Source organism: Bufo gargarizans, chromosome 6, assembly GCF_014858855.1.
Source record: "Bufo gargarizans isolate SCDJY-AF-19 chromosome 6, ASM1485885v1, whole genome shotgun sequence".
NCBI classification, from domain to species: Eukaryota; Metazoa; Chordata; class Amphibia; order Anura; family Bufonidae; genus Bufo; species Bufo gargarizans.
The window spans coordinates 237,547,841-237,692,019 of record NC_058085.1 but is presented as its reverse complement, the minus strand read 5'-3'; the positions used below and the strand labels follow the sequence as shown (position 1 = coordinate 237,692,019).

At 44.3% G+C, this 144,179-nt stretch overlaps 1 protein-coding gene across 1 annotated transcript; it reads left to right on the top strand.

The window, feature by feature from the left end:
• Positions 1 to 25,751: 25,751 nt before the first annotated feature.
• Positions 25,752 to 93,902, top strand: LOC122941337 (gastrula zinc finger protein XlCGF57.1-like). The gene is made up of 5 exons (XM_044298479.1): positions 25,752 to 25,780; positions 32,136 to 32,250; positions 32,371 to 32,532; positions 54,556 to 54,679; positions 91,292 to 93,902. The coding sequence occupies exons 2-5, from the start codon at positions 32,173 to 32,175 to the stop codon at positions 92,785 to 92,787; spliced, it is 1,860 nt and encodes a 619-aa protein (XP_044154414.1). The 5' UTR covers positions 25,752 to 25,780; positions 32,136 to 32,172; the 3' UTR covers positions 92,788 to 93,902.
• Positions 93,903 to 144,179: the final 50,277 nt, after the last annotated feature.

Here is a 144,179-nt window from a genome sequence, read left to right as displayed (position 1 = left end):
CAATTTTCACGCACGATTGCTAGGAGATGATCGGGATAGGGACCCGATCTTTATTATTTTCCCTTATAACATGGTTAGAAGGGAAAATAATAGCATTCTGAATACAGAATGCATAGTACAATAGTGCTGGAGGGGTTAAATTTTTTTAAAAAATAATTTAACTCACCTTAATCCACTTGTTCGCACAGCCAGCATCTCTTCTGTCTTTTTCTTTGAGGAATAGGACCTTTGATGACGTCACTGCACTCATCACATGGTCCGTGACATGATCCATCACCATGGTAAAAATCATATGATGGACCATGTGATGAGCGCAGTGACCCATTTGTTCTCACAGCCGGCATCTCTTCTGTCTTTTTCTTTGAGGAAGAGGACATTTGATGACGTCACTGCGCTCATCACATGGTCCGTCACATGATCCATCACCATGGTAAAAGATCATATGATGGACCATGTGATGAGCGCAGTGACATCATCAAAGGTCCTATTCCTAACAGAAGAAAACAGAACAGATACCGGCTGTGCAAACAAGTGGATTAAGGTGAGTTAAATATTATTTTTTTTAACCCCTCCAGCCCTATTGTACTATGCATTCTGTATTCAGAATGCTATTATTTTCCCTTATAACCATGTTATAAGGGAAAATAATACAATCTACACAACCTTGATGGGTACCACATTCAGTTTTTTATCACGCGCATCAAACACATTGCAATCGCGCAATAAAAACTGAACAACAGAACGCAAGACTGCAATTGGGTACCTACTCGCGCGGGTTTGCCGCAACGCATCCGGACCTTATCTGGACTCGTGTGAAAGATGCCTTAGTGTCTTCAGGTTAAGTCACAGGGTTGACATATAAACATCATAACAAAGGGAGAAAATACGTGAAGAAAAATAAGAATAAGGAAAGGGAAAGAACAAAAAGAAAACAAGAAAGTAGTATTGTCACAACTAAAATCTGTATTCTGTGGAGTACACGGGACCTTCTTAATCCAGGTATTTAGCTACTTTATTGTTTTCTATGTATTTCAGCAATTTATGAGGTATTTGTTATATTGACCCAAAATAGACCATTTACATTTTTCATATCTGCTTATCTTGCGAATTTCAGCAAACCAGTCATTGATTGTTGGAGATTGCTCCTGGAACCACAACCTTGGGATCATTGCCTTCATAGTATTAAAAGGGTTATCCAATATCATAACCCCCCCACCTTTCCCCCATGTACCGGCTCCTCACAGGGAATATGCTTACCTGGCTCCATGCTTCTCCCTGTACACGGATGAAAACATCCTGTGTTGGGGGTAGCAGCCAATGGCAGGCGGGGAAGGGGACGGGCCTCCCTCGCATTGTGGGTCACACTAGTATATTCCCTGTGCGAGAACCAGCACATGGGGGGCTTATAATATTGGATAGCCCCTTTAATGAGGGAGGGGAATAATCTGTCTCTCAATATAAGGTTTTCTTTATTATGGAGGCTCAGAAGTATCAGTTGTTAAGTTAAAATGACTTTGGAATGATATATTTCCTCTATTATGCATGTGAATTTTTGCCAAAAGATGGCTAGTTTAGGGCAGGTAACCCAAATGTGTGTTAATGTTCCCTGGGCTATTTTGCATCTCCAACATTTCTTTGAGATGCCTGAGTTTATTATGTAATAGGACAGGGGTCCTATACCATCTGGTTAGTAATTTACAATGGGTTTCCTGGAGTTTAGTAGATGTTACATATGGCACTGAGCTATTTAAAATGGATTGACTCTCTTGTTCGTTGAAAGTTTTTCCTCACTACTTCATCCATCCTTCTATGTAAGACGGGGTAGTTTCAGTGGAAATGAGCTTGGAATATATTATGAAAATGCTGTTATCCATGGAAAGTCTGATTCTGAGATGTCTAATCAGACTACTGCGTATTATCAGAATTGCGTTTGTGAGGGGTAGGCTGGAGATGTACCGAGATAGCTGAGTGTATTTCTTTTGAGAGAGGTTGTGTATCTTCACAGTTTCTCATAAAGTGTTTAGTGTAATAATTTTGTTGTCTTTTAGTATTTCTTCGAGTGTTGTCATGTAGGATTCTGCGTTATGCATGATTTTATTCCTCAGGATTTTGTATCTTTTTAGTATGCTTACAAAAAGAGGGAGGTCTTTTATATCTGGAACTTGTAGCTTATGTTTTTTAAAGGGGCACTGTCACCTGGATTTTACTTACTGAGCTAATAACATCACCACATTAGTCTCCACAATTTACATTGAAAAATAAATACTAGTATTTGTATGTGGACTATAAAATCAGTTTTATTAATATGTAAAGTACCTCAATAAGGAGCCCAAGGGGAGGTCCCTCCGGTAGTTGGAGCCTCTCCTGGCATTGGCCTCACAGAACTCATTGCGCATGCACCAGCTGCACAAACGGGCACTGCACAAACATTACGTCGACGCTGAACAGTGAACAAATTAGCAGTGGGGCGGTTCTGGGCTCTGAAGTAATGGGAGCAGTTGGTCTTCAACTGCCGGAGGGACGTCCCCTTGAGATCCTTATTGAGGTACTTTACATATTAATAAAACCAATTTTATAGACCAAATAAAAGACACAGGGCAGTAATACTAGTATATTTTAATGTAAATCGTGGAGATTGATGTGGTGATGTTATTAGCTCAGTACGTAAAATCCAGGTGACAGTGTGTATTTAGTGATTTCGTTTCCTATCTCCTTATTTAAGGACAGGTTATATCTTGTTTTCCAGGTTACATAACCCAGTGGAAATGGGGCACCATTCTAGAACTCTCGTTATTTGAGAAGTGTCTCTGTATTTTTCAAAGTCTGGAAGACTCTATCTCTTTTTGTTCTAGTTAAGGTGTGAAATGGTAATCTATTTTGCCCCTTGTTCCAGATAAAGGATAACACTAGTCTCCTGAGCGTAGTGAAAAAATGTTTGGGGATGTCTATAGGCAGGCATTGTAGTACTTATAGGACTCTGGGGAGGGTTATCATTTTTATCAAATTTATATGGCCAAACCATGACACAAATAATTCCCCCCACTCTGCTAAGTCTGATTTTATCTTCTGTATGAAAGGGGTAAAGTTTTGTTTGTATAGTTCTGTTGTTTTGGTGGAAATATTGATACCCAGGTATTTGAAGAATGTGGTAATTGGTTTTAGATCGCTCAAGTAATTGACCCTAGCCCATGTAGTTGAATCTACATTAACATTGAAGATAATAGAGTTAGATAGAGTCAACTTGAAATCTGAAATCTTCCCATAATCAAGTTCCTTGAAGAGAGTCAGTAGAGAGTGTAAAGGCTGTTTCACACAAGCGAGTCCATTGCAGGAATCACGCTCTGTGTGTGAATGTGATCCTCCTCTCTGGACTTGCATAAAGCTGTCAGTATGATTCTGTATAAATAAGGTCAAGCAGAGACACACAGCATTATAAATCATGATAATGCCGTGCGCTCCTGCAAGTCCAGAGCGGAGGATCATACTCACACACGGAGCGTGATTCCCGCAATGGACTCGCTAAAGGGTTTAAAATCATAAAGAGGATGTCATCCGCAGCTGCCTTATGTTCTAATCATTTAGTAGTGACACCTTAGAAATAATAAATAAAGAGGATAGTGGACATCCTTGTCTTGTTTCATATTTGACAAAGAATGTAGACAAGATAGTACCGTTGACCTTAACTATAGCTAATGGGGTAGTGTAGAGAACTTTGACCTTGTTTATGTTATCCAGGGGGAACTTTAGTTTCTCTAAAGTGGACATAAGGAAGCACCAATTAAGTCTATCAAAGGCCTTTTCTGCATCTGTGGAAATAAAAGTTTTGGGGATTTTTTTATGTTTACTATATTCTATTGCGTTTAATACCTTTATAACATTATCTTTTAGCCTCTCGGCCAGGGGTGAAACCTACTTGTCCCAATTTTTTTAACTGGGGGAGCATGTCTTAGATGCGCAAAGCTAATAGTTTAGCGTATATTTTGATGTCATTATTGAGTAAGGATATTGGGTGGTAACTGGAACATAATGTTGGGTCTTTGTCTTCCTTTGGGATGACCGTTATGGTAGCTCTGAGAGTTTTTTGTCTGAAGGAATCAGTCGTGCCTATCCCTTTAAAGTATTTTATCATATGTAGCATTGGGATTTGTGAGTATTTCTTATTGTATTGTATACGGTATCCGTCCGGACCTGGGGATTTTCCAGTGGGAAGTGATTTGACTACTTCACATCCGCCCACAGGATATAAACGTCCTATGGGTGGATGTTTATCTCTGAATGGACGCTAATCGTGCAGCTGCCGAGCGTGGGGCCCGCTGTCAGTGACAGCAGGGCAACCCAGAGAGAAGGCAGGGACAGTCCTAGGTGTCCCTGCCTTCTAGATCGCTGTAAAATCAGCGCTCAACGAGCGGTGTGTATACAGATCAGGAAGCGTTATGCCTATGACCGACGGGGCCGGGAGAGTGCAGGAGCTGTCAGGTCTTCCAGCAGAATACAACGCTGTACAGCCTCTCTGGGGGCTGTATTTCTCCTGTAACTGGGGATACAGTCAGCCCCAGTTACAGGAGAAATCAATAGTGAAAAAAAAAGTGAAGTTAAATGCCCCCCAGAGGTTTTGTATGACCTTATGGGGGACGCAAAATGTAAAATAAAAAAATTAAAATAAAAAAGTGTTTTACAAAAAAAATAAAAATAGAAAAAAGAAAAAATAGAAAAATAAATAGACATGTTTGGTATTTCTGCATCCGTAACGACCGGCTCTATAAATATATCACATGATTCACCCCATCCGATAAACACCGTAAACATTTTTAAATAAAAACAGTGCCAAAAAAAGCAATTTTTTGTCACCTTACATCACAAAAATTGCAACACCAAGCGATCAAAAAGGCTTATGCCCCCCAAAATAGTACCACTCAAACCATCACCTCATCCCGCAAAAAGTGAGATCCTAACTAAGACAATCGGTCAAAATATAAAAAAGCTATGGCTCTCAGACTATTGAGACACTAAAACATCTATTTTTTTTGTTTAAAAAATGCTATTATTGTGTAAAACTTAAATAAATAAGAAAAAGTATACATTTTAGGTATTGCCACGTCCGTAACGATCTGCTCTATAAAAATGTAACATGACCTAACCCCTCAAGTGAACGCTGTAAAAATAAATAAACAAAACTGTGCTAAAAACAACCAAATTTTTTTGTACCTTTGCCCCATAAAGTGTAATAATGAATGATCAAAAAATCATATGTACCCAAAAATGGTACCAATAAAAATGTCCACTCTTCCTGCAAAAAAAACAAGCCCCTGTACAAGACGATGGGCAGAAAAAAATAATAATAACATGGCGTTCAGAAAAGGGAGACACAAAAACATAATTGTTTTAAAAAAATGCTTTATTATGCTTTATTATGTAAAACTGAAACAAGCAAAGTAGACATATTTGATATCATTGCGTCCATAACAACCAAAAATAGCACATGATCTACCCTGTCAGATAAATGTTTTTAAAAGATAACAACAGTGCCAAAACAAAAAAGGTAATATAGAGCAATTAAAAATCATATGTACCCCAAAATAGTACCAACAAAACTGGCACCTTATCCCCTAGTTTCTAAAATGGGGTCACTTTTGGGGAGTTTCTACTGTAAGTATGCATCAGGGGGCATCAAATGGGACATGGCATCTAAAAACCAGCTCAGCAAAATCTGCCTTCCAAAAACCATATGGCGCTCCTTTTATTCTGCGCCCCGTCGTGTGCCCTTACATCAGTTTAGGACCATATGTGGGGTGTTTCTGTAAACCGCAGAATCAGGATAATAAATATTGAGTTTTATTTGGCTGTTAACCCTTGCTTTGCTACTGGAAAAAATGTATTAAAATGTAAAATCTGCCAAAAAAGTAAAATTTCATTTCCATTTTCCATTAATTCTTGTGGAACACCTAAAGGGTTAACAAAGTTTGTAAATTCAGTTTTGTATACCCTGAGGGGTGTAATTTCTAAAATGGGGTCATTTTTGGGTGGTTTCTATTATGTAAGCTTCACAAAGTTACTTCAGACTTGAACTGGTCCTTAAAAAGTAAGTTTTGGAAATTTTCCGAAAAATTTCAAGATTTGCTTCCAAACTTCTAAGCCTTCTAACGTCCCCAAAAAATAAAATTTCATTTTCAAAATGATCCAAACATGAAGTAGACATATGTGGAATGTAAAGTATTTTTTAAGGTATTACTATCTATTATAAAAGTAGAGAAATAGAAATTTGGAAATTTGCTGATTTTTCCAAATTTTTTGTAAATTTGGTATTTTTTTATGAATAAAAATGATTTTTTTAACTTATTTTTACCACTGTCATGAAGTACGATATGTGACGAGAAAACAGTCTCAGAATGGCCTGTATAAGTAAAAGCGTTTTAAAGTTATCACCACATAAAGTGACACGTGTCAGATTTGCAAAAAATGGCCTGGGCAGGAAGGTGAAAACAGGCTCGGGATTGAAGGGGTTAAACAATGATGGCAACATAAAGTAGACATATAGGGAATGTAAGGCCTCTTTCACACTTGCATTGTCTGGATCCGGCGTTTACTCCACTTGCCGGAATTACACGCCGGATCCGGAAAACCGCAAGTGTACTGAAAGCATTTGAAGACGGATCCGTCTTCAAAATGCTTTCAGTGTTACTATGGCACCTAGGATGCTATTAAAGTCCTGGTTGCCATAGTAGGAGCGGGGGAGCGGTATACTTACAGTCCGCGGGGCGCTCCAGAGTGACGTCAGAACGCCCCATGCGCATGGATGACGTGCCATGCGATCACGTGATCCATGCGCTTGGGGCGCCCTGTAGTCACTCTGGAGCGCCCCGGGAGCCGCACGGACGGTAAGTATGCTGCTCCCCGGCAGCCATGGTAACCATTCAGAAAAAACTAAACGTCGGATCCGGCAATGAGCCGAAACGACGTTTAGCTTAAGGCCGGATCCGGATCAATGCCTTTCAATGGGCATTAATTCCGGATCCGGCCTTGCGGCAAGTCTTCAGGATTTTTGGCCGGAGCAAAAAGCGCAGCATGCAGCGGTATTTTCTCCGGCCAAAAAACGTTCCGTTCCGGAACTGAAGACATCCTGATGCATCCTGAACGGATTTCACTCCATTCAGAATGCATTAGGATAAAACTGATCGGTATTCTTCCGGCATAGAGCCCCGACGACGGAACTCTATGCCGGAAGAAAAGAACTCAGATGTGAAAGAGCCCTAAAGTAATAAATATTTCACGAGGTATCACTTTCTGTTTCAAAAGCAGAGAAATTGAAATTTAGAAAATTTTTGATTATTTTTTAAATAAAGGTGAAATATATTAACTAAAATTTGTGTCATGAAGTACAATGTGTCACGAGAAAACAGTCAGAATGGCCTGGATAAGTAAAAGCGTTCCAAAGCTATTACCACATAAAGTGACACATGTCAGATTTGCAAAATTAGGCTCTGTCTGGAAGGTGGTAAATGGTCCGGATGTGAAGTGGTTAATGCCTCGTTTTTATTGAAGGGAAGTTGTAAAGCTGCTTTTTGCTCGTTAGATAGACTTGGCAACTGGGTTCCTTCTAAATAATCTTTATTTTTTATTTTTTTTATTATTCTTTATTCCAACAATAGTTTGTACAATCAAAGTTAATAAAACATGCATAAATATTTTATACTTATATCCCAATAAAGCCCACCTCCACCCTGAAAAAAGAAAAAAGAAATTTCTTCTTTTCTTTAACCCTACAAGCTTATCCATAAAAATCTTCCATTTACTCCAAAATCTACTATGAATATGCATTTTATTTTATTTAATATACCCTGCTTTCTCAATGGATCTATGTAAATTCATCATGTTTATCCACTCATTGACGGTGGGCAGTTCTCATCCATCATCTGGCCACTAAGAAGATTTATACAACATAAACTCGTTATCTTTTGATAAATTGATAAGGAATTTCACCCAAAACACAAATAAGAATTAACAAAGATAATTTAAGACAAAAAATATCTCAAATCAATTCAATAAGGCCCCGCTAAAAAGGTTGTATTTTAGGGCAATGCCACCACATGTGGGTAATATCCACTTTCCGGTTTTCACATCTTGGGCATACATTTGGAGTACCAGTTGAAAATCTCTGGAGCCAACTAGGAGTCACATATAAACGGTGTAGAATAATAAATTGAGTAAGGCTACTTTCACACTGGCGTTTTGGCTCTCCGTTTGTGAGATCCGTTCAGGGCTCTCACAAGTGGTCCAAAACGGATCAGTTTTGCCCTAATGCATTCTGAATGGATAAGGATCCACTCAGAATGCATCAGTTTGCCTCAGTTCCGTCTCCATTCTGCTTGCAGCGTTTTGGTGTCCGTATGGCGAAGCTGAGCCAAACGGATCTTTTTTTTGACACACAATGTAAGTCAATGGGGACAGATCCGTTTTCTATGACACAATAGAAAACGGATCCATCCCCCATTGACTTTCAATGGTGTTAAAGACAGATCCGTCTTGGCTATGTTAAAGACAATACAAACGGATCTGTTCTGAACGGATGAAGACGGTTGTATTATCTGAACGGATCCGTCTGTACAGATCCATGACTGATCCGCACCAAAAGCGAGTGTGAAAGTAGCCTAACTCTATGCGATGGATTCCTCAAATAATGACTCTCTTGCCAAAAGCTCCTCCATTGTTCCTCAGTCAAGGGACCTATATCCTTTTCCCATGCAATCTTACTATTACATCTCTCCAGGGCGTGCCTAGGGGGGTGGGGGTGGGGGGGGGCGTTCTGTCCCGGGTGACAGCTCTCAGTGGGGTGCCAGAAGCAATGAGCGCTTCCATCAATACAGATGGAAGCGCTCATTGCTGGAGCTCTGGCGCCCAATACTGCGGCAGGGCACGGGAGCGTATAGTTCCCTGCCCTGCTGCCGATCACTGCCATAGGCTTCAGGCCTAGTAGGCCTGAGGCCTATGCAGTAGTGAAATCCTGGCCTGGGGGGCGGTCCGCCCCGGGTGCCAGCTCTCAGGAGGGTGCCAGAAGCAATGAGCGCCTCCATCAATGCAGATAGAAGCGCTCATTGTTGGAGTGCTGACGCCCACATAGTTCCCTGCCCCGCCGCCGATATCCGCCATAGGCTTCAGGCCTAGTAGGCCTGAGGACTATGCAGTAGTGAAATCCCGGCGCAGGCGTGTGTGATGTTGTCATCGCGCGCGCCTTTGCCAGGACGCAGCACAGTTAAGTGTTCGTGCCTGGACATAGGTGAGTATTTAGCATTTATTTATTTTTTTATTTTATGTGCCAACTTTGGGGGACATGGGGGGGGCGACACAGGAGGACATTTACATCGGGGGACATACAGGAGGACAGTACATGGGGGAAATTGCAGTATGGGGCAAATTACTATGTGGGGGGAAAATATTATAGTGGTATACTGTGTGGGGGCAAATTATTATAGAACGGATTACTATGTGGGGGCAAATTATTAAGGGAGGGATTACTATGTGGGGGCAAAATATTATATGGGGTAATGTGGGGGGAAGCTACTGTGTAGGGGCAGTGTGGGGGAAATTACAGTGTGGGGGCAGTGTTGGGTAAATTACAGTGGGGCAGTGTAGGGGAAATTACTGTGGGGGCAGTGTGGGGGAAACTACTGTATGGGGGAAGTTACTGTGTGGGGGAAATTACTATATGGGGAAATTACTGTGGGGGCAGTGTGGGGGAAACTACTGTATGGGGCAGTGTGGGGGAAGTTACTGTGTGGGGGAAATTACTATATGGGGGCAGTGTGGGAGAAATTACTGTGTGGGGGCAGTGTGGAGGAAATTACTGTGTGGGGCAAATTACTATATGGGGCAGTGTGGGGCAAATTACTGTGTGTGGGAAAATTACTATGGGGGATTACTATGGGAGGCAGTGTGGGGGAAATTACTGTGTTGGGGCAGTGTGGGGGCAAATTACTATGGGGATTACTATGGGAGGCAGTGTGGGGGAAATTACTATATGGGGCAGCGTGGGGGGCGTTGCTATTGGGGAGGCACTGTAGGGGCAATTCTATTATTTCTGGGGACACTATACAGGGATTATTACCTGGAGCACAATATAGAGTGTTATTATTACTGGGGGCACTCTAGGGGACATAATAACTTATGCAGACACTATAGGGACATTTTGGATAATGTATCAAACTGGTGTAAAGTAGAACTGGCTTAGTTGCCCATAGCAATCAATCAGATTCCACCCTTCATTTTTGACAGCTCTTTTGGAAATCCAGTTCTACTTTACACCAGTTTGATAAATGACCCAAATTATGTCTACTGGGGTCACTATTGTTTCAGCAGTATAGTACCTGGGGCATTGGGGGGCACAGTATTGGGGGTGGCAGCAGGATGACATTGTCGAGACTATGATAGGGAGGTTGATGGAAAAACTGAGAAATCTAACGTGTCTGTGTTACAAGCTCTGTAGAGACAAGATGCGGCTGAAAGAATTTGTTATGGCATTCTAACAGAGGAGAAAAGGAAAGAGAAGGTCTACATGACAGGAGATGTCCCTGGATGTAAGAGGTATGTGGTCAAGTATTGGGGGGGGGGGTCAGAGAAAGGACCCGCCAAAGGTGCCAAACACCCTGGGCACGCCACTGCATCTCTCCCGCTTATTTATAACTACTCTTAATTTTTTATATAAAGTTGAAACCAATCTATAATTATGTGAACATAATACCATAGATTTCTTATTTTTGACTCCTTTGAAAATTGCAGATAATTTAATGTATCTAAAAAAAATTTGCCTATCATCCCCTAAATTCCCTAGTAACTCTGCCCTAGACTTAAATTCCCCTTCCTTAATGTATCGTGATATATATATACCAAAAACCCTTTGATGTCCAATACTTATCGTCCCCAACAAAAGTAGTATCCCCAAGTGTCCTCTTGTACCAAAAGAAAGTCAATCGTGTAATTCCCTCCAAACCCAAATATCGCTTAACCAAGGCCCATGTCTCTACTAAAGATTTTACCATGGGTATCCTGTATACTCCCTTATTATATAATTGTTCTGGCTCAAGTAATGCAAACATATTTGGCAAAAAAAGTCACTATTATACACCAAATTTTATAAAAAATCCACCTGTTCCAATTTCATTATCAATGCAATGTTGGCTGCTAAGTAGTAAAGCTTCATATCCGGAACTTCCAAACCTCCTTGATAAGTCCTAGTGAACCACCTTAGTTTTTCCTAACTCTCTTACCCGCCCACAACAAATCATGAAATAATTTCTCCACTTCTATAAAAACGGATTTACCTAAATAAATGGGGCAATTACTAATAATATATAATAATTGGGGTAGGAGAACCATTTTAATAAGACCTATCCTATCTGCTTTATTTATGGGGAGTTTATTCCATAACTTAATCCTCTCTTTAATCCTCCGAAACAGCGGCACAAGATTCAATTCTATAAATCTTAAAGGGTCTTTTGCTATTTCTAACCCCAAATATTTAAAGCTTTCATGAGGGCTCAATATCCTTAACTTCTTATCTGTTACCTCAACCTTATCACTTATCGGAAGTAAAATTGATTTACTCCAGTTAATTACAATACCCAATAGCATACCAAACACTCATCATTGTCATAACATAATTTAAATCCCTATTGGTATCACCAAGAAAAAAAAGAAAATCATCTGCGTAGAGAGATATTTTGTCCTCTCTCCCTCTAACCCCAAACCCCTGAAAACATAAATCTGAAAACATAAATCCTGTCTAATCTTAATTACTAATGGTTCAACAACTAGGGCAAAGAGTAAAGGAGAGAAAGAACATTCCTGTCTCATACCCCTTTCAATATTAAAGCTTTCAGACAACTGGCCATTAACAGATATTCGTGCTCTCGGAGCACTATAAATGATCTTCAGCCACTTTATAAATTCAGGACCAATACCAACTTTTCCACAGAAAACCCCATTCCACATTGTCAAAAGCTTTTGTCGCATCTAATAGACAGAATAGAGCAGCGACCAGTATCATTCCCCAGCCATTGGATGTTGGCGAAGATTCTGAAAAGGTTTAAAGATGTACCAGGGATAAATCAATTTTGATCTGGATGCACTAAGCTTGTAATTACCGCCTTTAATCTCTTCGCCAAAATCTTTGCACAAGACTGCTTGTGTGCGGCTTCCAGCCTATGTTTCACGAATAATGAGGAGGGGAGGGACACCAGAATGACAATAGAGGGGAAAAGACAAAGAACTAGGCCTCAAGGATAGGGAGAGGGGAGAGGTCACCTCCTAGGAAACCCCTAGAACTGGCCCTGACTCCTATCAGTATGTATAGACCCTGAAGGAATACATACCCCGGAACCTAAACCCTAGGAGCCCTGAATTGCCCTAGAGGTAGTGACAGGGAATGAGACTACTGGTTCCTTCCCAGGTAAACGAACCAGCGTCTCCCTGAGGCCCAGAAACAACAAGCACAAGGGAACAACCAAATAAAAAGAGCAGTACAACTTATCTTAAAGAAAATGGAAAAGCAGGAACACAGGTAAGGTTCACACACCAACTCTTCCAAATCCAAGCAGAGAATATCAACCACATGGTATGAAGTGTGAGACCAAACTAAATAGGGAAGCAGTAATGACCATAAGCTGGACCTGACAAGAAAACCACCCGATTTAGGGTGATGCAATCAAAAACTTTTTTTTTTTTCTCACTAACTTGCCCTGACTATCCCTGCCTAACCTAACCTGTTCCTATCCTTTCCCTAAATACCTATTACTGTGGAGGGTCAGAAGGGGGTGCTGGGGCACAGATTGGGGTGCTGGCTCTGGAGATCCGTGCAGCTTGCTCCTCTCTCCTCGGCTCCCGGACACAAAAGGAGGAGGAGAGGAGCGCCGCACTAATTTGAATGGCTCGCCCGCCCCTGCAACCAATCAGAGCCGATCCTGAGAGGTGATATCACCATCACCTATCAGGATCGCAGGATGGTGATTGGTGGTGTATTATCACACCACCGATCACCATCCTGTTCCGGGTTATCGGGTCCCCGAGAGACCCGAATAACCCGGAAACACAGCAAACCGACTTGTATTTTATTTCTCTTTGGGTGTGTGGGAATTCTTTGGTTGAGTGAACTTAAGAGCAGGTTTTGCAGGGATGATTCCCACAGGGATAAAATCCTAAATTGGATAGCCATGTGAGAGATTTGAAATAATTTGTTTTTAAATGGCTAGGTGCGATTTTTTTTTTTTTGGGCAGGACACTCTAAATCCTTCTGATAATATGTGGTGTAATTTTTCATCTTCATAAAGTATTGGTATATATTTGTAAATTAAAGAGCGTACTTGATAAAATAAAATAAAAAGAGGATTATATTGTAAAGTAAGTGTTGGTGTGAACTTTTTTTTTTTTTTGTTCCTGTTTTCATTATGTTCTTTTGTTAAAAGCTCATGTCGTGTTAACTTGCTAACACAGGCAGTGGCTTGTTTTAGCATCCAATTAGGGTAACCCCTGGCTGACAATCTATTGTGTATAGCTTTCTGTTCACATTGGTAGTTTTTTTCTGTACTGCAATTAAGTTTGGCTTTGATTAATTCACCAGTGGGAATAGCTTTCAAAGTATGTTTCAGATGGAATGTACCTGCATAAAGAATTGTATTACCTGAGGAAGGAGAGGAATCGGAAGCGGAGAACTTACAAGGAGATGAGACAGAGGCACAGGAGCGCTCACCAGCATCCAAATCCTTCTTAACTAAGTTACTGGGTCAAGCGTTAGAGCAGGCAATCAGACCTGTCCTGTCTGAACTGTCGGACATTAAAACGGAGCTCTTGCAGCTAGGGCACAGAGTGGAGGCATTGGAGACCATGGCCCAGGAGATAGTGACACACTCGGCAGGTATGGTGGATTGTATTGCGATGCATACTACAGAGCTCAACAGAGCCATGATTTTGCTAGAAGATTAGGAGAATTGTAGTAGGAGGCGTAATATATGTATTAAGGGGCTCCTGGAGACATGGCCGGCGGATGTACTCCAGAAGGTGGCCATGGAGATTTTCTCTGATTTACTAGGCCAAGAAGCTGCCTCATCGATAATAATAGAGCGCATACACAGAGCGTTAAGGCCAGCACCGAAACCCTTTGAAAGACCCAGGGATGTAGTGTGCGGCATCCTCTCATTTGTGGACACTGCCCGTATCCTTTCAGCGGCCAGAGAGAAAGGTCAGCTCACATATGCATGAGCAGACATAGCCTTATATCAGGACATTGCAGTGTCCACTTTGGCAAAGCGCCATATTATGAGGCCACTTATGAAGGCCCTAAGAGCACATAAAACGCCCTACTCATGGCTGTATCGTTTTTGGCCTATCCATACTTAAAAGTGGGAAAATAATTACCATCCAAACTCCAGAGGATCTGGAAAAAGCGTGGCCGGCCCTAGGCATTCAACCTCTGGACATACCTAGCTGAATGCCTGTGATACATCCACCTACACTACAGAAGCTGCCATGAGTGGAACCCTGGAAGAAGGTACAGGCATCCAAGTCCGCCAAGATGACAAAAGTCGTGAGCAGATCAGAGACTCCCCCAATCTGAGGATCTGCGATGTGGAAGAAGCTTGCTTTCCGTAGGAGATATGGATCTTTACCATGTGTAACTGTTCCACGGAGAATGACCCAAAGAAGAGGACACAGTGGGCGTAGTGCATTTATACAGGGGGGACTCTGATTTAAAGCTTATATTTGTCAAGAAGCAATGAGGGGGCGCCAGGTTGGCGCAAACTGAGCCCTCAAGGGATGTTCTGTTTGACCCATACTTGGGTAGTGTATTTGACTCCGGCTTGACCCTTCCTTGATTTCAAATTAATATGCCCCTTGGGGAAGGTGTGATGTTGACCGCGGGTTTGGGGCTGGGGAGATGGGGGGATGCGGTGGCCCTTACACTAGCTGTGCATCCTCTTCCTCCCCCTTTTCCATCTTCCCTGCCGGTATTGATAGTCACAGGTAACTTTTACAGTTCTTTATATAGATCTGGTTGAAACGCTCGGGGTTAGGGAGGTGGAGATTGAAAACCACCTACACCCCGTTCCCAGCTGTTGCTAGATTTTCTCTGCCCTAGCGGAAGCCTCTTCTTATACAAGGGGGCAGGGGAGAAACCAGCACTAAGTTGATTCTGCAGTCTTAGGTTTATAAACCTCTTTCCTAGATTGACAGTATTTAAAAGGAGTTTATTCTAGGGTAAGTTAGCTCTGGACAAGACCGGCTATATCTGTAGAACAAACTAACTCTACTAACAGAGGAAACTATAGTCAGGATTACAGTTATCTATTGTTACTCTATTCATTTGTCTTTTTGTCTGTCTTTGCTCTCTCCCTTACTACTTGACTACTTCTTAATTGCACCTACCCTTTTACCGTATTATCTGAAAACCCTTGTCTTTCTAGACACTCTTTTCTCTTGATTGCACAAGTTAGTTCAAAGTGAGACACAAAACATGCCATGACTGACCTTAAGATAACATCTTTTAATGTGAAGGGGATGAATTCCCCTAAGAAACATAGCCAATTGATGATTTCCATACACAAATTGCAATCTCATATAGTTTTTTTTTTTGCAGGAGACTCATCTTCGGCAGAGAAAATGCCAAAGCTGCCATCCCATCCATATAAACAATGCTTTTATAGCACACATCCTACATCTGCTTCTAAGGGGGCATCCATTGCTATACATTATACAGTTGTACTGAAGCAACAGCTAACGGATGCTGAAGGTAGAATGTTGATTTTTAAAGAGAGAAATGGCATCTCAGAAGTACACATTAGTTAATCTTTATGCCCCAAACACATCAACGGTATGGTGGCTGCTAAAAACCTTAGACACAATTTAAACTATTCATCAAGGGCCTCATAATATTAGGAGCTGACCTAAATTTGGTTTTAAGTCCTGTGCTAGACTCCTCTGCTAACAAGTCACATATCGCCCAAAAACACCTTAGCAAACTACATGGGAAACTACAAGATCTTCACCTGGTGAACACCTGGAGATGTCTTAACCCGACAACAAAGGATTACACATTCTATTCCAATCCACATAGATCTTATCGAAGACTGGACTATGTATTAACTTCTGCCTTTCTCTTGCCTTCTCTCAGTGCCGCTGTAATAGGAAGTATCACCATCTTAGACCACGCTCCCTGCACTGTGTCTCTCACCCTGGCCTCCTTGCCTAGAAGGGACTGGAATTGGAGACTCAACAAATCTCTTCTGAATAACAAGCAAGATGTGGAACAGATTGGATCTCAGTTAGAGATGTACTTTGAAAATAACTCTCCCGCACACTGCTCACACCCGATAATTTGGGAGGCTCACAAGGCCTACATTAGGGTTATGTTTATTGCTCTGGGCACTAAAATTAAAAAAGAACAACAGAAAGCTTTAGACTCCCTTGCAGCACAGATAGCGACCGCAGAGAAATTAAATAAATAATCATCCAGTAGAGCATTCCAGGGGGAACTTATGGAACTTAGACTCCAATTGCGTGTACTCTTGTCTCAGAAAATAGCCAAGCACATGTTGTACTTTCAGCATAAAATCTTTGCACACGGTAATGAATGAGGGAAGGTGATGTCCTCGCTTCTTAAAAAAAAACTGAAGAAGATACAAGTGGCACTTCTGCTTGCAGCGATGCGGTGCGCGTGTCCCGGAGAAGATCCACAGATAATTGTATAAAGAAGGACCAGCACTCGCTTTAGTAGTAGTTTCAAATGAATTTAATAGTCACATACATGTAAGTGACACGTTTCGGCTACTGAGAGCCTTTGTCAAACATAACGGATACAGGTTACAAACAAATTTAAATAGCCTGCGATGGAGCCGGAAGTGACGTAGGTAACCATGGCAGCGTCGTAAACAAAGAACACAACAATGCAGAGATAATGGCTTAACAGGTAGATGAACAAGTGACTATCATTAGTTAACAAGGAACCATGCTATGTAGTGTTGCATACTGCTGTTAGTAGTTAAATAGTAATATATTGCTAAATGCTGAATGTTACCAACTGTAACGAACTTGTAAGAAAGAAAAAGAAGAAAAAAAAAATAAAGAGCATCGTGAATTCTCAGTGCACCATACTTTACAGTGCCACATTTTGCTAAACATAGTGTTACAATGCAAGATACTAAATGCAACAATACTACAATATTGCGTGGTCAAACTTACGCCCTGATAAAGCACTAAATGACATGGCATAGGAATCAAGTTCTCTGTGGAAAAAACTATCTTACCAAAAACTATTTAAATCATAATCACGGTTTAATCCTTTTGGTTCTAGGGTTTGCAGGCGATAAATCCAATAGGCTTCTCGTTTTATGAGCATTTTACACCTGTCTCCTCCTCTCCTGGGGAGAATTCACAATGCTCTTTTTTTCTTCTTTTTCTTTCTTACAAGTTCGTTACAGTTGGTAACATTCAGCATTTAGCAATATGGTGACCATGGTTACCTAAGTCACTTCCGGCTCCATCGTGGGCTATTTAAATTTGTTTGTAACCTGTATCCATTATGTTTGACAAAGGCTCTCAGTAGCCGAAACGCGTCACTTACATGTATGTGACCATTAAATTCATTTGAAACTACTACTAGAGCGAGTGCTTGTCCTTCTCTATACACTTAAAAAAAACGATGTAACGTATATACCCAAAGTCAAGGGGTCAGATGGATCTGTTCACACGGAAACACCAGCAATTGCAAAAGCCTTCCAAGAATTCTATACAGAACTGTATAATCTTAATCAAAAAGAAAACCGGGACCAGGAGTTAAGACAAGCATGTATTTCTGAATTCTTAAATTCCCTCAACCTGCCCACTATATCACCTGATAAAGCAAATTATCTAGTCGAAGCAATTACGCCGATAGAAGTACGTCAGGTAATACATAGTTTTCCTTTGGTTAAAAGTCCAGGTCCGGATGGCCTCCCACTACTTTATTATAAAAAGTTTCAAAAGGTCCTTGTACCCAGACTCACAGAAGTGTGTAATACATTATTGCTGGGAGGTTCGCTACATAGAAAAACACAGGAATCTTATGTGACGCTAATACACAAGGAAGGCAAAGACCCGCCAAACTGTGGCAGCTATAGGCCAATTTCTCTGTTGAACTTGGATCTAAAGATTTGGGCAAAATTATTAGTGGCCAGATTAGGAAAAATATTACCCACCCTAATAGGGTGTGAACAATCCGGTTTTGTTAAAGGGAGGGAAGGGAGAGATAATTCTCTTAGGATTTTCAATTCTATTAACTTGTAAAGATAAAAGAAGGACCGGAGGCAGCGCCTCATGTGTGGTGTTGTATCATAAGATGAAATAATAGTAAGTTACTCTTACCGGAAAATGTTGTGAGAAGTCACAACATCTATATGTAGCCTCTGCTGATTTACCCAATCAGCGTGCTGGGTGCCTGCGTACTGGTTGGAATGATGCTGCACTCTGAAGTAAATTTTGTCATGGTCTTTCAGAGGGATTGAAAGATGCATTTGCCTTTCATGAGAGGCCTATCTCCTTGGACTCTGCTATGTCTCAGGCCGTTCGTATTGACAGGCGTCTTAGAGAGAGAGGAGAGATCACTCCTTCCTGTCATACTCAATCCCAGGACAGTGCAGCGGTCTCATTCTGTGCGCAGGGGTCTCAGTCGCTGTCAGCCCCTTCTGAGCAGGAGCCCATGCAGCTGGGGTTGATTGCCTCTGACAATAGAAGATTCAGCCCGCATGGGAAGGTTTGTTTTTGTTGTGGAGGTATAAATTATTTGGCAAATGTTTGTCCCTCTAGGAGATTCAGGCAGTTTTTTGGGAGTAATAAAGAAACAAAAAGGAAAAAATCTTTAAAAAATGTTCCGTCGGTTACTATTGGCAGGGTTGAGGCGGAATTTGAAGGTTTTCCGTTTTCTTGTAGTTCACAATATCCGTTTAATTGTGAGTGATGCTCATGTTGAGGATGTGTCATGTTTCGTCCTTAGCGGATTGCCTACTCCTCTTGTGTTGGGGCTACCCTGGCTCACTAAACATAACCCCACCATTGATTGGCAAGCGAGGCAAATAAATGGTTGGAGTGACTTTTGCAGAGAGAATTGCCTCATGACATCGGTTTCTGAGGTTTCTACTAAGACTGTACCATCTTTTCTCTCTGAATTTTCGGATGTGTTCTCTGAGAGTGGTGTTCAGGATTTGCCCCCGCACAGGGAGTACGATTGCCCTATTAATCTCATCCCAGGCGCCAAGCTGCCTAAATCTCGTTTATACAATCTCTCCCAACCTGAAAGGGTCGCTATGCGTGCTTATATCTCTGAGAGTCTGAGAAAAGGACACATACGACTCTCGAAGTTACCTGTTGCCGCTGGTTTTTTCTTTGTTAAGAAAAAAATGGTTCTTTAAGACCTTGTCTGGATTTCAGGGAGCTGAACAGTATCACTATTCGTGACCCTTATCCGCTTCCTCTGATCCCGGACCTGTTTAACCAGATTGTTGGGGCTAAAGTCTTTTCCAAATTAGATCTAAGAGGGGCATACAACCTGGTCAGGGTCAGAGAAGGAGACGAATGGAAGACGGCCTTCAATACCCCTGAGGGCCATTTTGAGAATTTGGTTATGCCTTTTGGTTTGATGAATGCCCAGCCGTTTTTCAGCATTTCGTGAACAGCATTTTTTATTATTTAATGGGAAAATTTGTATTAGTGTATTTGGATGACATTTTGATTTTTTTCTCCTGATTTCAAAACTCATAAGGAACACTTACATCAGGTCTTGCTCATCCTGCAGGAGAATAAATTATACGCGAAACTGGAAAAATGTGTGTTTGCGGTTCCAGAAATTCAATTTCTGGGGTTTCTTCTCTCCGCTTCAGGTTTTTGCATGGACCCCGAGAAGGTCCGCGCTGTGCTTGAGTGGGAGCTTCCTGAGAATCAGAAGGCGCTGATGCGTTTTTTGGGCTTTGCCAATTATTACAGGAAGTTTATTTTGAATTATTCCTCTGTTGTTAAACCACTCACTGATATGACCAGAAAGGGGGTCGATTTTTCTTCCTGGTCGGTAGAGGCGCGTAAGGCCTTTTCTAATATCAAGGAGAGTTTTGCTTCCGCTCCCATCTTGGTACAACCTGATATTTCTCTACCCTTCATAGTTGAGGTTGATGCTTCTGAGGTGGGTGTGGGGGCGGTCTTGTCTCAGGGTTCCTCTCCTGCCAAATGGCGACCGTGTGCCTTTTTCTCGAAGAAACTCTCCTCCGCAGAGAGAAATTACGATGTGGGAGATAGGGAGTTGTTGGCCATCAAGTTGGCTTTTGAGGAATGGCGCCATTGGCTAGAGGGAGCCAAACACCCTATTACCGTGTTTACTGACCATAAAAATCTGGCCTACTTGGAGTCAGCCAAGCGTCTGAACCCGAGACAGGCCAGATGGTCTTTGTTCTTTTCAAGGTTTAATTTTGTTGTCACGTTCCGCCCTGGGGTTAAGAATGTGAAGGCAGATGCCCTGTCACGTTGTTTTCCGGGAGGTGGGAATTTTGAAGACCCGGGTCCCATTTTGGCTGAAGGTGTGGTGGTCTCTGCTCTTTATCCTGAATTGGAGGCAGAGGTGCAGGTAGCCCAGTCAGAGGCTCCTGATCTTTGTCCTCCTGGGAAGTTGTTTGTGCCTCTCGCTTTAAGACACAAGATTTTTAAGGAACACCACGATACTGTCCTTGCTGGGCACCCGGGGGCAAGAGCCACAGTGGATCTCATCGCTTGGAGATTCTGGTGGCCTGCACTTCGTAAGTCGGTTGAGGGTTTTGTGGCAGCCTGCGAGACTTGCGCTCGTGCCAAAGTCCCTCATTCACGGCCATCAGGTCCTCTCCTTCCCTTACCCATTCCTTCCCGTCCTTGGACACATCTGTCCATGGAATTCATAACGGACCTGCCTCGTTCCTCGGGGAAGACTCTGATTTTGGTGGTGGTGGACCGTTTTAGCAAAATGGTGCATTTCATCCCTTTTCCTGGTTTGCCCAATGCTAAGACGCTGGCGCAAGCATTTATTGATCCTGAGAAGGTGAGCTCTGAGTGTCCGGAGTCCACTCGTAGAGGGAGGGGTACTGTCACCACCAGACATCTGAGAAGCTCTGACAGATGCCTTTCAGAACCTCCTCCTTGAGCTTTCTTTGTTTTGGTTTTCAGTTCCTCATCTCGTTAGCCTCTCTCAGCTGTCATGTAGTTGGACTGATTGCATCCCTTTAAATTCCTCCCCATAATGCATTAGTGTGCGGTTTATACAACTTCCTGGAGTGTGTGTGCATGCTGATCCTATTTACCAGTCTTCTACAAGATAAGTGTTGTACATTCATTTGTGTTTTCATTCATTTTCTGTTTGCTGGATCCCAGGTGACCCTGACTCCCTCCGTGTCTAGTGTAGGGAGCCGGTGGTCGTGTCCCCTCACTATTATAGGGTGTTCAGGTGTTATACAGTCGCGGTACGAGGATATGCGATCATCTACCATTGGGATGTTCGCATAGGCTGAGCAGTCAGGGAGAGTGCCAGGTCTTATGCAGGGGTCTCCTTTTTTGTTCCTTAGTTTTGGATCCAGTGAGTCATATATTCATTTTGTATTGTCTTGTTTCCTGTACAACTTCCGTGACAGTAAGGTGACAAAAAAATTGTTTATTTAGCACAGTTTTTATTTTTTACAGTGTTGATCTGAGGGGTTAGGTCATGTGATATGTTTATAGAGCCGGTCTATACGGACGTGGCGATACCTAATATGTATACTCCCCCCCCCCTATTTTTTTTTTTACTTTATTTGGGGAAAATTACGTTTCTGTTTATTTTTACTTGAAACTTTTTATTTTTAGGGGGGAAAACTTTATTTTTTCAACTCTTTTTTTACTTTATTTTTTGTCCCACTTGTCTAATCCCTTTTACAATGCATTCCAGTACTTCTGTATTGGAATGCATTGGCTGTATGAGTAATACTGTGTGTATTACTCATACAGCTTCCGGGGCCTGTGAGATCCAGGGGCCTGGATCTCACAGGCTCTTCACCGGAAGGCAGCACGATGCCTTCCTTAGACATCGCGCTGCCTTCCATGCCATCGGGTCCCCCCTACAGCCGCATGGGGACCCGATGGCACCCCCGCCCGCCGGATAAGGTAAAAGCCGCAAACCGCAGCTTAAGGGATTAAAGGGGTATTCCTTTCACAATGATCACTGTTAAATCTCTTAGGCCCTTTTCACACAGGCGAGTTTTCCGCGTGGGTGCAATGCGTGAGTTGAACGCATTGCACCCGCATTTAATCAGGACCCATTCATTTCTATGGGGCTGTTCACATGAGCGGTGATTTTCACACATCACTTGTGCGTTGCGTGAAAATCGCAGCAAGCTGTATGTGTGTTTTTCACGCACTGCAGGTCCCATAGAAGTGAATGGGGCTGCGTGAAAATCACAAGCATCCGCAAGAAAGTGCGGATGCGGTGCAATTTTCATGCACGGTTGCTAGGCCACGATCGGGATGAGGACCTGATCATTATTATTTCCCCTTATAACATGGTTATAAGGGAAAATAATAGCATTCTGAATACAGAATGCTAAGTAAAATAGGGCTGGAGGGGTTAATAAAAAATAATTTAACTCGCCTTAATCCACTTGTTCGCGAAGCCAGCATCTCTCTTGTCTTCATCTTTGAGGAATAGGACCTTAGATGACGTCACTACCCGCGCAAGTAGGTACGCAATTGCAGTCAGTTTTGACTGTGATTGCGTTCCGTTGTTCAGTTTTTATCGCGCGGGTGCAATGCTGTTTGCACGTGCGTGATAAAAAAACTGAATGTGGTACCCAGACCCGAACTTCTTCACAGAAGTTCAGGTTTGGGTTCAAGGTTGTGTATATGTAATTATTTTCCTTTATAACATGGTTATAAGGGAAAATAATAGCATTCTGAATACAGAATGCTAAGTAAAATAGGGCTGGAGGGGTTAAAAATAAATAAATAATAATTTAACTCTCCTTAATCCACTTGTTCGCGCAGCCGGCATCTCTTCTGTCTTCATCTGTGAGGAATAGGACCTTTGATGACGTCACTACGCTCATCACATGGTCCATCACATAATCCATTACCATGGTGATGGATCATGTGATGGACCATGTGATCAACGCCGTGACGCCATCAAAGGTCCTATTCCTCACAGATGAAGACAGAAGAGATGTCGGCTGCGCGAACAAGTGGATTAAGGTGAGTTTAAGGTGCGAACGTGCACACCGGCTCTGTACTATACAGGCCAGGAATAAGTCACCATGACGCATGCTCGGCGGCGTGCGTGTTTAGGACATTGCGCGGCCCGGCTGGGAGAAAAACTTCTGCGCAAGCGCGGCCCGCCGGTTGAAGACGTCAATCAAGCACCACCGAATCCAGGAAGTGAACGTTGCACTGGACGAAGGTAAGTATGAAAACTGAAGATGGGAATAACCCTTTAACCTCCCTTTTTTCTTTTTCATTTTTACCTTTTGGTCCCTTCAACTGTCTCCTCAAGCCCTTCATCCCCTTAGGGCTGTTTCACACGAGCGGATGCCGTGCGTGACATCTGCTGCGTGAATGACAGCCAAGACCCGCTGCGGACAGCAGAAGCACGGAGCATTAACATGACTGATAATGCTCCATGCCTCTCTGTGATCTCTTTACTACAAAATCACGGTGAGATAAAGTTGTCACTGTGATTTCGTAGTAAAGAGATCCCAGAGAGGCACGGAGCATTATCAATCATGTTAATGCTCCGTGCGTCTGCTGTCCGCAGCGGGTCTTGGCTGTCATTCACGCAGCGGATGTCACGCATGGCATCCGCTCATGTGAAACAGCCCTTACTGTTAGGGAGGATGGGGAGGTATCGCAGTAACTCGTAAAGTATAAGGGATTAGATGGGTCCGAGAGAGCAAGATATCTTTATTTTTTCAATTTTTTTATTATTATTATTTGTTTATATGTTTCCAATATTGGCTAGTTGAGACATGATCTGATGGTTTAAATCTTGAGGGTGGTATTTGGGAATATGTATAAGCATCACACAACCATATGCTTTTCAAAATCTTATGTACCACTGCCATCTGTTTTAACATGTCAAAATATGCTTTGTAAAAAAATAATAATATCCAAAATAAAGAATTTATAAAAAAAATTAAAAAAAAGAATTGCATTACCTGAGATGGGTTTTCTATATGTAGTTGTGATTATCCCCTGATTTGGTATACCCTGTAATTTTAGGTCTAAAAATGTAATTTCATATTCATCTACAGTATGGGTAAATGCAAGATTGTAGTTATTATTATTTAAATAGGATATAAAAGGGGGTATGGCAGACAGATCTCCTTGCCAAATAAATAGCAGGTCATTGATGTATCTGCCGTACCACCTAATATTATCCAAAAAAAAGAAGAAAAATGTTTTATTACAAAAACAGTAATTTCTAAAATAAAGTGTATGAGAATCAATGAGTATTCACTATAAGCTCTCAAATGAAATTCCAAAGCTTCCATTATTAACCAATGTGGTAATGATGGATACAGAGCTGTTACATCACAGCTAAGCCATCAGTCAGTTCTATGTTCCATATTGCGCAATACTTATTTTCTGTCCTTTTAAAAAGCCTGGTACTCTGCATACTAAGGGTTGTAGTAAATTGTCTAACCAGTCTCCCAGATTTTCACAAAGGGAACCCACACCTGAGACAATAAGTCTCGGTGGGGTAGGCGAGACCCCCTTGTGAACCTTCGAGAGCCCGCAGACAATAGGTGTAATAGGTTGTCTACTGTATCTGATGTGAGGCATCACCCTTTGTATGTTGGCAGTGTGAGAACAGTGGCCTGAATTCGCTTAACCTTTTAATAACACCAATAACTTATTCATATGAGTGAAATGTGTCTATTTGCCCACTTTGATGCCAGTTCTTGTGCCCAGAACCTGTTTAAGCCAGGCTGATCTCAACTGTATCTGATGCAGGGCATCACCCTCTGTATGATCGCAGTGTGAGATCATTTAGTTCAGTGTTCCTCAACTCCAAACCTCGGGACCCACCTACCTGTCATGATTTGAGAATATCCCACAGAATGAATACCTGACGGATTGACACTAAGTATATCACCTGGATTTAGTTATTAAAATCACGCTTTTTTGCCGATTTGTGTGCCTGTCATTTCTATTTTAATGCTGCGTTCAACTAATTTCCCTTCAGAACGCTCACTGCAACTTTTTATTTTATTACTGGTGGTAAGGTCTCCTCAAAATTGATTGAAATAAACTAAAATACAAATGATGCAAATAAAAGAAACTGACAAATACAAAACCAACTTCAGCCCCAAATAATCAACTGGCCAAGAGCTGTGTAGAGCAGGCAGTGCTGACATTTTCCAAAGGCTCATAAAGCGCACATCTGTATACCCCGCTCATGAGGTCATTGTCACATAATTAGTACAACTACATGAAACTCCTCTGGCTGCACATCTTGGAGACTGACTCCTCCCACACATGACTGATCACATGATCATGACATCATCACAGGTCCTTGACCTCTGAGTCCTTTAGCAGCAGCTTTTCCTGTAGCCTGACTCCTCCCACACATGTGACTGATCACATGATCATAACATCATCAAAGGTCCTTAAGTACCTTTCGCCTCAGCATTGCCTGTAGCCTGACTCCTCCCAGACATGTGACTGATCACATGACCATTACATCATGAAGGTCCTGTAGCTCCAGCTGTCTGGTGCTGGCTATCAATAGGTAAGTGTCACCTCATCTGTATTCATTGTTATGTCCTGGGAATATTGTGTATGTAGACTGCAGGGTTGTAGATAATGTTAGTATATTAAATATTATAATATTGGATATGTAATATAAGTGCGTGTTATATACAGTGTATACCTATAGTGTGTATATATATATAATACAGGGTTGTATATAAACATAGAAGATCATGTGGTCTGCATTTATATTATTCCCTTCTTATTTTTCCTAGGATATGTAGAATATGATGATATAATTTTTTTATATGTTTGTGGGTGTGTATTTATATAATTTATTAATTTTTATTATTATTTTTGTTTGTGGTGTGTACTAAAAACTCAGCAGTTCTGCAGTGTTGTGGTTTAATATCTTGGGTTTCAGTTATAATGTGCAATAATGACAGGTTAACATTATTCTGCAGGTCAATATGATTACGGCAATACCAAATTTTGATATTTTTTTATTCCATTTTTGATTGCTAAGTTTATTTAAAAAAAAAAAAAAACAGCAATTCTGGTATTGTTTTTTAGTTTCTTGTTTTTTAGTTCTTTTAGGCCATTTACCATGAAGCTAAATAACATGATAATTTTAAAGCTTGGTTCATTGTGGATGTGCGGTATGCCAGACCTTGCAGGGGAATTATGTGTGAGGTTACGGTGTGAGCAATAGGTGGGCCGAGGTAAATACAGTTCTGGTTACTCACAGTTTGTCGTCCCTGGGCAGGCTAGCATAAGTGAAAAGGAGAATGGCACAAGGATTCTCTGGGGCGCACTCTGATGTAAGGGACATTGGCCAGATGGTGGTTTGAGGTGCCCTTGGTGGTCTGTATTAATGTGCCAGTGGCAATGTCCCTTGTAATCGTGACCATTTACTAAAGTGTTAATAGAGGAATTGAGTCTGAGGCAAGCAGGATGAAACTCCAAATGGCACTTTACTGATGATTACCCTAGATTACAGTACACCCATAGGCAATAAACAGTCTCTTGATACAATCCGGCATTAACCACCTCAGCTTCCCTAGCTTAAACCCCCTTAATGACCAGACCACTTATTACAATTCTGCACTACACTACTTTCATGGTTTATTGCATACAACTTACCACCCAAATGAATTTTACCTCCTTTTCTTCTCACTAATAGAGCTTTCATTTGGTGGTATTTCATTGCTGCTGACATTTTTACTTTTTTGTTATTAATCGAAATTGACCGAAATTTTTGCAAAAAAAAATTAAATTTTTCACTTTCAGTTGTAAAATTTTTCAAATAAAACTACATTTCTATATAAAATTTTCTCTAAATTTATTGTTCTACATGTCTTTAAGAAAAAAAAATGCAATAAGTGTATATTTATTGGTTTGCGCAAAAGTTATAGCGTTTACAAACTATGGTACAAAAATGTGAATTTCCACATTTTGAAGCAGCTCTGGCTTTCTGAGCACCTGTCATGTTTCCTGAGGTTCTACAATGCCCAGACAGTAGAAACACCCCACAAATGACCCCATTTCGGAAAGTAGAAACCCTAAGGTATTCGCTGATGGGCATAGTGAGTTCATGGAAGTTTTTATTTTTTGTCACAAGTTAGCAGAAAATTATTTTATTTTTATTTTTTTCCTTACAAAGTCTCATATTCCACTAACTTGTGACAAAAAATAAAATTTTACATGAACTCACCATACCCCTCACGGAATACCTTGGGGTGTCTTCTTTCCAAAATGGGGTCACATGTGGGGTATTTATACTCCCCTTGCATTTTAGAGGCCCTAAAGCGTGAGAAGTAGTTTGGAATCCAAATGCTTAAAAATGCCCTGTAAAATCCTGAAAGTACTCATTGGAATTTGGGTGCCTTTGTGCATCTTGGCTGCAAAAAATTGTCACACATGTGTTATCGCCGTACTTAGGAGAAGTAGGGAAATGTGTTTTGGGGTGTATTTTCACATATACCCATGCTGGGTGAGAGAAATATCTCTGTAAAAGTCAACTTTTCCCAAAAAATGTATACAAAGTTGTCATTTTGCAGAGCTATTTCTCTTACCCAGCATGGGTATATGTAAAAAGACACCCCAAAACACATTGCCCAACTTCTCCTGAGTACGGAGATACCACATGTGTGACACTTTTTTGCAGCCTAGGTGCGCAAAGGGGCCCAAATTCCAATGAGTACCTTTTAGGAGGGCATTTTTAGACATTTGGATTCCAGACTTCTTCTCACACCTTAGGGCCCCTAAAATGCCAGGGCAGTATAAATACCCCACATGTGACCCCATTTTGGAAAGAAGACACACCAAGGTATTCAGTGAGGGGCATGGCGAGTTCATAGAAGATTATTTTTTTTTTTGGCACAAGTTAGCGGAAATTGATTTTTTTATATTTTTTTTCTCACAAAGTCTCCCTTTCCGCTAACTTCGGACAAAAAGTTCAATCTTTCATGGACTCAATATGCCCCTAAGCGAATACCTTGGGGTGTCTTCTTTCCAAACTGAGGTCATTTGTGGGGTGTTTGTACTGCCCTGGCATTTGAGGGTCAACGTAATCATTAGATGTATGGCCAGCATTAGGAGTTTCTGCTATTCTCCTTATATTGAGCATACGGGTAATGAGATATATTTTTTTTCGTTTAGCCTCTGGGCTGAAAGAAAAAATGAACGGCACAGATTTCTTCATTCGCATCGATCAATGTGGATGAAAAAATCTCTGCCAAAAAATTTGCAAAAAAAAAAAAGGAGGGGAAAGGCGTCTGCCAGGACATAGGAGCACCGCCCAAAATCCAAACCCACTCAGCTCATATGCCCTGGCAAACCCTATTTCTCCATTCACATTAATCGATGTGGATGAATAAATTATTGCCGGAATTTTTTATTTTTTTATAAAAAAATGTTTGCCAAAGCATATGAACACCGCCCCTCAGCTCATAAGCCTCGGCAAACGTATCTTTTATACTGCAGAGGAGAAATCTTGTCTTGCAGCGCCGCATACACTGACTTGTATAATCTGACAGCAGCGCAATGCTTCTGTCAGAATGCACATCAGTGCTGCAGCTGGTTGATCGGTTGGTCCACCTAGAAGGTAAAAAAACAAAACAAAAAAAAAACAGGACGCAACGCAATACATTTATTAACATTAACTTTATATAACATTTGAAACGGAACATTAACTTTTATAAACTTTATTGAACTTTTGGAACATTTACTTTTTTGCTTACCTGTGATTTTTTTTATTTTTTTACCTTTATAGGACAAACCTCTCCTTCCCCACGGGACAATGTGCAAAGCGCAAATCGCCCAGAGATGTGGCGAAGTACATTATGCACTTTGTCCCAGGTGAAAGGAGAGGTTTGCAGCAGCTGTGAGTGAAAGGGCCCTAAGACCCCTGTGTGCCTGTCCTGTGTCACGCAATCCCTATACTAATAGTGTACCTGTGTGTGGTACTTCCGGAAACACTCCCCTAAGCATAGGGCAGGGTGATCAGGGCAGTCAGGACAGAAATAGCGGGTGTCACGCCTTATTCCACTCCTGCTACAGACGCGACATTTTCTTCGGGATGGCGCTTGGTTTGAGGTACCAGCAACGACATTGGGGAAATGTCGCTCGTGTAGACGGCTCACTACACTGGTGGTTGGGGCCACGGAACCTCCTGAATACAGGAGGTTCTCGATGAGCTCTTCCTGAAATTTGAGGAAGGATCCTGTTCTCCCAGCCTTACTGTAGAGAACAAAACTATTATAGACAGCCAATTGAATTAGGTATACAGACACCTTCCTATACCAGCGTCTGGTCCTGCGGGAGAGTAAATAAGGAGCCAACATCTGGTCATTGAAGTCCACCCCTCCCATGAGCGAATTATAGTTGTGGATACAGAGGGGCTTTTCAATGACTCCAGTTGCTCGTTCAATTTAGATTGTCGTGTCTGCGTGAATGGAGGAGAGTATGTAAACGTCACGCTTGTCTCTCCATTTCACCACAAGCAGTTCTTCGTTACACAAGGCAGCCCTCTCCCCCCTTGCAAGACGGGTGGTAACGAGCCATTGGGGAAGCCCCGGTGACTAGGTCACGTGGTGCCACAGCAGCCAATCTGTTCTAGAAACAAATGCCTGAAGAGGGGCACACTTGTGTAGAAATTGTCCACATAAAGATGGTACCCCTTGCCAAATAAGGGTGACACCAAGTCCCAGTCTTCCCACTGCTCCCCAGGTAGTCAGGGCAACCGACTGGCTCCAGGGTCTGATCTTTACCCTCATAGACACGAAATTTGTGCGTATAGCCTGTGGCCCTTTCACAGAGCTTATACAATTTGACCCCATACCAGGTGCGTCACTGTACTCCGGCCCCACCGCTCACTCACTTCCTTAATGCCTAAACCTTTTATAATAATACGTTTAATTGAAGTTACGATCCCCAGCCCCATCTGTACTACTTACCAAATGTCCTGTAGCAGGTAGAGCAGGGCGGCCGGCCGTAACTCACTGATGTCACATGCCAGCGCTGCCTACGTTATTCATAAAGTAGGCGGCGCAGGCACGTGACCTCAGTGAGTTACGGCTGGCCGCCCGCCCTGCTCTGCATGCTACAGGACATTTAGTAAGTAGTACAGATTGGGCTGAGGATCGGAACTTCAATGAAAGTTATTATTATAAAAAGATTTAGGCATTAAGGAAGTGAGTGAGCAGTGGGGCCGGAGTACAGTGACAGTTTCTATCACACCGGACCGGCCCCTCCCACAGGTTTAGCTCCGGTATATTAGGGCATCTGTGGATGCCACTATTATGGGTTGGGGGATATGTGGATGGCACTGTTATGGGGTGGGGGATCTGTGGGTGACACATATATAGCACTGCCATCCACAGATCCACCCCCCACAACAGTGCCATCCACAGATCCCCCTCCCCCATAACAGTGTCATCCACAGATCACCCCCCCATAACAGTGTCATCCACAGATCACCCCCACATAACAGTGCCATCCACAGATCACTCCCCCATAACAGTGCCATCCACAGATCACTCCCCCATAACAGTGCCATCCACAGATGCCCCCCTCAGATCCCCCCATAACATCCCCCCCATAACAGTGCCACCCACAGATCCCCCCCATAACAGTGCCATCCACAGATCCCCCCCATAACAGTGCCATCCACACATCCCCCATAGTAGTGTCATGCACTGACCACCATTAGTTCTAAACCCACCAAAAGCACACCTTTTGGTTACATTTTATTTTTCTTATTTTCCTCCTCAAAAACATAGGTGCATCTTATAATTATTGATCAGAAAATACTGGGGTGAATGTTATCACATGTAATCATTATATATACAAATTGACAGCACTCCAGAGTTGAAGGTGAAGTAATTAATGATTTTATTCAGCCGGACATAATTTCAGGCAACATTTCGGGCTATATGCAGCCCTTCATCAGGCCTAATGTGGGGAGCATCAGCGTGCAAGCCGGCCTGATGAAGGGCTGCATATAGCCTGATATGTTGCCTGGAATTATGTCCGGCTGAATAAAATCATTAATTACTTCACCTTCAACTCTGGAGTGCAGTCAATTTGTATATATAAGGACGAAATAGTTCCCAAGGTGGAGTTGGGGACCAATCTAGACGAGCACCCTGTGAAAGCCAGTGATAGATGAGTGCTGTGATCATTTGAATCTCATCACATGTAATCATATTATTAAAGGGGCTGTCCAGGATTGTAAGAAAGCTGCCTTAGAGCAAGAAATGGTTAAAAAAAAATCATAACTGACCCCTCAAATCCCATGCCACTGTAGTGCTGCTGTTCCTCTGGTCCCCACCACTCCTGGAGAAATGTACATAAATCATGTGACTGCTGAGCTCATCAATGGTCTCAGCTATCATGTGCTGTACATGCAGTCTTCTCAGCTGAAGACAGTAATTGGCTTTAATGGTCATGTTAATGATGTGTGAGATGTCTGCAGGACTAATGGAGACCACCTCAGTGGTATTAGTGGGGAACTTAAAAAGTAAATCTTCGGTAACTTTCTTAAATCACAGACAACCACTTTACTTGACCAGCTCAGCATGGTGACTCCCACTTTATATTGTTCATATTTTAGCTCTGATATTTGTCTACTGTATAACAGACCTATTAGCTATTGTATAGTTATTTGTACACTCTATGGTAGGGCATTATATGGGATGCCATTTACAGTATGTGGAGTGTTATCAAAAAGTCACTTGCATCTTGCCATTATTCATGCATTATCTGATCTACCATAGACATGTTCCTGTGTGTTTCCCTTATAACTTCCAATCAGTTGCAAAGTATGCTTCCTATAATATGTTTCTCCAAGTGTCATCTTGGTTCCTCTTACTTTCCCTTTTGGTTCCTTTAAGGAAGCAGATAGAACTTTTACAGACTGACCTACTAAGGATGGAAAAGGACAGAAAACAGATGACTGAGACAATATTAAACCTCACCCTAGAGATCATCTACCTGCTGACTGGAGAGGTAAAAGGTTCTGGAAAAATGTCATATGCCATTTCTTGTATCTCTTAATAAAGCAAGGACAAGACTGGAGAGGTGAAGGGATGTATAAAGTGATATCAGTGTTTCTATCTCCATGCACAGGATTATGTAACACTGAAGAAGATAACTAAGGAGGGTGAAGGATGCAGTAGGAACTGGGATCCTATCATGGTGCCTCCGCCTCATTCACTGATACATGAGAGAAACAACTATCAGGAGATCCTGAACCTCACCAACAAGATCAGTGAGCTGCTGACTGGAGAGGTGAGCGTTGCGGGGAGGTGTCTGGATGATAACTGTAGCTGTGTGTGAAGGAAGATAAAGAAAGCCTGTCAGCATGTCCTTGCTGTCCTAACCCCAGGCAATATAATTAATACAAATATTGGGAGACGGGTCTTTAATGATATTTCATACAGCAGACACCCGTGGCTAATGTCTGCAAGCGGCGGTATTGCTGGTACCAGATATTTTACACTTCAGATGCCATGGTCAATCCTCACCACAGCATCGAAGCGCTGTAAATACTGGAAGCACGCATTTATGGTAGTGCTCCAGCTCCCCCGTGCGGCGATCAGAGGAGCTGGAGCTTGTGTGCGGCAGCCCCTGTCATAGTGAATGACAGGAGGCTGCTGCTCAGTATTTCTTTTGGAGCTCTGTCACGGACGTACAGAGACACACTGATGTTCTTGCGACAGGTGGCAGGAGATCTGTGAGACTGGCAACAAGTGGTTTGATCTGACATGTTTTCCTTTTGGATTATATGACGTCTGTGTTGTTTCTGGTGTTTGCCACACCTTTTTTCCCCAGGTGTGACTATTGTGGTCATTTTACCTTCTCTATTTATTGTTGTTTCTCCTACTATGCTTTGCGGTTTATAGCTTCTGTTGGACTTGTGGTTAGCTTGTGTTTGGGTCTCGGCTGAGTTCCTGGTTCTACCAAAGCTTCATTGAAGATAAGTGTTTCCTTTCCCTTTTATATTTTGTTCATATATATATATATATATATATATATATATATATAGTTAAGGCTGCGTGGAGCCTGTAATTGTGGGTGGAGCGACCTACCCTATTTAAACCCTCTGGTATAAGCAGGAGGGCGCCCGTTTCTTTGCCTCAGCAGCATCAGCGCCGGACGTCACTTCCGGTCGCATCTTCCGTCGTTTCGTCACCCCGGTTCGTGCAGCCAGCCGCGTCGCCTCCTGTATTACCGCTCTGCGGCCCAGCCGGACGCGCCTGCCACCGGCACCTCGTGTTCCCCGTTTCAAGCCGGCCTGAAGCTCCGTAGGGTCCAGGACTAGCAGCGCAGCAGCTGCCCGTTAACCCCCGCACTGCCCGCCACTGCGACTGCACATTGCGACGCCTCCCCCGCCTCCAGGTACCGGTCCCTCCGGGGCATGTGCCGCAATTTGGGGCGGCGCGCCTCACTGAGAGAGAGGGGGGCAGCCGGGGACGACTGGCACAGCTGCATATCGGGCCATGGTTCATTCAAGTCAGGGGGCGTTCCCACTTAGTCAATGTTAGCAGCGGCACCATGGCATCCATACCGGTTGTTGGCCTGCTGCCCGTTAACCCCCGCACTGCTGGAAAAAAAAAAAAAAAAGGGGAACCTTTGATTCAATACCGTGCTCATTTCTGGCTGTTGGCCTGCTGCCTGTTAACCCCCGCAATGCTGGTAAAAAAAAAAAAAAGGGGAATCGTGATTTACTGCCAGGCTGGGCGCCTGCCAACCACGCCATTACGTTGACCGATCTTCACCCCCTGGGTGAGTGAGGGCTGTCGTTCCTTGAGGTCGGGGGTCTGGTACCTGGGCCTCGCGTCCGGTGCGGCTGCCCTTAGGTCACCCAGGGGTCCCGTTTTTCCCTGAATTGCTCAGGGTAACGTCATTCGTGGTACCACCCAAGTATCACGTGTTTCCCGATCTGCACAGTTGTCATGTCGTCCCTGCAACCACCAGGTGTCATTTGTCCCCTGAATCGCTCAGGTGTAATGTCGTTCCTGATTCACTCAGGTATAATGTACTCCCTGACTCGCTCAGGTGCAAGTAATCCCTGTTTCGCTCAAATGAAATGAGGTCCCCAAACCGCTCTATTGCAATGTTTCCCTGTACCACCCAGGTGTCATGTCTTCCCTGAATCGCTCAGGCACAATGTCTTACCAAAGTACTCAGGTGTGAGGGTCTCCCCTGAAACGCTCAGGTGGAAATGACTTCCTGATTCTTACTGGTAGATGTCTTCCCTGAATCACTCAGTTGTAATGTCTCCCTGAATCGCTCAGGTGTAATGTCTCCCTGAATCGCTCAGGTGTAATGTCTCCCTGAATTGCTCAGGTGTAATGTCTCCCTGAATCGCTCAGGTGTAATGTCTCCCTGAATCGCTCAGGTGTAATGTCTCCCTGAATCGCTCAGGTGTAATGTCTCCCTGAATCGCTCAGGTGTAATGTCTTCTCTGGTTCGCTCTGGTGTAATGTCTTCTCTGGTTCGCTCTGGTGTAATGTCTTCTCTGGTTCGCTCAGGTGTAATGTCTTCTCTGGTTCGCTCAGGTGTAATGTCTTCTCTGGTTCGCTCTGGTGTAATGTCTTCTCTGGTTCGCTCAGGTGTAATGTCTTCTCTGGTTTACTCAGGTGGTATCTGCCCTGATTCGCTCTGGCGTTAATGTCTTCCCTGAATCGCTCAGATATCATGTTTTCCCTCAAGTCATTCAGGTGCGGTGTCTGCCCGGCTTCGTGTTGGTGTTGCGTGTTCACTGGGTCACTCAGGGGTCATGTGTCCCTTGTTCATTCGGGGGACATGTGTTCCCTGTTCGCTCGGGTATCATGGATCCCCTTGGTTGGCCGGGCGTCTTGTGTTTCCTGTGCGTTCAGGGGTCATGTGTTCCCTGTTCATTTGGGGGGCATGTGTTCCCCGTGTTGGTCAGGTGTCATGTGCAGTATAAACCCGGGTGTCATGTGTTCCCTGAGTCCCTCGGGCACGGTTCCGGTCCAGGTTCGTATGGGTCAGGGTCACGCACCCGTTCGCTGCATGAGGGACTAGCTGTTCGCATCCCTCGCTGGGTATCGGTCCGAACACAGCTTATTTCTTCACATAAACAGGGCCTCGGCCACCAGAGCTGCAAGCAAGCCACTATCGTTGCACCAAAGTTTCCTCCTTGTCCAGGTAAGATCCAGCCACGAGGCTGCTGTTACACCCTGTCACTGCGTTAAGTATTCGTCTTCACGAGCTCCCGTTCATAGGTCTTCATCTCACTGCAGAAGTTAGTAGCTTGGTTCTCTTCCCTGATTTGCTCAGGCGACATGTTTTTTCTCCAAATCGCATGTGTCATGTCTTCCCTGAATCGCTCAGGGTTATGTTTTCTCCAAATTGCAGGTGTCATTTACCCAAGAATCGCATGTGTCATGTCTTCCCTGAATCGCTCAGGGTTATGTTTTCTCCAATTCATAGGTGTCATGTTCCCAAATTGCATGTGTCATGTCTTCCCTAAGTGACTCAGGGGCCAGGTTCCCTGGATTGCTCTGGTGTTATGCCTTCCCTTACTCACTAAGGGGGAAATGTTCCCTGGATCGCTCGGGTCTTGTGTGTTCCCTGGATTTCTGTTTTCCGCAGGTTTGTTGCATGCGGCGCGAGTTCGGGCTCTTATTCTGGCTGTCCAGGGTTACCCAGCAGTTGGCCATGGCGCCCAGGCTGCATCCCGGTTCTCCATCGCCTCTTTCCAGTGCCACCAGATCGCACCTCTCTCCGGGTCTCGTACTAACGCAAGCTTATTTTCAGGTAAGCAGGGCCTCAGGCCACCGTAATTTCGATCCATCCTCAATTGTGTCGCAGGCCTCCTCCATGCCCGGTCACTCCACGGGGCCGGGTTTCAGGTAAGTTCCAGCCAAGTAGCGGCGTGACGCTTCTCTGCAGCTCAGAGCCTTCCTTCGTTCTTCACAAGCTGCCATTCCTAGGTCATCAGTATCGCCGGAGTCGGCAGCGCTGTCCGTTGATTCGGTTAGGTTGCGATCCTTTCTATACCATGTTCATTCCCGTTTCCTTCTGATTCTCAGGTTCATGTATTTCCCGGATTAGCTCAGAAATTCACATATTTACTCATTCACCCAGGTCTAATTCCCCAGAGTCGCGCGGGTTTACGTGTTTCCTGGATCGCTCGGGTTCATGCATTTCCCTGAAACACTCAGGTTCATGTATTTACCTGAATCACTCGGGTTTATGTTTCCAAAATCGCCCGGGTTCATGTTTCTGGATCGCTCAGGTTCATGTAGGTGCCCAAATCACTCAGGGTTCATGATTTCCCTGAATCGCTCAGGTTTTGTATTTTCCTGTCTCTTTCAGGTTGCCGGTATTTCCAGGTTGTGTGTATTTTCTTGATTCACTCAGGTTACGTATTCCCTGAATCGCTCAGGTCTTTCTTCCCACAGGTTGTTCGCATGTGCCTGAATCACTCAGCTCTTTTTCCACAGGTTGTTCGCATTTGCCTGAATCGCTCAGGTCTTTTTCCCGCAGGTTGTTCGCATTTGCCCGATTCGCTCAGGTCTTTTTCCCACAGGTTGTTCGCATTTGCCTGAATCGCTAAGGTCTTTTTCCCACAGGTTGTTCGCATTTGCCTGAATCGCTCAGGTCTTTTCCCACTGGTGGTACACATTTGCCTGAATCACTCTGGATCCGTTATATTTGCCTGAAACGCTCAGGGTTTTTCCAGAAATATCCAATGGTTCCTGTTTACCCAGTTCGGGTTCCGCATGTTTGAATCCCTGATTGCATAGGATCCGGGTGCATCACGGGGGTTTGGACATGGTCACCCATTATCTTGACAGTTGTTATTACATCAGGTATTGTACTCTGCTCCCACTCAAGCGGCATTCTCCTGTTCTTTGCTACATCATGGTTTGCTCAGTCTCACCTGGGCAGTCTGCACCCTGATTCCTGATCATCAAGGGACCTCAGGGCGTCCCCTTGGGCTGGGCTAGTTGCTCCAGCTTTTCACCAGGCTTGAGGCCCCCGTGGCGGCCGCCAAGCTGGCTAAGATCCAGGCCGCCGTTTCTTCCGCGACTTCTTCCAGGGTCCTGTCCAAGTGGGAGCTCCGGTCCCTGTTAGGGTTCCTCAACTGTGCATTTACTGTCACTTCCCGGCTCCTCAGTCTCCGAAAAAAAAAAAAAAAAAACACCCATCCTCGGGGGGAGGTGGACGAGGCCATCAGGCCTCAAAGCCACCCTCAGGGTTAGCGCGGCGGTCCAGGTTCGTAGGCAACCCGTGTCAGGCGAGCCTTTCCGCAGATTGTCCGTAGCCCTAGACGGTCTCCCTTTTGGGCACTCAGCAAGCATCATCACCAAAGCAGCCATGTACCTAGGGTCCTATGGGTTCTTAGACCTGGGGAGTTCACGTGCGGCACGGTCAACCGTGCAACCCTGCTCAGGCGACATCTCGCCTGGCATTCGGTCCACCTTATACTGTCCATCCCAGCCACCAAGTCCAATCAGGCTGGTCCTCCCACCGAGGTAGAGTTCTTCCCTATGGCCAACTGTTGGTGTCCCGTCAAGGCGCTCCAAGAGCTCCTGGCCTCACTCCAGTCTCCCGCGTTAGACGACCCGTTGCTCCCGATCAACGGTAGGCCCCCCTTCTTCGGCCCAGTTTGTCTCCGATATCCGCCCCCTGGCGGCTGGGTTGGGGTTCAACCCTAGCACGTCATCCGGGCACTCCCCCCACGTAGGGGCCGCTTCCGCAGCATCCAGTCATCAGGTATCGGCCACGTCATCCGCAAAGTGGGTCGTTAGCGGTCGTCCTGCTACGCTAGGTACATTCCCAATCCGCGAATTGAGATTGTCAGAGCCTTTCGTTCTTTGGGCTTCATGGGTTCCATGATGCTCCAATAACACATTGCACCCTACTCCGGGCCGGTTCTCTTTGCCCACTTATCTAGGCCTTACCTCGTCACTGGCACCGGGCACACTCCAGCCAGTTGGTTCAGGGCAGTACATAGGCATGCCTACTCTGTTCCTCGATTAGCTCCTACGACAAATAGTTAAGGCTGCGTGCAGCCTGTAATTGTGGGTGGAGCGACCTACCCTATTGAAACCCTCTGGTATAAGCAGGAGGGCGCCCGTTCTTTGCCCCTCCCTCCCATCCCCTTTTTCATTCACTCCTCCTAGGTGGCCCACTTATCTAGGCCTTACCTCGTCACTGGCACCGGGCACACTCCAGCCAGTTGGTTCAGGGCAGTACATAGGCATGCCTACTCTGTTCCTCGATTAGCTCCTACCACAAATATATATATATATATATATATATATATATATATACAGGGAGTGCAGAATTATTAGGCAAATGAGTTTTTTGACCACATCATCCTCTTTATGCATGTTGTCTTACTCCAAGCTGTATAGGCTCGAAAGCCTACTACCAATTAAGCATATTAGGTGATGTGCATCTCTGTAATGAGAAGGGGTGTGGTCTAATGACCTCAACACCCTATATCAGGTGTGCATAATTATTAGGCAACTTCCTTTCCTTTGGCAAAATGGGTCAAAAGAAAGACTTGACAGGCTCAGAAAAGTCAAAAATAGTGAGATATCTTGCAGAGGGATGCAGCATTTTTAAAATTGCAAAGCTTCTGAAGCGTGATCATCGAACAATCAAGCGTTTCATTCAAAATAGTCAACAGGGTCGCAAGAAGCGTGTGGAAAAACCAAGGCGCAAAATAACTGCCCATGAACTGAGAAAAGTCAAGCGTGCAGCTGCCAAGATGCCACTTGCCACCAGTTTGTCCATATTTCAGAGCTGCAACATCACTGGAGTGCCCAAAAGCACAAGGTGTGCAATACTCAGAGACATGGCCAAGGTAAGAAAGGCTGAAAGACGACCACCACTGAACAAGACACACAAGCTGAAACGTCAAGACTGGGCCAAGAAATATCTCAAGACTGATTTTTCTAAGGTTTTATGGACTGATGAAATGAGAGTGAGTCTTGATGGGCCAGATGGATGGGCCCGTGGCTGGATTGGTAAAGGGCAGAGAGCTCCAGTCCGACTCAGACGCCAGCAAGGTGGAGGTGGAGTACTGGTTTGGGCTGGTATCATCAAAGATGAGCTTGTGGGGCCTTTTCGGGTTGAGGATGGAGTCAAGCTCAACTCCCAGTCCTACTGCCAGTTTCTGGAAGACACCTTCTTCAAGCAGTGGTACAGGAAGAAGTCTGCATCCTTCAAGAAAAACATGATTTTCATGCAGGACAATGCTCCATCACACGCGTCCAAGTACTCCACAGCGTGGCTGGCAAGAAAGGGTATAAAAGAAGAAAAACTAATGACATGGCCTCCTTGTTCACCTGATCTGAACCCCATTGAGAACCTGTGGTCCATCATCAAATGTGAGATTTACAAGGAGGGAAAACAGTACACCTCTCTGAACAGTGTCTGGGAGGCTGTGGTTGCTGCTGCACGCAATGTTGATGGTGAACAGATCAAAACACTGACAGGATCCATGGATGGCAGGCTTTTGAGTGTCCTTGCAAAGAAAGGTGGCTATATTGGTCACTGATTTGTTTTTGTTTTGTTTTTGAATGTCAGAAATGTATATTTGTGAATGTTGAGATGTTATATTGGTTTCACTGGTAAAAATAAATAATTGAAATGGGTATATATTTGTTTTTTGTTAAGTTGCCTAATAATTATGCACAGTAATATTCACCTGCACACACAGATATCCCCCTAAAATAGCTAAAACTAAAAACAAACTAAAAACTACTTCCAAAAATATTCAGCTTTGATATTAATGAGTTTTTTGGGTTCATTGAGAACATGGTTGTTGTTCAATAATACAATCAATCCTCAAAAATACAACTTGCCTAATAATTCTGCACTCCCTGTATATATATATGTGTGTGTGTGTGTGTGTTGCCTTTCCCTGTTGTTTGTCATTAAGCCTGAGGGATATTCCTGTTCGTCCTTCCCTTTGGAGGAACAAGTAGACTCGGTCCTGATTAGTTCCAGGGTCCTATAGGATGATATAGGATTCTAGGTATCTGGTGTATGAACTTGCCTAAATTTGGGGCTTGTTCATACTGGTAGTCTGTCAGGACTGGAGTTAGGGTTTTCTCTAGGAGGTGTCCATCTTCCTTCCCTAGTTTAAAGGCCTTATTCTGGTATCCCCTTTACCTCCTATGCTCGGTGTGGTGTTTTCCTCCTACACACAAGCGTGACAAGCCCTTGCCTGTAATAGAGCTCCATAGGAAACTAGTAACTTTCTCAAAAACTTCAATGCTAATGCATTGGAGTATACGAGAGTAGCAGTCTAATGATTTCTTGTTATAAATAAATAAATAAAGCTTTTAAAAATGAAAAAAACATTAAAATTTAATCACCACTCTTTCCCCAAAATCCAAATAAAAGAATAAAACAAATAAAAAAGTATCACCATGTGCGAAAATGCCCATACTATAAAAATACTAAAATATCTTCCCCAAATGGTGAAATGGAAAAAAGAGCCAAAATGACTGATTCCCAGTTTTTGGTCGCTTCATTTCCTTAAATTATTTTTTAATAAAAACTGATCAAAAAGTCCCCCCACACAGCTCCATACACATAATTACAAAAAAGTTATAGGGGTCAAAATAGGGCAATGGAAAAAAAAAAGATTCCCCCCCCCCCAAAATTTTTTATTATTTTATCAGTATCTAAATGCAAGAACAACTATACATATAAAGTATTGCTAGATTCATACCGACCTATAGAATGAAAGTACCTGGTCAGTTTTATCACTCATCGAAGGTTGTAAATAAAAAACACGCAAAATTGTGGCGGATTTGATTATAATTTTTTTTCAATTTCACCCCATTTTAAAATTTTCTCCCACTTTCCACTACATCATATGCACTAACAAATGGTGGTGTTGGAAAGTACAGCTTGTCCCGCAAAAACAAATAGACCTCTGTGGTAGAAGGGGTTAAAGCAAAGAGGGCCCTTCATCAGGGAAATTTTATGTAAACATGTCTGATATGGGGCATCTTTGCTCCGAAAGCTTGCATCTTTAGTTTATTTATTTTTTAACTACCGTATATTACTTTTGTCTTTCTTTACATGAAAGTATTTGACAGTTTTCTGACTTCTAGAGTCTTTTCCTTGTGATTAAAGGGGTTGTCCAAGTAAAATTTTACCAAAGTGCCAAGCCTGTTAAAATAATAAAGATAAACAACAACAAAAAAAAACTTCCTTCCTGTAGCTGCTCCAATCTTCCTGGGCTGCTGCCAGTGATGTATTGTTTGGCTGCAATGACACTCTGTATACCATGGCTGACAATCACTCGCCTCAGTATTGTATTGCACAAGACCACCAAGGCCAGGGATTACCTGCAGTGGTGTACATCACCACTGCAGCTTAGGAAAATGACAGAGCGGCACTGGATCGGAGGCGGGGTCTGAAAGGGATAGTTTTTTTTTATTATTTAACCAGGCTCTGCCACCCAATTTATGGACATACTCTGCTGCCTATGCCTTTAATGTAATGTCTTCAAGTAAAGGAGTTCAATTTACTTTTCAAGCATTATATTTTGCACTTTAACTTCTTGAGATCATACTACCTTTGCAATTGGTCAGAGAAGAAAAAGGAACACAAATTACATACCACTGAGAACAACAGTGTCCACAGACCATTCAATGTGGGCTAAAATGGCTACTTTTCTTTTTTTTTGTCATAGCACAAATAAATAGAAAAGTGATGTTGGACGGGCCTTGGAATACTTACGCCAAACCAATTTCTGACTTGGGAATGGGACAAAAGCGGCTTAAAATGTACAATTATTGACAAAAAATATAGCACCAAGGAAGAGTTATTGGAATAGAATGACACTTTCTATGTGTGAATGTAATAATGATATATGTAGGTGATTACAATATTAGAGCGAAAGGATACGTTTTTTGGGGAAAACTGTACAATTGAAAAGAGGCTCTAGTACCCTGTTGGGCCGCCTCCAGCCTGAATACAAGATGAGATATGGTTGGGCATGGAGACATTCAGGTTCCATATGGTATCCTGTGGCACATTCACCCATAGATGTTGCAGAGCTGGCCCTGTAGATCGTGCACACTCGTAGGTTGCTGAAGCTGGCATCCCAGCTCGTCCCATAAATGCTCGCTTGGCAATAAATCTGGCAACCGGGCAGGCCAAGGAAGTGTAGCAATCTGGGGGAGTCATTCCTGGGAAACCTTGCTGTGTGTGGGAGAGCATTATCCTAAAAAATGACAGTTGAAAGCCCTGCCATGAGAGGCAACACATGTGGCCGCAGGACATCCTGCACATATGACTGAGCTGTTAGTGTCCCTCGTATCAAAGGGGTTGACCAACGCTTGTATGTGATCACCGGCAGTTGGGGCAGTTTGTCACTCCACAGCAAAGGCAAAATTAAAGCTCTCAACATGAGGCCTCCATACTCGAACACGAATGTTGTGGGATCCCTAACAGCAGGGGCAGATTGGCCATACACCAAACAGGGAAATTTCCCAGTAGGCTAATGCCCAGGGGGCCGCCCAAGCTCTCCTCTCTGCTGCTGGCAGGATACAAAATGAGCTGTCACCTGTAATTAACCCCTTAACGGCCTGAGGTTTTTTTCTTTTTGTTTTGTTTGTGCTCCCCGCCTTCCCAGAGCCATTCATTTTTTATTTGTCTGTTCACATAGCCATATGAGGGCTTTTTTTTTGCTGGACAAGTTGTACTTTCCAACGCTACCAGTAGTAAGAGGGTATATGTTTCGTCAAACTAAAAGTGACAGGTACCACGCCCCCTTTTATACAGCTAAACCCGCCCCTTTTATATTGATTGATATTGTTTGATATAAAATTTATATCGCTTGATAGTGTTTGATATAAAGAGTATAGTTTGATATAAAGTTTATATCGCTTGATATTGCTTGATATTAAGTTCATATCGCTTGATATTGTTTGATATAAAGAGTATTCGTCCATTAATTCTGCAAGCTTCTTACTACAGAGGGCAACATCCTCCCAGACATTCTTCTCAGATTAATGTTAGTGTTAAAACAGGATGTTGCGCTTTTTGAGAGACTCATGACAGCTTACTACAGATGGTGAAATCTAATGTCCGGCAGTTACAAAAAAATAAATAAAAATAAAAATAAATATATATATATATAAATAAATAAGAGAGACATAAACTAATGAATGTGCTAATAGTTGCAACGTGTTTTACAACAGGACCCGCATATATAAAACAGGACACAGTCTGTGTATGGTTAGCACAGAGATACGTATACGTACATGCATAGGGCTATCCAACTATCTTTCAATATCCAGCTATGTGTTATCTATCAATGTATCTATACATCCATATACCCCATCTATCTAAAGTCTATCAATTTATCTACCTATCTATCCTTATATCTAACAATTATCTATCTAACTTTCTATCTACCTAGCTATAGTCTATCTTTCTATCTATTTCTATCTATCCATTTTATCTATCAATCCCTATCTATAGTCTATCTATCATCTATCTGTTTTCTATCTATCTACTTATCTATAGTCTATTTTTCCATCTATCTATCTATTATCTATCCTTCTATCTATCTATCAATTATCTATATTTCTGTCTATCAATTATCTATATTTCTATCTACCTATCTATAGTCTATCTTTACATCTATCTGCTATCTATCTTTCCATGTATCTATCTACATAGCTATGTATCTATACATCCATATACCCCATCTATCTAAAGTCTATCTATCAATTTATCTACCTATCTATCCTTATATCTAACAATTATCTATCTAACTTTCTATCTACCTAGCTATAGTCTATCTTTCTAGCTATTTCTATCTATCCATTTTATCTATCAATGCCTATCTATAGTCTATCTATCCATCTATCTGTTTTATATCTATCTACTTATCTATAGTCTATCTATCCATCTATCTGTTTTATATCTATCTACTTATCTATAGTCTATTTTTCCATCTATCTATCTATTATCTATCCTTCTATCTATCTATCTATCAACTATCTATATTTCTATCTACCTAGCTATAGTCTATCTTTCTAGCTATTTCCATCTATCCATTTTATCTATCAATCCCTATCTATAGTCTATCTATCATCTATCTGTTTTCTATCTAGCTACTTATCTATAGTCTATTTTTCCATCTATCTATCTATTATCTATCCTTCTATCTATCTATCAATTATCTATATTTCTATCTACCTATCTATAGTCTATCTTTACATCTATCTGTTATCTATCTATCTTTCCATTTATCTATCTATCTATGGATCGATACAGCCATATACCCCATCTATCTAAAGTCTATCTATCAATTTATCTACCTATCTATCCTTCTATCTAACAATTATCTATCTATCTTTATATCTACCTAGCTATAGTCTATCTTTCTAGCTATTTCTATCTATCCATTTTATCTATCAATCCATTTTTATCCAGACAACTGTCTATCTATCTATCTATCTATCCAGCTATCTGTTATCTATCAATTTATCTATACCAGGCATGTCCAAACTGCGGCCCTCCAGCTGTTGCAAAACTACAACTCCCAGCATGCCTGGATAGCTTACAGCTATTATGGCATGCTGGGAGTTGTAGTTTTGCAACAGCTGGAGGGCCACAGTTTGGACATGCCTGATCTATACAACTATCTATTATCTATGTATATATACATCCATATACCCATCTATCTAAATTCTATCTATCTATCTATCTTTCTAGCTACCTATCTATAGTCTATCTATCCATCTGTTTTCTATCTATCTACTTATCTATAGTCTATTTTTCCATCTATCTATCTATTATCTATCCTTCTATCTATCAATTATCTATATTTCTATGTACCAATTATCTATATTTCTATATACCTATCTATAATCTATCTTTACATTTATGTTATCTATCTTTCCATTTATCTATCTATATATCTATGTATCTATACAGCCATATACTTCATCTATCTAAAGTCTATCTATCAATTTATCTACCTATCTATCCTTCTATCTAACAATTATCTATCTATCTTTCTATCTACCTAGCTATAGTGTATCTTTCTAGCTATTTCTATCTTTCTAGCTATTTCCATTTTTATCCAGACAACTGTCTATCTATCTATCTATCTATCTATCTATCTATCTATCTGTTATCTATCCATGTATCTATTCAACTATCTTATCTATTATCTATCTTTCTATCTATCTATCCATCTAGCTAGCTATCTAACAAATGTATCTTTCTAGCTATCTAACTGGCTGTCTTTCGATCTGTTTTCCCTATCATTCTATCCATTTTTCTAAAAATGTATCCATTTATCTATCTAGCTATCTATCTATTTCTAACCATCTAGCTACTATAACATTGCTAGCTATCAAACATTTATTTACATTTCTATCAAACATCTATTTATCTTTCTACCTATCTAACTGTCGGTCTTTCTATCTATTATCTATCTTTCTATCTATTATCTATCTATCTTTCTATCTATTATCTATATGTCTTTCTATCTATTTAGCTATCTATTTATCTAGCTTCTAATATCTATCTAACTTCCAATCTTTCTATCTATTTTCCTATCAATCTATCCATTTATCTAACAATTTATCCGTTGATCTGTCTTTCTATCTATCTTGCTATCATTTTTTTCTATCTATCCAGCTATCTAACAATTTATCCATTTATCTATCTATGATCAATTTATCCGTATATCTGTGCCAATATAGACAGACAAACCCCACCACTCTGTCAATACACAATTTGAAATGTTTACACAATACAAAATTTCAAAAATGTTGTACAATATGCTGTAAAAATTATCATTTTATCCGTATATCTATCTATCCCAATCTAACGTTTCAATAGATAAATATTTTATCTATCTATATACCTATCAATCTATATAACAATTTATCCATTTATCTATCTATCTTTCTATCTATTTCTAACCATCTAGCTACTGTAACATGGCTATCTATCAAACATCTATCTATTTACATTTCTATCTATCAAACATCTATTTATCTATCTATCTAACTGGCTGTCTTTCTATCTTTCTTTCTATCTAGTATCTATCTTTCAATCTATCTATCCATTTATCTAACAAATGTATCTTTCTATCTATCTAACTGGCTGTCTTTCGATCTGTTTTCCCTATCAATCTATCCATTTATCTAACAATTTATCCATTTATCTATCTATCTATCTATTTCTAACCAACTAGCTACTATAACAGGGCTATCTAGCAAACATTTATTTACATTTCTATCAAACATCTTTTTATCTATCTAAATAGCTAACTGTCTTTCTATCTATTATATATCTAGCTTTCTTTCTATTTATTTATTATCTATCCATCTTTCTATCTATTATCTATATGTCTTTCTATCTATTTTAGCTATCTATTTATCTAGCTTCTAATATCTATCTAACTTCCAATCGTTCTGTCTATTTTCCTATCAATCTATCCATTTATCTAACAATTTATCCATTGATATGTCTGTCTATCTATCTTTCTATCAATTTTTCTAGCTGTCCAGCTATCTAACAATTTATCCATTTATATATATATGGTCATTTTATCCGTATAGCTGTGCCAATATAGACAGACAAACCCCACCACTCTGTCATTACACACAGCAATGTTGCAAAGTTGTATTCATTTGAAATGTTTACACAATTCAAAATTTCAAAGTGTTGTACAATATGCTGTAAAAATGTTAAAATGCTCAATTTATCCGTATAGCTATCAATCTTTCTATCCTTCTATCAATCTATTTATCTTTCTATCAAACATCTACAGTATTTATCTTTCTATCTAACCGTCTACCTTGCCACTATCTTTCTAGCTATCACATATCTATTTATCTATCATTTTATCTATCTATCTATCTACATATCTAGCTATCTACCTATTTGACTATTTATCTAACAATTTATCTAGACATCTATCTATCGATCAATTTATCTATTAACAATCTAACTATCTACCTATCTATCAATTTTATCTATCTATCCATTTTATCTATCTGTCTTTCTATCTATCTTTATATCTATTATCTATCTTTCCATTATCTTTCTATCTATAACATATCTATTTATCTATCAATTTAGCAATCAACAACCTATATATATATATACAACTATTTATCTAGCTTCCAACAGCTATCAATTTATCTATCTATTTATGTTCAATTTATCCGTATAGCGGCGCCAATATAAACAGACAAACCCCACCACTCGGTCAATACACACAGCAATGTTGCAAAGTTGTAGTCATTTAAAATGTTTACACAATTCAAAATTTCAAAGTGTTATTATTTATCCGTATAGCTATCAATCTTTCTATCCTTCTATCAAACATCTATTTATCTTTCTATCTAACCGTCTATCTTGCCACTATCTTGCTAACTATCACATATCTATTTATCTATCAATTTATCTATCTATCTATCTATCTATCTATCTACATATCTAACTATCTACCTATTTGAGTATTTATCTAACAATTTATCTAGACATCTATCTATCAATTTATCTATCTATCTATCTACATATCTAACTATCTACCTATTTTATATCAAACACTATAAATTTGATATCAAACTATAAACTTTATATCAAACAATATCAAGCGATATAAACTTTATATCAAACACTATAAATTTGATATCAAACAATATCAATCAAACTAAAAGGGGCGGGGTTAGTTGTATAAAAGGGGGCGTGGTACTTGTCACTTTTAGTTTGATTGATATTGTTTGATATCAAATTTATAGTGTTTGCTATAAAGTTTATATCGCTTGATATTTTTTGATATAAAGTTTATAGTTTGATATCAAATTTATAGTGTTTGATATAAAATAGGTAGATAGTTAGATATGTAGATAGATAGATAAATTGATAGATAGATGTCTAGATAAATTGTTAGATAAATACTCAAATAGGTAGATAGTTAGATAGGTAGATAGATAGATAAATTGATAGATAAATAAATGTGATAGTTAGCAAGATAGTGGCAAGATAGACGGTTAGATAGAAATATAAATAGATGTTTGATAGAAAGATAAATAGATAGATTGATAGAAGGATAGAAATATTGATAGCTATACGGATAAATTGAGCATTTTAACATTTTTACAGCATATTGTACAACACTTTGAAATTTTGAATTGTGTAGATTTTAAATGACTACAACTTTGCAACATTGCTGTGTGTATTGACCGAGTGGTGGGGTTTGTCTGTTTATATTGGCGCTGCTATACGGATAAATTGAACATAAATAGATAGATAAATTGATAGCTGTTGGAAGCTAGATAAATAGTTGTATATATATATATAGGTTGTTGATTGCTAAATTGATAGATAAATAGATATGTTATAGATAGAAAGATAATGGAAAGATAGATAATAGATATAAAGATAGATAGAAAGACAGATAGATAGAATGGATAGATAGATAAAATTGATAGATAGGTAGATAGTTAGATTGTTCATAGATAAATTGATTGATAGATAGATGTCTAGATAAATTGTTAGATAAATAGTCAAATAGGTAGATAGCTAGATATGTAGATAGATAGATAAAATGATAGATACATAGATATGTGATAGCTGGAAAGATAGTGGCAAGGTAGACGGTTAGATAGAAAGATAAATAGATGTTTGATAGAAAGATAAATAGATAGATTGATAGAAGGATAGAAAGATTGATAGCTATACGGATAAATTGAGCATTTTAACATTTTTACAGCATATTGTACAACACTTTGAAATCTTGAATTGTGTAAACATTTCAAATGAATACAACTTTGCAACATTGCTGTGTGTAATGACAGAGTGGTGGGGTTTGTCTGTCTATATTGGCACAGCTATACGGATAAAATGACCATATATAGATAAATGGATAAATTGTTAGATAGCTGGACAGCTAGAAAAATTGATAGAAAGATAGATAGACAGACATATCAATGGATAAATTGTTAGATAAATGGATAGATTGATAGGAAAATAGACAGAACGATTGGAAGTTAGATAGATATTAGAAGCTAGATAAATAGATAACTAAAATAGATAGAAAGACATATAGATAATAGATAGAAAGATGGATAGATAATAGATAGAAAGAAAGCTAGATATATAATAGATAGAAAGACAGTTAGCTATGTAGATACATAAAAAGATGTTTGATAGAAATGTAAATACATGTTTAATAGATAGCCCTGTTATAGTAAGTAGTTGGTTAGAAATAGATAGATAGATAGATAGATAGATAGATAAATTGTTAGATAAATGGATAGATTGATAGGGAAAACAGATTGAAAGACAGCCAGTTAGATAGATAGAAAGATACATTTGTTAGATAAATGGATAGATAGATTGAAAGATAGATACTAGATAGAAAGAAAGATAGAAAGACAGACAGTTAGATAGATAGATAAATAGATGTTTGATAGATAGAAATGTAAATAGATAGATGTTTGATAGATAGCCATGTTACAGTAGCTAGATGGTTAGAAATAGATAGAAAGATAGATAAATGGATAAATTGTTATATAGATTGATAGGTATATAGATAGATAAAATATTTATCTATTGAAAGGTTAGATCGGGATAGATAGATATACGGATAAAATGATCATTTTTACAGCATATTGCACAACATTTTTGAAATTTTGTATTGTGTAAACATTTCAAATTGTGTATTGACAGAGTGGTGGGGTTTGTCTGTCTATACTGGCACAGATATACGGATAAATTGATCATAGATAGATAAATGGATAAATTGTTAGATAGCTGGATAGATAGAAAAAAATGATAGCAAGATAGATAGAAAGACAGATCAACGGATAAATTGTTAGATAAATGGATAGATTGATAGGAAAATAGATAGAAATATTGGAAGTTAGATATTAGAAGCTAGATAAATAGATAGCTAAATAGATAGAAAGACATATAGATAATAGATAGAAAGATAGATAGATAATAGATAGAAAGATAGATAATAGATAGAAAGACCGACAGATAGGTAGAAAGATAAATAGATGTTTGATAGAAATGTAAATAAATGTTTGATAGCTAGCAATGTTATAGTAGCTAGATGGTTAGAAATAAATAGATAGATAGATAGATAGATATATAGATAGATAGATAAATGGATACATTTTTAGAAAAATGGATAGAATGATAGGGAAAACAGATCGAAAGACAGCCAGTTAGATAGCTAGAAAGATACATTTGTTAGATAGATAGATAGAAAGATAGATAATAGAAAAGATAGTTGGATAGATAAATGGATAGATAACAGATAGCTGGATATATAGATAGATAGATAGATAGACAGACAGTTGTCTGGATAAAAATGGATTGATAGATAAAATGGATAGATAGAAATAGCTAGAAAGATAGACTATAGCTAGGTAGATAGAAAGATAGATAGATAGTTGTTAGATAGAAGGATAGATAGGTAGATAAATTGATAGATAGACTTTAGATAGATGGGGTATATGGCTGTATCGATCCATAGATAGATAGATAGATAGATAAATGGAAAGATAGATAGATAACATATAGATGTAAAGATAGACTATAGATAGGTAGATAGATAGAAAACAGATAGATGATAGATAAACTATAGATAGGGATTGATAGATAAAATGGATAGCTAGAAATAGCTAGAAAGATAGACTATAGCTAGGTAGATAGAAAGTTAGATAGATAATTGTTAGATATAAGGATAGATAGGTAGATAAATTGATAGATAGACTTTAGATAGATGGGGTATATGGATGTATAGATACATAGCTATGTAGATAGATACATGGAAAGATAGATAGCAGATAGATGTAAAGATAGACTATAGATAGGTAGATAGAAATATAGATAATTGATAGACAGAAATATAGATAATTGATAGATAGATAGATAGATAGAAGGATAGATAATAGATAGATAGATGGAAAAATAGACTATAGATAAGTAGATAGATAGAAAACAGATAGATGATAGATAGATTATAGATAGGGATTGATAGATAAAATGGATAGATAGAAATAGCTAGAAATATAGACTATAGCTAGGTAGATAGAAATATAGATAGTTGATAGATAGATAGATAGATGGAAAAATAGACTATAGATAAGTAGATAGATATAAAACAGATAGATGGATAGATAGACTATAGATAAGTAGATAGATATAAAACAGATAGATGGATAGATAGACTATAGATAGGGATTGATAGATAAAATGGATAGATAGAAATAGCTAGAAAGATAGACTATAGCTAGGTAGATAGAAATATAGATAATTGATAGATAGATAGAAGGATAGATAATAGATAGCTAGATGGAAAAATAGACTATATATAAGTAGATAGATATAAAACAGATAGATGGATAGATAGACGATAGATATAAAACAGATAGATGGATAGATAGACTATAGATAGGGATTGATAGATAAAATGGATAGATAGAAATAGCTAGAAAGATAGACTATAGCTAGGTAGATAGAAAGTTAGATAGATAATTGTTAGATATAAGGATAGATAGGTAGATAAATTGATAGATAGACTTTAGATAGATGGGGTATATGGATGTATAGATACATTGATAGATAACACATAGCTGGATATAGAAAGATAGTTGGATAGCCCTATGCATGTACGTATACGTATCTCTGTGCTAACCATACACAGACTGTGTCCTGTTTTATATATGCGGGTCCTGTTGTAAAACACATGTTGCAACTATTAGCACATTCATTAGTTGATGTCTCTCTTATTTATTTATATATATTTTATTTATTTTTTTGTAACTGCCGGACATTAGATTTCACCATCTGTAGTAAGCTGTCATGAGTCTCTCACAAAGCGCAACATCCTGTTTTAACACTAACATTAATCTGAGAAGAATGTCTGGGAGGATGTTGCCCTCTGTAGTAAGAAGCTGGCAGAAGTGGTAAGACCTTAATGGACGAATACTCTTTATATCAAACAATATCAAGCGATATGAACTTAATATCAAGCAATATCAAGCGATATAAAATGAATATCAAGCGATATAAACTTTATATCAAACTATACTCTTTATATCAAACACTATCAAGCGATATAAATTTTATATCAAACAATATCAATAAATATAAAAGGGGCGGGTTTAGCTGTATAAAAGGGGGCGTGGTACCTGTCACTTTTAGTTTGACAAAACATATACCCTCTTACTACTACTGCTACCATTTAATATTGCACATCATGTAGTGGGAAGCGGGAATTTTTTTTGAAATGGGGTGAAATTGCAACAAAAAAAAAGCCATTCCACATGAGTTTTATGTTTTTTTTTTTTATTTACGTTCAATAAAACTGACCGGTTACTTTTATTCTACAGGTCAGTACGAATCCAGCGATACCGTATATGTATAGTTTGTCTTGCTCATTTTTGTATAGTTTTTCGGGCTAATTTTTTGCCGGGTGATCTGAACTTTTCATTGATATGATCCTGAGGTTTGTATGACTTTTTGATCACATTTTTTTTTTTTTTTTTTTAGAAAATGAAGCGACCAAAAATGGCGAATTGGCTATTTGGATGCTTTTTTTTGCTGTATGGGGAATATATTTTAATATTTTTATACTATAGGTGTTTTCGCACATTGCGACACCCATGATGTGGATTTTTTTTTTGTTTGGAAAAGGGTGGTGATTTGAATTTTTTTTTCTTCTTACACTTTTTTATAGTTCCCATAGGGAACTATAACAATCAATCATCTGATTGTTATTAACATAGATTCCAATGCACTTGTATTGGAATCTAAGATGATCTTACTAGTTTCCTATGGATCCCTATTACAGGCAAGGGCTCCATAGGAAATACTATGCAGCAGCCTCCTGTCATTCATAAAGACAGGGGCTGCTGCATACACGCTCCGGCTCCTCCGATCGCCACACTGGGGAACTGGAGCACAACCGAAAGTGCGCACTTTCTGTTTCAGCGCGCTCAGATGCCGTGGTCAGGATTGCCCAGGGCATCTGAGGGTTTAAATGTCCGCGATCGGCATTACTGCTGTTTGCGGACATGAGCCGCGGGTGCCTGCTAAAATAAGCAGGCGGCCACCCGTGGCTATGGCACCCGCAGCGGGCAGGAGCCGGCACCATCTTTAAACACCCGCCCAGCGCCGTACAAGTATGGGGCTGGGTGTGAAAGGGTTAAAGCTGTGAGAGTCAGTTACTCATGTACAAGGCCAGGAACCACACATACCCTCCTGAATTCAACTGCTGTGGTCGGCATCTCACCTCTTAAGTCCCCTGTTCCATATTATAATTGGAGAGAACTGAAGGAGGAAGGCAGAAAATAGCATCTATTAATGGCCACCACAGAAGGACAGCTTTTGGGGCAGTATGTGGTGCTGCACTGTGTAGGGTGGCCATTCAGGCCAACCTCAAAATACGGCCTTAAAAACCCTGCCCCCTGGTCTTACTAAGCCACGCCCCAACCCAGTTAGGCCACGCCCCTCCCACTCCGCAGCCGACAGGGATTTAAAAAATGATTGGGTGGGAGGGAGGCTGACTTCCCCTGCAGCTCACCTTCAGACAGCACAGTGTTGCTGTCTGAGCGTGATCTGTTCAAAAGAACATCCCTGTGTCCGTCCAGGCCCTGAGCCGGACGGAGTACAGGAAGTCTGAAAGCCGGACTGTCTGGCCTGAAACCGGGCGTCTGGCCACCCTAGCATTGTGGTATGTGGTTCTGATGGGATGGTATTTTGCGTTATAGTGCTGCTGACCCCACCTACTTGTGTTGCCCTACCTTCAATTAATTAGAATCAACAACATAGGGGCCACTTTTACTTTTTTTTTTCAAGGGCCACTTTAGGTTTCCATTCCGCCCCTGCCTAACAGAACCTGGATTTGTTGCTGAAGACAATATAGTTCCAGTCCATAGCAGTCCGGGTTTATCATTCACCACTGTAAACAAAGGCAATGGTAGCTTGTTGTCAATGGCATTATATGTAATGGGCAACATGACACAAAATTACCTTCTGCTAAGCGCCTGGAAATGTGTAATGAAGGTGCCACCTGTGTCTGGATAGTGGACAAAGAAACTGTGGTAGCTGCTCATGCTTGGTGGAACTAGCTCCTAACAGCTAGGTCAGAGCAGCTTAGATGGCAGACAGTTCATCAAAATAACCATCCTGCTTCTACAGCTACAGTGTGATGTCCCCTGCAGTCCTGGCCACTTCAGCTGTCACCATAACTAGTGTCACCATGCAGCTATACCCTTACTGCTTTTGTGTCTTTGTGTGTTTCAGATTCCAATAAGATATCAGGATGTCACCGTCTATTTCTCCATGGAGGAGTGGGAGTATTTAGAAGGACACAAGGATCAGTATGAGCACATTATTATGGAGAATCACCAGACTCTCATATCACCAGGTAACCAAAAACCTTTGTGTCCAAAGCACAGCTTTCAAGCTATTTTGTTTATTTAGGCTGTATGTACATATGTCTTTTTCATTACTGCAGTTTTTGACACACTGTATTATGCTTCCTTTGTAAACAAACACTATAAAATATATCACTATATCAGCTTTCTGAGAAAGTACAGGAAGTGAGGTCATTGCATACAGTGCTGGCAGAAGGGAGACACCTGCTGCTTCTGAGTGAAATGCATCTAGCTGTGCAACTGAGCCAGGGAATAATATGGCTGAAAGAGACATAGGAAGCCCCCAAAACACCAGTTCCTTCATAGTTACTATTGTACAAAGACATAACAATATTAGATCTTCACTTAACAGCATGTAAACATAATGGGGAGATTTATCAAACTAGTCTAAAGTAGAACTGGCATAGTTGCCCATAGCAACCAATCAGATTCCACCTTTCATTACTCAGAACTCCTTTGGAAAATAAAAGGTGGAATCTCATTGGTTGCTATGGGAAACTGAGCCAGTTCTACTTTAGACCAGTTTGATAAATCTCCCCCAGTGTTCAAAATTATTTGGAATCATTCATAAAACATGTTTATCTAGGTGTCCATAGGCAAACATTAGGGTACTTTCACACTTGCGTTGTGAGGATCCGGCAGGCAGTTCCGTCACAAATGGATATCATTTGTAGACGGATCCGGATGCGGATCCGTCTGACAAATGCATTGAAGAACGGATCTGGTATTTATTTTTCCACATTTTTAAAGGTACGCACAGACCGGGAAACTGGATCCGGTTTTCCGGAACATTTGGTACCAGATCCGGCATTAATACATTTCAATGGGAATTAATGCCGGCATTTAAGATCCGGCATTCCGGCAAGTGTTCCGGAATTTTGGCCAGAGAAAATAGCATGCTGACTGAACTGAAGACATCCTGATGCATAATGAACGGAATGCTTTCTATTCAGAATGCATTAGGATAAAACAAGCGTTTTTTCCAGTATTGAGCCCCTGTGACGGAATTCAATACCGGAAAAGAATAACGCTAGTGTGAAAGTACCCTAAGTCCTAGCCTAACGTTTTTTCTGGACAGCATCTCCTAGCAATGTATCTCATGTAGGTGAATCTAATTTATGCAGTGGAAGATGTATGTACTATTAGTGAGCGCTGCCTTTAATTTGTATTTTATGCTCTGTTCAGATCACAGTTTGCATCAAGTTGAAATTCTTTATTTTTTTTGCTCAACTTTTCTATTAAAACACCACAGCTGACAAAGAATGATGTGGGCTCCTTTTTGTCTGTTTACAATAGAATTCAGTGGCAATAGGGTACCTCTTTAGGCATCCTCACCAGGGTTGCCAACCAGAATTTTTCTTTTTTTCTGGGCAACTTATCCCAAAAATCATGGACAGACACTAATCCAGCAAAGTACGACCAGCCTCAAAAAAATCACTGACTTTTTTTATGGCCTGTCCAAAAAATGTCTCGTCACTTTAAGGGTTCATTGACACGTCTGCAATTTCGTTGCGGAACGGAATTGCAGACCCATTCATTTCTATGGGGCAGCACGATGTGCTGCCCGGATCCGGAATTGCAGATCCACACTTCCGGGTCCGCAATTCCATTCCCGAAAAAAAATAGAACATGTCCTATTCTTGTCCGCAATTGAATTTTCTATTAAAGGGCTTCTGTCACCCCCCATTTTGCAATTTTCATTAGCCGACATTAGCTATTTGCTAATGTCAGCTGAGTGCAATCATACATGTCCTACCTTTGACTGCCGGCATCAGCGATAATCGGCAGTCTTCTCTTCCGGGTCTAGTGTGACGTAATCAGCGCAGGCGCACTGAGGAAGGAGCTGGCAAGCACGCTTTCTTCACTCAGTGCGCCTTCGCCGATCAAGGAACGTTATGGCGCAGGCGTGGGAATTTAGCAGCAGATGGGGCCAGCGGGAGGAGTAGAGCGCTCACTGGCCCCGTCTATCAAGAGGAGATGGGACGCGTCTAGAAGCGGCAGATGCGGCGGCTACCAGCAAGTAAGAAGTCCAACTTGCTGGTAGGGAAGACATTTGCATATGATAAAAGTATGATTTTTACAAGAAATAAGCCACAGACAAAGGTAGGACATGTATGATTGCACTCAGCTAACATTAGCAAATAATGGGCTGACAGAAGCCCTTTAAGTGCCAGCGATGTCTGTGTTTTGCAGATCCACGGATCCGTGGATCTACAAAACACACACGGACGTGTGAATGGACCCTAAAGGGAATCTGTCACTTATTTTTTGTTAATATAACTAAAGGTAATGGCCATCAGAACTTTGGGTAAGCATTGATAACATATTTGTAATTTGTGTGTTAATGCAATCTCCAGAAAAAGCTGTTTTATTCCTTTGGAAAATGGCTCGCAAGGACTCAGGTAGGCGGGCATTCCTGCCAAAACTGATTTTCCTGGAGACTGCATTAACACACAAATTATATACAGGTATGTTAACAATGCTTATCCAACGTGTACATGCCAAATGTAGCTATAGACTTCTATGCACCATACCGAGTGGTATAATTTTTTTACATTGAGGTCAGTGACTCAAAAGTTAAAAGGGTATTTCAGAGATTTTTTTTTTACTGATGACCTATCTTCTGGACAGTGGTGTCTCTAGCTTTCAGATTTTGGGGGGCACACTGGGGGCCAGGACAAAAGTAGCGGGGGCAGCTATAACAACGCTACATTTACACAAGTACGCTTAGAAATGCTGCGATACTTTACCCAATACCTAAAACCGCAACAGGGAAGAAAAGTCCTGCTGTCTGTGTTTTTTTTTTTTTGTTTTAAACCACAGTCACTCAGATTTCAACATGTTCTAGTTGCCTGTGGATGACACTGTTATAGGGAGGGGTATCTGTGGATGACACTGTTATAGGGAGGGGAATCTGTGGATGACACAGCTAGGGGGGGGGGGGGGGGTCTGTGGATGACACTGTTATGGAGGGGGATCTGTTGATGACACATACCATATATAGCATCTTATGCTATATGTGTCATCCACAGATCCACCCCATGACAGTGTCATCCACAGATCTCCTCCCCTAGCAGTGTCATCCACAGATCCCCCTCCCTATAACAGTGTCATCCACAGATCAACCTTCCCTCCGCTCACAGGAGTGTACATTTGACATTTCTAAACTGTAATCCATATCCTGCAGTAACTTTAACTTTAAATCAGGATTCAGCGGCTGCTCATCTCTACTAGTACCTTAACCTTACACCACTCGGCTAGCTTCGGTAACAGGGCCAGGCTACAGCCTACAGGCACTGCCTGTTAGTTGTAGCGAGTGCTGATTTATACAGGTCAGAGGATATGGATTACAGTTTAGAAGAAATGTACACTGCTTTGAGCGGTCCAGACCAGTGGCGGATCCAGAGCCTGGGCTTCGGGAGGGGCACTTCCAGATTATTTTCTGTCCGCCGCCACAAAACAATGGTGCTTATAGAACAGACTACACAGTATAGCGGTATACTGTATATTGTGTGGCACAGTGGATGCTATATGTGTATAACATAAACATATTTTATATGAAAACTTACAGTTACTTGGCTCGGCCCTTGGGGATCTCAGACAACACTTTGGCTGGGGGGCTTGGTGGAGCTGATGTTGTGTTTTATCCTAATGAGAAAGATTTCATAATAAGGATTTGGAGAAGGGGCAGTGAGGTCGCAGAGCAGGGAGAGGCTGGTGCTGCTACTAGGGGGTCATATCATGGAGGAGTAATAAAGCCCACTATAATGCCCCCCAGTATAAATAATTCTCCTTATAATGTGACAGTGCAAAAAAGACCCCCTTGTAATGCCCCCAGGTGAGCTAATGTCCCAATAGTGCCCCCATAATGTGCCAGTATAAAATACCCCTATATAGTGCCCCCAGTAAATACCCCATAGTGCTCATCTCCCCCTTCCTCCTAGTGCCCCCCATAATGTACCAGTATAAAATGCCCCATATATAGTGCCCCAGTAGATTCCCTCAGTGTCCCCCATAATTTGCAAGTATAAAATACCCCTTCTTAGTGCTCCCCATAGATGACTCCATAGTACTCCTCTCCCCTCTTCCCCATAGTACCCACCATAATGTGTCCCAGTATAAAATGCTACTGTACAGAGCCCCCCATATAAAATATCCCTTCTTTGTGGCCTCAGTAGATGCTCCTATAGTGCCCACCAATAATGTGCCAGTAAGAAGTGCCCCCAATAATGTGCCAGTAACAAGAGCCCCCCCCATTATGTGCCAGTAATAAGTGCCCCCAATAATGTGCCAGTAACAAGAGCCCCCCATCACGTGACAGTAACAAAAGCCCCACCATCATATGCCAGTAATAAGAGCACCCCCATCATGTGCCAGTAACAAGAGCCCCCCATCATATGCCAGTAACAAGAGCCCCACCATGTGCCAGTAACAAGAGCCCTCCCATGTGCCAGTAACAAGAGCCCCACCATGTGCCAGTAACAAGAGCCCCCATGTGCCAGTAATAGGAGCCCCCCATCATGTACCAGTAACAAGAGTCCCTCCATGTGCCAGTAAGAGCCCCCCTAACGTGCTTGTAACACTATTGTACATATAAAAAATATAAAAAAACACTTATACTTACCTCCATATCAGCGATGCAGGCCTCTTCCGGACGACGGCGATACAGATGACTATGGAGATGAGCGCAATGGAAGCGCTCATCTCCCTGTGCCCTGTGGCCGCTGCCCCCCCCCCCCCCCGAGCTGCTCAGTTGGGGGACTACATGGGGGGGGCAGCGGCCACTGCTTTTGGAGCAGAATGGCCTAGGCGTGTCTCAGCCCCATCCAAGTGAATGGGGCTGAGCTGCAATGCCAAGCACAGCTGCTATACAATGTACGGTGCATAGGCGTGCGCACAGGGTGTGTCGGGTGTGCCTGGGCACCCCCTAATCAAGCCGACTTGAGGTTCTATCACCTCCGTGCTGCACTGCCGCCTCGCTTGTAAGTAGGGCCCGGAAGCGCTGAAAGCGCTATACTCACCTCTTCCTGGTCCTCGGCGCTCCACTGTGAAGGCTGTGCACAGTGTGAGGCCGCGCTGTGACCTCACACTGTGCGCGCCCACACAGCAGACTGTGCAAGAGGATACATACAGACGTGCGCGGCGTGTGTGTTTGTGCTTTAGGGTGCACACCCTAATGCAATAGGCTGCGCACACCTATGGTACAGTGCTGTGCTTGGTAAGCTACGAGAAGGTAGCGAGCGCCGCTGCCTTCTTAAAACAGGCAAAGTTTCCAGGTGTTGGACCCCCACCGATCAGATACTGATAACCTATACAGAGGATAGTTAGTTATTTCAGCATTTTTCATGGTGTTTTTAACAGCTTCTTTGTAACCATACATTACAAATGTGTCCTTCTTTACCTTTAGGTCTCATGCACACGACCGTTGCAAACCGCGGATCTGCAAATAACGGAAGCCGTCCGTGTGCCTTCCGCAATTCGCCTATTGTAGAAATGCCTATTCTTGTCCGCAAAACGGACAAGAATAGGACATGCTATATTTTTTTTGCGGGGCAACGGAATGGTGCAACGGATGCGGACAGCACACGGAGTGCTGTCCGCATCTTTTGCGGCCCCATTGAATTGAATAGTTCCGCACCCGAGCGGTCGTTTCCATGAGGCCTTACTCAATATGTGTCCTTTTTTTCTAGCTTCAAGATATTGAAATGAGTTGTGCAATAAGATATAAAGGACAGATCTGTAGTTAAACCCCTTCCCAACATTGAGTCATGTTGGGTCTCTGAAGATGGCACTCACTCAGCAGCACTGCAGGTGCCATAGCCAGCAAGTGTCTGCTGTTTTGTATAGCAAACATCTGCCAGTGTTGTCTGTGATCATAGATAACTTCCTTCATGGAAATTTAACGTCTCAGATGCTATGGTCAATTGCAACCACGGCATCTGCGCAGTCATTTGGAGAGAGGAAGCTCCCTCCAACTTCTAAATTGCTCACCCAAAATTAGGTCAAGGGAACCACCAACAGTGTGCTATTGCAGTCTATGGTATAAGTGATCTAACGATCGCATTTTCAATTCTCTTAGGGGGGCTAGAAATAAAAAAAAGTACAAACAAAAGGTTGTTAAATGTATGAAAAACCCAAGACTTAAAAATTTAATTTCCCCCTTATCACATTTTTTTATTTATAAAAAAACTAGAATATATAATTGCTATCACTTTTTCACCCAAATAGTTAAAATATAAAAGTGTTTATCCTTTTCATTGGAGTGCTGGAGAGGATGCGTGAGTCAAGGGTCCTTGCTTCATATTCTATGGGAATGTCCCACACTTACAAACTTGTGTCGAGAAGTGTTTCTTCACCCACAAACCAACAAGGCCTCTTTCACAGAAGCGTGATGGATTAGATCCTTATGCATTCAGGGTGTGTTCAGTAAAACTCGCACCATTTTGCAAGCAAGTTCAGTCAGTTTTGTCTGCAATTGCGTTCAGTTTTTTGTTTGTTTTCCACGTTTTGATGTGTTTTTCATGCGCGTGATAAAAAAACTGAAGGTTTACAAACAACATCTCTTAGCAACCATCAGTGAAAAATGCATTGTATCCGCACTTGCTTCCGGATGCAGTGCGTTTTTCACTAAAGCCTCATTCACTTCTATGGGTGCAGGGCTGTTTTTCACGCAACACAGAACTGAAGCGTGAAAAAAAACGCTCATGTACACAGACCCATTGAAATAAATGGGCCAGGATTCAGTGCGTGTGCTATGCATTCACGTTACGCATTGCACCCGTGCGGAAAACTCGCTTAGGTGAAAGAGGCCTAAAGCCTTACCCCTTCACTTGCACTTCTATTTATAGATATAGACTTCATCCTGCTTATGGGCAGAGTGATTGGGGCTCACTTATTTTTAGCTACCAAATTGGCTATTAAACAAGACTGGAAATCACCAGATAGTCCCACCCTTAACGAGGTAGCCTTGAGATTAGATAAGACTTGTTGACAACGGATATTGGCATATAAAAATCACACCAATGATAGATTTGAGAAATCCCGGAAGTCTTGGATTGAGGACAGACAAATGTAGACTGAGCAAGATTCCACTGATTAGTTTCCACCTGGAGAAGGAATATGTTTCATTTTCTGTGAGCTCTGGTTTAGATTTGTGAACAGCTCTGATTAGATCTTAGTTTTTCCTTGTTTTGTACTTCTTTTCTGTTATTTAGATTGGAGCTTCTGTGACATAACCGACTTATGTACAATGTCAATTTTCTTTGATTAGTGTATTATTTCACTGTACAGAAGCATGGTTAAAACTTAAAAATAAAGATAAAACAATGTAATTTATTAAACTGGTGTGCATAGCACCCAATCACCTTTCATTTTTGACAGCACCTTTGAAAAATGAAAGGTGGAATCTGATTGGTTGCTATGCGCAAATAAGCCAGCTCTACTTTACACCAGTTTGATAAATTTCCCCCAAAGTGTTTGTGCTCTGATTACGCTAGTGAGAGGCAGAAAGTACTCCATTCTCTGCTAGCCCAAATAACAGCTATTGAGACATTATACAAACAGTCTATCTCCCCAAAGTGTTTATCCTGTATGTTGAATGCCATACAACAACAAAAATCACCTTGTTTTGGTTGCTTCGCCTCCCAAAAGATTAAATAAAAAGTGGTTATAAAAGTCATAAAAATTCAAAATAGTTTCAACAACTACAGATCACACTGCAAAAAAAGAGCCTTAACATAGCCCCATAGTGTCAGAATATTGCAATGCAAATAATAATTTTAAGTTAATTTTTTTTAAAGTATTAAGACATAACAAAAACTTTATAATTGTGGTTAGGGTTGAGTGAACCTGAACTGTAAAGTTCGGTGTAACGGAACACCTAGCACCCCGACCGGGTACCTCCGTCGATAGATGCTCCTAGTGCTTTCCGAGGACTCCAAGCACCCCACTTGACACCGTACGCCCTGCAGACCCCACGAACCGCCGCAGCTTGGTTGGGGTCTCACCGTCCTCCACCCACGCTGGACCTACGACAAGGCTCCAGGCTCCAGTGGGTGAACCTCTCCTACAGCCAGAGAGCAGGAACAGCTCTTACAAGAGCTAGTAGTTATGCCAGGGGAGTATAGCAAATCTTCAGCGTATAGCAATCCCCCAGTTTGATCAGTTATCCAAACACCAGTCTCAGCATGATGAAGGATAAAACAGGAACTCTTTATTGAGGGCTACCCGCCCGTATTTATGCAGGTCCCCATCTGGTGGCCACGCCCTTAGGGGACCAGACTGGAGACTGCGACACAGGACAGATATGCAGAAATTCAGGATACACAGACACAACACATCCCCACAATGCATCATGGTTTCCTCCTCTCTGCCTGGCGACACCCGAGGAGCAATCCAATTATGTCTCAGGACAAAGGGAAAACACCAATACACACGTGGAGACAACAGGACAGGAATCACCACCCAAACACACAATGGCACACCCCCACAGCAAACACAGACATTTAACATATCCCCAGATAGCTCAAGTCTGAGTGCATATCATTAGGTGAATGGCACTCAGAATACACGAATACAATAATATTAGCTATCTGGGTGCCCTCACATAACATACAATTTAACCGAACGCATAGTAACATAAAACACAATTCCAAAGACAGATATAAGCTGTGCGGGCGGCCTGTTTTCTTTAAAGTTAGTATGGGCCATAATCCTGAGGCAAGAGGCTAGCAACCAGCCCCCTCCAAAACACCGTTGCGAGGTTGGTTTCGTCACACATCTCCCCCTTGCAGGGAAGACTAACCAGATACCTGAGTTAGTCTGGCAGTCCAACCACAACCCCATACTGGACCTGTTGAATTTTGGGGCCTGGCTCTGTTCCGTATGTCCCCAGCTGCTGAGTGGGCATCTGCGACTCCTTGCTGCCTTGTGGTTCTCCAGCTTGGAGCTGTAGGTACTTGGTGGGCAGAGGCCGACTGCGCTCTGCCCAGATGCCAGCTCTTCCGCTGGGGTCGCTTGTGGGGAGTCCGGCTCTGAAGAAGAGGATAGGGGAGGGCAGAGGCCGACTGCGCTCTGCCCAGAGGCCAGCTCTTCCGCTGGGGTAGCCTGTAGGAAGTCCGGCTCTGGAGTAGAGGATAGGGGAGGGCAGAGGCCGACTGCGCTCTGCCCAGATGCCAGCTCTTCCGCTGGGAAGAAATCAGTGGGTAGCGCAGGCTCATCCCCTGCCCCCAGAACTCTGTTGGGAAGTAGCTGGGAAGGGGAGGGCTCGCTTACCTCCTCCTCCTGGTATCCCTGCGGAGATGGATGGGGATCTGGACCGACTGTCCAGCATCCCTGTAGGACTGGCACCGAGCCCGCGGTCTCATCTGCGCCCATGCAGAGGGGCTTGTGTTCCCCTTTTCCCGGTATCTCCGGCTGCTGGTGGAAGGTGAGGCCGGTTGCCTCTCCTCCCCAGGACTCTGGTTGCTGTAAGGCAGAGGGACCCCGCATCTCCTCCCCCTGGAACTCAGGTTGCCGCTGGGGAGAGAGACCGGTTGTCTCCTCTCCCTGTGATATGCACTGCCGCTGGAGATCTGGGCAGGCGGCCCAGCATCCCTGTAAGGCCAGTAGAGAGACCTCTGTCCCATCTCCACCTGCCATCTGTGGGTCCTCCCAGGACCAGTCTGTGAGGTCCCTCAACATTTGCGAGTCAGGATCACCTGCGTCCACACCTGGCAACTCCGGCTGCCGCTGAGGGTCTGGGCCAGCATCCCAGCATCCCGGTGGAGAGCCCTCGGTCCCTTCTCCACCTGCCTGTTGTGGTTCCTCACAGGACCAGTCTATGAGGACCCCTACCTCTGTAGCTGGTACTGAAGCAGGGGATACTTCAGTCGGGTCTTCCCAGCTGTAGGGTTGTAGGTCTGGGACTGCCACCCAGCTCTCTGGCAGTGTATATTGGGACCGAATTGAGCTGAAGAAGTATTGGTAGTCCTGCTCCAGCTCCCACTCCTTTGTGACTAGAGATGCCAGGTCTTGTCTCACCTCTCTCGCTGTAGCCCAATCATGCATAGCCTCTCTGTAGTCATAGATATCCCAGAACCGGGACCCTCCAGCATCTCCGAACTCCGGTTCTGCGAAGGCCTCAAACAACAGGCCAGGGCCATCATAATCCTCACCCTCGGGTCTGTCGTGCTCAGCCATCCAGGGAGAGTGCCGAATCACATACCACCAGAGTGCCTGGTAGGCGTCATCTAGCCAAAACTCCTTCCATACCAGGCTCTCCAGTTCTGTCACCCACTCATTCAGGGGCTCCTCTCCCAGAAGGGGCATTCGCAGGGCCACTCGCAGGGGAGACACTCGCCCCGCCGACGCTGTACATCTTCCAGGGCCTCGTGCCAGACGCCTTTCCGGACTGCATCCCTCCAGTCCGGGTCATCATCCTCCTCGTAGTGGAACGCTGTTCGAAGACTAGCCGATTCCATCCTGCTGTAGCCAGGGGCGCTGTACGGATACTAGCGTTGCCCTCAATATACTCCACGAACGGTGTCTCCGAGCTGCTTCTCCTCACACTAGGACGCCATCCCACTGCTTGCCACCAAAGTAACGGAACGCCTAGCACCCCGACCGGGTACCTCCGTCGATAGATGCTCCTAGTGCTTTCCGAGGACTCCAAGCACCCCACTTGACACCGTACGCCCTGCAGACCCCACGAACCGCCGCAGCTTGGTTGGGGTCTCACCGTCCTCCACCCACGCTGGACCTACGACAAGGCTCCAGGCTCCAGTGGGTGAACCTCTCCTACAGCCAGAGAGCAGGAACAGCTCTTACAAGAGCTAGTAGTTATGCCAGGGGAGTATAGCAAATCTTCAGCGTATAGCAATCCCCCAGTTTGATCAGTTATCCAAACACCAGTCTCAGCATGATGAAGGATAAAACAGGAACTCTTTATTGAGGGCTACCCGCCCGTATTTATGCAGGTCCCCATCCGGTGGCCACGCCCTTAGGGGACTAGAATGGAGACTGCGACACAGGACAGATATGCAGAAATTCAGGATACACAGACACAACACATCCCCACAATGCATCATGGTTTCCTCCTCTCTGCCTGGCGACACCCGAGGAGCAATCCAATTATGTCTCAGGACAAAGGGAAAACACCAATACACACGTGGAGACAACAGGACAGGAATCACCACCCAAACACACAATGGCACACCCCCACAGCAAACACAGACATTTAACATATCCCCAGATAGCTCAAGTCTGAGTGCATATCATTAGGTGAATGGCACTCAGAATACACGAATACAATAATATTAGCTATCTGGGTGCCCTCACATAACATACAATTTAACCGAACGCATAGTAACATAAAACACAATTCCAAAGACAGATATAAGCTGTGCGGGCGGCCTGTTTTCTTTAAAGTTAGTATGGGCCATAATCCTGAGGCAAGAGGCTAGCAACCAGCCCCCTCCAAAACACCGTGGCGAGGTTGGTTTCGTCACATTCGGGTTCGTACCGAACTTTAGTGTTTTTTGTACCCGGACCCGAACATTTTCATAAAAATTCGAGTTCGGTGTTCAGCGATTTAATGATGCTTTTTGAAAGGCTGGAGGGCAGCCAATCAACAAGCGTTTAAATAGTGTGCCCTTAGAAGCCCTCACAGCCATGCCTACTAATGGCATGGCTGTGATTGGCCAGTGAAGCGTGTGATCCAGCCTCTATATAAGCTGGAGTCACATAGAAATATAGAGTGGGTCGGCAGATAAGAACCATTTGGCCCATCTAGTCTGCCCAATTCACTGAATACTATAAATAGCCCCTGGCCCTATCTTATATGAAGGATGGCCTTATGCCTATCCCATGCATGCTTAAACTTCTTCACTGTATTTGCAGCTACCACTTCTGCAGGAAGGCTATTCCATGCATTCACTACTCTCCTAGTAAAGTAATAATTCCGCACATCACTCAGCTCTTACTAGTGTAGGGATAGGATGCTGCTGCTGTGAGGGAGAGATTAGGAAAGAATCTGATATCAGAACATAGTAGTAAAAGATATGGCACTCGTATACCTGGAGGACTGCTTAAACATTCGACTTTATTTGAATTCAACCAATTCATATATCATAATATTTAAAACATAATAATTAAAAGATCATACAAGATACGTAAATTGTACAGAAATTAAGAAACAAATGGATAAAACATCATAAAAATAAATAAATCACTTGAGGTATAGAATAACTAATTGACACATAAGTCAGACAGCATATAGACGCTTGGCATGTCCACTACGATATAATCTGATTATCGATTATTCGCCCAAAAAAGTTATTAATTTGATCATCACCAAATATTCGGTTAATATAATCGCCAAATGCTGGTAGTATAGTATACTTGTGTAATTTTCGGTTCGATTATTAATTCGAGCGGCTGAAAGAGTCAATATTTCATACTAGGAATTCAATGCACCAGTTCGCAGATTACTCGAAAGTGTAACTTATTCGGGAATTTAGCTCTAGGTGGCGTCCCACCTATTTTCGAGCTTTATTTATCCCTTACCTCCAACATCGAAGTGCGGCTTGTTCGTTTGGTCTCCGCTCCTTCGGCGTCCCTCATGTTCTAGTCCTGGCTTGCTCCAGTCAAGATGGGAATGGAACTGTATCGCTCCAGGAAGTACAACGAGCACTGATTTCTGTATGGGACTAATCTGTCTCTCAGATAATTGCTGATAAGGAGGTACAGGCAGAAATGTTCTACGTACGCAAGAATGGTGGTATTGTGGGGTCCAGATTCCTCCCAGACGTGTTTCGAAGTCCCAAAAGGTACTGACTTCTTCCTCAGTGGTGACCATTGTGGGTGAAGAAAATCATATTTTTTTTCCATAATGTACCTTTGCGGCCTGCACTGCAAATCTGATAGTGAAATATAATCAGTAAATCCATCTGTTTCACTGTGGGTGAAGAAATCATTTTATTTTTCCATAAAGTAAGTTTTTTCCCCCATAAAGTACCTTTGCGGCCTGCACTGCAAATCTGATAGTGAAATGTAATCAGTGGATACAACTGGGACATTGTGGGCCAAAAAGTACCTTTGCGGCCCGTTCTGCAAATCTGGTAGTGAAACAAATTAGTAAATCCATCTGTTTCACTGTGGGTGAAAAAAATCATATATTTTTTTCCATGAAGTACCTTTGCGGCCTGTGCTGCAAAGCTAATAGTGAAATATAATCAGTATATATATATATATATATATATTTTTTTTTTCCATAAAGTACCTTTGCAGCCTGCGCTGCATATCTGAGAGCCAGGCAAATAAATACATTAAATCAATCTGTAGGATTGGTGGGTGACATTTCCACGGTTATCAGGCCAGTCATTCACAAGTGGCTCGGAGGGTGGGTTCCTGCACCAACATAGGCCAGGTACACAATTGTACAGCCAGGGCACATGTGCAATACACTATTTTTACACCCCGGACACAGAAAGATAATTTATCTGTCTGTTCATTCTGTGGCTCACCTTCCTACAGCAATTTTTTGGTGGGCGCAATGCAACATCTAAAATAAATATTAATAATTTAATACTTAATCCGTCTGTTAGTTAGGTGGGCGACAAAATAATTTTTGTGTGAAGTACACCTGTACCTGCATATGTGCCAGGGACAATAATATAGTTAATCCGTCTGTGAGTTCAGGGGTTGACATATTTGCATTGTTGGCTGTTTTATACCCCTGCTCTACATAGCAGACAGGGAAATAATTTTAAAAAATTTATCTGTTACATTGTTGGGTGACATTAAGCCTTTTTTGGCTGTTTTATACCCCTGCTCTACATAGCAGACAGGGAAATAATTGTAAAAAAATTTGTCTATTACATTATTGGGTGACATTAACCCATTTTTGCAGTTTAAAAACCCCTGCTCTGCATAGGTGACAGGGACTTAAATTTCTAAAATTCGTCTTTTCCATTGGTGGGTGAAATTAACCCATTTTTGCTGTTGAAAAACCCCTGCTTAGTAAAATTTTGTAGAAACGTCTGTTACTTCGGTGGGTGACCGCAAAAAACGAGGAGAGCGTCAAATAAGGGACGGGACGGGATGTGGTGCTGCTGGTGTTGGTGGAGCTCCTGTTGTAGGTAGAGGACATGGTCGATCTGTGCCAGCTAAATGCACAAGTGAAACACCTTCCTCAGGTGCGAGTAGGCGACAGAACCTTCAGCATTATTTGGTAGGCCTGAATGCCGCTCTACAAATGGTGAGGCCAAAACAAGTACAGGCGATAGTAGATTGAGTGGCTGACAGTGCCCCCAGTTCCTTCAGATTGTCTCCCACCCAGTCCCCTGCTGAAAGATCAGAGTTGGCACCTGCAGCCCATAGCCATCAGTTTTTCACCTCATACCCTTGCAAATCAGCCAAGCAGTCTGAGCCCCAAGTCATGCAGCAGTCTCTTCTGCTTTTTGATGACTCTGCTAGCAGGGTTTCCCAGGGCCATCCACATAGCCCTGCCCCAGAAGTGGAAGAAATTGAGTGCACCGATGCCCAACCACTTATGTTTCAGGATGAGTACATGGGAGGACCACCGCAACACGTCTCGGATGATGACGAAACACAGGTGCCAACTGCTGTGGCTTTCTGCAGTGTGCAGACCGACAAGGAGGGCAGGGGTGAAGACTGGGTGGAAGATGATGTGGAGGACGATGAGGTCCTCGACCCCAGATGGAATCAAGGTCATGCGAGTGACCTGTGTAGTCCGGAGGAAGAGGCGGTGGTCGCACAGAGCCACCAGCACAGCAAAGAGGGAGCAGGGTGCAAAAGCAGAGAGGCCGTCTCCTAGACAGTATGCCTGCTACTGCCCACCGCACCAAGGGACCGAGCACACAAAAAAGGCCAGCTCCAAGGATTTCCCTGGCGTGGCAGTTCTTCGGACAATGTGCTGACGACAAGACACGAGTGGTTTGCACACTGTGCAATCAGAGCCTGGAGCGAGGCATAAACATTCTAAACCTAAGCACAACCAGGCATCTAAGTTGAGCTGCAGTGGAGTAGACACCTTAAAAAACAAGCAAGGTCTCTGGCTCCTCCTGCTTCCTCTTTTGCTGCAGTCTTTGCCTCTTCACCCCCCCTCTGGAGTGACAGTGGCACCTGCCACCCCGCAAACAGAGGATGTGCCAGCAACGCCACCACCTCGGTCACCAGGCATCTCCACATTGTCCCATGGGAGCGTTCAGCTGTCTATCTCCCAAACACTGGGGTGAAAGAGGAAGTAACCCCCTACCCACCCCCGATCCCTGGCCCTGAATGCCAGCATTTCCAAATTCCTGGCCTTTGAAATTCTGTAATTCCGTCTGGTGGACACGGATAGTTTTAAGAATCTGATGGCGGTGGCTGTCCCACAGTACGTTGTGCCCAGCCGCCACTACTTTTCCAGGCGAGCCATCCCTTCCCTGCACAACCAAGTGGGGGACAAAATAAGGTGTGCACTGCACAATGCCATCTGTGGCAAGGTCCACCTAACTACGGATACGTGAACCAGTAAGCACGGTCAGGGACGTTATATCTCCCTAACAGCACATTGGGTAAATGCAGTGGTGGCTGGGCCGAGGCGGATAGCAGTTTGGCGCATGTCCTTCAACCACCGAGGATTGCAGGGCGTTTCTCTTTGCCTCCTGTTGCTTCATCCTCCTACTCTGCTTCCTCATCCTCTACCGCCTCATCATCCGGTCAGCATAACACTTTCACCACCAACTTCAGCACAGCAAGGGGGAAACGACAGCAGGCAGTTTTGAAACTTATCTGTTTGGGGGACAAACCCCACACCGTGCAGAAGCTGTGGACGGGCATGGAACAACAGACTGATGAGGGGTTGGTGCCAGTAAAAGTAAAGAAAAACGAGTGGCCATCATTACTTTAAGAAATGAAGGTCAGTCTGTCCGAAAAATTGGGAAAACTTTGAAAGTGTCCCCAAGTGCAGTCACAAAAACCATCAAGCACTACAAAGAAACTGGCTCACATGCGGACCGCCCCAGGAAAGGAAGACCAAGAGACACCTCTGCTGCGGAAGATAAGTTCATCCGAGTCACCAGCCTCAGAAATCGCAGGTTAACAGCAGCTCACATTAGAGACCAGGTCAATGCCACACAGAGTTCTAGCAGCAGACACATCTCTAGAACAACAGGAGACTGTGTGAATCAGGCCTTCATGGTAGAATATCTGCTAGGAAACCACTGCTAAGGACAGGCAACAAGCAGAAGAGACTTGTTTGGGCTAAAGAACACAAGGAATGGACATTAGACCAGTGGAAATCTGTGCTTTGGTCTGATGAGTCCAAATTTGAGATCTTTGGTTCCAACCACCGTGTCTTTGTGCAACGCAGAAAAGGTGAACGGATGGACTCTACATGCCTGGTTCCCACCGTGAAACATGGAGGAGGAGGTGTGATGGTGTGGGGGTGCTTTGCTGGTGACACTGGGGATTTATTCAAAATTGAAGGCATACTGAACCAGCATGGCTACCACAGCATCTTGCAGCGGCATGCTATTCCATCCGGTTTGCGTTTAGTTGGACCATCATTTATTTTTCAACAGGACAATGACCCCAAACACACCTCCAGGCTGTGTAAGGGCTATTTGACCATGAAGGAGAGTGATGGGTGCTGCGCCAGACGACCTGGCCTCCACAGTGTCATGGTCTTACCTCCTTGCTGTTCCCTTCGTTTGACATGTGCTGGCGGCCATCTTGGTTTCTGGGTTTTCTTGTAGCCTCCCACCCTGCGGCTCCTCCTTCCCACTGGGAGGAGCTGGATGCCTAGCTCATATATATAGGAGGTCTGTGGCTTCAGTTCCTTGCTTGGTCCTCCTGTGTTCACATGCTTCCAAGACTGCTGCTGCTTCTGGTTCCTGATCCTGGCCTCGTCTGACTACCCCGTTGGTTCCTGATTCCGGCTTCGTCTGACTACCCCGTTGGTTCCTGATTCCGGCTTCGTCTGACTACCCCGTTGGTTCCTGTTCCTGGCTTCGTCTGACTACCCTTCTGGTTCCTGACCTCTGTCTCCGCAAGACCCTGCTTCGGTTTAGCCATCCGTTCGGACTTTGCTTACGGCTTGCTCTTCAATAAAACCTTCTTATTTTCCACTTATCTCTTGTTGTACGTCTGGTTCATGGTTCCATGACATTAGGACCAAGCCATGAATTCTGACGGTACAGGGCCACCCTCGCTACCTACGCTGGTTGCCAGACTTGATCAGCAGGATCACCTGTTGGGTCGGTTCGCTGTGGCGTTGCAAACCCTGCTTGAACGCACGGCTCATTTAGCTTCCGTTGCCGATGGGTCGGTTGTCGCTCCTGGGCCCGCTCCTACTGCCGCTCCGGTTGTTGCGCCAGAGTCTACCCTGACACCTGTTGCTGCGCCTGTGGTGTTTCAGGGTATGACCGGTTCTGCCCCCCTTCCACAGCGCTTTGGGGGAGAGCCAACTCAGTGCCGAGGTTTCCTTAACCAGGTGGGCATTTACTTCGAGTTGCTGCCACATGCCTTTCCTACTGAGAGATCAAGGGTGGGCTTCTTGATCTCGCTGCTCTCGGACAAGGCCTTGGCCTGGGCCAGCCCTTTATGGGAGAACAACAATCCGGTGGTTGCCGAGTTTTCCGGTTTTGTTGCTTCTCTTCGGAAGGTATTCGATGTGCCGGCTCGTGCTGCCTCTGCTGCGAAGCTCCTTATGTCCATCAGACAGGGTTCACGATCCGTAGCTGAATACGCCATTGAGTTTCGTACCCTGGCAGCAGAGGTGGGCTGGAATAATGAGGCTCTGGTCGCTGCTTTCTCTCATGGTCTCTCGGATGCCTTGAAGGATGAGGTTGCAGCTAAGGACCTACCAGTGGAGCTCGAGTCTCTTATTTCTTTCCTGATTTTGATTGACACCAGACTCAGGGAGAGACCTTCCTTTAAGGAGAGCCTGCGGAGGTCTCCTAACAGATTGGCGCCTACGTTTGCTGTCCCACCCGTGCCTCCCTCTCCTCCCACGCCTCCTGGGGATGACTTGTCTGGGGGTGAACCCATGCAGCGGGGGTTTGCTCGCCTGTCCGAGGGGGAGAGGGTACTCCGGAGACGCGAGGGCCGATGCATGTACTGTGGTCTCGGTGGGCATTTTCGGTTGGCATGTCCGAACCGTCCGGGAGAACGCTCGCACCTGAGGTCCTGTCGGGGGCAGATCTTGGGTGGAGTCTCCTCGTCCCCGGTTTCCCGTGTTGACAAACCACTGATCACGGTTGTCCTCTCCTGGGTCGGGGGCTCGGTGACGACCCAGGCGTTGGTGGACTCTGGTGCTGGTGGTCTGTTCATTGATAGAGTGTTCGTTGCCGCCAATTCCATTCCTCTGCAGCCTCGAGGTTCCCCACTGGCTCTTGAGGCGATAGACGGCAGACCCCTTCTGCCGCCACACGTGACTCATGAGACCCTTCCAGTGGGGATAGCCATTGGTGCCGTTCACAGAGAGTCGGTCTGTCTCCAGGTTATTTCGTCTCCACACTACTCGGTGGTCTTGGGGTACCCCTGGCTCCAGAAGCATAATCCGACTTTCGATTGGAGATCGGTCGAGATCCTCTCGTGGTCACCGCAGTGTGGGGCTAGTTGCATCCATGGGCCTGTCAAGTTGCTGTGTACTTCCTCGGACTCTCTGTTGCCTCCTGAATACGAAGAGTACCGGGATGTATTCGATAAGGTGCGCGCGGTTGCCCTACCTCCGCACCGCCCATACGATTGTGCCATAGAGTTACAATCCGGTGCCGTTCCTCCTCGTGGCAAAGTCTATCCACTGTCGGTAGCGGAGAATGAGGCCATGGAGGAGTACGTGAGGGAGGCGCTTTCACGCGGACACATTCGCAAATCCTCGTCCCCGGCAGGGGCTGGATTTTTCTTTGTGAAAAAGAAGGGCGGCGAGTTGAGGCCTTGCATCGATTACAGGGGTCTCAATCGCATCACGATCAAGAACGCTTACCCGATACCCTTGATTTCCGAGCTGTTCGATCGCCTCAAAGGGGCCACGGTCTTTACCAAACTCGACCTGAGGGCGGCATATAACCTGGTAAGGATCAAGGCGGGCGATGAGTGGAAGACCGCGTTTAACACCAGGACCGGTCATTATGAATCCTTGGTTATGCCCTTTGGGTTGTGCAATGCGCCCGCAGTCTTCCAGGAATTCATCAACGATGTTTTCCGTGACCTGTTGCAGCAGTGTGTGGTGGTCTATTTGGATGACATCTTGGTATATTCTGCATCCATGGAGGCCCACATTCTGGATGTCAGACGAGTGTTGCAACGCTTACGAGAGAACAAGCTGTTCGGTAAGCTTGAGAAATGCGAATTTCACCGATCCCAGGTAACCTTCTTAGGTTACATCATTTCCGCTGAGGGGTTCTCCATGGATCCTGAGAAGGTTTCGGCTGTCTTACAGTGGCCCCAGCCCAGTGGGCTTCGTGCCCTGCAGCGCTTTTTGGGCTTCGCCAATTATTATCGGAAGTTCATCAGGGACTTTTCCATGCTAGCCAAGCCTCTCACGGATCTGACCAGGAAGGGCAGTAATCCTCAGGTCTGGCCGCTCGAGGCCATCCGAGCTTTTGAGGCTCTAAAGTCCGCCTTTGTGTCGGCTCCGATTCTGTCGCATCCCAACCCTGGGTTGCCTTTTGTCCTCGAGGTGGACGCGTCTGAGACGGGAGTAGGCGCCCTCCTGTCTCAGCGTAGAACACCAGAGGGTCCTCTGCTTCCTTGTGGGTTTTACTCCCGGAAACTGTCTTCCGCGGAGTGCAACTATCAGATTGGTGACAGGGAGTTATTGGCCATCGTGCAGGCCCTTAAAGAATGGAGGCACTTGCTCGAGGGCTCGGTGGTTCCGGTTCTCATCCTGACGGACCACAAGAATCTGACCTACCTCTCTGAGGCCAAGAGATTGACACCACGTCAGGCCAGATGGGCTCTGTTCTTGTCACGTTTTAATTACGTGGTCTCCTACCTACCCGGCTCCAAGAACATCAGAGCGGATGCCTTATCACGGCAGTACTCCGAGCTGTCCGGGGAGGAGTCGATTCCGACTACGGTCATACCCCCGAATCAGATCCTGGCCGCTATTCGCACCAGCCTGACTTCTCCTCTGGGTGAGCAGATTTTGGCGGCTCAATCTGGTGCTCCCTCTGGGAGACCCAACGGCAGATGTTTTGTGCCTGAGGAGTTGCGCACTCGGTTGTTGCGAACCTACCATAACTCCAAGGCCGCGGGGCACCCTGAAAAGAATCAGCTGTCCTGGGCGGTTTCACGTCTGTTCTGGTGGCCTTCTCTACGTTCCGACATCGCCGCATATGTAGCGGCATGCTCCGTTTGTGCCCAGAGTAAGTCCCCTCGGCACCTTCCGTTGGGCCTTTTGCAACCCATAGCCACCGGGGAGCGTCCATGGTCACACCTGGGGATGGATTTCATTGTGGACCTCCCTGCATCCCGAGGCCATACGGTCATTCTCATGATTGTGGATCGGTTTTCCAAAATGTGCCACTGTGTTCCTCTCAAGAAGTTACCCTCTGCACAAGAGTTGGCCTCGATTTTTGCCAGGGAGGTCTTCCCGTTGCACGGTTTGCCCAAGGAGATTGTGTCGGATCGGGGGAGTCAGTTTGTGTCCAGGTTCTGGCGCGCCTTTTGCTCCCAGTTGGGGATTCATCTCTCTTTCTCCTCGGCCTACCACCCTCAGTCCAATGGGGCCGCAGAACGATCCAATCAGGCCTTGGAGCAATTCCTTCGTTGCTATGTCTCCGATCACCAAGACAATTGGGTTGACCTCCTGCCTTGGGCTGAGTTTGCCAGGAACACGGCGGTGAACTCTTCCTCTGGGACGTCTCCCTTCATGGCCAATTATGGGTTCCAACCTGCCGTGTTACCGGAGGTATTCTCTCCCCAGGATATTCCGGCTGTGGAGGATCACCTTTCCGTCCTACGTGCTTCTTGGGTACAGATCCAGAGGTCCCTTGAGGTCTCTGCGCAGCGCCAGAAACTCCAGGCTGATCGCAGACGAGCGCCCGCTCCTTCCTACCAGGTCGGAGACCGCGTATGGTTGTCCACCCGCAACCTCAACCTTCGAGTGCCCACTCCCAAGCTGGCGCCTCGCTTTGTTGGTCCCTTCCGAGTGCTTCGCAGGGTAAACCCGGTAGCCTATGCCCTTGCGCTTCCTCCTGGCATGCGGATCTCCAACGTGTTTCATGTCTCCCTGTTGAAGCCACTGGTGTGTAATCGTTTCACTTCCTCGATTCCTCGGCCTCGTCCGGTCCAATTGGGCAATCGTGAGGAGTATGAGGTGAGCAATATCCTGGACTCACGCCTGGTCCGCGGCCGGGTGCAGTTTTTGGTCCATTGGCGTGGTTATGGTCCAGAGGAGCGTTCCTGGGTTCCCTCCGCAGATGTCCATGCTCCTGTCTTGCTCCGAGCCTTCCACGCACGCTTCCCTCAGAAACCGTTCCTTACTCCGCGGAGGAGGGGCCCTTGAGGGGGAGGTACTGTCATGGTCTTACCTCCTTGCTGTTCCCTTCGTTTGACATGTGCTGGCGGCCATCTTGGTTTCTGGGTTTTCTTGTAGCCTCCCACCCTGCGGCTCCTCCTTCCCACTGGGAGGAGCTGGATGCCTAGCTCATATATATAGGAGGTCTGTGGCTTCAGTTCCTTGCTTGGTCCTCCTGTGTTCACATGCTTCCAAGACTGCTGCTGCTTCTGGTTCCTGATCCTGGCCTCGTCTGACTACCCCGTTGGTTCCTGATTCCGGCTTCGTCTGACTACCCCGTTGGTTCCTGATTCCGGCTTCGTCTGACTACCCCGTTGGTTCCTGTTCCTGGCTTCGTCTGACTACCCTTCTGGTTCCTGACCTCTGTCTCCGCAAGACCCTGCTTCGGTTTAGCCATCCGTTCGGACTTTGCTTACGGCTTGCTCTTCAATAAAACCTTCTTATTTTCCACTTATCTCTTGTTGTACGTCTGGTTCATGGTTCCATGACACACAGTCACCGGACCTAAACCCAATTGAGATTGTTTTGGGTGAGCTGGACCGCAGAGTGAAGGCAAAAGGGCCAACAAGTGCTAAGCATCTCTGGGAACTCCTTCAAGACTGTTGGAAGACCATTTCAGGTGACTACCTCCTGAAGCTCATCAAGAGAATGCCAAGAGTGTGCAAAGCAGTAATCAAAGCAAAAGGTGGCTACTTTGAAGAACCTAGAATATGACATATTTTCAGTTGTTTCACACATTTTTGTTATGTATATAATTCCACATGTGCTATGCATCTCTGGAAACTCCTTCAAGACTGTTGGAAGACCATTTCAGGTGACTACCTCTTGAAGCTCATCAAGAGAATGCCAAGAGTGTGCAAAGCAGTAATCAAAACAAAAGGTGGCTACTTTGAAGAACCTAGAATATGACATATTTTCAGTTGTTTCACACGTTTTTGTTATGTATATAATTCCACATGTGTTAATTCATAGTTTTGATGCCTTCAGTGTGAATCTACAATTTTCATAGTCATGAAAATAAAGAAAACTCTTTGAATGAGAAGGTGTGTCCAAACTTTTGGTCTGTACTGTATGTCTCAACAATTTCAGATAAATTTGTTCGCTCTTTTAATGAAAATTCTCCAGAAGACACATTGGTACTGAGTACATGGTGGGAACACAAAGGAGCTGTGAAAAATGAAAGGTGCAATCTCTTTGGTTGCTATGGGCAAATAAACCAGCTCTACCTTACAACAGTTTGATAAATCTCCCCCAAAGTGTTTGTGCTGGGTGAGCTGATTGCACTAGGCACTAACTCAAAAGGGAGAGGCAGAAAGTACTCAGTTCTCTGCTAGCCCAGATAACAGGTATTGAGATCTTACATAGTCTAGAGTGCAAGAGACACAAAAATATCTTGCTACCCTTAGGGAGCATCTGAAAGACCACCTGAATGTCAGGTATGCTAAATAGTATCAGTATTCTAGATTTAAATATTATGCCCATGGTGATAAAGATATTGAACTCATGCCCTATATATATATAAAAGAAAACTTAGAGATTCCACTTTTATACACTCCACCAAAACTGAGGCGATCAATAGGATGACAAGAACAAGTGACATAGCCGAGTCATTCATGTCCTTCTATTAAAATCTATATTATTTGCCTTCGGACCTTCCTTCTCATATTTGCTCCCCTAAGAGTACTGACATGGACAGCTTTTTAGCTAAATTGTATCTCCCTAGATTATCCACTGAAGATGTCTGGCTCTGCACTTTCAAAACAAGCCTTAAAGGGGTATTCCGGTAAAGTAACTTAATTTTTGAAAAACTGCATTAAGGCTGCAAGCTGTGACCCAACCAGAACCCATACAGTACCTATACATATATACCCTGAGTCTCAATTTAACTTGCAATCTAGCTCCTGTGTGAGCCTGCAACACACTCAGAGTATCATGGCACCTGATCTTCTCTCACAAAGACTACAATCCCCACAATCCCTAGCTTTCCTGCTGTCAGTGGTGATGTTTATTTATTGGCTGCCTGATATACAGTCCGGTCATGCCCCCTCTACTCAGTCATCACCAGCACACTGACCCTTTCTTTGTTTCACAAGACATTTAGCTACAGTATTGATAGCAACACACTGAGCATGCTCGACCTAACAAAGGCTCAGAACTATAGGTCGATGCCATGGTAATTTATGAGGAAACATAGTGGATAGCAGAGGAAGAAAACTACTTTTATAACTACTGAACGGTAAATATGTGAAATGTACATTATATTAGGAGGTTATTGATGATGAATTAGTCTAAAACATACGTTATATTTATGGTAACTGGAATACCCCTTTAAGTGCCACTATTACTATTTTGCTTAAGGAAGGTAAAGACCCTATTTTCCTATGGATGTAGATGCTGAAAGTTATGCTACAGTTTGGAATTCCCGCTACATACAGTATGTCTCTGCCATCACGTCTTTCTATTCACATCCAAGTGCCCGAATTAGGATCAATGCTACCTTATCTGATGCCTTTGATATTTCTAATGAGACCAGGAAAGGTTGCCCGCTGTCTCCCATCCTGTTTGTCATGGTTATGGAAACTTTGCTCCAAGCCATTAGGGAACATATCAAGGGTCTGAAGGTGGTTGAAGTAGTAAACCAGTATGTAGCTTTTGCAGATGACCTGCTTCTCCTTATCTCTAATTGTGCTACAGCCTTTCAACAGATCATACCCCTTTTTGAGGACTTTCGTAGTTTATCAAGCTTCAAAATCAATTATGCCAAGTGAGAGGCTCTTAAAATTTTTGCTCCAGGAAAGGTAGTGGAGACTATCAGTAAGCAGGCATCATTCAAATGGCAGTGTTCTCAGTTGAAACAAATTAGGTGTCTAACTCCCCAACGATTCTAGTTTGCCTTATAAATCAAACTATCCTCCATTGATCCACAACGTTAAATCCATGTTGTCTTCCCTATCCATTCCATATGTCTCATGGATAGGAAGTAAGAATTTACTCCAGACATATGTTCTCCCTAGATTTTTGTATCTTTTTCAGATGGTTCCTATTTTTCTGCCGCAGTCGTTTTTTTTCCTTGATTAAATCCATCTCTTCTTCTCTGAAAAGGACACATTTGTGTTCCTAGTCTTAGTATTTTGGGGGTGGACATTAGGCGCTGCATTGGATACTACTCAATTGGCAAAACTCCTTAATACGCTTGGCTTGAACAAAGGGGTTTACTTGAATTTTCAATACCTGCAACCATATCCCCTTTTTTCTCTAGACTACCTCGGCCATTACTTGCTCACCTAATTCCCTATTTTACTCTCTCACAAGTCGTAGATGCCCCCAGCTTTTCAACTAAATTCCAATAACAGACTGTTAGAGACATTATGCCCAAGATAGCTCTAAAGTAAATATCTCCTCCTTTTGCTCTAAAAGGGGGCATGAGCTTTCTCACTCTCTGACCACTTTGTTTTCTAAATACGCTACTCCAGAGGACCTGACATGACTAGAAAAAACTATTGACAAAGAACCCCTTGCCCCCAAAATGATCTCTCTCTTTTATCATACATCATCAACATTCAAACACAGAGACGTACTGGCCTACTTGAACAGCTGGGAAAAAGACAAGTAAATCGTTCACAGACACTGAAATAGCGACATTTGCTCAAAGTCACATGGGTTTTTCAAAACTGCCTGCATGTGTCATTAACTTCTTTTAAGGTAATGACCAGATGGTATAATTATTATCTGCAGAAGTTTAAACAAATGGGGTTATCCCAATCTGATTTATGTTGGAGATGCATAAATGGGCTAGGTACACATGTCCATATCTTTTTGGCATGTCTTATGATCTTGACATACTGGAAGCAAATTGAAAGCCAATTAAATATCATTTGCAAAACCAAGCCTAGTCTGTCTCCTGAGACTGTTGTGGTTACCAAACTCCTCCTGGACACCCTCCAGGTTAACCCATGTGGCTTACAGCACGCCTTCTGCCTCATAATGTAAAATGCGCTCAAAAGATAAGGGGGCACTGCCTCCGACTGGAGAAGAAAAAGTTTAGTCTTCAGAAGCGTCAAAGCTTCTTTAGGCCTCATACACACGACCGTTTTTTTTTGCGGTCCGCAAAAACGGGGTCCGTAGGTCCATGATCCGTGACCTTTTTTGGGTCTTCCTTGATTTTTGGTGTCCGTCTGGCCGTGCGGAGCCAAACGGATCCATCCTGACTTACAATGCAAGTCTAGGGGACGGATCCGTTTGACGTTGACACAATATGGTGCAATTGCAAACAGATCCATCCCCCATTGACTTTCAATGTAAAGTCAGGAGTCCCTATTATACCATCGGATCAGAGTTTTCTCCAATCCGATGGTATATTTTAACTTGAATTGTCCCCATCACCATGGGAACACCTCTATGTTAGAATATACCTTCGGATTTGAGTTACATTGTGAAAACTCATATCCAACAGTATATTCTAACACAGAGGCGTTCCCATGGTGATGGGGACGCTTCAAGTTAGAATATACTACGAACTGTGTACATGACTGCCCCCTGCTGCCTGGCAGCACCCGATCTCTTACAGGGGGCTGTGATCCGCACAAAGTGAAAACTCAGCTCTGAAAAAGCTTTTATGCAGACAGATCCTCGGATCCGTCTGTATGAAAGTAACCTACGGCCACGGATCACGGACGCGGATGCCAATCTTGTGTGCATCCGTGTTCTTTCACGGACCCATTGACTTGAATGGGTCCGTGAACCGTTGTCCGTCAAAAAAATAGGACAGGTCTTATTTTTGGGACGGACAGGATACACGGATCACGGAGGCGGATGACAAACGGTGCATTTTTCGAGTTTTCAACGGACCCATTGAAAGTCAAGGGGTCTGCAGAAAATCACGGAAAACGGAACAACGGCCATGGGTGCACACAATGGTCGTGTGCATGAGGCCTTACTGTGAGAACTGTGAAGCTGTTGAATAGACTTCCTCACGACGTGGTCACAGCAGGAACAGTCGACAGTTTCAAAAAGGGTTTAGATAAATTCTTAAAAGTAAACAACATTAATGCTTATGAAAGCATGTAGAAATCTGAGTTTCAATTCCCTTTGGGATTTGCATCCCCGCCTATCCCTTGGTTGAACTTGATGACGTATGTCTTTTTTCAACCGTATTAACTATGTAACAAATGAGATGTATTTCTCTTTCCTGAGACCTAATGTTTAAAATATGGTATTATATAAGATGTGCTGCTTTTGTATAGGACTCTTTAACGTTTAGGTACCTCTTATTTTGACTTTACTAACTAATTCGTGATTTTGTGAATAACTCAAGGGTGCACACCTGTCTGCAACTGTATCCTCATTTATCGTCTTTACTTGTTCTCTTCCCCTATTTCTCCCATACCTCTGCCTATGTTTGTATTGAAAATTATTCAATCCAGCATCCATTCAACATCCAATAATTATATAATGATATTTCAGTAGGTTGCAAAAAAACAAATCAAAGCAACTCGGGCAATGCACATTTAGGTTTAGAGAAATTATGTGCCCCTAGCCCGATAAGGAAAGGGTTATGGCTTCATTTAAAAGAGTTGTAGCCTAATATGCTCCATGCTGCTCCATCTAGACTGCTTAAGTTTATTTAGTAAATTTGGTATTTTTTTATAAATAAAAATTAATGTTTTGGGACTCCATTTTACCAGTGCCATATGAAGTACAATATGTGATGAAAAAACAATCTCAAATGGCTCAGATAAGTCTAAGCATTTTAAAGTTATCACCACATAAAGTGACAGATTTGCAAAAAATGGTCTGGTCCTTAACCCCATAGGGACACAGCCTTATTTCACCTTAAGGACCAGGCCATTTTGTGCAAATCTGACCACTGTCACTTTAAGTGCTGATAACTTTAAAACGCTTTGACTTATCCAGGCCGTTCTAAGATTGTTTTTTCGTCACATATTGTACTTCATGACACTGGTAAAATGTAGTCAAATTTTTATTTTTTCTTGCACAAAATAATAAATAATTTACCAAAAATTGTGAAAAATTTGCAAATTTCAAAGTTTCAGTTTCTCTACTTCTGTAATACATAGTAATACCCCTAAAAATTGTGATGACTTTACATTCCCCATATGTCTACTTCATGGTTGAATTATTTTGGGAATGATATTTTATTTTTTGGGGATGTTACAAGGCTTAGAAGTTTAGAAGCAAATCTTGAAATTTTTCAGAAATCCAATTTTTAGGGACCACTACAGGTCTGAAGTCACTTTGCAAGGTTTACATAATAGAAACCACCCAAAAATGACCCCATTCTATAAACTACACCCCTCAAGGTATTCAAAACTGATTTTACAAACTTCGTTAACCCTTTAGGTATTGCACAAGAGTTATTGGCAAATGGGGATGAAATTTGAGAATTTCATTTTTTTGCCTAATTTTCCATTTTAACCAATTTTTTCCACTAACAAAGCAAGGGTTAACAGCCAAACAAGACTGTATCTTTATTGCCCTGACTCTGCCATTTACAGAAACACCCCATATGTGGCCGTAAATTACTGTACGGCCACACAGCGGGGCGTAGAGTGAAAGGTGCGCCGTATGGTTTTTGGAAGCCAGATTTTGACACCATGTCCCATTTGAAACCCCCTGATGCACCCCTAGAGTAGAAACTCTGTGGCCATACAGCAGTTTACAACCACATATGGGGCATTTCTGTAAACTACAGAATCAGGACCAAGTGACAAGTGACCCCATCTAAGAAACTACACCCCTCAAGGTATTCAAAACTGATTTTGCATACATTTAACCCTTTAGGTGTTGCACAAGATTTAATGGAAAATAGAGATACAATTTCCAAATTTCACTTTTTGGGAAGATTTTCCATTTTAATATTTTTTTTCCAGTTACAAAGCCAAACAAAACTCATTATTTATGGCCCTAATTCTGTAGTTTACAGAAACACCCCATATGTGGTCGTAAACTGCTGTACGGGCACACGGGAGGGCGCAGAAGGAAAGGAATGCCATACGGTTTTTGGAAGGCAGATTTTGCTGGACTGTTTGTTTTTTACACCATGTCCCATTTGAAGCCCCCATGATGCACCCCTAGAGTAGAAACTCTAAAAAAGTGACCCCATTTTAGAAACTACGGGATAGGGTGGCAGTTTTGTTGGTACTAGTTTAGGGTACATATGATTTTTGGTTGCTCTATATTACACTTTTTGTGCGGCAAGGTAACAAGAAATACCTTTTTGGCACAGTTTTTTTTTGTTATTTACAACATTCATCTGACAGGTTAGATCATGTGGTAATTTTATAGAGCAGGTTGTCACGGACGCGGCGATACCTAATATGTATACAATTTTTTTTATTTATGTAAGTCTTACACAATGATTTCATTTTTAAAACAAAAAAAAGTTTTAGTTTCTCCACAGTCTAAGAGCCATAGTTTTTTCAGTTTTTGGGCGATTATCTTAAGTAGGGTCTCATTTTTTGTGGGATGAGATGACTGTTTGATTGATCACTTTTATTACCTTTTTTTGGGAAGTAAGGTGGGCAAAATTTCAATTTCATCACAGTTTTAAATTTTTTTTTTTTATGGCGTTCACCGTTCGGGTATAGTAACATGACCGTTTTATAGATCAGGTCGATACGGATGCGGCGATACCAAACATGTGTAGGGAATTTTATTTTTTTCATTTTTAATCAGTGATAAATGTGTTTTATGATTTTTACTTTTTTTTCACTTTTTTTTACTTTTTTTTTACCCAGACCCACTTGGTTCTTGAAGATCCAGTGGGTCTGATGTCTGTATAATACAGTACAGTACAAAATATAGTACTGTACTGTATTTTACTTACACTGAACAGATCTATGTCTTTAGCATAGATCTGTTCAGCACCATGGACAGCAGGACGCCTGAGCATGGGAACCTTCCCCGTCTACCACAACTTCGCAGGCGGGGAAAGGTGAGGACGGGGTTTCGGGGGGCTGTCTGGGGGCTCTCTCCCATCAGGGGGCTGCAAAGGCACAGCAGCCCCCCGGTAGGAGAGGGAGCTCCCTGCGCTGTCAACCTTTTCCATACAGCGGTCCGTACGGACCGCTGTATGGAAAGGGTTAAACGGCTGACATCGCATCAACGATGTGAGCCGTTTATACCAGGGTGCCAGCAATGTGCTGGCACCCTGGTATACCCACTAGACACCAACGATTATTCAAGGGGAGGCGGGCGGGGATCGCGATCCCGCCTGCCGCACCGCCCCCCTTCCTCCCGCACCGCCCGCAACCCTCCCCCTGCACCACCCGCCCACTGTCATGGAACCATGAACCAGACGTACAACAAGAGATAAGTGGAAATAAGAAGGCTTTATTGAAAATCAAGCTGTCAGGCAAAAGTCCAAACGGATGGCTAAACCGAAGCAGGGTCTTGCGAAGCCAGAGGTCAGGAACCAGAAGGGTAGTCAGACGAAGCCTGGATCAGGAACCAGCAGGGTAGTCAGACGAAGCCAGGATCAGGAACCAGAAGCAGCAGCAGTCTTAGAAGCATGTGAACACAGGAGGACCAAGCAAGGAACTGAAGCCACAGACCTCCTATATATATGAGCTAGGCATCCAGCTCCTCCCAGTGGGAAGGAGAAGCCGCAGGGTGGGAGGCTACAAGAAACCCAGAAACCAAGATGGCCGCCAGCACATGTCAAACGAAGGAGAACAGCAAGAAGGTAAGACCATGACAGTACCTCCCCCTCAAGGGCCCCTCCTCCGCGGAGTAAAGAACGGTTTCTGAGGGAAGCGTGCGTGGAAGGCTCGGAGCAAGGCAGGAGCATGGACATCTGCGGAGGGAACCCAGGAACGCTCCTCTGGACCATAACCACGCCAATGGACCAAAAACTGCACCCGACCGCGGACCAGGCGTGAGTCCAGGATATTGCTCACCTCATACTCCTCACGATTGCCCACTTGGACCGGACGAGGCCGAGGAACCGAGGAAGTGAAACGATTACACACCAGTGGCTTCAACAGGGAGACATGAAACACGTTGGAGATCCGCATGCCAGGAGGAAGCGCAAGGGCATAGGCTACCGGGTTTACCCTGCGAAGCACTCGGAAGGGACCAACAAAGCGAGGCGCCAGCTTGGGAGTGGGCACTCGAAGGTTGAGGTTGCGGGTGGACAACCATACGCGGTCTCCGACCTGGTAGGAAGGAGCGGGCGCTCGTCTGCGATCAGCCTGGAGTCTCTGGCGCCGCGCAGAGACCTCAAGGGACCTCTGGATCTGTACCCAAGAAGCACGTAGGACGGAAAGGTGATCCTCCACAGCCGGAATATCCTGGGGAGAGAATACCTCCGGTAACACGGCAGGTTGGAACCCATAATTGGCCATGAAGGGAGACGTCCCAGAGGAAGAGTTCACCGCCGTGTTCCTGGCAAACTCAGCCCAAGGCAGGAGGTCAACCCAATTGTCTTGGTGATCGGAGACATAGCAACGAAGGAATTGTTCCAAGGCCTGATTGGATCGTTCTGCGGCCCCATTGGACTGAGGGTGGTAGGCCGAGGAGAAAGAGAGATGAATCCCCAACTGGGAGCAAAAGGCGCGCCAGAACCTGGACACAAACTGACTCCCCCGATCCGACACAATCTCCTTGGGCAAACCGTGCAACCGGAAGACCTCCCTGGCAAAAATCGTGGCCAACTCTTGTGCAGAGGGTAACTTCTTGAGAGGAACACAGTGGCACATTTTGGAAAACCGATCCACAATCATGAGAATGACCGTATGGCCTCGGGATGCAGGGAGGTCCACAATGAAATCCATCCCCAGGTGTGACCATGGACGCTCCCCGGTGGCTATGGGTTGCAAAAGGCCCAACGGAAGGTGCCGAGGGGACTTACTCTGGGCACAAACGGAGCATGCCGCTACATATGCGGCGATGTCGGAACGTAGAGAAGGCCACCAGAACAGACGTGAAACAGCCCAGGACAGCTGATTCTTTCCAGGATGCCCCGCGGCCTTGGAGTTATGGTAGGTTCGCAACAACCGAGTGCGCAACTCCTCAGGCACAAAACATCTGCCGTTGGGTCTCCCAGAGGGAGCACCAGATTGAGCCGCCAAAATCTGCTCACCCAGGGGAGAGGTCAGGCTGGTGCGAATGGCGGCCAGGATCTGATTCGGAGGTATGACCGAAGTCGGAATCGACTCCTCCCCGGACAGCTCGGAGTACTGCCGTGATAAGGCATCCGCTCTGATGTTCTTGGAACCGGGTAGGTAGGAAACCACGTAATTAAAACGTGACAAGAACAGAGCCCATCTGGCCTGACGTGGTGTCAATCTCTTGGCCTCAGAGAGGTAAGTCAGATTCTTGTGGTCCGTCAGGATGAGAACCGGAACCACCGAGCCCTCGAGCAAGTGCCTCCATTCTTTAAGGGCCTGCACGATGGCCAATAACTCCCTGTCACCAATCTGATAGTTGCACTCCGCGGAAGACAGTTTCCGGGAGTAAAACCCACAAGGAAGCAGAGGACCCTCTGGTGTTCTATGCTGAGACAGAAGGGCGCCTACTCCCGTCTCAGACGCGTCCACCTCGAGGACAAAAGGCAACCCAGGGTTGGGATGCGACAGAATCGGAGCCGACACAAAGGCGGACTTTAGAGCCTCAAAAGCTCGGATGGCCTCGAGCGGCCAGACCTGGGGATTACTGCCCTTCCTGGTCAGATCCGTGAGAGGCTTGGCTAGCATTGAAAAGTCCCTGATGAACTTCCGATAATAATTGGCGAAGCCCAAAAAGCGCTGCAGGGCACGGAGACCACTGGGCTGGGGCCACTGTAAGACAGCCGAAACCTTCTCAGGATCTATGGAGAACCCCTCAGCGGAAATGATGTAACCTAAGAAGGTTACCTGGGATCGGTGAAATTCGCATTTCTCAAGCTTACCGAACAGCTTGTTCTCTCATAACCGTTGCAACACTCGTCTGACATCCAGAATGTGGGCCTCCATGGATTCAGAATATACCAAGATGTCATCCAAATAGACCACCACACACTGCTGCAACAGGTCACGGAAAACATCGTTGATGAATTCCTGGAAGACTGCGGGCGCATTGCACAACCCAAAGGGCATAACCAAGGATTCATAATGACCGGTCCTGGTGTTAAACGCGGTCTTCCACTCATCGCCCGCCTTGATCCTTACCAGGTTATATGCCGCCCTCAGGTCGAGTTTGGTAAAGACCGTGGCCCCTTTGAGGCGATCGAACAGCTCGGAAATCAAGGGTATCGGGTAAGCGTTCTTGATCGTGATGCGATTGAGACCCCTGTAATCGATGCAAGGCCTCAACTCACCGCCCTTCTTTTTCACAAAGAAAAATCCAGCCCCTGCCGGGGACGAGGATTTGCGAATGTGTCCGCGTGAAAGCGCCTCCCTCACGTACTCCTCCATGGCCTCATTCTCCGCTACCGACAGTGGATAGACCTTGCCACGAGGAGGAACGGCACCAGATTGTAACTCTATGGCACAATCGTATGGGCGGTGCGGAGGTAGGGCAACCGCACGCACCTTATCGAATACATCCCGGTACTCCTCGTATTCAGGAGGCAACAGAGAGTCCGAGGAAGTACACAGCAACTTGACAGACCCATGGATGCAACTAGCCCCACACTGCGGTGACCACGAGAGGATCTCGGCCGATCTCCAATCGAAAGTCGGATTATGCTTCTGGAGCCAGGGGTACCCCAAGACCACCGAGTAGTGTGGAGACGAAATAACCTGGAGACAGACCGACTCTCTGTGAACGGCACCAATGGCCATCCCCACTGGAAGGGTCTCATGAGTCACGTGTGGCGGCAGAAGGGGTCTGCCGTCTATCGCCTCAAGAGCCAGTGGGGAACCTCGAGGCTGCAGAGGAATGGAATTGGCGGCAGCGAACACACTATCAATGAACAAACCACCAGCACCAGAGTCCACCAACGCCTGGGTCGTCACCGAGCCCCCGACCCAGGAGAGGACAACAGTAATCAGTGGTTTGTCAACACGGGAAACCGGGGACGAGGAGACTCCACCCAAGATCTGCCCCCGACAGGATCTCAGGTGCGAGCGTTTCCCGGACGGTTCGGGCATGCCAACCGAAAATGCCCACCGAGACCACAGTACATGCATCGGCCCTCGCGTCTCCGGAGTACCCTCCCCCCCTCGGACAGGCGAGCAAACCCCAGCTGCATGGGTTCACCCCCAGACAAGTCATCCCCAGGAGGCGTGGGAGGAGAGGGAGGCACGGGTGGGACAGCAAACGTAGGCGCCAATCTGTTAGAAGACCTCCGCAGGCTCTCCTTAAAGGAAGGTCTCTCCCTGAGTCTGGTGTCAATCAAAATCAGGAAAGAAATAAGAGACTCGAGCTCCACTGGTAGGTCCTTAGCTGCAACCTCATCCTTCAAGGCATCCGAGAGACCATGAGAGAAAGCAGCGACCAGAGCCTCATTATTCCAGCCCACCTCTGCTGCCAGGGTACGAAACTCAATGGCGTATTCAGCTACGGATCGTGAACCCTGTCTGATGGACATAAGGAGCTTCGCAGCAGAGGCAGCACGAGCCGGCACATCGAATACCTTCCGAAGAGAAGCAACAAAACCGGAAAACTCGGCAACCACCGGATTGTTGTTCTCCCATAAAGGGCTGGCCCAGGCCAAGGCCTTGTCCGAGAGCAGCGAGATCAAGAAGCCCACCTTTGATCTCTCAGTAGGAAAGGCATGTGGCAGCAACTCGAAATAAATGCCCACCTGGTTAAGGAAACCTCGGCACTGAGTTGGCTCTCCCCCAAAGCGCTGTGGAAGGGGGGCAGAACCGGTCATACCCCGAAACACCACAGGCGCAGCAACAGGTGTCGGGGTAGACTCTGGCGCAACAACCGGAGCGGCAGTAGGAGCGGGCCCAGGAGCGACAACCGACCCATCGGCAACGGAAGCTAAATGAGCCGTGCGTTCAAGCAGGGTTTGCAACGCCACAGCGAACCGACCCAACAGGTGATCCTGCTGATCAAGTCTGGCAACCAGCGTAGGTAGCGAGGATGGCCCTGTACCGTCAGAATTCATGGCTTGGTCCTAATGTCATGGAACCATGAACCAGACGTACAACAAGAGATAAGTGGAAATAAGAAGGCTTTATTGAAAATCAAGCTGTCAGGCAAAAGTCCAAACGGATGGCTAAACCGAAGCAGGGTCTTGCGAAGCCAGAGGTCAGGAACCAGAAGGGTAGTCAGACGAAGCCTGGATCAGGAACCAGCAGGGTAGTCAGACGAAGCCAGGATCAGGAACCAGAAGCAGCAGCAGTCTTAGAAGCATGTGAACACAGGAGGACCAAGCAAGGAACTGAAGCCACAGACCTCCCATATATATATGAGCTAGGCATCCAGCTCCTCCCAGTGGGAAGGAGAAGCCGCAGGGTGGGAGGCTACAAGAAACCCAGAAACCAAGATGGCCGCCAGCACATGTCAAACGAAGGAGAACAGCAAGAAGGTAAGACCATGACACCCACATAATATCATTCAGGGGTGCATGGGGAGGAACATATATATTTTGGGCATTATAAAGTTTCTGATCCCCGCGGTCAGGGACTGTGGGGATCGGAAACGGCAAAAAGCGCATCAAACCGCAGGTCTGAATTGACCTCTGGTTTGTTGCGATCGCCGACATGGGGGGGTCATGGGACCCCCCCGCGCCTTTAGCCTAGGTGCCTTCTCAATGATTTGAGCAGGCACCTTGTTCCAATCACTGCCAGCCGGGCGGCAGTGATCGGAACAACACATGACGTACCGGTACGTCATGTGTCCTTAAGTACCAGGACATCATGACGTACCGGTACGTCATGTGTCCTGAAGAGGTTAAGGTGAAAATTAGCCCAGTCCTTAAGGGGTTAAATCACCCCCCTTTCCGTATAATTTCAAAATAAATACCAATAAATATAAACATTATGGGTATCACCACGACGAAAAACTAATACTATTAAAATTAAATAAAAATTTCCAATACGGTGAATTTGCCATTTTTCATTGCTTCTCGTACCCGAAAAAATTTAATAAAATGTGCTAAAAAAGTAACGCACACTCCAAAATGATATTAATAAAAACTACGGATTTTTTTTAGCAAAGTTTACATTTATTTTTACACTATTTAGACATAAAATACCTATACATATGGGGTATCGTTGTAATCATACTGACCCAGAGAATGAAGGGCATGGGTCAGTTTTGCCACAAATGAAACACCATGCGAACAAAACCTGTAAAACGGTGGAGGAATTGTGTGTTTTTTTTCAATTTCACCCCATTTTGATTTTTCTTTTTACTGCTTTCCACTTCATTTCATGCCGTAATTAATCGTGGCATTAAAACGTACAATTTGTTCCACAAAAAATAAGCACTCATACAGCTATTAGCAGAAATATAAAAAAGTTATGGCCCAAGGAAGATGAAAATGCAAAAATGAAAAAACCCCTGGTATCCTAAGGGTTAAGGATAGATTAAGAAGTTGCCTGGTGGCTGTCTGGGCTGCGGGCCTCTGCTCTCTGCCTGTTAGTTATAGATAATATTATGTTAAGTGAGATGCTTCAGGTGTCTGCTTTATTAGGCTGTGGATGCCGGGTGATTCCCGCTTTTTTCCCCCAGTAAGTGAGATCTCCACTTGATTTTTACTACCTCTACAATCATGGATATTTGTATGAAATTATTGTTAATTATTCCTACAAATTAGAAATTGACGGACTCATGGATTTTATAATATTACAAATGTAATATGGATATTAATTTTTTGTATTATAATTAATAAAATATATTTAATTAAAAAAAAGAAGTTGCTTTTGTGTTGCTTTAAAAAAACATCAAAAACATATCACAAAAAAAAAGTATAAAAAACAAGCATTAAATTTTTTTTTACAGGTGAAACATGTTAAATTAATCTGGTAATTGTCTATGCAGTTTTTTATGGGTGAAACACATTTGTTTTAATCTTGCATCTTTAAAAAATGCAATTGCTGTAAAAACGCACATCTCCTCCAATTGGTAAGAGGAATCATGAGATGAACAAAAGTTATTTTCCAAAAGGTGAAATGCAACCTGTTTTTATTTTCAGCAGATGACTACATCAAAGACTTTGAAGGAAATCTTCATTTGTCTCCAGAATCAGAAATAAAATATAATATCACAGAAGACAATCAGGTAGAACATTCCTTAACACCTCTTTCTACAAATATACCCTCAGGAGGCCTTCACACCAGAGATCTTTTTATAGATCGAAGTAATCACAAGGAACCTTCTTCTGGACAATCACAGATTCGTAACCAAACTGCAGGAGTGAGCGAGTGTAAAACATTTCCATGTTCTGAATGTGGGAAATGTTTTAAAAGAAAATCTACCCTTTCTATGCATGAAAGAATTCATAGAGATGAGAGGCCATTTTCATGTTCTGAATGTGGGAAAAGTTTTCGCCAAAAGTCCTATCTCACTGTACATCAAAGAACTCACACGGGGGTGAATCCGTATTTATGTGTTGAATGTGGGAAATGTTTTACAAGGAAATTGCATCTTATTGAACATCAGAAAACTCACGCAGGGGAGAAGTCATATTTATGTTCAGAATGTGGAAAATGTTTTACTCAGAAAACATTTCTTTTTAAACATCAGAGAACTTGCTTAGAGTTTTCAGATTTCTTCACAAAGAACCCAAGTGTTATTCAACATTTGCAAACTCACACAGGAGAGGAGATATATTTATGCCCAGACTGTGGAAAATGTTTTAGTCAGAGTAGCGATCTTGTTAAACATCAGGTAATACACACAAGGGAGAAGCCATTTTCATGTTCAGAATGTGAGAAAAGCTTTATCAAGAAGTCCATTCTTGATAAACATAAAAAATCTCACATGAGGGAGAAACCATTTTCATGTTCAGAATGTAATAAAAATTTTAGGCAGAAGTCTGATCTTGTTAAACATCAGAGAATTCACACAGGAGACAAGCCATATCCATGTTCAGATTGTGGGAAATGTTTTATTCAGAAATCTGATCTTGTTAATCATCGGTTAATCCATACAGGGGAGAAACCATATGCATGTTCAGAATGTGAGAAAAGGTTTACCAAGAAGTCCATTCTTCATAAACATCAGCGATCTCACACAAGGGAGAAACCATTTTCATGTTCAGAGTGCGGAAAACGTTTTAGTTACAAGTCGGATGTAGCTAGTCATCATTTAATCCATACAGGGGAGAAACCATTTTTATGTTCAGAATGTGGAAAACGTTTTACGAGGAAATCAAATCTTATTGAGCATCTGAAAACTCACACAGGGGAGAAGCCATTTTCATGTTCAGAGTGTAATAAAAAATTTAGGCAGACGTCTGATCTTGTTAAACACCAGAGAATTCACACAGGGGAAAAGCCATTTCCATGTTCAGAATGTGGGAAATGTTTTATCCAGAAATCTGATCTTGTTAATCATCAGTTAATCCACACAGGGGAGAAGCCATTTTCATGTTTAGAATGTGGGAAATGTTATAACCATAGATCAGCTCTTTCTCAGCATAAGAAGCGAAGCCATTTTAATGTTGAGTCTGTTTTACCTCAGATGTAATGTGACAGGGAAATAAATTAGATTTTTTTTTTTTTACTTTTTTTATTCTTTTTTAATTTTCAAACATGAAATGTTTTTTAATCACTGCAATATTGGACACAAAAAAGAAAACAGAAAAACATTATATTAAAAAAAGGGAGAGATTACAAAAAATAAAGATTGAAAAACCTGATCATTCAGACACCTGTGTGAAACATACCCGTTTGTTCCCTATATTACATTACGAGACCAACAAGGAAAATTATGTTTATTCTGATTCCCCAGACACAATGTCTACTAGATAACACAGGTCCCTCAAAGAAAAATTGTGATGGATGATTAACACTAGCACAAAATCCTACACACAGGAGATGGGCTTAACCATCACTGCTGTCATAAAAATACTGGAATATAAAGGTGCCATAACCTAACCACCCCAACTCTAAAAGTCTGCTGAGGAAGAAAATCCCCCACTCTTGCTGTCTGTAATGACTCTGAGGGATAGAGTGTTACACCTCCCGTATTCTCATTATTGCTGCTTGCTAAACATCTTTTAATTCTACTTAACAATGTATCTATTTGCGGTGCATCAGCCCTAGGCTCTACACGCTTCCACACCAAACAGTGTATCATCAGGAGCCCTAACGACACTCTAGAATCTAATATATATATATATAGAGCTGAGTGTATGTATGTGTGTCCGCTAAAGCAGTCCGCACCGTCACATTTACAATCACAAAATTTTACACAGCTACCTCCTGTGACTGGAGGGAAAGTCATAGACTATGTTTTGAGTGGAAACTTTCACCCCACGTTTTCCAATTATTTGCCAAAAAATACTCTTAGTAACCTAACCACCAAACTACAGGAGCCATTGTCTGTTGGCTGTTGTGGCAGTTAGCCTGGATATTCATCAGGTTGCATATAACAACCAATCACAGCTCAGCCTCTATTGTGATACAGGTCATTAATATGAGCTCTGATTGGGTGCTATAGGCAACGAAGGACATTCTTAGTATAAGACAGCTTATTTGTGGGTTAATATGATTTTGATTGCGAAGCTTAGCTAACGTTGTTGTAGAGGCTGATGTAACTCACATGACCTTAAGTGTATACTAATTTTGTAGGGTTTTATATACTGTTAATTAAAGACAATAATGACCTGTAAGAAAAGGAATTGGATCTCTTATATATATAAAAATGAATTTCTGTCTGTCTGTTCTTTATTCACGGCCAAACGACTGGACTGGTCCGCACAAGATTTGGCATATAGGTCTCTAGGATGTGCCGTTCCTGAGATATCCCCCAAAAATGCAAATATGACACCATAACATGACCTGTTCTAGCAGCTCTTTTACTCATACCCCAACTGGCACATACACATGGTCACATGACCCTTATCAGCCAATAGAAGCTCACAAGTCATTCAGTCTCCACATACACACAGTTTTACACCAGGTTTCCATAACAACCCAGCCATTTTTCTTTACTGCTGTAGGTCACCTTTAAAGGGTCAGGGCGCTGTGAATGACACTGTTAAGTGAGCGGAGTGCTGTGGAGGTCACAGTTAAGGGGACAGTCCGCTATGTAGGTCAGTGTTAAGTGGAGAGGGGTGCTGTAGAGGTCAATGTTAAGGGGGCAGGTGTTGTGGAGGTCACATTTTAAGGGAACAGAGTGCTGTGGAGGTCACTGTTAAGGGGGCAGGTTATTATGGAAATCACTATAAAGGAGACAGGGTACTGTGGAGGTCACTAATAAAGGGGCGGCTGCTGTGATGGTCACTGTCAAAGGGGCGGGTGCTGTGGAGGTTACTGTTATGGGGCAGGGCACTGTGGAGGTAACTGTTAAAGGGGGCGAGCACTGTGGAGGTTACTGTTATGGGGCAGGGCACTGTGGAGGTAACTGTTAAAGGGGGCGAGCACTGTGGAGGTTACTGTTATGGGGCAGGGCACTGTGGAGGTAACTGTTAAAGGGGGCGAGCACTGTGGAGGTTACTGTTAAGGGGTAGGGGACTGTGGAGGTCACTATTAAAGGGGAAGCTGCTGTTGAGGTCACTGTTAAGGGAGCGGGGTACTGTGGAGGTCACTGTTACAGGAGCGGAGTACTGTGGAAGTCACTGTTAAAGGGGCGGGCGCTGTGTAGGTCTCTGTTAACGGGGCATAGATTGGTGGAGGTCACTGTTAAGGGGTGGGGTACTGTGAAGGTCACTGTTAAAGGGGCAGTGATGTGGAGGTCACTGTTAAGGGGTATAGTGCTGTGGAGGTTACAGTTAAAGGGGCGGGGCAGTATAAGAGGGGTCACTGTGAAGGGGGCGGGGTGCTGTGGAGGTCAACGTTAAGGAGGTGTCCGCTGTGGAGGTCTTTGTTAGGCGGGGTGGTGTGCTGAGGAGTTCACATTTTAAGGAATTGGGGCACACTGTGGGGGGGTCAGTGTTAAGGGGTGGGTTGCTGCGGAGGTCACTGTTATGGCGGTGGGGTGCCGTAGAGGTCACTGTTATGGGGACACTGTGGATATCTTTTAATGACACACAAACATTAAATGAAATAGTGGAAATATACCTGTGTCATCCTGCTTGTCTTAGATATAGTTGCAATTTTTTCTTTCAGAGGCAGCTCTTCCGGCACTTGTGCAGCTGCCAAAAGCCCAGGTTTTTATGCAATGTAACTCCACCCCCTCAGTAAGGTGGCAACCCCCCCCCTCCCCCCAAATGCCGTGATCAGGATGGAGGGCGCATTGAGGGTATTTCACCCGTTGTATATTAGAATACACAACAGGGAATAATCAGTGGACACAACAGAACCGGTGCAGAAGGACCAAATAGGCCTTATTGATCGTTCTTAGAAACGCTTATAGCTACTCAGGCAGAGGTACCATTCGCTTTCAATCACTGATGCCCTATGTCCGGTTCTGCCCGCAGGATACCCCAGTATTGAGAGAGCAAACCCCTTACTTGCTCATGTGCTTCATCAAAGTCACCTATAATCCTGATTGATTCAGAGCCATCATCTGGCAAAGCCCTGTCACATGGTATGCCTGATTCGACACTTTTTTTCTCATTCAAAGAGTTTATTGAATTTTTCCGTTTTTAACAATCACTCTTAGTACAGGATATTAACAAGAAATACATAAAAAACAAAAAGGACAGAGAGAGGGGAAGAAAAAGAAGGACTTGGCCACGAATTGATAATATAGCACTGTGTAATTCCGTCATGTTAGCAGAAGGCTAAAGTCTGACATTACTACGTCAGACGAGTCCTTATATGAACAGCAATCAAATAGACTTAATACTCAAAGATATCTTAATGCAAGATATTAGTAAAACAGTAGTGGGAGATGATACCAACCAATAAGCATAGGAGATATAAGTAATATATATAAAAAGAAAAAGGGTGGGGGAAGGAGAAAGAGGGAAGGGAAGAAAAGAGGGGAAGAGCTCAGTGTAGGGAGTCCGCCTAAAAGGTCCGGTATGTTCCAGAGGTATGAAAGGAGTCCCAGGGGCTCCATGCGTACTGAAATTGGGTGAGGTTGTGAGTGTTGTGGGCAATCAGTTCCTCCATTCTTTGGTACAACATCACTTCCTCAAACCATTCTTCAAGTGTAGTCGATTTCCAGTGACGTGGAATAACTGCCTTCGCTGCTTGAATAAGATACTTAAAGGGCTTCTGTTTTTTTTTTTTTACTTATAATCCCTATACTGCGATTTATGCCTACATAATCTAATTAATCATTTTGGTCCAGTAGATTGTGTTAAAAACATGCTTTTAAAATATGCAAATTACCTTGCTACCAGCAAGTAGGGCGGTTACTTGCTGGTAGCAGCCGCATCCTCCGATCCTAAAGACGCCCTCCTCATGTTGATTGACAGAGCCAGGGAATGGGATCGTTCTCTGCTGGCCCTGTTTGCATTCAAAATCTCGCGCCTGCGCCGTACCTGTCTTCAATCGGCGCAGGCGCACTGAGAGGCGGACGCTCGGCTACTCCATCCTCAATGCGCCTGTGCCGGGTGTAGAAGTGACGCTATCGGCGCAGGCGCATTGAGGATGGAGCGGCTGAGCGAGTGGCTGCCTCTCAGTGCACCTGCGCCGACTGAATACCGTTACGGCGCAGGCGCAAGATCTTGATAGCAGACAGGGCCAGCAGAGGACGATCCCGTTCACTGGCCCTGTCAATCAACATGCAGAGGGGGCGCCTTTAGGATCGAAGGATGCGGCTGCTACCAGCAAGTAGCCGCCCTACTTGCTGGTAGCAAGGTAATTTGCATATTTTAAAAGCATGTTTTTAACACAATCTACTGGACCAAAATGATTAATTAGATTATGTAGGCATAAATCGCAGTATAGGGATTATAAGTAAGCAAAACAAAAAAACGGTTTAGTGGGGTGACAGAAGCCCTTTAAGTGATTTTTTTGTAAGCTGGAATAGTGAAGTCAAATACATATAAAATAAAGGATTCTGGGGGAGTGGCCCGGCCGGAACTGAAGATGGCTGCATAGAAGGAGAGCTCCGGCTCTGGACTCTCAGACTCCTCGCCCAGCGACTGCCACAGCGACTTTATAACACCAAGAATGGCTACCAAACAGATGGGGAAGAGGAAGGGGCCAAGAGGGAAAGGCTCGCTGCAGCTGGAGCACTTCTTCCACGACGACCGGACAGGCAGAGATGGCGCAGCATCAGAAGCACGGGTAAGAAGTCCGTCCTGCTCAAACCTCCTGCCTTCACCACTGCGCCCCGCAGCAGCCTCCTCCCCGCTCCCCCCAGCGGACCAGCTATTTTCCCTAAATGGGAACTGGGACTCCCTGCAATCCTCCGGTCTGGAGGGTGATGAACTTACCTCAATAGAAGGCGACCGCACCTCCTCCCCCATGAAGGAAGCAGGCGCCCTGTCAGCAGGGTCACAGCAGCAGAAATGTATTTACAGTATCAAGGGGCAAGATGATATCCCCTCTCTGCTCAATCCTCAAACAGAGGAGCCAGACATATTTTAAAATTTCCAAACCTCAGACAATGTGGTCTCTGAGGCCACCCTCAAAGATATGTTAACTGCGCTGCGCTCCTCTTTACACACAGACTTTACTAAAATCATATCCCCCTTCCATAAAGAACTCTCTGACATTGGGGACAGAGTCTCGCATGTGGAATCAAAGATGGCGGCCTTTGCGGAGGCCCATAACGAGGACCGCAACCGCAGGAACAATATTAAGTTTTGCAACATCCCGGAGTCAGTTCCTAGTCTGGAACTTAGGGACTATCTGCAACAATTCACCAAGCACCTGCTCCCAGATTGCGTGACTTATGAACTCAGTATTGATCGTGCGCATTGAGTACCTAAAACTCCCAACCTTCCGGACGCAGTTCTGCGGACGTACTCGCACGGTATACCTTCTACCACATCAAAAGCGCGGAAACAGCAACCACTCCAGGAGCCATATTCTGCACTGAAACTATTTACTGATCTCTCAGCAGACACTCTGCTGGCACGCAGACGCTTAGCGCCTCTGACATCCATCCTGAGGAAACATGCTATTCCTTATCGTTGTGGATTTCCTACAAAGATTCTCATCAACAAGATAGGAACGTTCTTCGCAGCCTCCTCTATTGCGGAGGGCATGACGCTGTTATCCAAATGGAACATCCCCGTTGGAGGACAACCCCCCTCGGGATAACAGAGCACCCCCAACGAAGATGACCAAAGAATGGCATGAGGTCCCCACAACATGAATGTATGTATATAATTGCTAGTCTTGCATGCCTATCTGCCTCTTCCTTCCCCTATTCACTATGGGTGAGGGAGACTGGGAGATTTTTTCAGTCGTTGAACGGTGATTTTCACAGTTTTAACCCCCGATCTCATCTGTGCCCCTCAGAGGAAATACCATCTCTGTTTCTAGACACAGCTAATGTTAATTTGCTGTTATGTTTTGTTTACCACTTACCATTTGTTTTTTACAGCATCTTGCAGTATCGGGGATTTAAAGGACGAGGCCTTTCGATGTACGACCACCGGAGGAGCTGGGCAACCCCCCTACCTCCGACATAATAGTACCAATAATGTAGCATATCATCAGGTACCTACCCACAATGGTTCTTAAGATATTGTCAATGAATGTGAGGGGGTTAAACAGTCCCTTCAAGAGGTCGGTGATGTGGAGGGAGTTATGCTCCCAAAAATGTGACATTGCTTGCTTGCAGGAGACGCATGTATCAACCTCCAATCCGCCCAAACTTCACCACAAAACCTACCCTACTATCATACATTCATCATTCCCCCCAAAAAAGAGAGGAGTCCTTATAGCCTTCAGAACCTCTGTAGCGGTTCAGATCTGCCAAACTTGGATTGACCACCAAAGCCGTTATATTATAGTACACTGTCTATTGAATGCAGTGGAATATACTATCCTCAACCTTTATACCCCTAAGGCCTCATGCACACGACAGTATTTTTTCTCGGTCCGCAAAACGTGGTTCCGTTGATCCGTGGCCGTTTTTGCTTCCGTTGTGCTTCCGTGTGTCCGTGTTCCCGTTTTTTTTGCGGCCCGTCAGAAATCTTGGAATGGTTAAAAAAATGTCATTTTAATATCTCCACCCAGGATACTGCTATAAATCAAGGGCATCTGAGTATGCATTTGTGGCCATTTTCTGTAGTCTTTCCAGAGTACAGAGGTTATTTTGGCTGCTCTCTTTACTGTATCACCATGTCTGATTCTGAGGACGAGGTCGTGCTGCATTGGCTGGTTTCTCGGCGTTGGGGACAGCGCACTCCTTTGATGAATGAGGAACCGAGTAGAAGGCGACGATTTTGGGTCCATCCGATTGTTTCACAACGGTACCGGAAAGGACACTTCCATACGCTATACCAAGATCTTCGCCGCCATCCGGAGAAGTTCTTTTCCTTCTGTCGGATGTCAGTGGGTACATTTGATCGATTGCTGTCGTCTCTACGTACTGTCCTTACCTTTATGGACACCAATATGAGGCGCAGCATTACTCCTGAGGAAAGGCTCATCGTCACGTTGAGGTAAGCAGTATAGTACTTGTTAAGTTTCAACAGAAATGTGCAGTGCTTCTGTTAGGAGTAACGTGCTCCAAATGGCTGCTGTGAGACATGTGCTACTGTTTGCTGAAGTAGCATTTCTTTGCCCTTTTTTTTTATTTGGGGGGAGTTTAATGGTTTGTTTCTTAACACATTAATCCCTGTCACATGACCTATCATTTTTTGATTAATTTTTACAATTTGGAGCAAGTTCCAAACTTGTGTTCAGCTATCGTCCTCCAGACACTCCAAAAATACACTGCACTCGCCAGGCGTTTGATAAAAATGGTGTTTAATACAGTCAGTCCGCCGTGATTCAGCAGCTGTAACCTTCCTTTCTGAGTTATTAATCTGTCAACAATTTTCATCCAATACTGGCGAGTGCCGTGGTTTTTGGTAGTGTCTGAATGAAATTGGTCCCTCTGTCAGGATCTCTCTCTGCGTGCACCACCTTGGTCAAAGTTGATGTACCGGTCTGGACCCTATTTGGTATGATTGTGCTGCTGGCAACCCATGAGATTTCCAGCTAACGTCCTCATCATGCATAATGTTCACATAATTGTGCACTTGCACAGCATTTACTGCATTAAAAAGGGGCTAAACATAGTTGTTGTCACTTAGTTGTGGTAGTACTGCCCACACACAGGGCCTTGAGTGCCAACTATGGCACCCGTCCTATAGGTTCCCCACCACTAGACATATGGTGTTTTCAATCGTGTAGTGTATACAGCATTATACTAGAATCCTGAATCTGTTCTTACATGCGATTTGTTGATGACAGTTTTTTTTTTTATATCCTTTTTCCTACAGATTCCTTGCCACTGGGAACTCTTTTGCATCCCTGCATTTTGAGTTTCTTTTAGGGACCTCAACGATCTCGAGAATTGTACGACACACTTGCCATGTCATCTGGCAGCAACTCCGAGAGACGGTGATGCCACAGCCCAAGGTGGACGATTGGCTTCGGATCGCTGAGGGTTTCCAAAATTCTGCGCAGTTACCAAACTGCATCGGGGCAATGGATGGCAAGCACATCCGTGTGAAGAAGCCGCCACACTCAGGGAGCCGTTTCTTCAATTATAAACAGTTTTTCTCGGTAGTGCTGATGGCTGTTGCTGACAGTCATTACCGGTTTATAATGGTAGATATCGGGTCCTATGGAAGCACTGCGGATGCTCGCATCTTTAGTGCTTCTAGAATGGGTGAGCGGCTTCGTGCCAACCAGCTTGCCCTGCCCGAGTCCAGAAGACTGCCCGGATATGCAGGTCCGCCGGCTCCGTTTGTCATCGTGGCGGATGAAGGGTTTGCATTGACTCCACATGTTATGCGGCCCTTCCCAAAGCGTGGTTTGGATGTCAGGAGGCGTATCTTCAACTACCGGTTGACTCGTGCCCGTCAGTATGTGGAGTGCGCTTTTGGGATACTCTCTAGCAAGTGGAGGGTGTTTCTGTCATCCATACAGATGGATCCGGAGAATGCTACCCTGGTGATTCAAGCTTGTGTTGTTCTACACAACTTCACCAGGATTCACGAGGCTTCCTCTTCTCTTGACATGGAAGATCTTCCTACGTCATCAGATTTGGGTTTGGAAAGGATCCTGCATAGACGACCTGGGACTGCAGGCATTGCAGTTCGGGAACTCTTTGCAGACTACTTTATCAGCCCAGAGGGGTTTTTGCCGTGGCAGAGGGACGCTATTCGTGGCAGTTTTTGAAATCTTCTGGGCTCTTTAGTTTTTTTTATTTTCTAGCTAAATTACTATAAATGATTGTGTTAGTTGAGTGTAGGGACTCGCAAGATAATGAGGACCCTTGACGTGGGCTTGCGGGCTGAGATTTTTTGGACATCACATATTTAAACATACATATAACTAAATATTAATGATGTTTCTGTCTAAATGGTATTTTTCAGAAACATCTTGATTATTTGCTCGTATGGTCCAAAAAGTTTTCTAATACCTCATCTGCACAGGAACCCTAAATAAAGATATTGATCGTCCAAATAAAGTGTGGCTTTGTGAGATACAGTGTGTGTAGCTTTTGTTTTAGAATGCATTTTAAAATGTACATGTTGTGTGTAGTGTGTAAATAAAACAATAGTCAATTTTTTGGGACCCAAACCATACTTTACTCAAAATTAGGGGTCACCCAAAACACTAGCAAGGCTAATTATATAACATCACACGAATAACATAAAAATAAAGTGCTTGAATAAAAACAACCATCCCAAATTATAAATCCAGAAGGTCCCGAGTGAATGAGCCAGGTGCAAACGTGGACCGTGGCCTAACCTGGGCCTCTGGTGGGGCCCCAGTTGGTAAACGGGGCTGGTAAAGGGGCTGGCCCCCAGAATGAATAGGCCCCTGAGGTGGAAGGTACTGTGGGGGGGGGGCATAAGAAGGGCCTTGGGTGGGTTGGGGAGGGAATGGATATGGTGCAGGATTTGGCTGCTGGCCTGCATTTTCGATGTTTATTTTCATGGCATTTAATTGCCCAATGAGGTCCCCATGGTTGGGGCAAATGAACATTTTTATAACCATGTTCAAGCAAGCCATGCAGTCAGGCTGCTCATTCTGAGGGACCTGCTGCAGTAGCGGCCCGAGTCCCCTCAACATTTTCTCCTCCTTGCCATCACTCCTCCTCTGGGCCAGAAAATCGATGACTCGGGCATCAATTGCTTCCCGACTCTGGCACAGAGGAAGAGGGAGGGACGTGGCGGCGACGTCTGGGCTGGGGTTGAACAATCCGCGGTGGACTGGATAGTGGTTGGGGGGCTTGGCTCTGGGTGGAGTCCTCAGGGTCCTCAGCCGGCGTGGGAGCAGGACTTGTGGCGGGGGAGAAAACCGCAGGGGTCTCACTCCCAGACGTCTCAGAATCAGCCGAGGGATCCAGACTGTCCACAGTTCTGAAATGGAATTACCAAAAAAAAGTACATTACATTTTGGCCTGGATTACATTTATAAATACACAGACTATATTAGTTACAATCTGGCGTGTGTCTCCAAATTAGATACAGAGTGGTAGCATAGATCAGACATTTGATTTTAATTACTCACTACTAGCTTAGAGGTGAACAGTGCAAAATCGAAAATAATAGCATTTTACATGTAACGCTAGCAGAAGTCTTGTAAAGGCATAATGTTACTGAAAAAGGAAAACATTGTTTGCCGTCCAACAACAGAAGAGGATTCAACATTCAAGGGCCAAAACCACTGCCAACGGCATCTCGTCAGGATGTGACCTGCTACCACCTTCCAAAGTATGAAGCGGAAAATAGATTCGAGTATGCGATCATTTACTAAGAATGAACATGTACCAGCCCTCAATTGACCATGGTGAGAGTATTACTTTTAATCCTGCTGGTCAACCGTAGTTGGAACATCATTATAATCCATTTTCTATGGATCCGGTTTTTTGACATTTTCTATGTTTTAGGAAAGGAATCAATGTTGGCTTTGGTTCAGTACCATTTAAGCAATATAAATGACAATACCAATACCTAAGGAGTTCCATTTTCAAATACATACCAAAGTAAGGGAATCGGTCTGTATTAAACCAAAGTCGCATTGTCCCAAAACCAAAATATGAAATACATATTCTGCATTCCTATTCCAAGAGGAGGCTTTTTGCAAGCTAGGGTAAGTAGTAAACCAATCCTTGAAATAGGTTCAAACCAATCGATTGGTGTGTGACTTATAGCCGGCAAACTTGATGATCTACTGTATGAGGAAATAATGCGTGCAGTGTGCACGTGTCATCTGCCTTCTCCTATTTCTTGTTCATATTGCAAACCTCTATGTCCCTAGACGGACAATAAATGTATTGGACACAAACAAAACAGAGAGGGGAGGCGCAATCTGCACACTACACGTGTCGTTTCATCAAACAGATCATAAGCGGTGGGCCCTGGTTTAACCACACCCCAAAAATAATGAAGACAAACAACACCAGGCATGTACAAACTGTTGCCCACCAGCTGATGCACAACTACAACTCCCTGGTAAGTTTACAGCTAGTCTGCCATGCTGCGAGTTTGCGTTGTTATACGGCTGGATGTAGTCAGTTATGACATGGCTGCACTAGAGAAAGTATAGATCAACAATACAAGAACACAACTGGATCCTTTAATTTCTGGGTCAGTTTTACCCGTCTACATACTACCGAAAGTGTGCCCTTTAAATACATTCATAGTAAAAACAGAAAACTACTTACGGCCTCAAATCCATTACTGGCCTTAGGAACTGCAGCTGGGCAGTGTATATATAGGCCCGTTTTTTGGAGCTTCCCTCCCCACTCCGGCCTTTGCTGGTAACCTCCCGCCGGAATTGGTCCCGGCAACTAGCCCAGCGGGTTTTGGTTTGCTTGACTGTTTAAAAATGAAATGAAAGACAATTGTGAGATCTTCATTTTTTTAGAAAAACGAAATTTTGTTGGGAAAAAAAAAAAAACATTAAAAAGGGAAAAGGAAAATGCGCAAAATAAGCAATAATGGAAAAAGCACATGATACAGTCCAGCAGGTGTGTGGATGCAAGCCATTAGGACTAATAAACTTTACAATATGTGAAGGTGACAACTGTAAGATGCGCAATTTCAAGGAAAAAAGTAGCCAGACGTTATTATACATGAGTACTGTATGCTGTCGCAAAGGGCAGGACAGCCATTTAAATATGGAAATGGAATTTAATACACGTCTCTATAATAAGCCAGGTACAGGGCTTTAGGATAAATGAAGCTGTACAACTTAGAAAACACTATGGTGCCCTCTGGAAATTACAAACTACATATTTGGGCCACACAGAGGGAAATGACAGCACAACTACATTGCTATCACTTACCTAATTCAGCACGACCTCGGCTATCCGCTTTGGCCCATTCATGCTTTCGTAGGCTCCGGGCCACTTGTTCCCATGAGGCATCCTTTTTAACCCGGTCGCAATACGAGTTGGCACGGATGTCCCATAGTTCGGGCCTCTCCTGGACCAGGGTAATCAATTTTTCAACGTTCCACCATGGCATGGTGGCTGGTAAAAACTTGAAAAATGGCTGCCTCACCACACACCAGCTTGTCTACACAGGAGGCTAGAAATTACCATATCCTGTGACCATATACTTCCTGTATCTATTTTTTTAAGAATTTATTGGCACAAGTTTTGGCAGACAATTTGACCATGTCAGAAGTATGAAATAAAACGGGCGCGGACACGGGCGCGGCCGCGGATGACAAACGGGTGTGCAAACGCGTTTTTCACGGCCCCATTGACTTGAATGGGGCCGCGAACCGTCAGTCGTGAGAAAAATAGGACAGGTTATATTTTTTCACGGGCACGAAACACGGGTCACGGGCTCGGGTGAAAAAACGGTGCAGTAGCCGAGTTTTCAACGGACCCATTGAAAGTCAATGGGACCGCAGAAAAAAACGTTCGACGGAACAACGGCCACGGGTGCACACAACGGTCGTGTGCATGAGGCCTAACTGTCATACCAAACGTTTTCTAAACCGCACACTTAACAAGCTAAAGAAAATCCAAAAGGGACACTTGATAATCTGCGGAGATTTCAACTCCGTATGCAACCCTTCTCTGGATTCCACAGCGAACCACCAATCTTGCAGGATTGGGGTCGCTAAAGTGGCTTGGGAGTATATGATGTATGGGAGTATATGATGTATGGGGGTATATGATGTATGGCGTCTTCTGCATGTTAATAAAAAAGATTATACTTACTACTCAGGGGTGCATAAGACTTACTCACGTATTGACATGTTCTAGGTTGATAGGTCTCTGATAAATCCCTGGCAGTAGAAATTGGGTCTATACAATGGTCGGACCATGCCCCAGTGGTACTAACCCAATCTGAGGGCCCCTCAAAAGTCTCAGACTATGTTTGGAGACTGAACACCTACTTACTATCTCTCCCATTGGTGGAAAAGGAGATAGACTCCTCCCTAGGCAAATTCTTTGCTTTGAATAAATCCCCAGATATCCAGCCCTATACTTTGTGGAACTGTCACAAGGTGTACATGAGGGGAGTCTTAATGAAACAGAGCAGTATATGGTGTAAAAAAAGAGACAAGGATATTCAAGATGCTATGCATTCTATCCAACAACTTGAATCCCTGAATAAACAGTCCCTCTCTGAGGTCCGCACAGCTGAGCTTTCCAAAGCCAGATTACATCTGAGGTCCCTCCTCATGTACACTGATGAAAGATCCATGAAACGACTTAAATTTCAGTATTATGCCCAAGACAATAAATCCGGAAAACCTCTAGCAAATAGGCTTAAACAATTAGCACTTAAATCTAGAATACAAGGCATAAACCACCCTGTGACTGGGCAGACGGTCTCTGCCCCCAGGGATATAGCAAATGCGTTTCGAGAATACTATTTTTGCCTATATAACCTTAAAGATGACACGACCATACCACAGCCATCCCTAATAGATATAAACTCCTTTATTGACCGAATACATTTGCCGTCTTTGTCTGCTGAGGAGTTGGAACCCCTTAACGAACCGATCTCCTTAGAGGAAATTCGCATTGTGATTCGTTCTCTCCCGCTGAATAAAGCTCCTGGCCCCGATGGCTTCTCTTCACTATACTACAAGAAGTTTAGTCACAGCCTTACTGAACACCTCTTGCCAGTCTTCTCCACAGCCATGGAAACGGGTTCCTTCCCGGCAGAAATGTTGGAGGCTCTTATAGTCACCATCCCGAAATCGGGCAAATCTCCACTGAATACTACCAGCTATCGTCCCATATCATTACTGAATTGTGATGTCAAGCTGTATGCCAAGATATAAGCGATTAGGCTTTTGAATGTAATCCCCTCTCTGATTTCCATAGACCAAACTGGATTTGTGTCGGGGAGACAAGCTCCGGACAACACCAGGAGACTACTGCCGCTTTTACAGACGGCTCATCTTACAACCACCTCGACTGAGTTCTTGACGCTGGATACTGAGAAGGCATTTGATCGCGTTAGTTGGCCTTATGCCTTCTCGGCCCTGAGGAAATTTGGACTCTCGGGCCCGATATATTCGGCCATCTCCGCCTTATACTCAAACCCTTGCGCTAGAGTATGTACTAATGGAGCTCTTTCCAATGTTTTTAACTTGACAAATGGGACTAGACAGGGATGCCCGTTGTCCTCCCTGTTCTTCTTCCTATCCATAGAGCCCTTAGCGGAACTGATTCGACGGGACCCGGAAATAGTGGGCGTGGAGATGGGCTCTATTGAACACAAGGTAGCACTTTTGCAGATTACGTAATTGTGATCTGTAAACGCCCTGAGTCGTCCCTTCGGAGAGTGTTTGCTTTGCTACAGATATTTGGTCAGGTCTCCTATTACAAACTAAATATAGACAAGTCACAATGCCTCCCCGTTAATATCCCTGCTGAACAAATGAGCCGACTGAAGAATCTATTCCCACTAGACTGGCAACAGGAGAGTATATCATATCTTGGCGTACAGCTGACGCAGCCAGTGTCTAGGACGTTCCACACTAATTCCCCCCCCCCCCCCCTTCCCCCCGCTAGAAGATCTGGCTAAAGACATTAAAAATATGAAGAAACTCTTCATATCTTGGTTCGGAAAAGTAGCTGCTTATAAAATGTTATTTCTCCCAAGACTCCTCTATCTCTTCGGAACCTTGCCAATCCCAATCCCAATCTCCTTTTTTAATGCTGCCAAGTGGTAAATGATGGGCTTTATATGGGACTTGAAGCATCCCAGAGTAGAGTACTCCATTCTAACGAGACAAAGAAAAGAGGGAGGATTGGGGGTTCCTGATTTGAAACACTATTGCATGGCCTGCCTTTTAGACCAGCTGGTCCATTGGTGAAACGACTCAGCAGACAAACACTGGGTAACAATAGAAAGGACCTCGCTCACCCTCTCTTCCCTCCGCTCCCTATTAGTGGGAACGGAGTGGAAACTCCCCTCCCGTGAATCCCCCTTACAAGCTATTAAATTGTCTCTTTCAGCCTGGAAAACGTTTTTAGATATCTCTAATATCCCCCAATCTCTTATCGATATCCTGTCTAACTGACCACATCCAAGATCTGAACCTCAGGACATGGTCTGCTTGTGGGATCCGATCTATACAGGACATGTTGGGCTCAGACAAGGTCTTATCATTCTCCCATATCCATAGCAAGTTCCACATTTCCAATAGAGAGTTTTAAAAAAATCCTACAGATTAGGTCCTTTTTAGATAAGGGTGAGAAAACCTCATTGTATATGCCTCAGGTGGTTAAGAGGTACCTCCACGACAGGTTTCCAAAAAAGGGGGGTATCTCCCTCTTCTTACACAAGAGGTTGAATGGTCTAAGCCACCCCCCCTAAAGAAATGGGAGATGGATCTGGGTCGGACCTTTTCCAAGGATCAGTGGCATGCCGCATTCCGACTGACCCATTCAGCCTTCCGCTGTGTGAGCCACCAAGAGGCGATCTTCAAAACAAGCCTGCGGTGGTATTGCACGCCGTCCAGACTGCATTTGATGTTTCCCTCAGCCAGTCCCGCCTGCTGGAGACAGTGTGGGGGCAGAGGTTCTCTATTACTAATCTCTGGAGAGAAGTTCAGGACTTCTTAAATAGCCTTCTCCCTACTCCCATAGCTATGTCCCCAGAAGCAGCCCTCCTCTTTATCAACATCGATGCCCTGCCATATACCCATAGATCGATAATGGCACACGTGCTCATGGCCGCCAAGTTGGTTATTACTAGGCACCGGAAAACCCCAGACACCCCTTCCCTCCGTGAGGTAGTGGCGTTGGTGAATTCCACTTGCATGCACGAAAAAACGTGGTACATCCGATTACCCTCAATGTCTAGGTTCAACACACTATGGTCGGAATGGATATCCACTCCATAGTACGAGTCTTAGCCAATATCTTGGAGATCCCATCCTCGAAGGAAACCATAAGGAACAGCTTTAATCGCCTTCACTCATTTCAACTGACCTCTGGTATGCTGCCCTGAGGGGCTGCCCTTTTTAGTTGTCCTGTGCCCTGGTGCTGCTTATGCTGTTCTTTATGCTCGTTTGTTTGTTTGTTTGCATAACTACAGATACGATACCAATAGCCACCCATTGTGCGCTTATATTCTCAATTCTGTATTGTGGAGACTTCTACATCTTCCTTCCGCGCATGGCGTGCGAGCCAGCTTTTCTATTTGATGTAGTGTAACAATTATGCCGAATTATTTTTATTAATGTCTTGAAACTTGAATAAAATGTACGTGATAAAAAAAGTAAAAATAAATAAAGGATTCTGGGGCATTCGGTATCGGGATGCCTGTCACCTCACAAATAGCTTTATGTATTGAGTCCCAAAAGGCTGCGTAAGGCAGGACATTGCCACCAAATGTGAAGCAGTGTACCCTCCTCTAAATAAACCACATCTCCAACATCGGTCTGAAACCAAGGGGAACCATTTATGCAGGAGCAAAGGCACCCTATACCAACGGATAGTGATCTTATAGCTTTTGTGGAGATTATAGCTTTATGTGAGAGAAAGTAGCACCTCCGCCATTGAAATGGGGTCAGTTGCATGGCTAGGTCACGTTCCCACGCCCGACAGAAGGAGTTACTCTCTGTTGGAGGAGTAACTTGTACATGGAGGAAATATCTCAGAACACTGCTGAAGGCGCAAGGCAGAATTGTTCAAAGACTGTGAAGTTTCTGGTGAGATTGTGTAAAGAACGTATATAAGAATAAAAGTGTTGAAATTGGAGGTATTTATAATGTTGGCGCTGGGAGTGCTGTGTTACCTAGTATAGAGGGCAGAGGTTTCAGTGAAGTCCCTGAGAGCACCTGACAGAAGCGAAGGGGACAGGTTTTTGTACTATTGAGGAAGGAGGAGGATGATTTCCCTGGGGGGAATATAGGGTGTTCGGTAATTGGCCTAATGGACCCTAACACTGCAAAAGTGTGGCCTGCAGTAAAAGAGAGAGAGTATAGGTTGCCCCGCAAAGAGCCCATCAACCAGGGGAGAGCAGTCACAGAGCAAGAGGAGGAGTCGTTAGCTATGCGAACCCAGGATTTGGATTAGTAAGATGAAACATGTCCAACAGATGGGCGCAAGCCGAGGAGTGATAATATAGCCTACAGTCCGGAAGACCCACCCCACCCGCATCCTTGGGGCGCGTTAAGATCTCTTAACGTATATGAGGTTTGCCGGGGGACCAGAAAAATTTCGTAAAGCATCTACGAACTTGGGTACAAAATGTGGTGGGAATATGGATAGGGAAGGTCTACAGGAGGTAGAGCAATTTTGGCAAAAGACTCATTTTTTAAAATACTGATTCTTCCGAACCTCGGAAAATCTTTATAATGCCAAGAGTCCAGGTCCTTTTGGAACTGGTGGAGGAGTGGGGCAAAATTATCCTTGAATAAATTAGATAAATCTGAGTGAATATTGATCCCTAGGTAAGTGATGCCATCTGTGGGCCAGGCGAAGGGGAAGGAGGTTTTTAAGGAGGTAACCAAGGTCGATGGCAATAAAACATTCAGGGCAGTAGATTTAGACATATTAATCTTGAAATTGTTCCATGTCCCAAAGCGAAAAATCTCTCATTGCAGAGATGGAAGAGAGATACGAGGGTTAGTGATTTAGAGCAGAAGATCATCTGCAAAAGCGGCGCACTTATATTCATGATCGCCAATACCAGAAATGTCTGGGTTATCACGGATTGCAGACATGAGATATTCCATTACTAGAACATAAAGTAGGGGTAACAATGGGCATCCCTGTCGATTGCCATTGTGTATAAGAAAGGGGGTTGAAAGGGTACCATTTATTTTAATTCGGGCAGATGGTATATGTTAAAGGGTGAGTATTTTAGACATGAACCAAGGACCCAAGCCTATGTGCAACAAGATAGAACGGAGGGAAGGCCATGAAATGCGATCAAAGGCCTTCTCCGCATCTAAGGATAGGCCCATGAGAGGAATATGATGAGTCTTGGCATAGGGGATAATATCTAGTGTCTTCAATGTGGTGTCGCGTGCCTCCCTCCCCGACAGAAACCAAACCTGGTCGGGTGGATGAGAGAGGGCAGAAAGGCATTCAAACGGTTCGCCATGAGTTTGGTGTATATTTTAAAGGGATTCTGTCATGAGATTTTCCCCCTATAACCTAAACATATGCTCATGTCCGGAGAAATAAGAATAATCCTAAGCTGGCCTTATTAAACTTCACTGTGGCTCTATTTGCCCAAAAAACAGTTTTTTATAACTTGTCAATCACTCACTTAAGGTGCCCAAGGGGAGGTCCGTTAATACAGGGTGTGCGCACCCCTCGCCGTCCAGTGCCCAAGACTCCTGGCAGAGGCTTTGTTGAGCGAAGTGCGCATGCGCATCAGGCCGGCGCATGCGCACTTCGCTTAAGAAAGCTGCGGCCAGGAGTCCGTGGCGCATCTGGCTGAGCCTAGTGTGCAGAGGAACGGGTAGGATTGTGGAGGCGGCGCTGAGCTGTAGAAGGCGGCGCAGAAGACAACGAAGGCAGCACTGAGCAACGGACGGCGAGGGGTGCGGCTGGGCACCCTGTATTAACGGACCTCCCCTTGGGCACCTTAAGTGAGTGATTGACAGGTTATAAAAAACTAAAGGCCAGTTTAGGATTATTCTTATTACTCCGGAGATGATGTTTAGGTTATAGGGGTAAAATCTAATGATAGAATCCCTTTAGGATCAACATTCAATAGAGACCTGTGGATTTGAATAGAAAGTGTGGAAAGAAGATGCAATGTCTGGAGTAGAATGGACTGTTGAACCATCTAGGGTTTTAATAACCGGAATATGGGCGTGTAAGGAATATGGATTATCATTTATTGGCAGCCCTGATTGTCATTTGATTCACCTTTTGGCATGTACACAATCAGTGTACATGCAAAATATGTTCCCACCCCCTCAGCCATCTGATTGTCCGCTAGCAAGGGAAGAAGCTCCAGTGGTCCAGGCTTCAAGGAGGCCCCAGGTGGATAAAGTCACACCTCAACCAGCCAGTTTGCAGGCAAGCTAATCCTGCAGGAAAACCCCCAGCAGGAGGTCTCAGCCCTTGCCCAGGATCTTTGACACCTCCCAGACACGTTGGCATCTACATTTCAAAAGGAATTATGAACCGTCAGTCCATCCCAGGCATAATTCGGTTATCTTTTTGCGATCCTGGTGCAAAGCCAAACGTCCATGTGGTCTTGGCTTGAGGCTAGGATGCCCGGCAGGGGAGATATACATATCTCCCCACAGAAACCACATAGCAGCACCATGTTTGGACACAAAACTAGAACCATTATTGCCCTACTTCGTGTTCTCGGAGTTGTAGCCGACACCCAGGCGGATCAATTGGGCCTGGAACCTTCTTCCTGCGACATTCTGGTCTGGGGCTATGAGCCCTAAGGGGTTTTATGGGTCATTTTCTGCCAGCACCAGAGAAGGAGGGGTGGACCCTATCCATAGGCGGGGAGGGGAGCGGCCGGCTACAGGTCATAAGCCCATGCAAGCCAGCGTACGGTGTCTTTTCTAAAGGGGGTCACATGGTGCCAATGTTTTTGGAGAGACCAGGAACCAGCTGACCTCACTGCCCCCACGTGACTGCAGCCAAGGACTATTCCACCATTATGACCCAAAGGAATTTTCATCTACTCGGTAACTGACTCTTGCTCTGCTTAACCCTGTTGTACTTATATCACCTGTAACCTTAGACCACTGTATATATTCTCTGTGTCTATTGTGTTATATCTAGTGTGCCCTTAAGGCGATAAAATATATAATTTAATCTTGTGCTATCTTGTATCTCGATCACGAATCCCCACGTCAGTGTTTTGGCCTAGTTATAAGCTACCGCGGGTTGGTTTCTCACCCTATATAATCCCGTTAGCGGACCGGGTTTATATCAAACGAGAAGCTGGTGGCAGTATACCCGGGCTGAGAAGGTGCTGTTTCATGGCGTCAGTGAAAAGGCTCTCAGCCGTTGCCTCTCTGTGCCCACGTGGACAGAAGGTGTCTGTGTAAACTGTACCAAGCTGACCTTACCTGCTCCTCTGGAGGGCGTAACTTCACACTTTGGTAAGCCGTGACCATACCTCATCTCGTGAGCTCGACGTAGGTGACGTCAAGCGGGCACGAGGTCTGGTATTCGTCACAGGGAGGTAGCAAACTGTCCCCGATGAGCCCTAGCCAAAAAGCGCCCACCAGGAGAGAAATAATGGAAGGATCTCTCCAACTACTACAATAATTACTATTTCAGAGAACAGGAGGTAGTACAGTCTAAGACTTAAAGTTTAATAGATACTATGATAAAAGGATACTAATATTACATATAGTGCCAAGTGTGAACACACCACAAACATGTCACAAACAAAATTTACACACAACAAATAATATCGTCATGGGGAACCGTAGATGAGTGGTCACACCCACACGAACAAGTAACAAGTTTCTCCAAATCCTGTAAATATTCCACACAATAAAAGGAACAGTCTTACCAGTAGATGGGGATCATCTGGATGTCGTGATGTGGTTCCAGAGATCAGTCTTACTTGCGGACAGGGTCCAGATGAGACCCACTGTCCCTAGAAAGCCCTGTCAAGCCTAGAATGCCCTCTGGCCCGACCCAGGGTGACCTGTCCAGAACCTGGCCCTACAATATTAGAGACCCTGGACGTCCCTGCCTAAGGGTACTAGTTGAGTGTGGATCCCTAGGGCAGGAAAGATCCCTCCGCGTTTCGTCTGTAGTTAAAATAAGTCCCAGACTCATCAGGGAAAAAAGAGCTTGAAGAGGCGGAGGAGGGTGTTAAACCACCTATGGCTTGTGTGAACTGAGCAGCCCCCCACTCTCTCACTAAGATATCATGAAGATGGTGTCTTATATATAAAGCTGAAGTGGACCTAACAATAGAGAAATGGAGACCTGACGGGGTGCCCTAAGGCGTATTGCTATTAGAAAATTGCCTCCTGTCAATGGTTCAGAAGGTCCGGTGGTCCAAGTATCAGCAGGGAGGACAGAATATGGCTCCTCCTCAACACGTGTAGTGTGGGCCGGCGTATCTCACCGCCCAGTGTTTAAATGCATGTAGAGAAGGCGCGAACCCCGCCTCCCCGGCGGGAATCCCAGTGATGTCATCCACGCGTCACTGACGGCCGGTACTTCCACTATCTCAGGGGCACCGCAATGGGCAGTTCCTGTGCGCCATCGTATGCAAATCTGCTCCTGGGCTGGTGGGAAGAAACTATTATGTTTGGGGATCCCCCTTTGACAGGTCTCGCTAATGTGTTGCTATGGTCTGGAGCGGTACTGAGCGAGAATTTAAGGATTTTGTGGTAGATCTCAACAAGAACATGATAAATCTGAGGTTTACCTCCGTAATTGAGAAGGATCACTTACCCTTTCTGGATATCCTTATCCAGAAAGGTACATCAGGACAAATCGAGACCTGTATTTATCGTAAGCCAACGTCAACTAATTCCTTATTGAGATGGGAAAGTAACCATCCAGGAACACTCAAACGGGGCATTCCCACAGGGCCTTAGACGGAGAGGGAATTCATTAACCAGGCAGGCGACTTACGTAAAAGATATCCTGACAGGGTCCTGCGTACCGGATTCCAGAGGGCACGGGATCAGGAACGCACTGATCTGCTGCATGCATCTAACTGCCCAAAGAAAGAAACTGCAAAAATCATTAGAGTGGTAGGCACGTTTGACACTGCCGCCGCCCAAGACCGCAGTACTATCTCTAAACATTGGGAGACAGTCCTAATGGATCCTGACCTAGGGGATGCGCTCAATTCCTACCCATCAAATTACCAAAAGGAGTATTTGAGGGATCGCTTGGTACATAGCCAGGCCCCAAACTTTGGCTTGGCAACCCGGTGAATGGGTGTTACAGATGTGGCAACTGTAGGTTCTGTGATTATGTGCAAACCGGCAAATCCTTTATCAACCATGATAGCGGATATAGCCACTACATAAATGGCTTCATTAACTGTCGCACCACAGGGGTTTTCTACTTGATCACTTGTGAATGCGGCATACAATACGTCGGCAAAACAGTTTGGCCGTCGCATTGGGAAACATCTCAATGACGTCCGCAACAAAAGTGACATGTCCGTGGCAAGACACGTGAACGAATACCGTCAGAGCTGTACGAACACACTAAAGTTCAAAGGGATTGAAGTGATCACCAGGTCCCCCAGGGGAGGTGACTGAGACAGACGGATCCTTCAGAGGGAGACTTGGTGGATCCATAAATTGAATACCCCCTGCCCCAATGGACTTAATGAGCAACTGAGCTTTGGCTGCTTCATATGAGAGCCATAATCACAGATTTTGTCCAATGTATTTAATACACTCCGAATTGTCTCATTAGGTGATCACATCATTTTCTCATACATTATATTCCTTGGGTAGTACATTAATAGTTTATCTGGTCTTCTTCACCACTCTAACCTCTTGAATGCGATGTCTCTAAGTGTTGCATTCACATCTGTGTATGTGTGTGTTTCTCCCCCTTTTCCTCCGATCTACACATCATTCAATAGCTTCCCCATCACTAGCATTCGCTGCTACCCAGTATTAAGCCAGCCAGTGTGGAACGATGCGCTGATGAGTGCCTAGTAATACGGCGTTCTCAGCGCATCGCCAAGGCCGCGCCCCTATGTGCGTCCTCCCCGGGGTTCGCACGTTCTCTACATGCATTTAAACACTGGGCGGATGATTACCTTAAAGAAGCCTTACACATTCTATCCGACACTAATTATTAGTATCACTGCAATAAAATTCTGTACTCCTGATCCTGGTGACCTGTGGATGGTCTTTTGCGCCTTGGGACGTCTTACTTCTGCAACTACATATCTTCTTGGGGATTCCAGGCATCTCTGATAAGTAGACTTCTCCCGTGGCTGCAGACCACCACTTTCCAGGTTTTCAAGGTCCTCCTGATGAGCATTCATTAGAGTTGTGCCTAACATTAGCACAACCCTACAAGGTGAGCCTTGCAATTTATTTTCTCACTTTCTGGTACCCGCAGAATTACCCTATGGTGCGCACATATGTTTAATTACAGTTTAAACCAAGCCTGCTTATCGAATCATTTAAAGTACCTCTGATTAACCCCAAATAAAGTTCAGCTGCTCTAGTTTGTCTTTCCTGAAATTTTCTTAGTCGCATCCCACAGCTGAAGCCATGGTCCACAGAGAGCTTCCAAAGCATAAGAGGGATCTCATTGTTAAAAGGTATCAGTCGGGAGAAGAGTACAAAATAATTTTCAAGGCATTAGATATACCATGGAACACAGTGAAGACAGTCATCATCAAGTGGATAAAATATGGCACAACAGTGACATTACCAAGAACTGGACGTCCCTCCAAAATTGATGAAAAGACGAGAAGAAAACTGGTCTGGGAGGCCACCAAGAGGCCTACAGCAAAATTAAAGGAGCTGCAGGAATATCTGGCAAGTACTGGCTGTGTGGTACATGTGACAACAATCTCCCGTATTCTTCATATATCTGGGCTATGGGGTAGAGTGGCAAGACGAAAGCCTTTTCTTACAAAGAAAAACATCCAAGCCAGGCTACATTTTGCAAAAACACATCTGAAGTCTTCCAAAAGCATGTGGGAAAAGGTGTTATGGTTTGATGAAACCAAGGTTGAACTTTTTGGCCATAATTCCAAAAGATATGTTTGGCGCAAAAACAACACTGCACATCACCAAAAGAACACCATACCCACAGTGAAGCATGGTGGTGGCAGCATCATGCTTTGGGGCTGTTTTTCTTGAGCTGGAACTGGGGCCTTAGTTAAGCTAGAGGGAATTATGAACAGTTCCAAATACCAGTCAATATTGGCACAAAATCTTCAGGCTTCTGCTAGAAAGCTGAACATCTTTCAGCATGACAACGACCCAGCATACATTCAATTCAACAATGGAATGGCTTCACCAGAAGAAGATTAAAGTTTTGGAATGGCCCAGCCAGAGCCCAGACCTGAATCCGATTGAAAATCTGTGGGGTGATCTGAAGAGAGCTGTGCACAGGAGATGCCCTCGCAATCTGACAGATTTGGAGTGTTTTTACAAAGAAGAGTGAGCAAATCTTGCCAAGTCAAAATGTGCCATGCTGATAGACTCAAACCCAAAAAGACTGAGTGCTGTAATAAAATCAAAAGGTGCTTCAACAAAGTATTAGTTTACGGGTGTAAACTAAACGGGTTACGGGTGTAAACTGTATTTCAGTTTGTTTTTCAATTGAGTGGTACAGTTTATAGGTCACATTAAAGGTGGAAAAAGTTCTAAAATTATCTATCTTTGTCTAATTTTTTGACATTACAGAAACCTGACATTTTAACAGGCGTGTGTAGACTTTTTATATCCACTGTACAGTATATATATATATATATATATATATATATATAAATAAGTCAAGTTTAGTTAGTACTAGTTTAGATTTTTAAACCCACACACGTGCCGTCTGCGTGGGTCCTGCAGCTGCTGAGCACCGATCAGTAGTGTCAATTACTGACAGCATCTGCTCAGGTTTGAGTGCTTTTCTTTTTTACCCTTTTTTTTTTTCTTATTCTTTCACTCATCTTTTTCTCTTTTCTTTTTCTCTTTTCCTTCTCTCTTTTTTCTTTATCATACATTTTATTTTAAATTCATTACAAGCCCCCTCATGTGTTAAATCACTACATAGACCCCCTGACACTTTTCATTTTACACACACCAATAAAAATAAAAATGTCCCATCATCCCAGAGAATTTACTCCGCTGAAGATGCATACGCCATCCTTGCCTATAAAACTGAGTCTGCAAGTGAGGGAGAAGAGGATGCCACATTTCTCTACATCTTCAACATCATCGTCATCCGGTGATGAGGGACCCTCAAGGAGACGCCCCAGGAGAGATGAAGTAGCCCCCCCCCCCCCCAGTGATCCCCTATGGACCACACCGCCTGAGGATTATAAGCCCCAAATTCCAGAGTTTGTGGGAAACTGGAATTCAGATTGACTGCATGGGCTTCACAGAAATAGATTAAAAAAATAAAAAAATCTCTGACGAATTCATAAATTTGATGGTGACCCAAACAAATTTATATGCCCAGCAGTTTATAGTTCAAAACCCGACATCCTCATATGCTAGACCGCTAGGATGGACCCCAGTAAATGCAGCCGACATTACATTTTGGGGGATGTTGCTGCATATGGGCCTGGTAAAAAAATTAATGAAATTAGACAATATTGGAGTTCAGATGTCTTGTACAACACTCAAATTTACAATATGGCCATGTCCCGCTCAAGAGTTGAATCCATTTTGAAATTCCTACATTATAATGATAACGCACAGTGCCCCTCCCCCAAATGACCAACAATTTGACCATCTATTCAAAATAAGACCCCTCCTGGAGCAACTCCAAATTTACAGAGGTGTTCACCCCAGAAAAATAAATTAGCATAGACTAGTCCCTTGTACATTTTAAGGGAAGGGTTACATTCTGCCAGTACCTGCCGAGCAAGCAGGCACAGTACGGAATTAAAATGTACAAGCTGTGCGAGAATACCTCCGGGTACACCTACAGGTTCTGGGTTTATGAGGGGAAAGATTCCTGGATACAACCCCCTGAATGCCCCCCCGTCCTAGGAGTTACTGCACCCACTGCTGGATAAGGGTTACCACCTTTATGTGGATAACTATTATACCCCTATTCATGTCCCTAAAAGCCAGAGGTACTGTGGCTTGCGGCACAGTATGCAAAAATTTAGAGAGGCCTCCCTACAGGCGACAGTAAGGCCTCATGCACACGACTGTTGTGTGTTTTGCAGTCTGCAAACCGCGGATCCGCAAAACATGGATGGTGTCCGTGTGCGTTCCACAATTTGCAGAACAGCACAGACAGCCTTTAATATAACTGCCTATTCTTGTCCGCAAAGCGCGGGCAAGAATAGGACATGTTATATTTTTTTTGCGGACCACAGAACGGAGCAACGGATGCGGACAGCACACGGAGTGCTGTCTGCATCTTTTGCGGCCCCATTGAAGTAAATGGGTCCGCATTCAAGCCACCAAAACTGCGGCTCGGATGCTGACCAAAACAACGGCCGTGTGCATGAGGCCTAAGGCTCTCTGCCATGAGAACATCCTGGCAGTTAAGTACAAGGACAAGCGGGATGTCCTTGTACTGACCACCATTCACACTCACACCAGTTTTCCAGCCCGAGTGTGAGGTACCACTGCCACTGTCAACAAGCCAGACTGCATCCTTGATTACAACAGGCATATGGGAGGGGTTGATCTGTCTGATTAAGTTCTGAAGCCCTACAGTGCCATGCGTAAAACTAAGGTGTGGTACAAAAACCTGGCCGTGTACATTGTACAGATGGCACTGTACAATGCGTACATTTTACATCGAGCTGCAGGCCACACAGGAACTTTCCTTCAGTTCCAAGAGGTAGTCATCAAGGCCGTAATTTTCCAAAGTCAGGAAGGGGAGGGCCCGAGTACTTCAGGAGGTCATGGTTCCCATGTTGTACCAGGACAACATTTCCCTGGTGAAGTCCCACAAACAGCAAAGAGGGGCAAGAACCAAAAACAATGTCGGGTTTGTAACAAAAGGGAATACGAAAATACACCACTTATCAGTGTGATGCCTGCCCAGATAAACCTGGCCTCTGCATAAAGGATTGTTTCCGAATTTACCACTTATCCATGGATTTTTAATTTCATCCAACTCCCTGTAATATTTCAACTTTATATCCCTGATTTAGTCCACCTCGCTTGTATATCCACTTTCCAACAACCACTACATATTCTTTTCTTTGAGACACCTGTTTGCCGAAAAGTACCCTTTCTACCACTTAAAATGTTTGTACGGGGATGCTTTTTCCGAAATGGGGTCACTTCTTGGGATTATTCATTTCTGGGGACCTCAGGAAATGTATTTAATGCGACATGGCAGCTAAAATCTATGTTGGTTTATTCAGGTCTGCAAAAACCATTTTTGCACTTTGCATCTACAGACCTGCTGTGCGCCAATAAAGCAGGCTACAAGCACATATGGGGTATTTGCAAAAAGGGTAGAAAATGAGGAACATATGCTGGGGTGCATTTTCTCCTTTAATCCCTTGTGAAAGTGAAAAATTGGGGTCTGCTAGTAATTTTTCATTTTTACAAATGTGCGATTTGAAATGCTTTCTTGTGAGACACCTGTTTCCTGCAAAGTACCCTTTCTACCACTTAAAATGTTTGTACGGGGATGCTTACTCTGAAATGGGGTCACTTCTTGGGGTTTTTAATTTATGGGGACCTCAGAAAATATATTTTATGCGACATGGCACCTAAAATCCATGTCGGTTTATTCAGATTTACAAAAAACTGTTTTTGCACTTTGCCTCTAGAGACCCGCTGTGAGCCAATACAGCAGGCTGCAAGCACATATGGGGCATTTTCACAGCCAAGCGTTTCCTAATTCTGTGAAACACCCAATGGTTCAAAGTGCTCACTACACAACTTGAAATATTCCTTGAGGGGTTTAGTTTTCAGAATGGAGTCACTTTTTGGGGGTTTCCACTGTAGGTCCACGTCAGGGTGTCTCCACATGCGACATAGTTCCCAATTACCATTCCAGCGAAATCCGCTCACCTAACGAGATATGGTGCTCCTTCCACTCTGAAGCCTGCTGTGCACCCATACATCTTTTCTTGAGCACATATGGGGTGTTGGCGTATTCGGGGGGAAATTTTTTTAATTTTTAATTTTCACAGCCAAGCGTTTCCTAATTCTGTGAAATGACCGATGGTTCAAAGTGCTCACTACACACCTTGAAATATTCCTTGAAGTGTAGTTTCCAGAATGGGGTCACTTTTTGAGGGTTTCCGCTAGGGTTACCTCAGGGTGTGTTCAATTGCAAGATGGCACCTGTGAATTATTCCGGTGAAATCTGCCTTCCAGAAGCCATTTGGTTCTCCTTTCCTTCTGACCCCTGTGGTACGCTGATATAGCAGTATACAAGCACATATATGGGGTATTGCTTTAATCAGGAGAAAATGGGCAATAAATTAGGGGGTACATTTTCTCCAGTTCCCCCTTTTGAAAGTGAAAAATTTGGGCCTAAAGTAAATTTTTCTGGAAGAAATAATAATTTTTCATTTTCACAGCTAATTCTATGAATTACCTTTGAGGACAAAGTTCTCACTACACATCTTGAAATATTCCTTGAGAGGTGTAGTTTCCAGAATGGGGTCACTTTTTAGGCATTTCCACACTAGGGGTACCTCAGGGTGTCTTTATATGCGACATAGCTCACAAAAGCCAAGGGGGAAATGGGGAACAAAATGTGGGGTGGATTTTGTCCTGTTACCCCTTGTGAAAATGAAAAACGTTTTCTGGGAAAAAAAATTATTTTTCATTTTCACAGCCAAGCGTTTCCTAATTCTGTGAAATGCCTGATGGGTCAAAGTGCACACTACACACCTAGAAATATTTATTGAGAGGTGTAGTTTCCAGAACGGGGTGACTTTTGTGGGGTTTCCATTGTAAGGCCACCTCAGATTGTCTTCATATGCAACATGGCTCCCAATTACCATTCCAGCTAAATCCGCTCTCCAAAAGCCATATGGTGAGCCTTCCACTCTGAAGCCTGCTGTGCGCCCATACTTCAGTTTTTGAGCACACATGGGGTGTTTCTGTAAACTCCAGATTCAGAGTAATAGATTTTGAGTTTTGTTTTGCTGTTAACCCTTAATGTGTTGAAGAAAATTTTTAATCTGCAAAAAAAAAGTGCAATTTTGAAATTTCATTCCCATTTTCATTTAATTCTTGTGGGGCACCTAAAGGGTTATCAAAGTTTGTAAAATCAGTTTTGAATACCTTGAGGGGTGTAGTTTCTAAAATGGGGTGATTTATGTGTGGTTTCTAATATGTAAGCACCAGAAAGTGACTTCATAATTGAACTGGTCCTGAAAAATTTGGGTTTTGGAAATATTGTTAAAAATTTTAAAGGGAATCTGTCACCTCCCAAAACCGGCATTTGAATAAATGATCGTATCATGAGAAATCCCTATAGGGAAAGACAGTGGCGTACCTAGGGTGTTTGGCACCCGGAGCGGGTCCTTTCTCTGGCACCCCCCACCAATACTTTAAAAAAAATTGTACCCCCTTACAGTAGTATTGCCCTCATTGTACAACCTTCACAGTAGTTTTGTCCAGATATGTGCCCTCTCATGGTAGTTATGCTCGTATTGTGCCCCTTCAAGGTAGTTATGTCTTCACTGTACAACTTTCACAGTAGTTATGCCCACATTGTGCCCCTTTAAAGTACTTATCCCTTCATTGTGCCCCTTCACAGTTGTAATGCCCTCTTTGTGCCTCCCTCAAGGTAGTTATGCCCTCTATGTGCCCATTTCAAAGTAGTAATGCCCTATCTGTGCCCCCTTCACAGTAGTTATGCCCTCACTGTGCCCCCATAATAATGCCCACTCAGTGCCCCATAACAGTTATGTCCACCCACTTTACAAGAGTAATGCTCTCTGTGCCCCCCTTCACAGTAGTAATGCAATCTGTGCTCCCTTCATAGTAGCAATGCCCAATGTGCACCTTCATAGTAGTAATGCCCATTGTGCCCCTTAATAGTAGTAATGCCCATTGTGCCCCCTTCATAGTAATAATGCTCACTATGCCTCCTTCACAGTAGTAATGCCCATTGTGCCCACTTCATAGTTGTAATGCCCATTGTATTCCATTTATAGTAGTAATGCCCATTGTTCCCCCTCCATAGTAGTAATGCCCATTGTGCCCCCCTAATACTAGTAATGCCCTTTGTAGTAGTATTGCTCTCTGTGCCCCCTTTGTAGTAGTATTGCCCTCTGTGCTCACTTTGTAGTAGCAATGCCCTCTGTGCCTCTTTGTAGTAATAATGCCCTCTGTGCCCCCTTTGTAGTATTAATATTGCCCTCTGTGCCCCCTTTTTAGTAGTAATTATGCCCTCTATACGCTCTCCATGGTAAAAATACCCTCTGTGCCCCAACATGGTAGAAATGCCCTCTGTTAAATAAAAAAAATTAAAAAAATACTCACCTTGTCCTGTTCCTGAAGCTCACAGTCCTCTCTCCTCTACAGACACAGATCGCTCTGCAGCACGGTGTGGGCGGAGCTTATGCAGATTTACAGGCTACAGGCTCTGCCCACACAGGACGGGAGCGCGATCCGTGCCTGCAGGCTGAATGGTGGAACGGTGAGAAGTCTTACTGCTTCACCATTCAGTGCAGGAGAGACAGAGCGCAGGGAGCTGAGTGACAGGACCACAGCTCCCTGTGCTCCAGCACACATATATTGATGGAGGCACCCCCTGAGAGCCGGTATCCGGTGCAGACCATCCCCCCCCCCCGGACCGTGGAAAGAGTGTGTCCCCTAGCCACGCCCAATTGGCAATACCTTACTGTGGAGTGGGTGGAGTTACGTTGCATAAAAACCCAGGCTTTTGGTGGCCGCCTCATGGCCCACAAGTGCCAGAAGCGCAGCGATCTCCTCTAGAAATTGGAAGGAGTGATCGCTAATGCTGTCACTCTTCCGCATAACCGGTCATCGTTTCCTGGCAGCAGATCGTGTTTACACAGCATGATCTGCTGTCGGGAAACAAGGATTTTTGTTTTTGCAGATATGATCCAATTACCCGATAAATGAGCATTTCCCTCGTTCATCGGGTAATTGGCGTTACATTACCATGAACCCTCCTTAGCGATGATCTATGCAATTCTCAGCTTGTGTAAAAGGCCCTTAACACACCATAACATGGCTTTTTTGTAGTACTGATGCCCAAATCTTTCAGGCAACACCTCTCAATGGGAGCATTAATCTAGAAAACATGATAAAAACAGAATTGTTAGGACCTATCTATCACCTGGATAAGGTTTTGTGTTTTAATTTAAAAAATCATTATTCCCCCCCCCCCCCCCATAAAAATGTATAACTGTATTAATATAATTCATCAAACATAGTTTTAGGATGCGTACACATTATGAAATTGATCTAACTCAACCAGTTAAGCTGCTCCCATCGTGCCCCTGTTACCTTCCTATTATCCTTGGAAACATACAGCATCAGAACACAAGATAACAACCTCAGATTCATCGGTTTGATTATCTACATTATTATTATTATTTAAATAAGACACACATGCCAGTATGGGCATCCGTCTTCCCTCCCAAATTAGGAGTCTGGCACAGTGATTGGCATTGGAATATAAATGTTTGTTTTCCAAATGTCACATATACAGATTTTCCAATGAGGGGGAGAAACATGTCCCTACTGGGCAACCTAGGACCTTTAAATACATCACGTCACTTAAAGTAAAGAAGTTATGCTTTAAAGGGGCTATCCCAACCTGTAACACCCCCACACACACACAATGCCATGGCCCGTCATTCAGAAAATACCTACCTTTTTCCTTCCTTCCAGATCCCTCCACAGCTGTCATATTCCTTATTGATGTATTGTTAAGAGGGGTAATGATATATAGTGTATATTACAGCCGGTTACTCTGTACCCTCCTATTATTTGTATCCACTATATTCCACTGTTTCATATGCAACAGGGGTTGGTTTTCGCTTATTCATCTCTGTATGTAGAATAAGTATATTACTATATGTGACTGAGTTAACTGAGCATGCTCAAACAGCCTGAGTCAGAAATTGTAGAAAGGTCTAGAAAGGAGGTGGTGGAGCTTGGTGCTGACAGGATGTAGGGCTGTAAGCAACTGTTATGGAGAAGAGTTGGAACTGTTATGGAGAAGAGTTGGAACTGTTATGAGAGGAGAGTCTGGAAATATTGTGGAGAGATCCCTGAGAGGAGAGTCATCAAGAAGTGCAGCTTCTAGAGAGAGAGGAATGAGTGAACTGTATAGTGATCTGGACTCCATATCTGCAGTACTAAGCATGTATTACTGTAGATAATGGTCCAAAATCAGGGTGACAGATTCCCTATAAAGGTGGGCTGCTGGCAACACAGGAGAGGTCCTGAGCACACCTTGCATCGATGCTCAGCTGATAAGCATCTTAAGTAGTATTAAAATGGAATCAGCATAAATAAAATACTGTTCCTTTAAAGGGGCGTTCTAGCCCACATATGTCAATTTCACAGTCCTCCAGCTATTGCAGAACTACAACTTCCAGGATGCTCAGACAGCCTAAAGCTATCAGGGCATGTTGGGAGTTGTAGTTTTGCGACAGCTGGAGGGTCATGAAATGGACACCCCTATTCTAGTCAAAGCATTTATCACCCATTTATCCACTGGAATGTGATAAATAATAGATCATGGGGGACCAACTGTTGGGACTTCGCTCACTGCCATTACAGGGGACTCCATTTTCTCATTTCTCCTAAGATGCAGATGCAAGAGGAGTTTGAAAGGAGTTGACCATGTACCCTGCTTCTATATTCAAAGTCTAGGACACTTATGAAACCAGCTAAGCACTATGCTCCTTTACCTTAGAAAAACATAATATGCATGAAAAGTGCAAACTAGATATACTAAGTGTCTCCGTAGAAACCAGTGTAGTAAAAAAAAAAATCTTATGAAGATAAATTTGGTGGCAATAGTGTGAAATACTCCTAATGCAATAGGCAAGTGTCTAATGAAAGTATAGTGGTGGATTAACCTCTTCAACCGCTGTGACATATCAGCCATATGGCACAGTGGTTGAGGGAAAGTATGGAGCGGGCTGCTGTGGTGAGCTCGCTCCATACGCGGTGGGTGCCACACCCGGCCACAATGACGCAGAATGGTGATCTTGCCGAACACTGATTGTGGCATCTGTGAGGTAAGGCAGAGGGATGCGGCTCCCTCTGCTGTCCAATTGGACCCCCTGCAGTGAAATTGCGGTGCTCCGATCAATTACCTGGATGCTGCTGAAGTCTTCCAGGTCTGCCATGGTAAGTTCCTTGCCGTTCTGTGCATGAGGGACTGTAAAAATCCTATTCACCCTAATAGATCTTTATAAGAGTGAATAGGACAAGGGATCAAAAGATCCCAGGTTCTAGCCCCCTAAGTTATTAAATAAAAAGTAACAAAAAATGTAAATATTAAATAATAATGAAATATTAAAAGTTTAAATCACCCCCTTTCCCAATTTTACATATAAAATATATTAACAATAAAAAAATTAACATGTCCGCTATCAACACATCCAAAATGTCTGAATTATTAAAATATATGTGTCAGTGTTTTGATCTGTTCACCATCAACATTGCGTGCAGCAGCAACCACAGCCTCCCAGACACTGTTCAGAGAGGTGTACTGTTTTCCCTCCTTGTAAATCTCACATTTGATGATGGACCACAGGTTCTCAATGGGGTTCAGATCAGGTGAACAAGGAGTCATTAGATTTTCTTCTTTTATACCCTTTCTTGCCAGCCACGCTGTGGAGTACTTGGACGCGTGTGATGGAGCATTGTCCTGCATGAAAATCATGTTTTTCTTGAAGGATGCAGACTTCTTCCTGTACCACTGCTTGAAGAAGGTGTCTTCCAGAAACTGGCAGTAGGACTGGGAGTTGAGCTTGACTCCATCCTCAACCCGAAAAGGCCCCACAAGCTCATCTTTGATGATACCAGCCCAAACCAGTACTCCACCTCCACCTTGCTGGCGTCTGAGTCGGACTGGAGCTCTCTGCCCTTTACCAATCCAGCCACGGGCCCATCCTTCTGGCCCATTAAGACTCACTCTCATTTCATCAGTCCATAAAACCTTAGAAAAATCAGTCTTGAGATATTTCTTGGCCCAGTCTTGACGTTTCAGCTTGTGTGTCTTGTTCAGTGGTGGTCGTCTTTCAGCCTTTCTTACCTTGGCCATGTCTCTGAGTATTGCACACCTTGTGCTTTTGGGCACTCCAGTGATGTTGCAGCTCTGAAATATGGACAAACTGGTGGCAAGTGGCATCTTGGCAGCAGCACGCTTGACTTTTCTCAGTTCATGGGCAGTTATTTTGCGCCTTGGTTTTTCCACACGCTTCTTGCGACCCTGTTGACTATTTTGAATGAAACGCTTGATTGTTCGATGATCACGCTTCAGAAGCTTTGCAATTTTAAGAGTGCTGCATCCCTCTACAAGATATCTCACTATTTTTGCCTTTTCTGAGCCTGTCAAGTGCTTCATTTGACCCATTTTGCCAAAGGAAAGGAAGTTGCCTAATAATTATGCACACCTGATATAGGGTGTTGATGTCATTAGACCACACCCCTTCTCATTACAGAGATGCACATTGTGATGAATACCACCCCTCGTGTCCGCTGACGTCAACCACGTCGAGCTCACGAGACCTGGTATGATCACGGGGTTTACCAAAAACGTGAAGTTACGCCCTCCAGAGGAGCACGTAAGGTCAGGCTGGTATAGTTTACACATACACCTCCTGTCCACGCGGGCACAGAGAGGCAACAAGCTGGAAGGGCCTTTTCACTGCCGCAGTGAAAACAGCCCACACTCAGCCCGGGTAACTGCCACCAGTTTCTCGTTTGATATAAGCCCGGTCCGCTAACGGGATTATATAGGGTCAGAAACCAACCCGCGGTAGCTTATAACTAGGCCAAAACACGGACGTGGGGATTCGTGATCGAGATACAAGATAGCACAAGATTAAATTATAGATTTAATCGCTATAAGAGCACACTAGATATAACACACTATACACAGACAATATATATACAGTGGTCTGAGGTTACAGATTACAGGGTATATGGTTACAATAGGATTAAGCAGGGTGAAAGTAAGTTACCAAGTATGATGAAAGTTCCTTGGCGATGTCCTGAATCGGAGGCCACACGAGGGGCTGTGCTCTCCTGCTATTTCCTGGGTCCCTCTAAACACATGTGTAGCATGTGACCCCTCTTCAGAGAAAAGACGCCCCCTACTTGCTGGCACCAGGCTTTTAACCTGGAGCTGGCCCACCCCCTCCCTGCCTCAGGGAGGGGTCAACTCCCCCTCTTCTGGGCTGACGGTGAATGACCCACAAAACCCTTTAGGGGTCATAGCTCCAGACCAGAGGGTCACAGGGAGATGGTTCTGGGACTAATGGACCTGCCTGGGTTCCGGCTACAATTAGAGCCCAAACCTGGTACCGGTAGGTGGCTTCTATGGGGAGATATGGGTATCTCCCTACCCCGACTGGGTACGAGTAAACAAAGACCATGGGACCGTACCTCGTGGCCACCGGGACACAAATATGTATCCGGTTTGCGTCTGCGGTGGCCAGGTGATTCATAATTCCTTATGAGAGGTAGGTGCCAATATGTCTAGGAAATCTCATTGATCCAGGCCAAAGCAGATACCCCCTGCTGGGGGGTTTTCCTGCAGATTCAGGTGGCTCCCAACTGCTGCACAGAGGTGTGAACTTCTCCTTGAAGCTTGGACCCCCTGAGGGGTGTCTTCCTGGCCAACTGAGTCATGCCAAGAGGTGCATAAAATTACAATCAGGGCTGGGGGCTTTGAAGCAGGGAAATCCTGTCAGCAAATGGGGGGTGTGAGGACATGGCTGACAGTAAATATTAATCCATATTCCTCACACCTCCCCCTTTTAGAGGGCGCCAGGGGGCAGCACATTCCTGTGCTCCCCCGTGCGCCCATCCGCGCCCTCCCTGGTGGTTAATGGCAAAGTGGTACGGCCGGAGAGCCAGGCTCCTGCGTACCAACCTCCCATTCGTTCCTGACCCAGGTGGTCACCTGGATTGAGCCTGACCCTGAGGCCACAATGGCTGGCCTCAGACGGTACCATAAACGGCCGCACGCAGTCGGCTGCCTGTAGTACCGGGAAGCTGGAAAGGGCATGCTCCAGCGCCTGGAAGGCCGTCTCGCAGTCGTTGGTCAAATCGACTGCGGAGGGCAGCTTCTTCCTGGTGCGGTCCGTCAGGGGCCTCGCCAGGCTACTATAGTGGGGTGCGAACTCCCTATAGTACCCGGCGGAGCCCAGGAAGGATATCGCCTGGTGCTTGTCCCGGAGGGTGATCCAGGATGAGCTGGCATCCCTTCTCCCAGGTTCCGGTTCCGAGGCTTCCCTGCCTACCCGGGGCCCCTCACTTATGCCCAGCTGGCACTTTCCTGGCGTAAGGGTCAAGCCTGCCTGGCCGATCTGCCCGAGCATCTGCGCCAGATGCTCTCGGGGATCCTCCCATGTAGGACCGAAGACGGCAATGACCTCCAGGTACGCAGCCGCGTACCCTTCAAGTCCCTTAAGCAGCTTGACCATCCGCTGAGAAGTGGCAGGGGCATACTCCATGTCCAAGGGCATCTTGGTGGACGCAGTCCTTCCATGCTTGTTTGCTAACATTTCCCGGAAGGGGTGGCCTTCTGGGAGGGCACCTGCCTCCCGTGCCTTCTGCCTTCCCCGGGCGTGGTCCAGGGTGACCAGGTGCATCCTGGCATTGAGCTGCTGGTGTGCGAGGTACGGTCCCTCCCAGGCCGCCTGAAGCTTAGTCTGAGGTACCGAAACCAGTATCCATGCTTGCGGACCCACGTGATGGGTCCTCTCACAAGCTAACTGGTCGTACCCCTGCTTCTGGACGGTCTGGGCCTGCCCCATACTGTCGTGCACCAACCGCGACAAGGCCGGCGCTTTTTCCTGGAAGCGCATGACACACTCGATGACCGACGCCCCAGGGGTGGCTAGGTCTCCACTCCAAGCCTCTGCCTTAGCGGCCCCTGGGTATCTGGTTACCGGAGTCTCATGCACAGTCCACAGAAATTCTGCCCTGTACGGATAGGATACCACAAATGGTCGGTCCCTAGGCCACGCCCCTGGTGAGCCCTGTGGGACCGTTTCCTGGCACAACCGACCTTGGTCCCAGACCGCCCTCTGGAGGTCTGAATCCAAGGGAGGCCGTGCCATATGCTCTGTGAGAGCTTTCAAACCGGCGCTAGCCCCTAACGCCCCCTGAAACCCCTGGTGGGACGTGGTCAGAATGGATGAGACTGCCACGTCCCCTGTCAGTTCTACTAACTGCTGGTCCCTAGGCCACTCCTCCGGTGAGCCCTGCTGGACCGTGACCCGGCACAGCCTTCCTTGGTCCCAGACCACCTGCTTGAGGTCTGAGTCCGAGGGAGGCAGCGCCGCTTGCTCCCTGAGAGCGTTCAGGCTGGCGTCAGCCACTAACGCCACCTGAAACCCCTGACTGGACGTGGTCAGAATAGATGAGACTGCCACGTCCTCTGTCAGGTCCCTGGGACCTGTCTCTGGGCCTCCATCTGACTTGGCAGACACTTGGTCGGAAGGGGGAAAGCCATCAGACCCCTGAGGGGCCCCTAGGGCCCCAGCACTCCCACTGCGCGTGACAGCCGCTGCCACCGCTGGTAGTGCCTGCTTCCCCTCAACTCCCGACCAAGTCGCCAGTCCAGGCGGACTAACCTGGCCCTCTGACATCCCAGTGGTGGAGGAACACTGCACTGAGGCTTCACCTGGCAGTCCCACTTCTCCTGGGACAGCCCTGACCTCCTTTGCATCCTCCCCCCCTGCAGCTGTCTGCCCCCTGCTTGTCCCCCCAGTCACCACACTGGAGGACAACAGGTCCCAGCATGCTTGCTGGCTACATCCTGGGGCTTCAGCCCAGCTGACAGGAATGACCCCCTCCCCACTGAGGGGAGAGGCACACATTACATCCCCCACATCCCCATCAACATGCATAATGGGTACATTCACAGTATTATCAGGGGGGGACATTGCATCACATTCTGGGGAATTGGACCCTGGGGCGTCAGCGGCCACATACTTAGACACAAGCCGCCCCAGGTCCGTCCCCAGCAAAACACTGGCGGGGATATTTGCGGATACCCCCACCTCCCTTACCCCTCGACCGGCGCCCCAGTCCAGATAGACCTTGGCGACGGGCAGCGCCGGTTCCACTCCTCCAATCCCGGAGACAGTGAGGGATCTCCCGGGCAGTAAATCATGGGGCGTCACCAGTTCAGGCCGTACCAGTGTCATTTCAGCGCCGGTGTCTCTAAGTCCCATGGCCACGGCCTGGCCCACGGTGACCGGTTGAACATTGTCAAGGGACCTCCCACCACCCCCACCCACACACAACACAGTGGACGGTTGCCGGGTTGATGACTGGGACGGATCCCTCGGGCGCTGGGGACACATGGCTTGGAAGTGTCCTGGCTGCTTACACAGGTGACAAAGTCGGGGTTCCCCCACCGACGTGGAAAGGGCAGCAGGGGCCGGTGCCCACTTGGGCCTAGGGGCAGGGGTAGCAGGTGCAGCGTGCGTCTTACCCCCTCTCCAGCCGACAGGTTTCCGGGCCTCTGAAGTCCTGTTGTTGGTGTATTCATCGGCCAGGGCTGCGGTTGCGGAGGCCCCCTTTGGCTTCCGGTCACGGAGGTACTGCTGGAGATCCTCTGGGCAGTTCCACAAGAACTGTTCTGTGGCGATGAGCTCCTTCAGCTGCTGGACGGTGGAGAGCTCCAATCCTGTGGTCCATTGGTCGACCGCTCTCAGCAAGGCCCGCATGTGATCGGCCCAGCTCTGGGTAGAACCCCGGTGCAAATTCCTGAGCCTTTTCCGGTACGACTCAGGGGTTAAGTTATACTGCCTGACCAGAGCCTGTTTGATGTCCTCATAGCTCAGGATGGTCTCGCTGGGCAGGTACCCGAAGATTTCAAGGGCTTTTCCCCTGAGCCGTGGCGTGAGGAATCTGACCCACTGGTCCTCTGGCAGTTGGTACTGATGGCAGGCTGTCTCAAATGCCAACAAAAAGGTGTCCAGGTCCCCATCTTTGTCCAGTAGGGGAAAGTCCTCCGCCCGCAGTTTGGGAATCCGGACTTCTGGAGACTCACATTGGGCTGGGGAGGGCTGCTGGAATTGAAGCTTCAGCTGGAGCATCTGTAGCTGGTGCTCACGCTCGGCCCGCTCGCGACGCTCTGCAGCCTCTGCTCGCTCGCGACGCTCTGCAGCCTCTGCTTGCTCGCGACGCTCTGCAGCCGCCAGTAGGAGCTCAGAGGCTGCCTGGTCTCCAGCCTGGAGACGGTCCATGGCAGCTTGTAGGAGAGCAGCTGAGCCAGCTTGGCTGGGGGGATGGGCAGGTGGATTGAGGCCCGCCGCGGACCTCATCTCTGGCGACTGGCTCCTTGGGGAGTTTTGGCTGTGCTCCCCCTCGCCTTCCACCTCCACTCCGCCCCCATTTAAAGCATCGGCCATCTCCTTCGATTTGCTCCTTGTGATACTGGCCGTCATTGCAACGGATGGTCACTGACACCACTGCAACCTGATGCACACACACCTTATTGTATCTGCCCTCAGACAGTCTAGTGTTGAACTGATCTTAAGACTCCAGCAGCAAGAGCTACTGCTGGTCGTCTTTAGTGTCTGGAAGTATGGGTCTCACACTCACACACACTAGTATCTCGATCCCACTTTGCTGCCACCAATATGTGATGAATACCACCCCTCGTGTCCGCTGACGTCAACCACGTCGAGCTCACGAGACCTGGTATGATCACGGGGTTTACCAAAAACGTGAAGTTACGCCCTCCAGAGGAGCACGTAAGGTCAGGCTGGTATAGTTTACACATACACCTCCTGTCCACGCGGGCACAGAGAGGCAACAAGCTGGAAGGGCCTTTTCACTGCCGCAGTGAAAACAGCCCACACTCAGCCCGGGTAACTGCCACCAGTTTCTCGTTTGATATAAGCCCGGTCCGCTAACGGGATTATATAGGGTCAGAAACCAACCCGCGGTAGCTTATAACTAGGCCAAAACACGGACGTGGGGATTCGTGATCGAGATACAAGATAGCACAAGATTAAATTATAGATTTAATCGCTATAAGAGCACACTAGATATAACACACTATACACAGACAATATATATACAGTGGTCTGAGGTTACAGATTACAGGGTATATGGTTACAATAGGATTAAGCAGGGTGAAAGTAAGTTACCAAGTATGATGAAAGTTCCTTGGCGATGTCCTGAATCGGAGGCCACACGAGGGGCTGTGCTCTCCTGCTATTTCCTGGGTCCCTCTAAACACATGTGTAGCATGTGACCCCTCTTCAGAGAAAAGACGCCCCCTACTTGCTGGCACCAGGCTTTTAACCTGGAGCTGGCCCACCCCCTCCCTGCCTCAGGGAGGGGTCAACTCCCCCTCTTCTGGGCTGACGGTGAATGACCCACAAAACCCTTTAGGGGTCATAGCTCCAGACCAGAGGGTCACAGGGAGATGGTTCTGGGACTAATGGACCTGCCTGGGTTCCGGCTACAATTAGAGCCCAAACCTGGTACCGGTAGGTGGCTTCTATGGGGAGATATGGGTATCTCCCTACCCCGACTGGGTACGAGTAAACAAAGACCATGGGACCGTACCTCGTGGCCACCGGGACACAAATATGTATCCGGTTTGCGTCTGCGGTGGCCAGGTGATTCATAATTCCTTATGAGAGGTAGGTGCCAATATGTCTAGGAAATCTCATTGATCCAGGCCTGCTGGGGGGTTTTCCTGCAGATTCAGGTGGCTCCCAACTGCTGCACAGAGGTGTGAACTTCTCCTTGAAGCTTGGACCCCCTGAGGGGTGTCTTCCTGGCCAACTGAGTCATGCCAAGAGGTGCATAAAATTACAATCAGGGCTGGGGGCTTTGAAGCAGGGAAATCCTGTCAGCAAATGGGGGGTGTGAGGACATGGCTGACAGTAAATATTAATCCATATTCCTCACACACATCACCTAATATGCTTAATTGGTAGTAGGCTTTCGAGCCTATACAGCTTGGAGTAAGACAACATGCATAAAGAGGATGATGTGGTCAAAATACTCATTTGCCTAATAATTCTGCACTCCCTGTATAGCATCAAACCTCTTTAGATTGGGACATCAAACAAACCATTAAATGGTTACTTACTTTACATTAACCCCTTCCCGACATGTGACGTACTATTACATCATGGAAGTCAGTGACTTCCCGCATTTTGACGTAATAGTAGGTCATAGTGTTTGGGCAGGCACCTGAGCGGTGCGCACCCGATCACTGCAGGGGTCCGGCAGTCCTTGGTAGCCAGGCCCCTGCTGTATCTGCCAGCGAAGCCGGCATATTAACCCCTTCTATGCCGCGGTCAGCACTGACCGCGACATAAAAGGGGTTTGCAGCGGGTGAAGGAGCGCATCGAGACCCTGCGCTGCTGTGGCGGGGTCCTGATGCGTGACAAGCCAGCCCGATGCCATCCAGAGGCTGCCCAATGCCTTTCACGGCATTGGGACCTGCCTTCTATGGTTGGCCAGGAGATCCAGAGTCAGGATGGGTCTCCTAGGCAACCTGTTAGTGTATGACTGACTCAGTGTAAAACACTAACAGGCAATGCATTACAATAAAGATGTATTGTAATGCATTGTAGAGAGGATCAGACTCCCAAAAGTTGAAGTCCCAGAGTGGGACAGAATTAAAGTTAAAAGAAAAAAGTTAAAAAAGTGTTTTTAACCACCTCAGCTCCCCTAGCTTAAACCCCTTTAATGATCAGATTTTACAATTCTGCACTACACTACTTTCACGGTTTATTGCTCGGTCATACAACTTACCACCCAAATTAATTTTGCCTCCTTTAAATTTTTTTTATATTAATCGAAATTGACCGAAATTTTTGCAAAAAAATAAATTTTGCACTTTCTGTTTTTCAATTAAAACTACATTTCTATATAAATTTTTCTCTAAATTTATTGTTCTACATGTCTTTGATAAAAAAAATGCAATAAGTGTATATTTATTGGTTTGTGCAAAAGTTATAGCGTTTACAAACTATGCGTATATATATATGCGTTTACTAAAGCGTGAGAAGTAGTTTGGAATCCAAATATGTAAAAATGCCCTGTAAAATCCTGAAAGTACTCATTGGAATTTGGACCCCTATGTGCATCTTGGCTGCAAAAGAGTGTCACACATGTGGTATCGCCATACTCAGGAGAAGTAGGGCAATGTGTTTTGGGGTGTCTTTTTACATATACCCATGCTGGGTGAGAGAAATATCTCTCTAAAAGACCAATTTTCCCTTTTTTTTAATACAAAGTTGTCATTTGACAGAGATATTTCTCTCACCCAGCATGGATATATGTAAAAATACACCCCAAAACACTTTGCCCTACTTCTCCTGAGTACGGCGATACCACATGTGTGACACTTTTTCGCAGCCTAGGTGCGCAAAGGGGCCCAAATTCCAATGAGTATCTTTTAGGAGGGCATTTTTAGGCATTTGGATTCCAGACTTCTTCTCACGCTTTAGGGCTCCTAAAATGCCAGGGCAGTATAAATACCCCACATGTGACCCAATTTTGGAAAGAAGACACCCCAAGGTATTCCATGAGGGGCATGGCGAGTTCATAGAAGATTTTTTTTGGCACAAGTTAGCGGAAAATGATTTTTTCTTTGTTTTTTCTCAAAAAGTCTCCATTTCTGTTAACTTGTGACACAAAGTTCAATCTTTCATGGACTCAATATGCCCCTCAGCAAATACCTTCGAGTGTCTACTTTCCGAAATAGGGTAATTTGTTGGGTATTTATACTGCCCTGGCATTTTAGGAGCCCTAAAGCGTGAGAAGAAGTCTGGAATATAAATGTCAATAAAATGTTACGCATCTGGATTCCGTGAGGGGTATGGTGAGTTCATGTGAGATTTTTTTTTTTGGGTCACAAGTTAGTGGAATATAAGACTTTGTAAGAAAAAACAAAAAAAAATCAATTTCAGCTAACCTGTGCCCAAAAAATTTAAATTTTCTATGAACTCGCCATGCCAGTCAAAAGTGATCTTTATAGCGCGGCAGCGATTTTACTGTGTTTTTGCAGTGATCAGAAAATAAATAAATTGGCACTGCGGTGGGGCGGACTGAACGCAAGTGTGCGCACAAGATCAGGCCTGATCGGGCGAACACTGCGTTTTTTATAGAGCCTATAGAACATGTCCTATTCTTGTCCGCAATTGCGGACAAGAAAAGGCATTTTCTATATAGTTCTGGCAATGTGCGGATCCACAAAATGCGGAAAGCACATTGCCGGTGTATGTGGATCCGCAAAACACATACGGACGTCTGAATGGAGCCTTACAGGGGGGGTGATCAATGACAGGGGGGTGATCAGGGGTTAATAAGGGGTTAATAAGTGACAGGAGGGGGTGTAGTGTAGTGGTGTTTGGTGCTACTTACAGAGCTGCCTGTGTCCTCTGGTGGTCAATCCAAGCAAAAGGGACCACCAGAGAACAAGGTAGCAGGTATATTAGATGCTGTTATCAAAACAGCGTCTAATATACCTTTTTGGGGTTAAAAAAAATCGCATCTACAGCCTGCCAGCGAATGATCACCGCTGGCAGGCTGTAGATCCACTCGTTTACCTCCCGTTCCTGTGAACGCGCGCTCCTGTGTGCGTGCGTTCACAGGAAATCTCGCCTCTTGCGACAGGACGCATTGGCGCGTCCAGGAGGAATAACAGGGCCTCCGCCAGGACACAATCCTGTGTGCGGTGGTCCTGAGCTGGTTAATAAAACAAAATAAAGTTTCAAGTAAAAAAAAACACCCCTTTCCCCAGATTTCATAATAAAAGGGAAAAAAACGGAAAAACACACATATCCCCATCCGATAAACACCATAAAAAAATTAAATAAAAAACGGTGTAAAATTTTTTTTTTCTCATCTTACATCACAAAAAGTGCAACACCAAGCGATCAAAAAGGCGTATGTCGAACAAAATGGTACCAATAAAACCATCACTTCATCCCGCAAAAAAATAAAACCCTACATAAGAAAATCGCTCAAATAATAGGTCTCAGAACATGGAGACACTAAAATATCATTATTTTCTTTCAAATATGCTATTATTGTGTTAAAGTGAAATAAAAAAGAGTATACATATTAGGTATCGCCACGTCCGTGAGACCCTACCTGAGACAATTAGTAAAAAAAAAAAATATGACTCTCAAACAATGGAGACACTAAAATATGTTTTTGTTTTTTTTTGCTTCAAAACTGCTATTATTGTGCTAAAGTGAAAAAAAAAAAAAATAAGTATACATATTAGGTATCGCCGCATCCGTAAAAATAAGCTCTAGAAAAATATCACATGACTTAACCCCTCAGGTGAACACCGTAAAAAAATAAAAATAAAAACTGTTTAAAAAAAAGCAATTTTTTGTCACAAAAATTGCAACACCAAACGTATGCCCCCCAAAATAATACCAATCAAACCGTCCCCTTATCCCACAAAAAATGAGACCCTACCTAAGACAATCGGTCAAAAAATAAAAAAGCTATGGCTCTCAGACAATGGAGACACTAAAATATTATTTTTGAATATCACATGACCTAAGCTTTCAGGTGAACGCTGTAAAAATAAATTAATAAAAACTGCGCCAAAATTAACAATTTTTTCTGGTCACCTTGCCCCATAAAGTGTAATAATGAATGATCAAAAAATGTACCCAAAAATGGGACCAAAAAAAATGGCACCTTATCCCCTAGTTTCCAAAATGGGGTAACTTTTTGGGAGTTTCTACTGTAAGGGTGCATCAGTGGGGCTTCAAATGGGACATGGCATCTAAAAGCCAGTCCAGCAAAATCTGCCGTCCAAAATTCATATGGCATTCCTTTTCTGCTGCATCATGCTGTGTGCCCTTACATCAGTTTACGAGTTTCTGTAAACCGTACAATCAGGTTAATAAATATTGAGTTTTGTTTGGCTGTTAACCCTTGATGTGTTAAAGAAAAACATGGATTAAAATGGAAAATCTGCTAAAAAAGTGAAATTTTTTAGTTTTATGTCCATTTTCCTTTAATTCTTGTGGAACACCTAAAGGTTTAACAAAGTAACTTGAGGGGTGTAGTTTCTACAATGGGGTCATTTATGGGGGCTTTCTACTATGTAAGCCCCACAAAGTAACTTCAGCCCTGAAATGTTCCTTAAAAAGTGGCTTTTGGAAATTTCTTAAAAATGTCAAGATTTACTTCTAAACTTCTAAGCCTTGTAAGATCCCCCAAAAATAAAATGACATTTCCAGAATGATGCCAACATAAAGTAGACATATGGGGAATGTTAAGTAATAAATATTTTATGAGGTATCACTTTTTGTTTTAAAAACAGAGAAATTGACATTTTGTAAATTGCTAATTTCAAAATTTATGGTAAAGTTGGGATTTTTTCCTAAATAAAAGGTAAAATATATTGACTCAAATTTATGACTATCTTGAAGTACAATGTGTCACGAGAAAACAATCTCAGAATGGCTTGGATAAGTAAAAGCATTCCGCAAAATACATATGGTCGTGTGCATGAGCCCTAAATCAGTAATCTGGCCATCATCAGAGCCTTAGGGCGTATTCACATGATAGTTTGACGCTGTGCCAGTCATGGGCACCTGCCATGTGCACCCCGCATCACGGTTTGACCCATTGACTTCAATGGGTCGGCAATCAGGAAGATGTGGCAAAAGATCTTTTGTGGTGCGGAGGAACGGACCTGGAAACATATAGAAGTGCTTCCGATTCCATGCCTCCACTTAGCAAAAGATAGGACATGTTTTGTGGATCACAGACTCATAGAAGTCAATGGGTACGCACTGCGATGTGGGGTGCACATGGCCAATGCCTGTGTTTTGTGAATCTGCGGTTTGTGGTCCACAAAATGGGCACGGCTGTCACATGTCTTGTGAATGCAGCCTCTTAGGCTACATGCACACGACCGTATTTTGTTTCAGTGTCCGATTCGTTTTTTTTGTGGATAGGATGCGGACCCATTCATTTCAATGGGTCCGCAAAAAACAAGGACAGCACACAGTGTGCTGTCCGCATCAGTATGTCCGTTCCGTTGCTCCGCTAAAAAAAATTGTGCATGTCCTATTTTTTTCTAGTTTGCGGACAAGGATAGGCATTATTACAATTGATCCTCAAAAAAAAACGGATCCGCAAAAAAACGAATGCCATACATAACATCATCCGTTTTTTTTGCGGATCCGCAATTTGCGGACCGCAAAACACATACGGTCGTGTGCATGTAGCCTTATACTGTATATGGAACAGCTCAGCTGGGGAATGCGTACAAGCAGGATATGCTAAGAATTTACCATTCTTGCCACCCATTTCAAATGTACTATGTATACACACTTTGATGCAAGAGACAAGTTCTCCACATAGTAATAATGCATTCTCCTTTTTGGCCTGGAGTTACCAATTTTAACCCCTTCTACCCAGGGCCAGTTTTCACCCTTCTGCCAAGGCCTTTTTTTGCAAATCTGACATGTGTGACTTTATGTGGTAATACCTTTGGAACACTTTTATTTATCCAGGCCATTCTGAGACTGTTTTCTCTGGACACATTGTACTTCATGACAGTCATAAATATGAGTCAATATATTTCACCTTTATTTATGAAAAGATCCCAAATTCACCAAAAGTGTTGAAAAATTAGCGATTTTCTAAATTAAAATTTTTCTGCTTTTAAAACAGAAAGTGATACCTGATAAAATATTATTACTTAACATTTCCCATATATCTACTTTATATTGGCATCATTTTGTAAATTTTTTTCATTTTATTTTTTAGGACGTTAGAATTTGAATTTTAGAAGCAATTCTTAAAATTTTAAATAAAATTTCCAAAACTCACTTTCTAAGGACCAGTTCAGGTCTGAAGTTAATTTGTGGGGCTTGCATAGTAGAAACCACCCATAAATGACCTCATTTTAGAAACTTTACCCCTCAAGTTACTCAAAACTGATTTTACAAACTTTGTTCACCCTTTAGGTTTTCCACAGGAATTAAAGGAAAATGGAGATGAAATTTAAAAATTCCACTTTTTTAGCAGATTTTCAATTTTTATCCATTTTGTTCTTTAACACATCAAGGGTTAACAGCCAAACAAAACTCAATATCCATTACCCTGATTCTGCAGTTTACAGAAACACCCCACATGTTGTAGTAAACTGCTGTATGGGCACACGGAAGGGTGAAGAAGAAAAGGAGCGCCATATGGTTTTTGGAAGGCAGATTTTGCTGGACTGGTTTTTAGACACCATGTCCCATTTGAAGCCCCCCTGATGCACCCTTACAGTAGAAACTCCCAAAAAGTGACCCCATTTTGGAAACTACTGGATAAGGTGACAGTTCTATTGGTACTATTTTGGAGTACATATGATTTTTAATCGCTCTGTATTACGCTTTTTGTGAGGCAAGGTAACCAAAAAATTTCTATTTTAGCACAGTTTTAATTTTTTTTGTTTATTTTTGTTTTCATAATGCTGGTTGATACGTACGCGATGATATCAAATATGTCTACTTTCTTTGTTTGTTTCAGTTTTACATAATAAAGCATTTTTGAAAAAAAATGTTTTTGTGACTCCGTTTTCTGAATGCCATTTTTTTTTTCGACCGATCATCTTGCGCAGGGGCTCGTTTTTTGCAGGAAGAGTTGACGTTTTTATTGGTACTATTTTTGGGTATATATGATTTTTTGATCGTTCATTATTACACTTTATGGGGTAATGTGGCCAAAAAAAATTGTTTTTTTATTTTTACAGTGTTCATCTGAGGGGGTAGGGTCATGTGATATTTTTTATAGAGCAGGTCGTTACAGACTTGGCAATACCTAATATGTAAACTTGTTCTTATTTATTTAAGTTTTACACAATAAAAGCATTTTTATCTTCGGCAGGGACTGATTTTTGGCTGGGTGAGGTGACAGTTTGGTACTATTTTGGGGGGCACACACACACACAGAGACAGACACACACACAGAAAGACAGATAGAGACACACACACAGGGGCAGACACACAGCTAGGCCTCACCACACTCCAGCCAGGCTCCTGTCTGTACAGAAACACAGCTCTCTGCTCCTCCAGCTCCTCCCCCACTGGTCACATGGGTTGATGACATCAGGAAGGTCCTTTATCCCGGTAGGAAACTCCATTTACCCTGTTCTGAGTCCTGGGGCCGCCCACCCCAGCAGTGCACATGGCGAAAATTGTCTGCATTGCTGGGGTAAGCTGCCCTAGAATTCAGAACAGGCAGTTTAATGAAGACCAGGACACAGCTGCAGGAGTAAGCGGGCACTGTGCTGACCGCGGCATAGAAGAGGTGAATCTGTCACCATCGGCTTTTGCAGCGATGCTGGCGTATACAGCAGGACCCCTGCAGTGATTAGTCGAACACCGCTGCGGTGCCTGCCCGATCACCATGACCCAATAGTATGTGAAAATGCGGCAAGTCACCTGTCATACTAGTCAAGAAGGGGTTAAGGGTACGACCACACAGTCAGATTTCTACATGCAGTTTTGGATGCCAGAATCAGGAGTGCATCATAAAAGAACAGAAAGTATAAAGGACAGAAATGACATCTCCTCTTTTTTAAATTCTCTCCTGGTTTTGGCTTCCAAAACTCCATACAGAAACCTGACCGTGTCGCCGTACCCTCAGAGTCATACGAAAGGGCAATCCAAAAAATTCCAGAGGATGGATATTATGTAATAAAAACATTTTCCCTGACGGTAGGAAGCTACAAGCTCTATACAGATAGGACCTACAAACTATCGCGCTGGGAACTCAAATCATGGTCAACACTAATTGTACGTGAATGTCCAGTCACTCTCACACTAACCCAACAAAGGTGGAATACATGGTATTCTCTCATCTCTGGACATGACTGTCAGAAGGTTGGTACCACACCATAGAATAGATAGATCCTTGTGCTTTGCTGTAGACACTACTTTATCAGGGGACAGCAATCAAATCAAAGTAAACTTTATATATATTATAATAACAATTCACCTGTATTCAGCCAAATTGGGGAGAACACAGTGTGCTGATTCTCCATAATGAATGACGTGAACAGTGCCCAGGCGCCATGGCAAACTGTGTGTACCTCATCCCACATGTTACTTAGGCTACTTTCACATTAGCGTTATTATGTCTTCTATAGCCATGACGGAGCCGTCATTAACACCACTGAAAGTCAATGGGGGACGGATCTGTTTTCTATTTGGCTCCGCTTCGTCAGGCGGATAGCAAAATGCTGCATGCACCGTTTTGGTGTCCGCCTCGAGAGCGGAATGGTGACTGAACAGAGGCAAACTGATGCATCCTGAGCGGATCCTCTTCCATTCAGAATGCATTAGGGCAAAACTGATCCATTTTGGACCACTTGTGAGAGCCCTGAACGGATCTCACAAACGGAAAGTCAAAACGCTAATGTGAAAGTAGACTAAGGCCTCATGCACATGACCGTTGTTGTGGTCCGCATCCGAGATGGCACATAGGCGGCTTCTGTTTTTTGCGGATCTGCGGTTTGCAGACCGCAAAAAATGGAACGGTCGTGTGCATGAGGCCTAAGGCAGACCAAACACAAACTGTTCTTCCACTGTATGGAGTTTTTGCAGACATGGTGCCACATCACCAGAGCAAGGTTTAAAAAATACTGACTAGATAATATAAATACAATATATAATATAATCAATGTGCATTTCGAGTTATTGTCATTTTATAATCAATACAAGTAACTAATTACATTCATACCAGCCATGCCTCTAACCCTGTCCAAAGCCTATACCTACACACTCAGTACTCTTTGAATCCCTACACATTAATAATACCTCTTTCTTCCTACCACACAGTAAAGTTGCCCCCATGCATTATGATGCCCTGTTAGTACCCCTCATACAGTATGATGCTTCCTTAGTGCCTGCCCACACTGTATTATGCCCCCTTGCAGTATGATGACACTTTTGTGTCTTTCCACACAGTTTGATGCCTCTTAGTGCCCCCAAGCAGTATAATACCAGCTTCATGCACCCCCCTCCAGCCCCGCAGTAAGATGCCCCCTTGGAGCCGGGTCACAACATAATATGTCCCCTTAGTGCCCCCTCCCCCATACAGTATGATCTCCTCTTAATGAATCCCATGAAATAGTATGCCCCTTTTCTGCTTCCAAATTTAATAGTCATATAACCCAGCTTTCCCACAATGATTGGAGCTCACAAGGCCTCTTCTGGCCTGTAATGCCTGTGGCTTACAGCAATCTCAATGACATCACCACATACCTCCCAACTGTACCGGATCCGAGAGAGGTATGTCCTGCTCTCTGGCAGAAAGCAGACACAGCTGCCTGCAATGATGAAGCAGAGAGCTGTCTGTCCGCTCCCTGCTCCATCATTCTGACCCACTGCCTGCACTCTACACTGCAGGTCTGGGCAGGGTGCAGGGCCAGCTGGGAGCTCCGTGTCCTGGGGAACAAGGATAGTAAGTGGAGATTATTATTTATTTATTTTTTACTGCCTGTGAAGGGGGACACTTTACTGGGCATATTACTTTGAGGGGGCACAGTCTTGGGCATATTACTGTGAGGGGGCACATAACTTAGGATAACTACTGTGAGGGGGCACAACTCTGGGCATTGCTATTGTGAGGTGGCATAATTACTGTGTGGTGACATAAAGAGGGAATAATTACTATGTGGAGGCATTAAGTGGACTGGGTGGGATTAGGTGTTTAGTTATGTTTTGGGTGGAGCTAGAGGCGTGGCCTAGTGCGGAAAAAAATTGCCTTGGCGTGCTTTGCACATAGTGTCTCTCTTCCTCTTCTAAAGTTGGGAGGTATGTTCCACTGCATCTGCCCTAAGCTGCTGACAGGAGTGGTCACAGGGTGTGGTTCTGACAGCTCCCTGCTTTACCATTTCCATCTGAAGAATGCAGATACAGTTGAAAGTGGGACATGAAGCAACGCACTGTCCTGCTGGATCAAGTATAGTTGGGAGATCCAGGACGTGTGTACGATGCTCACTGCAGAACTCTGTATCAAAGCATACCTCCCAACTGCCCCAGATCCAGCTGGACAGTCCTGGATTTCAGTGGCTGTCCCGCGGTCCAGGAACAGCTGAGATATGTCCCACTCTCAGCTGTCTCTGTGCCCATAGGACATAGCCATCCAAATTGACAGACGGCGGGGCAACAAGTAGATGGGGCCAGCACAAGTTGGCAGGGCCAGCAATACCACATTGCAACACAGAATATTATCCCAAGGAACCAAATACCACATTGCAGCAAACACAAAATACCTCCCCAGAAGATTGTCCCTCTGTGGTGGCCATCAATAGCTGCCACATTCTGTCTTCTAATTAAGATAAGGAGCAGGGGACTTAAGAGGTGAGATCTGGACCATAGCACCAAACCAGCCAGACCTTTACATGCTGCCTGGACTTCCTCTAATAATGACCCCTATAGTGCCCCAGGTAGTATGTACCTAGCCAGCAGCTGTGATGAGGACTCAGGTGACCCTGTCACGGGTCTATGACCAGTCCGTTCCTGGAAGGGGCACATATAACTACTGTGAGGGTGCCCCTGTGTGCTGGCACAAAGGGGGAATAATTACTATGTGGGGGCATTAAGGGGAATGGGTGTGTAT

Bases quoted from the DNA above. Each gene is read 5' to 3' on its own strand.
- LOC122941337 (XM_044298479.1), top strand. From the start codon at position 32,173: ATGGAAAAGGACAGAAAACAGATGACTGAGACAATATTAAACCTCACC. The intron at 32,533-54,555 runs GTGAGCGTTGCG...TGTGTGTTTCAG, and splicing joins GTGAGCTGCTGACTGGAGAG to ATTCCAATAAGATATCAGGA. The intron at 54,680-91,291 runs GTAACCAAAAAC...TTTTATTTTCAG, and splicing joins CCAGACTCTCATATCACCAG to CAGATGACTACATCAAAGAC.